This window comes from Neoarius graeffei, chromosome 6 (genome assembly GCF_027579695.1).
Source record: "Neoarius graeffei isolate fNeoGra1 chromosome 6, fNeoGra1.pri, whole genome shotgun sequence".
Taxonomy (NCBI): Eukaryota; Metazoa; Chordata; class Actinopteri; order Siluriformes; family Ariidae; genus Neoarius; species Neoarius graeffei.
In genome coordinates, this window is record NC_083574.1 from 30,254,993 (window position 1) to 30,399,171 (window position 144,179).

General features: G+C 42.3%; 2 protein-coding genes across 2 annotated transcripts; one reads left to right on the forward strand and one right to left on the reverse strand.

Annotated features, from left to right (window-relative positions):
- The first annotated feature begins 41,964 nt into the window (after positions 1-41,964).
- Positions 41,965-115,783, forward strand: pid1 (phosphotyrosine interaction domain containing 1). The gene is made up of 3 exons (XM_060923559.1): positions 41,965-42,195; positions 94,308-94,454; positions 111,331-115,783. The coding sequence occupies exons 1-3, from the start codon at positions 42,166-42,168 to the stop codon at positions 111,793-111,795; spliced, it is 642 nt and encodes a 213-aa protein (XP_060779542.1). The 5' UTR covers positions 41,965-42,165; the 3' UTR covers positions 111,796-115,783.
- A 20,818-nt stretch (positions 115,784-136,601) lies between these two features.
- LOC132888252 (E3 SUMO-protein ligase ZBED1-like) lies at positions 136,602-138,546 on the reverse strand. Its single transcript, XM_060924327.1, has 3 exons — positions 137,083-138,546; positions 136,744-136,927; positions 136,602-136,687 (listed from the first exon to the last, which is right to left on the reverse strand). The coding sequence occupies exons 1-3, from the start codon at positions 138,544-138,546 to the stop codon at positions 136,602-136,604; spliced, it is 1,734 nt and encodes a 577-aa protein (XP_060780310.1).
- Between the last annotated feature and the right edge of the window lie 5,633 nt (positions 138,547-144,179).

The following is a 144,179-nucleotide window of genomic DNA, read 5'->3' on the forward strand; positions in this document are numbered from 1 at the left end:
ATTTATCACCTCCCTCATCAACTCCTCCTTGTCCTCTGGATACTTTCTTTCCAGCTTCAAATGGGCCCACATCACCCCTCTGTTGAAAAAACCTACCTTAGACCCCTCTGTCATCCAGAATTACCACCCCATTTCCAGTGACGGGCCGTGCATTTCACATATGGGCCTTCAGTACTGCTCTGTCTGAATTAAATCCACCCCTCAATAATGCCTATAAAACTTCGACTGCAGCTACAGCTGTGACATTCATAAAAACATCAATAACAACCTCATATTGCAATGTTATTTCGCAAAATAGCAACATTTTATTTTATCGATGTGTTCGCAAAATAGCAACATTTTATTTTATCGATGTGTGTGTTTATGTGCCTTATGAGACCTTGTGTGCATGTATGCGAATGAGGTCAGTCAGTATAGGCGAAGTAGATGACATCACTCACCAATACGGAGATTATCTGAACTGAAAATCCATCCTCCTTTCTTTCCTCAAGAAAACGTCAATAACTCTGTTGTAGAAGTCGTTTGTTCTTTTCAGTCCCATCAAAAAGTCCTGTTCGATGGCCATCGAGGCCAATGCAGACAGTCGAGCCTGTCCTGTCATGTTTCTCGCATACGTTTTGATTCTCTTGAAGGCTGAAAATGTCCGTTCGACAGAAGCAGTGGATACGGGGATGGTCACAGCCAAACACACCAGTTTGTACAGCTGCCCCATGCTCTCACTCAGCTGTTTCTGCTGAAGAAAGTCAAGCAGATCAGTGGGGGGTTTTCCGGTGAAATCATCCATACCATACATGACGGTCAGTTCTGTTCTTAACCGAGAAAGGTCGAAAAGTGTTCCGTGACTCTGTGTCAAGCTGGAGAAGGCTGCATGTGGGAAATCCTTCTGGTAGTCTTTAAACTTCTGGGGGTCGAGGAGAGTGGCAAACAACAGTTTTTCGTGGTCTTGAAATCTGCTCTGTGTCTGGCAAATAATGTTATCCAGAATCCTGCCGTGGAGTTGGTGGTAGTGCGCGCGAGGATCTTGCACTGGGCCTCTTCGTGCGCTTGGAGCACCTGCGGTGTGTTCAGTGGCCTCGTAGATGTCATTGTATCGGCTCCTCTCTCGCTCAACGGTGGTACAGAACTCCTTCACCCTTGCCAGACAAAACTGTACATCCAGTTTTTTTGTCTTGCAGTATTAAAAAGAGCACGTCTGAATACTCGAAAATGCCATTAAAGGTGTGAAGCAAGAAACAAAACTCAAAATCATCCAGACGTGCTTTAAATCCATCAGCAGCTCGCACAGACTCCTCGTCAAACTCGTCATGATTATCCAGAATGTGATCAAACAGTTCCTTTAGAGCGTCTCTCTTTTCAAAGACTGTATTGACCACTCTGGATGTGTACTGCCAATGTGTTGGTGCCACCTGTGGGAGACGTCGCTGGCAGATTTTGTCCAGTAGTTGGGTGCGCCGAGGTGACCTCGAAAAAAATGCAGCAAGGCCATTGAGGTGGGCAAAAAAGATCTTGCATTCTTTAAGCTTTGATGCCCCTTGAGTCAGCACTAAATTGAGCTGATGTGCATAGCAGTGTATGAACAAAGCCAAAGGTGCGCTCTCCTTAACTTTAGCCTGCACTCCATTTAATCCAGAGGACATCACCGCTGCACCGTCAAAACACTATGCCACCACTTTATCCAAACATCCATTTTCCTCCAAAAATCGGATAAGGCATGCAATGTCATCGGCTCGCTTCCCACTGGTGACATCTTCAAATCGGACAAACCGCTCCTTGACACCTGCGCCCGTTACGTAACGCAGAACCAGTGCCAGCTGCACTGCATTACTGGCGTCTGGCGTCTCATCCACCATAACAGAGACAAACGGTGCTCCATTGATTTCCCTTCTGATCTCTTCCCCCATCACTTCAGCGATCGCTGAGATCAGGTCGTTCTGTATTTTACCAGAAGTCCCAGTAAAAACTTTGTTGGTGGACAGATGGTACTGCAAATCTGTGTTGCTCTCGGCAATGAGAGAAAGAAGCTCCACATAATTCCCTTTATTGTTTGACCCAGCGCTTTCGTTGTGTCCCCAAAATGAAAGTTCCTGCTTGCCCAAAAAAATTACACAGTCCACCAGTCTTTTTAAAATTTCCCTATTCTTCTTCACCTTTTCATCGTGGAGCTCCGTTTCTTTGCGTGCTTGCTTGCTCAGCTGAAAGATCCACTCTTTTTTCCCCAAAGGTTTTTGACAGCACCGTTGCTCGCAGGTGACCGGCAGTGCTTTGGTGTCTCGCTGCCCCCTTGGTTAGGCAAGCCAAATTAGCAAATCCACCATGGCTCCAGACACCATGGCGATCAGTAGCAAATAACAAACACTCCCAACAATACAGTTTGCAGTGTTCCTCGGAGCCTGTGAGCCAGGAGTACCGCTCGTAATTAGCGGGCTGAAAGTGGCGAACAAATCCTTTTCCAGGCTGTGTCAGGTTGGCTAGCTTTGGTGTTGACTGCCCTTTCTGAACGATGTCCAGCTTTTCTGGAAAAGTCCTCCGGGAAAATGGTTGTGACAATAAATTTGCCACCATATCAACTTCTCCCCCTCCTTTGGTCATTTTGGGTTGATAAAACAGATAGATATTTATATTATTTAACTATTAAAAATTGAAGCTCATTAATGCAGTTAAAAATTGCTAAGTTGACTAGCACTCAATGACTTTTTGTAGCATTCGTGTCATCGCAACTCCAGTGGAAATCTACCCAATCAAATGGTGAGAATACAATGAAGTTTCCTTATGCATGCTTTGAGCCAATCAGAGCATATACACCTGCAATGGGCTGTTGGGGCTCATCAGAGACGGCCTAATACGACTGGTTCTGGGCTCGCTAACTTGAATCTACAGTCTATGACACAGACAGGCCAGCAGAACTGATTGTACTGGCCTCCAGGCAGATTTATTTGCCTGGCAACAAATGATGGTTGAAATGTGATTGGTTAAATATGCTTCAACGTGAAAAATACACGTCTGGCAGCAGCGCAGCCACAGGAAAGGAAACGGCCAGACCATTTGGAATTATTTAATAGTTATGAAATGAAATAAAAATAATAAACAAAAAATTAACATCAATCAGTCTGTCTGTGATTTTTTTTTTAGATATTTTCAGGCCAGCAGAGAAGGCCTTGCAGGCCCTGACGGCCCACCACTGCCCATTTCTCTTCTCCCCTTCTTGTCAAAGATGCTCGAACATGCTGTTGCTAACCAGCTCTCCTCTTTTCTCTCACTGAACAACCTCCTGGATCCTCACCAATCTGGCTTTTGAGCCTGACACTCAACCGAGACTGTGCTTCTCTCTGCCAGTGAGCCACTTCATGCAGCACATGCTGCCTCCCTCTCCTTGATCCTGATTCTCCTTGATCTTTCTGCTGCATCTGACACTGTTGATCACTCCATCCTCCTGTTATCCTTATCAGCTCTAGGGATCTGCGGGACAGCCCTAGACTGGTTCAAGTCCTACCTCTCTGGTTGCTCCTTCCAGGTTACCTGGTTTTGGTACTGTATCAGCACCATGCCCACTTACCATCGGTGTCCCCCAAGGCTCAGTCCTTGGTCAGCTTCTCTTCTCCCTCTACACCTAGTCTCTTGGCCCAATTATCTCTGCCCATGGTCTATCCTACCACTGCTATGCTAATGACACCCAACTGTTTCTCTCTTTTCCACCTTCTGACACACAGATCTCTGCTTGCATCTCTGCTTGCCTGTGTGACATCCAGAGCTGGATGGACAGTTATCACCTGAAGCTCAACCCAGGCAAGACAGAGGTAATCTACATTCCTGCTCCATCCTTTCCACCCCTGGACATTGTCCTTTCCATAGGGGATATCTCTAGGTCTCCTTCACCCAGTGTGAAGAACCTAGGGGTCATGTTCGATAACAATCTCTCTTCCTCAGCGAACATCGCTGCAGTGACCCGGACATGTAGAGTCCTCCTCTACAACATCCAAAGAATCCGCCCTTTTCTTACCACCTACTCTACTCAGCTCCTGGTCCAAGCACTGATCCTCTCCCGCTTGGGCTACTGCAACTCTCTCCTTGCTGGCCTTGCAGCTTCTGCTAGCAGACCCCTGCACCTCATCCAGAATGCTGAAGCTTGCCTGGTCTACAACCTCCCTCATCCCTCCCATGTCACCCCTCTACTTGCTGACCTGCACTGGCTACCTATCACAACTCACATCAAATTTAAGACATTGGTGCTAGCTTACCAGGCTTTCAAGGGGTTAGGGCCAGCATACCTCCAGTATCTGTTCCACCCCTACACACCAGCCAGATCACTCTGCTCTGCTACTACTGGTCACCTGGCCCTCCTCCTCTCTGCTCCTGCCCAGCCCACTCAAGACTACTCTCTGTCCTGGTTCCCCATTGGTGAAATGACCTTCCCATTGAGGTCAGAACTGCCAACTCCCTGACCACATTTAAGTGCAGGCTGCACCTCTCCCCTTCTTCCCTGTCCACTGTGTAACTGCATTTCGGTCTAGACCAACCCAGGCTGTGTACAGTCTAGCCTGGGGTTAGCTGTTTTGAGTTCTCTTAGTTGTACTTTATATGGCTAGTTTGTTTCCTTGGCTGTTTGAGTATTGGTACTTCAACAGAATATGACACTAGTTATTGCTGTCACTTGTTCAGTTGGCACTAGAACTTTCTTGTCTTGAAGTTCAGCACTTCGTGTACCTGACTTTTGCACTCGTACATCACTCTGGATAAGAGTGTCTGCTAAATGCCATGTAATGTAAATACCCAGCAAATGAGTCATGTGACCACCAGGTGAATCCACTCATAGAAGCTCACCTAAAAAAGTGTTCCAGAAGAATGTCTCCACCTCGTGGTGACCACCAGGAACTGTGCAAAGTCTGACAAGGTGTGTAAAAACCACAAGAACTCTTTCTTTTGCTTATTTATGACATGTTCTCCACTGGGCCAGAGCTGGTTGGTTGCAGTTTTTAGTGATCTGTGGGTGGTAGAAACTTTTCTACCACCTACAGTTTACTATGACCTGGATGACTGAGAATCTTCACAGACAAGTTTTTAGTGATATTTAATAAAGGGAAGAGACTGTGTGTCTCTAAAGACTTCAGTCTTGAGCAAACTGCCCTGGATCTCACATCAACTGTCTTGTAGAAAGATTGGTGGTGAAATGAATTTCAGAAAGGTGAATTGTACAATTTATTCCATTATACATGTAAAGAATAAAACACAATGGGGTGTTCTATTATAGGGAAATAATTAATTACAGGATGATGTGTTGAAGCCTGACATGAAACTTTAACTATTTTACAATAACAGAATGTCCCGAAGTGTGTTAAAATTACATTTTAATATTAAAGGATGGCACATCATAGTTTTTATAGTTACCTTTAAAGAGGTACTGCACACTTAAATGTGTGTGGTTTTTTTAGCTGAACCTAAATGATATGACTGTACTGTGATGAAACACATCAGCGCAGGTGTTAATATTGACAAAATTACCATTTTTATAAAAATCAGCATTTTATGGGTTGAAAATGGCTAAAAACGCCACCTCCTGTTTCAAGTCATGCTGAACCTTGCAAGGCTGATGCTGAACTACAGTTGACCATTTGGTACTTCCCTACATCATGAAATTTACACACACACACACACACACACACACACACACACACACACACACACACAGAGTACTGTGTAAAAGTCTTAGGCACCCTATTTTTTTTTTAGTACAAACTTTATGGACTTTTTTTTTATGACTTCTACATTATGGAACTAGTACAAAAACAATTTAGATTTCCAAATTAGTTTTCCAGCACAAGATTAAATGTTACAGAAAAATGTTTGATGTCAGTAAGGAAAGCAGCATATTATATAACAGACCATTTTTCAGGCAAAAACATAATGAAGGGTACTGGATTTTGCTGAAAAAATAAGGAGTAACAGTCAAAGTCTCCCGAAGAACTGCAGCTGATTCTGTAAGACACTCAGTAAAACTTACAGCTCATTTCCTTATAAAACTGCACTAATTTTACCTGAGACTATTTTTTTTAAGCAAAGGGTCGTCACACCAAATATTGACTTTTTTCATGTATTACTGCTTACTGACATTTATGGTATGTTTTTAATGTACAAACATTTAATTTCATTATTTTTGAAGGCATCTTTGCTCTGTGTCACAGTGCAGGCACTTACGGATGTATGCGCAGAAGAGGAACGTAGAACAAACAGTGAACAAGCCTGAATGTGAGACGAGAATTAGAGTCATAGAACTAGCGAGGGTCGGGCGATTGGCAAACAGAGTAAATGGGAGAAGACAATAGAGTAAACGTGAAAGAGAGAAGCAAAAGGTCAGAAGAACGAGAGTCAGAAACAACAAGGCTTGTTATGAACTGGGGATAGCAAAATGATACTATGCAATGAAGTGGTGTGAGAACGGGGTTTAAATAGGCAGAGGGACTAATTGAAGTGATGAGTGACAGCTGCGGTTAATAGTCAGGAGACAGAGGGCGCTGTGAATTCTGGGAAGAGTAGTTCATAGTGTCCATGTTTGTAGTTTGGATGATTTCAGCAGGTTTACTGACAGAGCCCCCCTGAGGAGCTCCCACCAGGAGCTATAGACTTTCTAGGGCTCCCCCTACCTCTGGATGTGTGGCATGGAATTCTTGCTTGAGGAGTGGATCTAGGACGTCTTTGGCAGGAACCCAGCTCTGTTCTTTGGGTCCGTAACCCTCCCAATCTACCAGGTATTCGATCTGCCCTCTTCTTCGTCTAGAGTTGATGATCTTGTTTATCTGGTAGATGGGTTCACCTTCAAGGTCAAGAGCTGGGTGTTCCTGGCTTGGTGTGTTTTCAGTGAGGGGGTCCGGGATAGCAGGTTTCAGACAGGATACATGAAATGTGGGTGACAGTCTGCTGTGAGGAGGGAGCTCTAGCCGGTACAAAACTTCATTAACGCGGTCGATAACTTTAAAAGGCCTGAGGTATTGTGGTTGGAGCTTCCTGCAGGAGTTGGGTTCTCAGAGGTTTTTAGTGGCTATCCATACTCTGTCCCCTGGGTTGTATGTTGGTGTGTCCGCTCTGTGTTTATCTGCATACTTTTTGTACTTGGCATTGATTGTTTCAATACGTTGGTGTACCTCCTCCCAAACTGTCTGGCTGTGTGAGAACCACTCCTCTACGGCTTGAATTTGTTTGGGTGTGTCGTCCCAAGGGAACAGGGGCGGTTGGTCGCTGAGTATGCACTGAAATGGTGTTAGTTGGGTTGCAGAGTGCCTGAGGGGAATTTTGTGCATACTTGGCCCAAGGAAGGAAGCATGCCCAGTCCCCTGGTTGTGCATACAGAAGATTCTCAAGAAGCAGCCAATTTCTTGATTGGCTGTTTTGACTTGGCTGTTGGACTGAGGGTGGTATCCAGATGTGAGGCTCACTGAAACCCCTAATCTCTCCATGAAGTTCCTCCAGAAACGTGAAATGAACTGTGTGCCCCGGTCACTGACAATGTCCTCAGGGAGACCACCCACGTGCAATGAACCGGTGCTACAGGTGCTCTAGCCCCTGCCCCTTTTCTGTTTGCTGTCCAAAGTGCCCTTTTCATAGGGACTGTTTTTTTTTAAAATATTTGTAAAAGATAAGTTAGCTCCAACATCAATATTCTCTACAATTTGACAATAATATATGAAATTATAGATTTATAAAATAACGTTTTTCTATGTAAATGCGGGCATCAATCTGTGACGTCATGCATTCAGTGAACCTCCGTGCAGAAAGTGCATGCAGGCGGTTGACAGTGGGAGACAGTGTGAGGAACGGCATGGTAAGGTCACACTGAAAGTCTCCTTTCATTTCTTATCTGAACATGCAATATTGTGCAGCTTAGAACACAACAGTAAATGCGTAGGGTTGTTTATCATTTAATGAAGCCACCTAGGCTATATTTAAACCGTTTGCTCCATCCATTTCATTAACGTGGCAGATTCGGAAACTTTAGTTTGAACGACGGTGTTAATAACATATTCTAGCAGCTTCGAAAACGTAAGGCTGAATGACGACGTCCACAACATATTCTATCAAGACACACAGAATGTTCAGTTGCAATTGAAATTTAGTTTTGAATAAAGTTAACTTGTGTGAAAAAATTTGTTCCAAGTGCCCTTTTTTGAATGTTGAGCCCCTGCCCCTCCAAAGGTCTTTGCATGGCCCTGAGGGAGACCATAGTAACAGAATACCTGCTGGAATAACAGTTCTGCTGTTTGGGATGCTGTGGGGATGCCAGGTAACGGAATGAGTCTGAGGGCTTTGGAGAAGCGGTCAATAGTCACCATGATGGTGGTGTTGCCCTAGTTGGGGGGGGAGGTTGGTGATGAAACCGATAGCTATGTGGGACCAGGGTCTCTGAGGAACAGGAAGGGGACAAAGTTTGCTGGCGGGAGGTGTTCTGGGAACTTTGGCTTAGGTGCAGACAGAGCATGAGGTGAGGAACTGATTAATTTCTGTGAGCATGTTCTCCCACCAGTACTTGTTCCTGATCATCTGATGGGTGCGTTGGCTGCCAGGGTGTCCAGTAGTGGGCGATTCATGAGCCCATGTAATTAGTTTGCCTCTAAGATGCTTAGGCGCATATAGTAGACTGGAAAGGAGATTGTTGGGAAGCATTTGGGGTTGAGAGTCTCTGATTTCCTTATCTAGGTCCCAAGTAATGGATTGAAGAAAGCACTGAGAAGGAGTATGGGATGAATAATGGGATCTTGGTGAGTGGGGACAAAGATTCGTGATAGAGCATCGGCCCTGGTATTCTTGGAGCCAGGATGAAATGAGATAGTGAAATTAAATCTTGTAAAGAAGAGAGCCCACCTGGCCTGGCGAGGATTTAGCTGCTTGGCTTTCCTGAGATATTCAAGGTTCTTGGGGTCAGTGAGGATTACAAATGGGCGAGTAGCTCCCTCAAGCCAGTGTCGCCACTCTTCAAAGGCCAGTTTTATGGTGAGTAGTTCCCAGTTTCCTACATTGTAATTTCTTTCAGTGGAAGAGAGTTTCTTAGAAAAGAATGCTACTGGATGGAGTGTCTATTTCTCCCCAAAATGTTTTGATAGTACTGCCCCTACTCCCATGTCAGATGCATCAACCTCCAGATTGAAAGGTTTGGAAGGATCCGGATGCTGCAATATGGGAGCAGAGGTGAAGGCTTGCTTGAGATAACCAAACGCTTCTTCCACTGTGGGGTTCCATTGAAAGCGTTTAAGTCCCTTCTTGAGTAGTGCAGTCAGAGAGATGGCGATTGAGCTAGAACCCCAAATAAAATGGCGGCAGAAGTTTGCAAAACCTAGAAAACGTTGAAGTTCCTTAATGGACATGGGTATGGGCCAAGATGTGACCACAGACACCTTAGATGGATCCATACTGACTCCTTTGGAGCTGATGTATCCCAGGAAGGAGATACAATGCTGATGGAACTCGCATTTCTCTGCTTTGACGTAGAAGTGATCCTAGAGCAGGCATTTAAAGACCATCCTAATATGCTCTATGTGGCTTTCTTCATCAGGAGAGTATATTAAGATGTCATCGATATAGGTGATGGCATATCTGCCTAGCATATCTGCCTAGCATGTCCCGTAACATGTCGTTGATGAGATACTGGAACACGCTAGGCACCGAAGAAAGGCCATACAGCATTACTCGGTACTCAAAATGGCCGGTGGTGGTGCTGAATGCCGTTTTCCACTCATCACCCCTTTTGATCCGGATGAGATTGTACGTGCTGTGTAAGTCAAGCTTAGAAAAGATCTTGGCTGATCTGAGTTGTTCCAAGGCTGCTGGAACAAGAGGATGTGGATAAGAGTACTTGACTGACACTTGGTTCAATCCCCTGTAGTCAATACATGGGTGAAGACCACCACGTTTCTCCACAAAGAAGCAGCTCACTGAGGCTGGAGACTTTGAAGGACAAATGCAGCCCCATTTGAGGGCTTCCTGGATGTACTCCTCGATGGTAGCAACTTCTGAGAAAGAGGGTACAACCCCGATTCCAAAAAAGTTGGGACAAAGTACAAATTGTAAATAAAAACAGAATGCAATAATTTACAAATCTCAAAAACTGATATTGTATTCACAATAGAACATAGACAACATATCAAATGTTGAAAGTGAGACATTTTGAAATTTCATGCCAAATATTGGCTCATTTGAAATTTCATGACAGCAACACATCTCAAAAAAGTTGGGACAGGGGCAATAAGAGGCTGGAAAAGTTAAAGGTACAAAAAAGGACCAGCTGGAGGACCAAATTGCAACTCATTAGGTCAATTGGCAATAGGTCATTAACATGACTGGGTATAAAAGGAGCATCTTGGAGTGGCAGCGGCTCTCAGAAGTAAAAATGGGAAGAGGTTCGCCAATCCCCTTAATTCTGCACCAACAAATAGTGGAGCAATATCAGAAAGGAGTTTGACAGTGTAAAATTGCAAAGAGTTTGAACATATCATCATCTACAGTGCATAATATCATCAAAAGATTCAGAGAATCTGGAAGAATCTCTGTGCATAAGGGTCAAGGCCGGAAAACCATACTGGGTGCCCGTGATCTTCGGGCCCTTAGACGGCACTGCATCACATACAGGTATGCTTCTGTATTGGAAATCACAAAATGGGCTCAGGAATATTTCCAGAGAACATTATCTGTGAACACAATTCACTGTGCCATCCGCCACTGCCAGCTAAAACTCTATAGTTCAAAGAAGAAGCTGTATCTAAACATGATCCAGAAGTGCAGACATCTTCTCTGGGCCAAGGCTCATTTAAAATGAATTGTGGCAAAGTGGAAAACTGTTCTGTGGTCAGACGAATCAAAATTTGAAGTTCTTTATGGAAATCAGGGACGCCGTGTCATTCGGACTAAAGAGGAGAAGGACGATCCAAGTTGTTATCAGCGCTCAGTTCAGAAGCCTGCATCTCTGATGGTATGGGGTTGCATTAGTGCGTGTGGCATGGGCAGCTTACACATCTGGAAAGACACCATCAATGCTGAAAGGTATATCCAGGTTCTAGAGCAACATATGCTCCCATCCAGACGACGTCTCTTTCAGGGAAGACCTTGCATTTTCCAACATGACAATGCCAAACCACATACTACATCAATTACAGCATCATGGCTGCATAGAAGAAGGGTCCGGGTACTGAACTGGCCAGCCTGCAGTCCAGATCTTTCACCCATAGAAAACATTTGGCGCATCACAAAACGGAAGATATGACAAGAAAGACCTAAGACAGTTGAGCAACTAGAATCCTACATTAGACAAGAATGGGTTAACATTCCTATCCCTAAACTTGAGCAACTGTTGTAAAGAGAAAAGGGGATGTCTCATAGTGGTAAACATGGCCTTGTCCCAACTTTGAGATGTGTTGTTGTCATGAAATTTAAAATCACCTAATTTTTCTCTTTAAATGATACATTTTCTCAGTTTAAACATTTGATATGTCATCTATGCTTTATTCTGAATAAAATATGGAATTTTGAAACTTCCACATCATTGCATTCCGTTTTTATTTACAATTTATACTTTGTCCCAACTTTTTTGGAATCGGGGTTGTAGATGCGCCCTCTTGGTGGTGACGTGCCCGGCAGTAGGTCGATAGCACAGTTGTATGGCCTGTGAGGTGTCAACCCACATACCTTACCCTTACTAAAAACCTCCTTGAGGTCAAGATAACATTCGGGGACATTGTCCATGGAGTCGGGCTGAGGACTCTCCACAGAGGTGGAGGCGAGAGTGATTTTAGGATGAAAGATGCAGCCTTGAAAGCATGTGGGTGACCATTGTAGAATCTCCTTGCTCTGCCAAGAAGTCAAGGGATCATGGAGTTGGAGCCAAGGGTAGCCAAGAATGATGTCATGATGGACGGTGGTAGTGACAAAGTGAAATGAGCTCAGAATGGAGGGCACCCATCTGGATGCAAATGGGAGCAGTACGTAGGGTGACTAGACCGTCTCCTATGGGTCCTCCATCAATTGTGTGAATGCTGAGCACACTCTGAAGAGGGGTTGTTCGCAAGTTGAACTTCTGGGCGATGGTGCTGCTGACAAAGTTCCCCTCTGCTCCAAAGTCTATGAAAGCAGAGAGGATGTGGGTGGAAGAAGTCAACTTTAACAACACTGGGATCTTGAACAACTTGGAATTGAACCTGCGTGTGGGACTTACGTGGTGTGGAGGACACTTTGCAGAAGATGGACGAGGAGGACAAATGAGGCAGTGGTTGAGCTGATGTTCAGAGCTTCCACAGTAGAAGCAGAGCCCCTCCCTTCTCCTCCTAGCACATTTGGAGTGAGTTAACTGGGTGCATGAGACGTCCATGGTGGAACTGTCCTCCGGGATCAGAGCCAGTTTTACACTGTCCTGCAGGGAGGGTCGATGAGTCCGGAGATTGCCCAGATGATTCGTGAGGTCAATGAGAGAATCCAGTGTTAATTGTTCATCTTGGCAGGCGAGTTCACTCAGTCAGTATCTTATGGCGCAGCCCTTGGCGAAAGACAGCCTTCAGAGCAGGATCATTCTGTCCATTAGTGTTCTGAATTCCAGAGCATACTCTGCCATGCTTCTGGAATCCTGTGACATGGTGAGTAAGCTTTAACTTACTTCAATGCCGTCGGGTTCGTGGTCGAAAACCCTTTTGAATTGAGCGAGAAACTGCTCATAAGACTTAGTTGGTTTGCTGCCTTTGTTCCAAACGGCACTGGCCCATTGAATGGCTTCACCCGTGAGAAAGGAGAGGAATTTAGCGATCTTATGCTCATCAGACATGTTAGGTATGGCAGCAAAGTACATGGAGCATTGGAGAAGGAAACCTTTACAAGCGAGTGGGTTTTTGACAAATTTTTCCGGAGCAGGAAGTTGTAGCGCTGGGCTTGGAGATGGCTCGGAGCGCATTAGGAAGGCCTGCAACATCACAGTTGCTAGTTAAAACATCCTTGTGTTGAGGTCGGCTAGCATCTGCTGATGTTCTCCTAATAAGCGTCCTTGAGCGTTGAGAGCTGTCTGCTTCGCCTCTTCCGCTACATCCATGGTGGCGAAGTATCCTGTCACGGTGCAGACACTTACGGATGTATGCGCAGAAGAGGAACATAGAGCAAACAGTGAACAAGCCAAAACGTGAGACGAGAATCAGAGTCGTAGAACTAGTGAGGGTCGGGTGATCGGCAAACAGAGTAAAGGGAGAAGACAATAGAGCAAACATGAAAGAGAGAGGCAAAGGTCAGAAGAATGAGAGTCAGCCAGAAACAGAAAGACTTGCTATGAACTGGGGATAGCAAACTGTTACTTTGCAATGAAGTGGTGTGAGAGTGGGGTTTAAATAGGCAGAGGGACTAATTGGAGTGATGAGTGACAGCTGCAGTTAATAGTCAGGAGACAGAGGGCGCTGTGAATTCTGGGAAGAGTAGTTCATAGTGTCCATGTTTGTAGTTTGGATTTTAGCAGGTTTACTGACACTCTATAGCATTTTATTGCATGTGCCTAAGACTTCTGCACAGTAATATATAGTATATGTATGTGTGTGTGTGTCAGTGGTGGCTGGTAGTCTTTCAAACAGGGGAGGCTGGTCGGTTACGATATTTCCAGATTTTAAAAGAAAAAACATCAATTTTGCCCATACTCTTGCCTCTGATCTGGCTGATTGTTGGCAGGGTCACAAACTGTGAAATAAAAGGTTCTTTTGGCCCATTAGCCTACTGTCCAATATACATGATGGTGGTGTTGGGGGGGGGTGTGTGTATATTTTAACATTTTATATTTTAAAATTGTGGCATGTTGTTTAAAAATTGATCATTATTGAAAGCAGCTCTTTGTCAGGAACCTCAGCAGTAGAGCTGGGTGCCACACATTTCATTCAATGACACTTTCCCTGTATTTTACTTATTTTGACTGAGAAATGTTTTATTGACAATTTTGATAACCCTTCACTTTTAATCCAGGTCTGTAGTGTGAAATGTTCTCGGCTGTGTTTTTGTTTAAAAATGTTTTCCAAATTGTAGCTGTGTTTAATTAATATCCAGAAAAATATATATTCCAATATAATATACTCAGCATAAACATTTTAAATAGATTCTATATTTTTGGTCCATACATGACATATTACTAAAGTAGCCTATTTACTGTTGTTGATGTGGGTCACTTCTTGTTAGCCAATTCACTTTCTCGTACCAGGAGAGCTGAAAGGAACGAGTATTATTCCCTACCTTTTTCACCAAGTCAATTTGAGGCGTTGGTCTACCCTGCTCTTTAATTTTAATTTTTTCCTCGAAAGGAAGACTGGCAAATGGCTTTGCCAAAATTAAATCAGCAATGCTTGGCATCCGTGCACAGCTTTTTTGCTAGCTGACTAGCCCCCTCTAGTTCAAGTTCAGTCACTCAAATAAATGAAATTTCTGGAACTAAGATAGCAAACTTGACAACACTATATTTACACTTTATTTACAATGAAAATATATACAAACTAAAAAAGCTGGTAGAAACTGTATGTAATGAATGAAATCAAAATGTAAGCTGATCCCTTATAATACACCACAGCACTTGCGAATCCGCATGGGACTGAACTGAAATTCACCGCTGCCTGTCTATAGTTGAAACGAGCTGTCAATCAAAGAAAATATCCGGCCGCTTTCACCAATCACCAGTCTCCTCGCGGAAACTGCCATGTCCCTCCCATGTGAGGCTCGGAGTCCGTAGGAGGGCATTTTCGCAGTATTTTGTCCAATAACCGTCTTGCATTTTGAGATTGAAAAGCGCATAGCTCCCAAATGCCATTGAAGTCCACTGAGACTGGGAGTCCGTGAGACTCCGTGGGCGGGCGTTTTCGCAGTATTTGTCCAATAATTGTCTTGCATTTTGAGATTGAAAAGCGCAGAGCTCCCAAATGCCATTGAAGTGCACTGAGGCTGGGCTGCATTGCACTGTCGAGGGGGAAAAACTCACGCACACATTAAAGTTATAAGGGAATGATTTTGCACTGCAGTTGGGTTGAGCACATATATTTCTATGATTCTGGATCTGAAATAGCGATGTTATAAGGTCGGCTATAACATAAGCCTAGCGCAATTCATCCTACACGATGTTCGTCATTTTTAGAGGAGGCTGAGCCTCCCTCGTTGTCTTAGAGCAATCGCCCATGGTGTGTGTGTATGTTAATGCCCACTGATCAGAGGTGCGCGGCCCACCTCCCCAAGACCATGCCCTTGAGTTGGAGTCTGTGAAACTCCACAGACATATGCTGATTGAGACTCATCATTCACAGGAGTTTATGATGGTGCTGTGGTAAAGAATAAGCCACAATGGAGTGGTATGATGCATTACTAACAAAGTTGATTATTTTCCAATAACAACACACCATGCAATGTGTTATTGCTCTTATACCACAAAATTTGCCACTAAATACATTTGTTTATTAATTAGAGAACACCACATTATACAGTGGTGCCTGAAAGTTTGTGAACCCTTTAGAATTTTCTATATTTCTGCATAAATATGACCTAAAACATCATCAGATTTTCACAAAAGTCCTAAACGTAGATAAAGAGAACCCAGTTAAACAAATGAGACAAAAATATTATACTTGGTCATTTATTTATTGAGGAAAATGATCCAATATTACATATCATATATTACATATGAGTGGCAAAAGTATGTGAAACTCTAGGATTAGCAGTTAATTTGAAGGTGAAATTAGAATCAGGTGTTTTCAATCAATCGGCTGACAATCAGGTGTAAGTGGGCACCCTGTTTTATTTAAAGAACAGGGATCTATCAAAGTCTGATCTTCACAACACATGTTTGTGGAAGTGTATCATGGCACAAACAAAGGATATTGCAAAATAGCAATCTACAATTAATACAGTACAAGGTTCTTCACAGATTTCACTTCACTGCACAGAAACTATATAAAATGTGCTTTGACTCTGATTTGTGTTCTCACTGCATGCAAAATAACCCAGACACATACATTCATGCTGTCTGGCATTGCACTCCAATGGTTTTGGATAAGTGTCACAGAATCACTCTCTACCATTCTTGGCTGTCACATCCCAGCAACCCCTTCCCTATGTATACTTGGTGATACAACCGCAATCAATATAAGCACCTCATGCAATAAAATACTGCTAGTAGCGCTGACTATCGCCAAAAAAACAATCCTCATGAACTGGAAATCAAGGAATACTGTACACATCACTCATTGGAAAAATTTGTTATCGGACGGGGGCATCATAGCTCAGGTGGATAAGGCGCCACACCATAAATCCGGGGACCCGGGTTTGATTCCGACCCGAGGTCATTTCCCGATCCCTCCCCGTCTCTCTCCTGCTCGTTTCCTGTCTCTACACTGTCCTATCCAATAAAGGTGAAAAAAGCCCAAAAAACATCTTTAAAAAAAAATTATCGGATTATATATCATTGGACAATATATCCACTCCAAACTTAAACAACACTCAGGATACACCCTTCATCACCTTCTTACAGTTATGACCTGACCCTCTGCGCCTGAGATCCAACTCACAACTTTACATCCACATGTAAATAGCTATATAAAATAGGGCGGCGGATGGTAGCTGGAACAATTATTTTTACTATTATTTTATATATATCATCTCACTAGCCTATATAATCTCTCCCCCCTTATTTATTTTTTTCCTCTCTTTCCTCCTTTCTCTTTCTCTCTGCCTGTCTCTACTTCACTCATCCCTGTTCTGCCTGGGCCCCATGGGTGGCTCGGGCAGCCCAGTCCTGTCAGGTTGCCACGTGGGACCGGTGTTGGTCGATGCTGTGGGGTATTCGTGGGTTCTGGGCCCCCGCCGCGCACTCGCCCTTTGCGCACACACACATACCTCTTTCTGGCAATACGCAACACGCCTTATTCTCTTTTAAATGCACTACATATTAGTTTACATACATCATACATCTACCAATAACAAGAACAACAAATAGACTAGGGCAAGCGAGGCGTGCATGCAGATGCCTCTGCAGGTGTTTCACTGCACGCCTCGCTTCTTTTAATGCTTACACAATTTAGAGGAGGCATATATCCATGAGTACGCAGGGTTGTTGTGGTGTGCAGGGCGAAATCTGGGCAGAGACTCACCCTGAGCGCACACTTCTTTTAATGCAATACATTAGAGAAAGCCCACAATATAGCCATTTACATTCTTATATAGGACAAATACAGCATGTTGTGTGATGGTCTGGAGTTGAGGTGTGGTGGGTCATGGGGCGGAGGTGCTGGAGGCCCTGGGCCAAGGGCCGTGGGCTGGTTAGCACGCAGGGCCTTCCCTCTGCCATCTCATTGTGGTATATCTTGTGCGGGCGTGGGACAATATCGTGATCATACTTGGGTGCCCAGGCAATCCTTATAATCAGTCAGTTATTCAAATTTGTTCTTATTCTTATCCCTATTCTTCATCTCATCTCATTATCTCTAGCCGCTTTATCCTTCTACAGGGTCGCAGGCAAGCTGGAGCCTATCCCAGCTGACTACGGGCGAAAGGCGGGGTACACCCTGGACAAGTCGCCAGGTCATCACAGGGCTGACACATAGACACAGACAACCATTCACACTCACATTCACACCTACGGTCAATTTAGAGTCACCCGTTAACCTAACCTGCATATCTTTGGACTGTGGGGGAAACCGGAGCACCCGGAGGAAACCCATGCGGACACAGGGAGAACATGCAAACTTCGCACAGAAAGGCCCTCGCCGGCCACGGGGCTCGAACCCGGACCTTCTTGCTGTGAGGCGACAGCGCTAACCACTACACCACCGTGCCGCCCATCCCTATTCTTATTTCTCTTATTATTATCCTACATAAAGATAATATTACTCATTTCCTTTGTAACCCTCCTTCTCTGCGATCTAGCCTCCATCTCCCTGGTCCAACAGTAAGTCAGTACTACTCCTTATATACACTCTCTCTCTCTCACACACACACACACACACACACACATCTCCATATACACATTATTCCTCACTTTTAATTTTGGTTTTTCACTCAACTTTAAATTCAGTGTTGTGTTTGAATTCTGGTTTGTTGTGTAGTTGTATTGTCATTGTTTTGTATAATTGTATTGTATACAAATTAAAAACAAAACAAAGAACAGGGATCTATCAAAGTCTCATCTTCACAACACATGTTTGTGGAAGTGTATCATGGCACGAACAAAGGAGATTTCTGAGGACCTCAGTGTTACAGAATCCTAGAACCCAAGGTCAGAGAACCTATGTCCCAAATTCGACCTCCCCAAAATGGATCAAAGAGCCCAAACAAAAGCGGGTATTCTGTGATGTGAAACTGAAGAAAATAACCACACCATGCATACACCCACTATTCATATATTACATACATTTTCAATACACAGGAAATATTACCATAACATGACTCAACAGTTATACAAGAAATAGTCACAATTTTACACTGTGGAGCTCCAATATTCTTAGTCCAAAAAAAAAAGGGAGGGCCCTGAAAATCCAAACGAAAAGAAAAGAGCGCTCTTACTAAAGATCCAGACGTCTGTCCCAGATGAAATCCTGATGGTCTGCGAAGATGAGGATGATCCAAAGTGCACTCACGAGGTGACGCGTGTGATGTGTATGATCTGGGGGCGTGAGTAGATACAGTCCAACAACTCCCATCTATGTAGGCTGAGCCACAACAAAAATGGCGAAGGCAGGCACAAAGGCACAACTGCAGCTCAATATTCATAGGTTTGGCAGAGTTTCTCCAAGCACTGGGCATAAGTTGTAAGTTGCTCACTTCTCAGACTGCATAACTGAACATCAGCTTTCGAACCACAAACCAGCCTGGAAGACCTCTAGCAACACAGCAACTCCATTGCTTCCCAAAATGTGTCTGTTTCAAACTAAAAGTCCATCCCCTTTTGTACTCTGACTGCCACTAAGGCAGCCAATCAAGTTTTGATTGGCTTTTAAAGTTTAAAGCCACAGCACCCTCAAACTAAGGCTACATCCACACGACAACGGCAACGAGATTTTTTTTTTTAAATATCGCGTCCACATGGGCAACGGATCAGTAAAATTTCAGGTACATATGGCAACGCAACGCTTGCTGAAAACGATGCAATACACATGCCACACCACTACATGTGCTGTAAGACGGTCCCATCGGAGACACCAGAACAATAGAAGAAGTAGACGCATGCGCATAAACCCCTTCTTCTGTAGCATTAGCCACATAAAGTTTTGATTATTAATCAGTAGCGTAAAACGAAAGACACGGAAAGAGGAATGAATGGGGGTAGATGGAAGCCGGTACGCCAACATTCTGATATCCTCCAGAATTCTTTAATGGTCCGGAATAAATCGAATGCTACACGTTGATGGATTACTTTGTTCTTCTACACCCTTTTTGAGGAATGTATTGTCGGACTTAAACCAACATCTGAAGAGGTGAGATCGCTCCTTTTTTTTTTCCTATGTTTGCTGGCGGGATTGTTTTTGTTTTTGGAAAGTGCACGGGCGGTGCGCGGTTTGGTACTGCTTCCGCAGTGTTTGGACTAAAGACTCTGCCCTAAGGGCTATTCTCTCACTCTCTCTCTCTCACTTTGCACCATTACACAATAAATATTCACAGTGAAAATATTTTGTAAGCGCGTTTCATGAACCAAGTTATAGGATTTGTTGACAACTCGCATCGAGTTCATTACACTTCTACCCAGCGTGAAGCACTGACAGTCATGTGGTTGTGACATCATCGTAAACAAATCCGTTCTACTCATCCAGACAACTTCGCAATGGCGCCGTTGCCAGATTTTTTCACTCTGGAACCCGTTCTCAAAAGATTACGTTTTGGGGCACCCAAAAAGCCAGTGCCGTGTGGACGCCAGGCCAAAACGATAAACAATTTTATCAGATTCACCTGAATCCATTGCCGTGTGGACAGGGCCTAAAGGAACATCGGCAGTTAAGCAACTTAACACCCCTACACACTTGGACCATTCTGTCTCAGGCATATTCAAATAACAGGTCTTCTACCTGGGTCGTACCAACTCAGCAGTAACCCATCACTGAGGCAGGCAATTTAAACATAACTGCTGGTGCTTTAGGGAAGGACCGTTACATTGTAACATCAGAAAAAGTGTTGTTGAGGCTCATCAGGCTGGAAAAGGTTACAAAACCATCTCTAAAGAGTTTGGACTCCACCAATCCACAGTCAGACAGATTGTGTACAAATGGAGGAAATTCAAGACCATTGTTACTCTCCCCAGGAGTGGTCGACCAACAAAGATCACTCCACGAGCAAGGTGTGTAATAGTTGGTGTGGTCACAAAGGACCCCAGGGTAACTTCTAAGCAACTGAAGGCCTCGCTCACATTGGCTAATGTTAATGTTCATGAGTCCACCATCAGGAGAACACTGAACAACAATGGTGTGCATGGCAGGGTTGCAAGGAGAAAGCCACTGCTCTCCAAAAACAACACTGTTGTTTGTCTGCAGTTTGCTAAAGATCACGTGGACAAGCCAGAAGGCTACTGGAAAAATGTTTTGTGGAGGGATGAGACCAAAATAGAACTTTTTGGTTTAAATGAGAAGTGTTATGTTTGGAGAAAGGAAAACACTGCATTCCAGCATAAGAACCTTATCCCATCTGTGAAACATGGTGGTAGTATCATGGTTTGGGCCTGTTTTGATGCATCTGGGCCAGGACGGCTTGCCATCATTGATGGAACGATGAATTCTGAATTATACCAGTGAATTCTAAAGGAAAATGTCAGGACATCTGTCCATGAACTGAATCTCAAGAGAAGGTGGGCCATGCAGCAAGACAACGACCCTAAGCACACAAGTTGTTCTACCAAAGAATGGTTAAAGAAGAATAATGTTTTGGAGTGGCCAAGTCAAAGTCCTGACCTTAATCCACTTGAAATATTGTGGAAGGACCTGAAGCGAGCAGTTCATGTGAGGAAACCCACCGAAATCTCAGAGTTGAAGCTATTCTGTATGGAGGAATGGGCTAAAATTCCTCCAAGCCGGTGTGCAGGACTGATCAACAGTTACTGGAAATGTTTAGTTGCAGTTATTGCTGCACAACGGGGTCAGACCAGATACTGAAAGCAAAGGTTCACATACTTTTGCCATTCACAGATATGTAATATTGGATCATTTTCCTCAATAAATAAATGACCAAGTATAATATTTTTGTCTCATTTGTTTAACTAGGTTCTCTTTATCTACTTCTAGGACTTGTGTGAAAATCTGATGATGTTTTAGGTCATATTGATGCAGAAATATAGAAAATTCTAAAAGGTTCACAAACTTTCAAGCACCACTGTACATTTATTTTATAATTTGTAGAATGTTGTGGACTGTCCATGAAAAGTTATTGTTCACTTCTGTTATAAAGGCTACAAGCATTTTATAGACACTCCCAAAAACAAAACAATAAAGACACTCTTGATCATTCCCACAAAGCAGTATTAGCTGAATTTTTGTGTGTGCTTATATTGTTAGAATTTAGCTTTCAAGCAGCTGAATGGCCTCATGTGTGGCTAATAATGCTAACACTGGAGCATAAAGTCTCCTGAGAGTTCATTACAAAGAAAAAGAGGACAGTGAAGACACTTGACCATTCTCATAAATCAGTATGAAGCGAAGTTTGCTTGTTTAACATTCTATAACCCTGTATTTGTAATGTACTTGAAAGTGATGCCATGACAGTCCTTGTTAATGCTAACTTTAGTTAGCATGCTCACATACATGTCAAGTTATATGGTTTCCCCGTATTTTGTATGGGAAAATGCAATTTTTTGGCTAATACGGCATACACGGATTTTCATATGGGAAAATTACATTTTGTATCAGAGATTTTTTCTGTTAATCCGAGATAATTTTCTTAACATCCATCATTTATTTTTTCAAACACGTATGCCCAATGAAATGGAACTATTTTCGATTTATGTGGTTTTATAGTTGCATGTGGTTTTCTCAGTCATTTAAGTACATCGGCTCGGACTGCCCAGACTTCTGTGATGGCTGCAGAAGTTATGTTCTGCCAATTTCTCGTGGACTACAACATCCCCCCGACTGTGGCAGACCATTTTTCGCAGCTAGCGAAAAAAAAATGTTTCCCAATTCAAAGACCGCACAGGTAAGCATTTGTGGGGTTTTTTTTAATTAAAAAAAAAGTTTTTACTGTTTGCATGTAGGAAAACTTCCTCCATTATGATGATAATTTAGGGAGGTGATACTGGGAGTCGCCGTTTATACAATGGCAACTGTAGTTACCCCGTGATTTCTGGTATCGCTTCCCTAAACATTTTAATTGCTGATGGACATTATGGACCCTTTTCACGTGACATCACGACAAACGCAGCCGCCATTTTGGACATGTACTACCAGTAGTTTACCACAGCCAGCATTGAGGAACGGCAGCAAAGAAAGTGTTTAGTTTCAGCAAGACTTCCATCATGCCACTATATTGTTGTGCACCTGGATGTAGCAACCATCAACAAACAAGGCAAGGGTTATCATTTTATCGGATCCCGGTAGGTGCTGACCGACGGAGAAGATGGATAGCGGCATACCAACGCTTGTGCAGTGATCACTTTGTTGGAGGTAAGACAAATAAAATTAGCCAGAAAAGGCATTACATTGCTGTTAACATTCTGTGGCGGCGAGTGTGTAACCAAATAGGCTAAAATAACCCATTGTAACCTCTTTGTTCTTCTGTAGTAGCTATTAGCTAACAACATTAGCTAGCGTTGTGTTCCTTTGCTGTTGGTAGACTGTAGGACAGATCAGAGGCAGTGTCCTACAAACAGCGCTTAATTTGAGGGGGAGCAAGCCGGAGCGCGCTCCGGAACCTCGGGCGTTGGCTCCGGCAGCTATTTACACTGGATCCGGTGATCCGACACCTCTTTTGACTATGTAACCAAAAAAAAAAAAAACCCCAAATAATTAAATAAAAAAATGCAAGTTTATTTAGTGTTAATGTCTGATTTTGATATCTGTCTTGTTGGTGATTTCTCTCATGAAACGACATCCACAAAATATCTGCAGATGAACTTAATTTGCAGTGTTATTACAAAACATGCCCAGAAGCGCAGCGCAGCGCCGCCCCCCCCCCCCCCCCCTTTTTTTTCCGCACCGGAGCAGCTCATCATCTGCGCTCTGGGACCTCCCACTTTACAAATTAAGCACTGCCTGCAAATAAGTGTTCAAAGGAACATGTATTTGTCTCTTAAATCCAGGCCGTTCCCTGTAATCTGTAACAACAGTTGGAGAAAGTAATGGCAAATAGTGAGTGCACAAACCATAGAAGGTAAACTGTACACAGCGCCAGGGCAGTGTGATGGTATGTCTACTTTTAGATTGTGTTAGCTTATCAATGAACACACTCGTCACTCGACAAGTTTCACGTCTTTACGACGGATACTTAAATGTGTGTTAGGTATTATTGTTGCAGTCTAAGCAGTCATTGTAGCAGCTAGATGAGCGAGAACTGAAAGGGTCTGTGCCATAAACCATTATTTCTGTACGGCGTTGCTAATGTGTCGTTACTGTTGTTATTTCTCCCTCTGCTCGCCCTGTAAATGCCCTACGTCGCTGGATAGCGAAGGTGTTTTCTGCATCTCGCTCCTTTTTCTTGTATGTTCTCCGTTTGTCGCCTTCCTCGCATTCAAACCAATTCGAGCCGAAGTCCGCTACATGTCCAAAATGGTGGTCACGTTTACGAAGGTCACATGACTGAAAAGGGTCTATATGTAGACACAGATGACCAACACTCGTTACTACCATCAGTCGTCAGTAAACTGGAAAAGTATTGAATGAAGAGTAATGGTAACGACTGTTGGTAATCTGTCTCTAAAATGTGTAGTGGGGATGGAAGCAATTTAACACCATCTACATGTTTGCCGTGCTCTGATTTTCTTTTACTGACAAGGAAAATAATAGATGTATATTGGGGAAATGTCTTCAATGTAAAAACTGCTCTGGGTGTTGCCAGGTTTCCAATGCTGAAACAACTGTTTACTGCTTTGCTGTGCCTCCCACATAGCAATGCAGATAGTGAGAGGGTTTTTTCATTGGTTAGGAAAATTCATACTGAGTACAGAAAAAATATGGCTGCAGACACATTAACTGCATATCTGCAAATTAAAATGAACTGTGATGAGGAGTGCTACAACTGCTACCCAAGCAGTGATATTATACCTAGTGCCAACTCTGCAACATCTTTGTACAAGAAAGAACACTCCAAAAAGGAATAAGATTTAAATTCTTGTTATAAATTACTGAGAAAATTTTCAGTTTAACTTCATAATTTATTAATATTTTCACTTATCCTTGTTTACATAATATACTTGATGTGGTTCAGTCATCTTTAGTTGGATCTAACACTGCTTGTGGTGTCAACACTTTTTTCTCAAATGGAACTTTTACTAACCTTCATTTACTGTTTGACATGTTTATATATAATTTATTACATGTAACCTACTATTTTAATTAACATACCTACTTAGTACTGCTGTTATATTTCAAGTAATTTTCTTTGGTGGAATATAATATTGTAGGTGATGTCACCACTTGTCAAATAGAACTTTGTGTAATTTTTATGAACTATTTAATATTAATATATTTTATTTGCAAAATTTACATCAATAATTCTGGTATTACTGATACAATGTATATTAAATAATTAAGTTTATAGTTCAGTCATTCTCTTTAGTAGATAATTGTTTACTTGACTGTACATATAGTCCTTTATAATTCAGTTGTTTTCTCTGGGATCTAAAATTTATTTTTATTCAGTACATGCTTATTTGATCCCTTTAACTTAATGCAGTGTGATGAATATGCCTATTACAATAGGAGTGTATAATGTGGAATAAAACAATTGGTGCTTTGGATTATATATTGGAATTTTTTCTCATGTATATATGTAAGGGAAAAGTGCAGATTTTGTAAGGGCATGGGTAACTAAAGGTTGACATGTGTGTGCTCATTGTAGTTGAACTCAATGAGCCACCATTGGTTCTGGGGTGGAGCTTTGTGTATAAGGCTACATTTACATTAGACCGTATCTGTCTCGTTTTCTTCGCGGATGCACTGTCCGTTTACATTAAACTGCCTGGAAACGCCGGGAAACGGGAATCCGCCAGCATCCATGTATTCAATCCAGATCGTGTCAGCTCCGGTGCTGTGTAAACATTCAGAATACGCGGATACGCTGTGCTGAGCTCTAGCTGGCGTCTCATTGGACAACGTCACTGTGACATCCACCTTCCTGATTCGCTGGCGTTGATCATGTGACGCGACTGCTGAAAAACGGCGCGGACTTCTGCCTTGTATCACCTTTCATTAAAGAGTATAAAAGTATGAAAATATTGCAAATACTGATGCAAATACTGCCCATTGTGTAGTTATGATTGTCTTTAGGCTTGCCATCCTTCCACTTGCAAGTGGTAAGTGATATGCACTGGGATCACACACACAGCGGCTCAGTCCCGAATCACAGCTTGTTCACTTCACTCGCGTGCTCTGTGAGCTGCGCAAGGCCGGAGTGTGCACCCTCCAGAGGGCACTCGCTGTTCAGGGCGGAGTGATTTGGAGCGCAGGATGCCTGCGGAGCCGAGCGTATCCGTGTATTGGTATTGCTGTGTGCACGCAAATCGTGTATTGGTGTTGCTGTGCGCACACTAATCGTTTAAAAAACGTTAATCTGATGATCCGCTGATACGGTCTAATGTAAACATGGGCTAAGGGTGGCAATTCAGGGGACAGGCTCAAGGAGGAAAAAAAAGATCATTCAAATGTTCACCTTCAACTCCACCTACTTAATTGCAGCAGAACTAATTTTGACTAATTTTGCAGGATAGTGTACTCCAAGACCAACACTCTTCTAAGGCAGTGGTTTCTAAAGTGTGAGGTGGGGCCCTCTTGGGAGGTGCAGGAGTGCTGCAGCGGAGTTGCAGAGATATGGAATGAGAGCATACAGAGCATGAGAAATAAAGTGCACTGCAATGGGGAAAAGTTAGATCACAAATTGCTAAAAAAAAGACGGAACAAAATGTAGAGGGAGCAAAATGTAGAAATAATAGTTACACATGAGAGTTGTCAAAACCATTGTGACAATTGGTTTGTTACAATTTGGAAAAACCCCATGCTGGCGCTCTACACTGGAACATAATATTAGCTAGCTAGTAAGCTAGAAAGACAACACAAGAAAAAAATTATGTTTGTGACAGGTTTTAAAAGATCGGCTTCACTTTTTCAAAGCAAAGTCAGGGGGTCTAAAATGATTTTGATTGGCAAAAGGGGGCAAAAATAAGCCTACGAGGAATACTTTCATTTAACCAAACTGACATTACAAACACTAACCCAAACAACAAAATGAACGAATACACTTAAGCATACTGGCCAAAAGGAACTCTACAAGATTTCACTGACCATTAGGAACTCTACAAGACTTCACTGACCATGGCCTAATGGTTAGAGAAGCAGATTTGGAAACCAAAAGGTTATTGGCTTGATTCCCTGGACCAGCAGGGCTGGCTGAAGTGCCCTTGAGCAAGGCAAATAACCCCCACCTGCTCCACAGGGAGCTCTGGGTATGTTGTACGTCACCCTGGATAAGAGCATCTGCTAAATGCCTGTAATGTAACTAACAGGCTTGAGGCAACATTTAAATGCTGAAGTCATAACAATCCACGAGATTCTGAATTACTTCAAATATAAATAAGAAAAAGAATTCCAATTTTTAAATATATATATATATATGTGTGTGTGTTAGGGTTTTGCTGGGATTCGAACCTGGTTCGTTGGTGTGATAATCCAGCAAACCCCCACTAGGCCACCAGGGGGATGACTCAAATGCAGAGGCGTGAGGCGGAAGTAGAAAAAGAATCAAAAGGTTTATTTAAACTATATACACTATATACAGGGCAAAACAAAAGACAAAAAAAAACCAAAGAGTAAAATCCAAAAGAAAAGCAAAGTGCAAAAATACAAAAGCTAAGAAGATCAAAAAACACAGTACAAAGGAAACTGGAGATAAACATAACAGCACAAAGACTCCGTGACAAGAGGACTGAACTCAGGGGTATAAATAGACAAACTAATTAAGGACACAGGTGAAGATAATTAGGCAATTAACACAAACACAAAACACAGGAACAGTGGCGGCCTCTAGAGGCCAAAATAAACACGACATGAAAAGGAAATAACAGCGGCCTCTAGAGGCCAAAACAGTCCTAGTCCTAACAGGACCCCCCCCTCTAGGAGCGTCTCCTGACGTTCCCAGGGCGATCCGGATGGGCCGAATGGAAGTCCCGACATAGTTCTTTATCAAGGACATCCCGAGCAGGAACCCAGCAGCGCTCCTCAGGACCATAGCCCTCCCAGTCCACCAGATATTGCAACCCGCCGCGGACCCGGCGGGAGTCAAGCAGGCGATTCACAGTGAACACAGTCTGCCCCTGGAAGATGCGGGGGGGTGGGGGGTTCCTAGGGGCAGGGGCATACGTAGACGTCAGTACGGGCCGTAACAGGGAAACATGGAAAGTGGGGTTGATCCTCAGAGTCCGGGGCAACTGGAGCCGGTAGGAGACAGGGTTCACCCTGCGCACCACCTTGAAGGGGCCAATGTAGCGAGGAGCAAGCTTGCGGTTCTCCACCCGCAGTGGAAGGTCCTTAGTGGACAGCCAAACACGCTGCCCAGGGCGGAAAGCGTGTGCAGGTCTTCTATGGCGGTTGGCCTGAGTCTGGTTGGTTCTGGAGGTCTGTATGAGGGTCTTCCTGACCTTGCTCCAGGTCTTGCGACACCGTCTCACATATTGGTTGACCGAGGGCACCCCCGCGTCCTCCTCCTGGTCCGGGAACAGAGGTGGCTGGAACCCGAATTGGCACTGGAATGGCGACAGCTTGGTGGCCGATGACTGCAGGGTGTTGTGGGCGTACTCCGCCCATGGCAGCCAGGTGCTCCACGATGTCGGGTTATCCATAGCCAGGCCTCGCAGGGTGGTTTCCAGGTCCTGGTTGAGCCTCTCCGTCTGACCATTGGACTGTGGGTGAAACCCAGAGGAGAGGCTGGCAGTGGCTCCGATGACCTTGCAGAACCCGTGCCACACTCGGGAGGAGAACTGGGGCCCTCGGTCTGAGACGATGTCCTGTGGAAGACCAAAGACTCGGAAGACATGATTAAACAAAAGTTTCGCAGTTTCAAGAGCAGAGGGGAGTTTGCACAGTGGTATGAAGCGGCAGGCCTTGGAGAATCTGTCAACTAAGACCAAAATGACCGTGTTACCCTGTGACTCAGGGAGACCCGTGATAAAGTCGACTGCCACGTGGGACCAGGGACGCCGGGGAATGGTCAGAGGATGCAGGAGACCCTGGGGACGCTGTCGTGGGTTCTTGGTTCTGGTGCAAACCTCACAGGACAGGACAAATGACCTTACTTCCTTCTCCATGTTAGGCCACCAGAAGCGTCTTTTCAGGAAGTCCAGGGTCCTCCGAGCTCCCGGGTGGGCGGTGAGAGGGGAAGAGTGACCCCACTGGAGAACCTTGGCCCGGGCTTGATGTGGGACGTACAAGAGGCCTGGTGGCCCCGTCCCAGGACCGGGGTCCTGGCGTTGGGCTCGTCGGACAGCCTCCTCAATACCCCAGCGGACAGGGGCCACAATCCGGGACACAGGGATAATAGGCCCGACTTCATTCTCCCTGTTAGTGGCAGAGAACAGTCTGGACAGTGCGTCAGGTTTGGTGTTCTTGGAGCCGGGGCGGTATGAGAGGGTGAAGTCAAACCGACTGAAAAACAGGGCCCACCTAGCCTGTCGAGGGTTCAGTCTCTTGGCTTGCTGGAGGTACTCCAGGTTCTTGTGGTCAGTCCAAACCAGGAATGGATGTTGTGCTCCCTCCAGCCAGTGCCTCCACTCCTCAAGGGCCAGTTTGACCGCTAGCAGTTCTCGATCCCCCACATCGTACCGGGACTCAGCAGGACTCAGGCGGTGGGAGAAGTAAGCGCAGGGGTGCAGCTTTCCTTCCGAACGTTGAGAGAGCACCGCGCCGACACCACTGTCCGAGGCATCCACCTCCACGATGAATGGTTGGGAGGTGTCCGGGAGAACCAGAATGGGTGCCGTGCAGAAGCGGTCCTTGAGGTCTTTGAACGCCTTTTCTGCCTGAGGAGACCAGCCATAAGATCCACCTGTCCCTTTGGTGAGGTCTGACATGGGTGCTGCCACAGAACTGAAGTTCCTGATGAACTTGCGGTAGAAGTTAGCGAATCCTAAGAACCGCTGAACCTCCTTAACGGACTTGGGAGTAGGCCAATCCCGGACGGCCAGGGTCTTGGCAGGGTCCATTTGGAGTTGGCCTGTCCGTACAATAAATCCCAGAAAGGAGACCTCGGGAACATGAAATTCGCATTTCTGGGCCTTGGCGAACAGATTGTTCTGTAGCAGCCTCTGGAGAACCTGGCGGACATGGTGGCGGTGCTCCTGCACGGTCTTGGAAAAGATAAGGATGTCGTCGAGGTAGACAAAAACGTATAGGTTAATCATGTCCCTTAAGACGTCGTTGATTAGGGCCTGAAAAACAGCTGGTGCGTTGGTGAGTCCGAAGGGCATCACCTGGTATTCGTAGTGCCCAGACGGGGTGTTAAAGGCAGTCTTCCACTCGTCTCCCTGTCGGATACGGATGAGGTGGTATGCGTTCCGTAGGTCCAACTTGGTGAAGACGGTGGCGCCTTGGAGCAGGTCGAAAGCTGTGGACATCAGCGGAAGGGGATATCGGTTGCGCACAGTGATCTTATTCAGGCCCCTGTAATCAATACATGGTCGGAGCCCCCCATCCTTCTTACCGACAAAGAAGAAGCCGGCTCCAGCAGGTGAAGTGGAGGGTCGAATAAACCCAGAGACCAGGGCATCTTTGAGGTATTCCTCCATGGCCTTGCGTTCTGGCTGAGAGAGTGAAAACAGTCTGCCACGAGGAGGGGTAGTCCCAGGGAGCAAGTCGATGGCACAGTCGTAGGCCCGGTGCGGAGGAAGAACGGCGGCCCTGCTCTTGCTGAATACCTCCTTGAGATCCCAGTACTCTGTGGGAACTTGAGATAACTCGGTGAGATCAGGGGGCTCGGCAGGAGACACAGGAGAGCTAGAGAGCAGACAAGAGGCATGGCATGCAGGGCCCCATTCCACAACCTGGCTTGTTACCCAGTCTATGCGAGGGTTGTGGCGAGTAAGCCAAGGAAGGCCTAGAATAACTGGGAACTCAGGTGAAGGAATCAGGTGCAGGGATATTTCTTCCTTGTGACCTTGAGACTGGAGGAAAACTGGAGAAGTAACTTGAGTGACTCTTCCATCACCTAACGCTTGGCCATCGAGGGCAGACACAGACAGAGGGACTTCAAGAGGTGCAGTAGGTATATTGATGCTTTGGGCGAAGTGAATATCCATAAAGTTCCCAGCCGCCCCTGAGTCTATCAAAGCTTGACAAGAGTGGACAGACTCACCCCAGGAGATGGAGACCGGGATGTAGATTCCTTGGCCAGGGAGTCCGGGAGAGAGGGTAGGCCCCGTCACAACCCTCCCTCGGCTGGACGGGGCGGTCCTTTTCCCAAGAGTTCGGGACATGATGCTCGGAAGTGACCAGGCTTGCCACAGTAGATGCAGCACTTGTCCCTCCTTCTGCGCTCCCTCTCAGATGCGGAGAGGCGAGTACGACCCACTTGCATGGGTTCTGGACAGTCACTGAAGGAGGTAGATGGTCTCCAGGTAGAGGTAGGGAGGCTGGGGGGGCTCAAGGCTTGGTGGCGTTCTCTCATCCTGTTGTCCAGACGAATAGCATGTGAGATGAGGGTTTCGAGGTCACTTGGGCATCCAATAGAGGCCAGACCGTCCTTGATGGGGTCAGACAGACCATGGTGGAAGGCTGACACCAGGGCAGTCTCGTTCCATCCACTTACTGCTGCGAGTGTTCGGAACGAGATGGCGTAATCTGCGACGCTTCCTCCTTGCCGGATGGACATGAGCTTTCGGGCTGCGTCGGTACCGATGTCTGCCTGATCGAAGACCCGAAGCATCTCTTCAGAAAACAGCTGGAAATCAAAGCACTCAGGTCCCTGTCTTTGCCAGATAGCAGTAGCCCAGGCTCGCGCCTTACCAGCTAATAAGGTGATCACAAAGGCAATCTTGCGGCGATCCGTAGTGTAGGTGGTAGGCTGAAGCTCAAAGGTGAGTTGACACTGGGTAAGGAACTCTCGGCACTCACTGTGCTTGCCGTCATACCTCTGTGGTGCAGGAAGGCTGGGTTCGCGAGGTGAAGAAGGCAGCATTGCAGGAGGCACTGGAGCAGGAGTGGGAGCTGGATCAGGAGCAGGAACTGGCTCAGGAGCAGGAGATGCAGGCAGAGATGTCAGCTGTGCCAGGGTTTTCCCAATTTGCTGAAGCAGTTCCTCGTGGTGAGCGAGGGCCTCACGTTGGCTGGTGAGCGTACGTCCATGAGCGTCCATGGTCGCTCCGAAGCGTGTCAAAGCTGCCATAATTCCCTGAAGGTTGGCCGGGTAGACAGTTGAAGCAGCCTCTGCTGAGTCGGTCATGACGGAGTCTTTCTGTTAGGGTTTTGCTGGGATTCGAACCTGGTTCGTTGGTGTGATAATCCAGCAAACCCCCACTAGGCCACCAGGGGGATGACTCAAATGCAGAGGCGTGAGGCGGAAGTAGAAAAAGAATCAAAAGGTTTATTTAAACTATATACACTATATACAGGGCAAAACAAAAGACAAAAAAAAAACAAAGAGTAAAATCCAAAAGAAAAGCAAAGTGCAAAAATACAAAAGCTAAGAAGATCAAAAAACACAGTACAAAGGAAACTGGAGATAAACATAACAGCACAAAGACTCCGTGACAAGAGGACTGAACTCAGGGGTATAAATAGACAAACTAATTAAGGACACAGGTGAAGATAATTAGGCAATTAACACAAACACAAAACACAGGAACAGTGGCGGCCTCTAGAGGCCAAAATAAACACGACATGAAAAGGAAATAACAGCGGCCTCTAGAGGCCAAAACAGTCCTAGTCCTAACAATATATATATATGTTTATGAGACAATTAGCATTAACTTTCACAATTGAGTATCATACATAAGTCCAATTATTGAACACATAAACAAATGCTTAAAAACCAGTACTTATATCAATCCCAAAGGAGTCTGTTATGCCTTTATAAAATGTGGACCAGTATGTTGTAAATTTTGAGGAAGACTAGAACATCCATCACAGATGGGAGCTACAACCCCAAATCAGAAAAAGTTTGGATGGTATCAGGGGCGTAGCTGGGGGGGGGGTGTCCTGGGGTGCCTGTGACCCCCCCTTTGTCAGACCATACATTTTTTCAATAGCCGCGTAAGAATATTAGAAAAGCGCCCACTGTAATTTTTCTAACATTTTTTTAAAACTAGATTGTCACCTCAGCCTCATTAGGGTTTCTATAACCTTATATGGACTTCCTGTGGTTTGGGTGCGAAAACCCAGTTTGTCAGAGTGTGTGCGGGAGAGGCGGATGTACTGTAAGTGCAGATATGTCAAATAATACACAGTGCGATATGAGCATAAAGTGCGTGAAACGCACACAACAGGCAAACAGTCTGAAACAGCAGGCAAAGTCGTAATTGAGGAAACAGGCAGGAGGTCAATCGAGGTGCGGACAGAATATCAGAGGCAAAACTATACAAGATCAAGGGACAAGAAACAGGAGTCGAAAAACCAGGAGGTCGACAAGAACAGGGAGAGGAAAGAAGGCTCTGTAAGGCACACTAGATGTGGCGTAATACTTCGTATCGTCCTTGCATGGGCGCAGTCCTTATAATAGTCCAAATATAGTTCCTTGATTAAAGACAGGTGTTCTTTGTTAACGGTGCACGTGCCGGAGCTCATTAGGTGCCCTAGGCGTGCCTTCAGGTGCGCAAGCCAAGGCACGCAGAACTGACACAGTTCTGTGCAAGCGCAACACGATCGCACTAGAAAGCATGGTCAAACTGCCAGTGTAGCTGCAGTCTTTTTAGTTGCAAATTATTTCCTCTTGTGTCAATAATTTGTCATGTCAAAACAAGCAAAACTTTCCTCCTTCTTTCGACGTGAAGAGAGGTAAGCAATTTATTATATATTTTTTTCCATCAAAGTTGCATTTCGTGGCTTTGAAGCTAAGTTTTAGTGTGCCGTTTCTAGAACACAACATCAAGAAAACGTGGAAGAAACAGCAATAATGGAAGAGCCAGTTTCTAAGCTATCTAAAACTAGCAATGGTAATTATTTTTTTGTTATATAACAGGCCTAGAAATTCATATATTTTTTCACCAGCCAGCCGGACTAGTTACCTTCCAAAGTAACTAGCCAAACAGAAAATCAACTAGCCAAAATTTGTTCATGTATGAATTTTACTTCTGTAAAAAATAACGCAAAAGAGAGTAGTTACCATTGTTCATGACTAATGTGCATTTATTTCAAGACCCGAGTATTTTGATACTGTTGTTAAATGCATAAATGAGAACAACACAGAGCACCATAATATAATATCAACAAATAATAATATATTGGAAAACTTGGCAACTTGGTGTATGAGTATTGAAAACAAATATACTTACTACCATGACTATAGCACCCAAAATACACTACCTTTCAAAAGTTTGGGGTCACCCAGACAATTTTGTGTTTTCCATGAAAAATCACACTTTTATTTACCACCATAAGTTGTAAAATGAATCGAAAATATAGTCAAGACATTTTCCTGGCCATTTTGAGCATTTAATCGACCCCACAATGTGATGCTCCAGAAACTCAATCTGCTCAAAGGAAGGTCAGTTTTATAGCTTCTCTAAAGAGCTAAACTGTTTTCAGCTGTGCTAACATGATTGTACAAGGGTTTTCTAATCATCCATTAGCCTTCTGAGGCAATGAGCAAACACATTGTACCATTAGAACACTGGAGTGATAGTTGCTGGAAATGGGCCTCTATACACCTATGCAGATATTGCACCAAAAACCAGACATTTAGTAGAATTTAGCTAGAATAGTCATTTACCACATTAGCAATGTATAGAGTGTATTTCTGATTAGCTTAAAGTGATCTTCATTGAAAAGAACAGTGCTTTTCTTTCAAAAATAAGGAAATTTCAAAGTGACCCCAAACTTTTGAACGGTAGTGTATGTCCAACATGCTTTCTGTATTTAACCATTTATGAGAGAGAAAGCATTAGGAGCTTCATATTGACTAGGAATCAACTTGAAAAAATTTAATTATTCCATAAAAATCGTATCGCAGCCAAGGCCTACCCTGCTCCCATGTTTGCTTATAAGTCCTTTGTCATTTCTCCTTCTCGTACGCTTTATCGACGTCCTTTTTCTCCTCTTCAGACCGAGGTTGCTTTGTCCCTGTCTCTGGTGGTTTCTGTACACCTTTCAGAAAATTCCACATCGCAACGTAGCTTTGGCAGATGTAGACGTAAACAACAACAAAAACACGTGTTTAAATGGGTGATAATGTGGCCACATCTATTGAATTTGATAACGTGATGTGGCAGCGCAGGTGTGGCCAAGTGTCAGTCTGTGAATGGAGGGCGGAGTCAGGGAAGGTAAGTGGTGGAATCATTGCACCTGATGGGGATTAACCTATGTTTGTGTGTCTTCCCCAGTGACTGCGCCCTTTAAAAGGAGAGGAGAGCAGAGAAAAGGAGCGCTCTCTCCCCAGCCAGAACACGTGTGTGTGTGTGTGTGTGTGTGTGTGTGTGTGTGCACGCGTGGCTGGGAAGTGATAAAAGGCTGAAAAGCTAGCAATAAATAGTTCATTGAGAACTCAGTTCTGGCCTGCCGTGCTTCTGTGCTCCATCCACCTGGTCCAATACTACACGTGATTACTGCGATATTCAATGAGATGCGTCATATGCATGTGCAGTAGTGAAAAAAACGACAGCCTGACTCATACACGATATGATTCGGAATTCTTCGGTAGTTTCCGTCCTGTTGATAAACACATCGATTAACACAGACACGGCACACGCTTAATATGTGGCAGCTTTAGTTTACGGTGTGTCTGAATCTTCGCTTCATATATATATTTTTTATTTTCAACTAGCTAGCCGGGCTGGCTAGTGACAGGAATTACCCGCCAAATGACAAATTAAGTTGTCTCGGGCGACTGGACCACTGCGAATTTCGAGCCCTGTATAATGTACTCAGGCTGCCAGTCAATGTATGACCCCCCCCCGAAAAATCCTAGCTACGCCCCTGGGTATGGAAAACACACATACACACACAAAAAAAAATAAAAAGAAAAAAGAAAGCACCTATTTTAATGATGTATTTAAACTAGTCGTAATATTCCTTTGAAAATATTCAGATTGCTGAACTGAACACCTAAATATTTATTCACAGCTTTTGATTAATCTGGGAGCCCCATTTCACATGGGTTATACAGCCAGAATTTTCCGGGGCAGGTGACAGAGGAGGAGAGCAGGTTACATTTCAACCGTAATTTATACAGATACTGATGGGAACCTGTGCCACATAGTTGTCTGGTTTATAACCAGACAACTATGTGACACTATGGTCTATATCACCCTATAGAAGATCCGGTTGGCAAAAAAAAAAAGATCCGGTAGGTTTTGACAGTGACAGCTGTCACCAAAGAAGCCTCAGGTCACTCTGGTTGTCTTAGCAACATTGTCTCGCTTCAGCCAACCACATGTCGGCTTTGTGCACAGCTTAATTAATATTCATGACCTTACCCCGGATGTTTCTACGTTTAAAATTTCACATGGCGCCACCACTGAGCTCTACTAGTATATAAAATCTGGAGAGCTCACAGCCTATTCCCTGCTGTAGAAATGACTGAAGCCATCTGGCCACCATCTTACCACTCGCATCGCATGTAGATTAGATTAGATAGAACTTTATTGATCCCTTTGGGAGGGTTCCCTCAGGGAAATTAAAATTCCAGTAGCATCATTATAGGATGAATAGAATAGAAAAAAGAGAGAACTTCTAGATAAATTAAGTATGATATGAAAAAATATCCAGCAGGAGAGGTATTGCACATTTATATTGCACATTGTCCAGTATTGCTTTTTTGTCAGGCTAGGCTACTGCTCCTTCCTGTCCTCTGTCCTCCTGTTACCCCCCCCCCCCCCCCCCCCCCCAGAGAGGAGTTGTACAGTCTGATGGTGTGAGGGACAAAGGAGTTTTTAAGTCTGTTAGTCCTGCACTTGGGAAGGAGCATTCTGTCACTGAACAGGCTCCTCTGGTTGCTGATGACGGTGTGCAGAGGGTGACTGGCATCGTCCATGATGTTCAGTAGTTTGTCCATAGAAGAGGACTCTGCCACCGTCACCAGAGAGTCCAGCTTCATGCCGACCACAGAGCCAGCCCGCCTGATCAGTTTGTCCAGCCTGGACGTGTCTTTCTTGGATGTTCTGCCCCCCCAGCACACCACGGTGTAAAACAAGACACTGGTGACCATGGACTGATAGAACATCCACAGGAGTTTCCTGCAGATGTTAAAGGACCGCAGCCTACTCAGGAAGTATAGCCTGCTCTGTCCCTTCCTGTACAATTGGTTAGTGTTGCAAGTCCAGTCCAGCTTGCTGTCCAGCCACAGCCCGAGGTACTTGTAGGAATCCACAGCCTCCACCTTGACTCCCTCGGTCAGAACTGTTCATGACCTTGGTCTGGACCTCCCAAAGTCAATGACCAGCTACTTGGTCTTTGAGTTGTTGAGCTGCAGATGGTTCCTGTTGCACCAAATGGCAAAGTCCCTCACCAGGCTCCTATACTCCTCCTCTCTGTCTGTGTATTTGGCGTCTGTGTTAAATCATTGTATCTGATCAAATTTGCCCCAAGAAAAGTATTTCCTGACTGTTTCCCCCTTTCATTACCTCCTCTTATTTTCTCACCTTTACTCCCATTCCTTACATATCTTTATAGCGCTCCCCTTCACTGTTATTGTTTTCCCCCCTCTTTTCCAGCTCTTTTACTACTATAATTATTTCAACAGAGATTATTTCAGTTTTTCTCTTATACAGTGTATCTTTCTCTTTCATATATTTCATCTATCTATCTATCTATCTATCTATCTATCTATCTATCTATCTATCTATCTATCTATCTATCTATCTATCTATCTATCTATCTATCTATCTATCAACACAAAGGCTGTACAATACTTCCTTTTTATTTAGGACAGTTGTTGAAACAGGATTATTTTCTCATGCTATTTGCCATTTTCACTTCATTCTTACAGTCATGTCTTAACAGTATTTATTGGTCACATTGGTCGCAAGCTGCATGAATACTGTGACAGTGAATTATGTGACCAATAAATACTGTTAAGACATGACTGTGAGAATGAAATGAAAATGGCAAATAGCATGAGAAAATCATCCTGTTTCAACAACTGTCCAAAATAAAAAGGAAGTATTGTACAGCCTTTGTGTTGGTATCATAAATAAATAGAGAGAGAGAGAGAGAGAGAGAGAGAGAGAGAGAGTGGAAAGAAGAACTATACGAAAGAGAAAGATACACTGTATAAGAGAAAAACTGAAATAGTCTCCCTAAAAATAATTATAGTAGTAAAAGAGCTGTTTAAAAAAACGATCAGAGACTGGACTGGAAAAGGGAAAAAAACAATAATAGTGAAGGGGAGCGCTATAAAGATACCAGATACGATGGTTTAACACAAGCCAAATCCACGCGAAGCAAGTGGTAAGATGGCGGCCAGATGGCTTCACTCTGACGAGCCAATGAGCTCTCCAGATTTTATATGGGACATTCCACCGAATGGGTGCCATTTGCTTGTTGTACCACTCCCAAATTAAACTTAATTTGTTATATCTTTTCAACACTGATTATAATAACACACATATTTAACTATTCAAAATGTGTATTGGTCAACCTCAGGCTACGTTACAAGGTTTGGAAGTCAAAGATGGCTGCATTTTTTTCAGTCCTGTTACCAAAACTCTGAAAGTAACAGGAGTGAGTTTTTAGCCTAGGATTAGCTAATACATGGAATTAAGCCACATGGCGTCATCGCTAATAGCATGACCACACTTAGCACATTCTAGTGATTTACCAAAAATCTGTATTTTTAAAATAAACAAATATCTAAGAAATAATTTAAGTAACAGGACAGTATGTTGACATTGACCTTATCAGCAGTGGTCGAGTTGTGAAATCAAACCGGGGGGATTGTGAAATTTTTAGTCACGTGTCGACCCATCGGTCGGTCCGTCGGTGGGAAACTGGTTTGCTTTTAGGAGGGTTTGCACACAACGTAGGTCTGTGGACCTTGTTCATTTACCAGACATACAGTATTTTGTGCTGATAAAGTGTGTAGTACACACTGTGTACCCTTTTTATTGTTGTAAAAAACATAATACACTGGTATTTTACTGTAAAACATGCACAGTGTGGATGTCATGTGTCATATTTAGTCAGTCTCCTGGCTGACATATCTACCACATTCTCCATATTAGGGTGAAATGCAGATGACAAATTTGAAGTGCAACTTCATAGTCATGGTAGGCTCCTTTTAAATCGTTTGGTAAATAATTTATTAAAACCTCAGCAGGCAATGTAAATGAACAACTGAATCTTTTCATATCGTCAATAGAATTTTTATTCAAAGCTGAACATTGGGAACATTGAGTTAAATACAGAGGTAGGTAGGTAACCAATAAGCTAAAACAAGCAACAGTAAATTGTAAATCTTCAGCTCTTCAGCTGTTGGTTCTCCTGCTTGCTCCTGCTCCTGTATTGTCTCACACTCCGGGTCCCCTCCAGCTCCTGTCGCACTGTGTTGCAGTTGCTGCTGACTGTCATCTGGAATAAAGAGCAGTGGATAAGATAATTTAATTAAATATAATTATAATGTTATTTCTGATTTATTTATTATCTGAACGAGGATTTGAGCTTTGAAAAATGACCGGATTCTTTCTGTAACGTTGATTCCCGCTGTTATCTAGGTCACGTGACACCTTAACGTTGACGGTTACCAAGGAGCTGCCTTGGATACTTTGATACTTTGCTTCGATACATACCAGCACTTTGATACATACTGGATACAAGCTAGCAAAATGAGTTAAAAGCAGGCATCTTTGGAAAGTTTCTTTGGAAAGGGGAAAAGGCCCATTGAGGAGACAGAAGAAGAGCCTATGACGAAGAAAAAGAAAGCTGCATTTTAGCAGACACTTTGTCGAGTCCTACACCAATCCTGCTCTGCCTTACATGTTGTGACCGGCTTTCTAATGAGGCAATGAAGCCTTCAAAACTGCCTTCAAAACTGCTAGTGTCGTTTATTTTAGCCTTCCTGTCTTGAATAACACTTTTTGTTGCCTGAAGAATAACAAACAAACGTCCAGGCTGATTAAATTAATGGCCTTATACAAGAAATCAAAGCTAACATGAACCTGAGTAAGCTATCGATAGCTGGCTAGACTCCAAACTAACATTCATTATGATAGCTGTGTTGTTATCCGCCGCCCACAAATTAGGCTACATATCGGTAACTTTACAGCATGATAGTGGGCTCACAGAAAGTGTGACTGATATTCGTAACTCTTGACTTACCTCCTGAAATGTTTTTTCTTGCGATCTTAAATCCGAACTTGCTTAGGTCTTGCTGTCCACTCCGCTTGGCCATGATGCTGCAATCCGCTGTTGTCACTGATGCCAAATGAAATAAAAAATAACGGAACCCCAACTGAATGTCACCTCCTCCAACGCTTCGCTTGCGCGTGCCCTCTCTTGCGGTAGCTTATTGTATACTCAGTTTCAGCAAGGCTACGTGGAATTGCATTTCTAATTCCAATGTTAAATAGAAGTAATGTCCACATTTATTGATAAAATTGCTCAAGGGAAGGGAGGGGGGATGACCGTTTTAGAGGGGGGATGATTTTGACCATTTTTTATTCCAGGGGGGATCCCCCCCCATCCCCCCTCAACTCGAGTACAGCTTATCAGTCAAAGTTAAAAAAATCATCAAATATACAGAAAAGTAAATGAGAGAACTACCTTTTGGTCTTCCCATGGCCTTCAGGAGACACAACTGATATAACTTCCTGTTGAGCATGTGATTTATGGAATGTTCCAAATTTGTCAGATGGGGTAATATGTTTGGGTAACAGGACTGAGTGAAAACCCAGGGCCACAACTAAAAAACTAAAAGGTGTATTTTAACTAAGATATTGTGGATTTCTTATGAAATATATATATATATATATATATATATATATATATATATATATATATATATATATATATATATATATATATATATTTAAACCATGGATAGGAGTCACACAACAGTGCAAAAGAAATACTGTTTCTGAAGGATTTAAATCATAATATTTCATAGTTAAATATAAAGATAGAGTGTGGGGACAGGTAACACATGCTATTTTTCAGTGTTTTAGGTAGCTTTTATTAATCCTTACAATTATACACTACCGTTCAAAAGTTTGGGGTCACCCAGACAATTTTGTGTTTTCCATGAAAAGTCACATTTTTATTTACCACCATAAGTTGTAAAATGAATAGAAAATATAGTCAAGACATTTTTCTGGCCATTTTGAGCATTTAATCGACCCCACAAATGTGATGCTCCAGAAACTCAATCTGCTCAAAGGAAGGTCAGTTTTATAGCTTCTCTAAGGCCAAGTTTACATTAGACCGTATCTGTCTCGTTTTCTTCGCGGATGCACTGTCCGTTTACATTAAAACGCCTGGAAACGGGAATCCGCCAGGGTCCACGTATTCAATCCAGATCGTGTCTGGTCCGGTGCTGTGTAAACATTGAGAATACGCGGATACGCTGTGCTGAGCTCTAGCTGGCGTCGTCATTGGACAACGTCACTGTGACATCCACCTTCCTGATTCGCTGGCGTTGGTCATGTGACGCGACTGCTGAAAAACGGCGCGGACTTCCGCCTTGTATCACCTTTCATTAAAGAGTATAAAAGTATGAAAATACTGCAAATACTGATGCAAATACTGCCCATTGTGTAGTTATGATTGTCTTTAGGCTTGCCATCCTTCCACTTGCAAGTGGTAAGTGACTTGCGCACAGCGGCTCAGTCCCGAATCACTGCTCGTGCGCTTCACTCGCGCGCTCTGTGAGCTGCACAGGGCGGAGTGATTTGGAGCGCAGCCGCTGAGGAGGAAGCGATGAGCCGCACTGACACATTTCAACTTACGTGCCGAATTAGTCATGTGATTAGCGTATCCGTGTATTGGCGTTGCTGTGTGCACGCGAATCGTGTATTGGCGTTGCTGTGTGCATGCTAATCGTTTTTAAAAACGTTAATCTGATGATCCGCTGATACGGCCTAATGTAAACCCCACCTAAAGAGCTAAACTGTTTTCAGCTGTGCTAACATGATTGTACAAGGGTTTTCTAATCATCCATTAGTCTTCTGAGGCAATGAGCAAACACATTGTACCATTAGAACACTGGAGTGATAGTTACTGGAAATGGGCCTCTATACACCTATGTAGACATTGCACCAAAAACCAGACATTTGCAGCTAGAATAGTCATTTACCACATTAGCAATGTATAGAGTGTATTTCTGATTAGTTTAAAGTGATCTTCATTGAAAAGAACAGTGCTTTTCTTTCAAAAATAAGGACATTTCAAAGTGACCCCAAACTTTTGAACGGTAGTGTATATCTTAAATTTGAAATCAGATCAATGTGCAGGACATTCTGCGTAATAAGGAAATGTATTTTAAAGTACATTTTTATGTGTATTTATACATATAATTTTCTAGGGGACGGAAATGGCACCGATTCGGTGGAATGGCTCCCATAGAGCTCAGTGGGCGCCACTCGCCTTTTTAATCCAGAGTCCGTAAACAAAGCGCGCCCTCTGCTGGACACTGCGGGAGTACACATAAAAAACGCAAAAGGAGGAGGAGGAGGAGGGAGGAAGAGCCGTATGTTTTCGCAGGCGGAGCTTCTTCCTCCCGTACCGCTGGAATTCGCTGCGTGTGTTTTCTCGGCATATTTTGGAGGAATTAAAAAAAAGAAAAAGAAAAAAAAGGAGAAGCAGCACAGGAGAAGAGGGAAAGCAGAGCGCCTGAGCAGGCAGATGTGAACTGAAGGAACCCGGTCGGTGCCGTTGATCCGCTACGATGTGGCAGCCTGCGACTGAGAGACTGCAGGTAAGCGGATCCGCGTTTATTCTGTATCTATTTCGGCTCCTACACATTCTTCAGTCACTCACAGCTCCAGCTGTTCAACAGACTCTGGAGTAAGGCAGGAACATTTGTACGAGCTGTTCAAGTTACATCAGATCGGCTCCATTTTAGCCTTTAACTCAGCTGGTGATTTAGTCTCCCTGCGGAATAACACTGATTTTCTCTATTTGGGCTCCTCAGGAAGCAGAGCAGGGGGTCCTAAAAGCGACTCTCTCTCTCTCTCTCTCTCTCTCTCTCTCTCTCGGCATAATCAGACTATCCTGCATAGAAGAATGACAGAGTATGCACATTACATCCGTTTTTGACCAGGACAGTATGATATAGAGTAGAAATCGATTTTGTCACTTGTCACTGATGTATTTCGGCCTATTATTAACACCACCTGTTGCTTTTATTAGTATACTGTACAGCAATAAATGTTACCGTGCGAGCGAAATTTCGCTAACAAGAATTAAGTATGACTGAAGTGAACTACGAAAATTATAATTTATCGACTATAAGAAGCAGTACAGGCACATCACAATATTTTTATTTTAGGTCTCTGCACAAGAAGTGCCAGCAAAACAGTATTGCTGCATTTTACTAGATTTCAGTAACAATTTTGTGTAGAGCAGCAGCTACAATTATCGGCAGTCCATAATTATCGACACCTTTTCAGATTTACCAGTAAAAAACAATCTTACAAATGTGAATTTCAGTTACAACAGTTATTATTGGTTAATTAATCAACCAGAAGACCCCCACCCCCCCGCTCTTTGATCTTGTCGTCTGATGACGCAGCTCGTTACCTGAGATGGATTTTTTTTTAGCACGATCAGCAATTTGAGGAAAACCCGGACGTTTTCATCGCAGGTAAGCATGGTGGAAAGATCATGGACATGTTTTTACTGATCAAATTCACCGATATTTCATGATATCCTTGTCGAAACCTACTTTGTTTTTTACGCTTTCATTTGACAGTCGCCATTTTGTATCTAAACGCGCATTTGAGAAGTCTCGTGAGGTGTCGATAATAGTGATCACTTTCACCGGTGTCTACCATTATCGACACCCTGTGAAATTAAGTGACATTTACAACTGTTATGTATCGATCTTTGTGTAACATTGTTGAAGTAGATGAAGTACTTGAAAAAAATAAAAGTGCTGTGATTTATCATCATTTTTTTCTGATTCATAACAGAATGGAATGCTTATAGAGTATTTGGAATCCTGTTGCAATAAATAGAATTAGACCAGAATTAAATTCCTAGCATTTAAAAATTACATGCTTGAAATATTCAGATTTTTCTATTCCATTCAGAATTTTTATTTTTTATTTTTTGCAGTTTGTTGTCAATATCTACCACATATTACAATATAAGTAGACATTTTATATTTTTAGATGTAAAAATAGAAAGTTTTAGTTCAAGGAATGACATGAGACCCTTGACCTGGATTTTCATGTGGTTACAATGTCAATTGCCTGTTGACATTTATTGTTAAACTGCAAAACTAGAAATTAATATAAACAACAATGAATGATTAACAAAATGTGATCTACGAAAATACTCAGAAAGTGGGTAGAAAGTGAAACAAATGCCGCTTTTCCACTACAAACGCGGCTGAGTCGGGCTGAGCCGTGCCGTGCTGAGTCGGGCTGAGCGGGGCTGTTGGAGTTGCATTTCGACTACAACCGCGCTGAACCGTGCTGGCTGGAAGTGGGTGGACACATTGGGTGGAGTTAGCGAAAGTGGGTGGTCAGGTGATGTCGTTAAGCAGCGCAAACAGTGACATCAGTGATCTTTTAAGCGGTAGTCTCACGACCCGAATAGTAAACAATAAACATGGAGGACATGGAGTCGTTAGTGTTGCTGGTCTTGATGCTGTGGCTTGTTGTCACCGACAACGCGGACAAATACTGGCAAGAGCGTATAGATGAGGCGAGGCGCATAAGGCTTCAGAAATTCTCGTAATTCTTCTCCTTCCGGGTTTGCGGTGTTTACAGATCCCAGCGCGCTCGCGGGGCGTGTATGGGCATGTGAGGACACTCCTCCTCACCAATCAGTGCACAGGGGAGTGTCTGCTCACGCCCCCAGCCTCACTCGGCACGGTTTGGCTCGCTTCAGCCCCACTCCAAAACGGTGCGAGTTTTAGGGGCTAAGCAGGGCTGAAGCGAGCTGAGTCGTACTGGTTTTTGGTAGTCAAAACGCGAGCCGTGTCGGGCTGAAGTGAGCTGAAGCGAGCTGAAAAAGGGTAGTGGAAAAGGGCCATAAAAGATTTTCTGACACAGGTTAAACATTATCAGTTCATTTGTTTACAAACATTAGAATTCCTTCCTTATTTACGTAAGCACCTACATCGATATATTTATATAAAAGATATTTTGTATTAAAAATAAGTCTATGGAAAACAAATTTTAAATAAAAAATATGTTTGGTTAACTTAATGCCACATACCAATTATTATTATTATTTTTAATAAATAACCATCTGGGTGTCAATAATTGTGGAACGGTGTCATGTGATCTGATACGCTAAGTAATTGGGAATCAGCTCATTTTTTTTCCAGTGGAAGTTTGAGTAATTATTCATGCACAATTTACGTATTGAATGGCTTTTCTACTTTTGCAATGGCCAAAAGATCGTTAAGGTGTTGATAATTGTAGCTGCCACTCTATTATCTACAGAACGTAAACATCATCTTCTCTTGGTAAGCTATATGCTTTAACATTCAGTAAGTTACTTGTTACTATATTGATCTGTTATAAATATAGCAACAATGCTCAATATACCTCAAAATGTGTTTTGTGATGTATTTTGTCATAACATCAGTAGCATGGAAAGAATAAAACTCCTGGACAATAAAACCTGGTCAGTGATTAGGTTTGCAAGAACCTCATCAATGACAAGGTGAAGTTTTTTTTTTATTCCTCTTATACCACAGCAGTTTGCTTATGGTTACAATTATTTATTTATTCATGAATGACACAACAGTCTAATAACAGGTTTTAATATAAATATGGAGGTGATTATAGGAAATTGTGTGGTGCTTGGTCAAGAGATTCAGATCATTTCTCGATAATCACCTCTAGTTACTTGGCAAAATGGTGGCCAAGTGCTTCGTCACCGTAAGTGAGGAAGAATTAGAAATTATGAAAGAAAATGCTGTTCCTAAAAGCACTATAGATTCTATAAAGTTTGCTCTAAAACTATTCAAAGGTAAGGTGGAATTGTGACTCGGTGTAGATACGTGACACAGGTCTGCGCACATTACACTTGCATGCCACTTTTGAAGATTGAAATAAAGTATTATTTTTTAATCCTTTTTTTTTTTAATAAATCACCGGTGTATTTATCCTAAAACAATTATCCACCTCAGGCTCAGTGAATATAGGCAAATAATATCCTCAACTTCATCTCAGTTATTATTCACCAATATTCACCTCGCCTTTGGTGAATAATTGTTAAATAGTTAATGTTTTGGCAGCATTGTAGTGCAGTAATTAGTGCTGTCACCTCACAGCAAGAAAGTTCTGGGTTTGAACCTGCTGATCAACCGGGGACTTTTCTGTGACCCCTTTTCGACCAACAGGGAATGGGATCTGTTCTTGTTTATGCACCAAATTTTTAACCGTTCAGGGGTGGGTTTCCCAAAAGCATCGTAGCACAAAGATCATAGAGTTAGCATCACGATGAACACTCTCCCTCCTAGTTAAGATGCTCTTTGCATTAAAAGGCTTTTGGGAAACCCACCCCAGAGCATTTTAACCAAAAAGAAATTGGTTTGGAACCTGAAAAGTTGGTTCCTAGCTGGAACTGAAGTATAGCTGGTTTTCCCAGCACAAACTGTGACATCAGTGGGCATGCCATTAGTTTGGAGAGCAGGCAGAACACAGCAATGGAGAATGCAATGGAAAAGGGTACATTTTCAGAAAAAAATGGACCGAAAACAAATATCTGCAATAACAGAACAAAAGCTCGCAGGTAATCAGTGCATACTGCCATCTTGTTACTACCGTTTACTCCCCTTATGACTTGTGCAGCACCCTCTGTTCATGACGCATCCTTGATTACAACAGTTCTGCTCAAAACTGGTGAAAACATGGGCCGGTTCGCCAGCTGGCACCAAGGTTCAAAGATTCATGAACAGAACCAGTTCAAAACCCATGCCCTGTTGGTCAAAAAGGGGTATGTGTGAATCCTCCAGGTTCCTCTGACAGTAAAAAGATATGCAGATTGCCCATAGATGTGAGTGTGAGTGTGAATGGCAGTCTGTCTCTGTGTTAGCCCCATGTCAACTGGGATCGGCTTCCATTCCCTGTGATCCTCATTGGATAAGCAGTATAGATAATAGATGGAGTTAATGTTTTTGAATGTCCACATTAAAAAAAACAACAACACTTATTATTAAGCTTAGATTATGTGAAGAATCTGACATGCAAGTCCCTGTGAATGAAAGGTTACTATACAAATGTTAACATGTTGGAAGGAGCACATTAATATATGTGGTATAAATTGTCATCCAGTTCAAGTACAAATGCATAAATACCTTATTCCAAGCACTACTGCTAGCTACCTAATATAAGAATGTCGCACAGATTTGCTGTTTTCAGTAAAAGACTCATATTAGCACAAAATGTTGAATAACTGATGGCACAATTTGTTAAATAAATAAATAAATAGTGGTACAAAAGGTTTGAAACTCAGGACACATTTAATATGATACGGTCATAGTTTTAACACATTTCACTGTTCAACCAAATTAATAAGCGTTTCCTGTAAGCTTGTGTATCATTGACTATTAGGCTACTGTTTTCATAAATTGCTTTAAATAAGCTAGTTAACGCATTTTTGTGTGCTGTAGTGTTACAATTTCCCTTCACTGGAATGAAACATATTCCAGCGTGGCAATGCCCCTGTGCACAAAGTGAGGTCCATGAAGACATGGTTTGCCAAAGTTGGAGTGGAAGAACTTGACTGACTTGCACAAAGCCCTTACCTCAGCCCCACTGAACACCTTCAGGATGAATTGGAACACTGACTGTTCCCAGTGTCTCCTTGCTCGATATCAGTGCCTGACCTCACTAAAGCTCTTGTGGATGAATGGACAAATCCCCACAGCCATGCTCCTAAATCTAGTGGAAAGTCTTCCCAAAAGAGTGGAGGTTATTATAACAGCAAAGGGGGACTACATCTGGAATGGGATGTTCAGAAAGCACATATGGGTGTGATGGTCAGCTGATCACAAACTTTTTGCCATATAGTGTAGCAATAGACAGGCAACAGTCAGTAATGTTATTCCTAAAGTGACCCATATGCTAGGTGTACCTGATACCTAGTAATATGATACCTATGTACATTATAGATGTACATAGTTCCAAACCACAAGTTTTTTTTTAACATTTCTCAAAAAGAGTTCTAATAAATACTCTTTTATCAAACACCAATATTTGGGACACAGTACAGTTGTGCTCCACAGCAGACGTGGTTTATCTCTGTTCATTATGAGATTTGGTCTTAAATTATTTACCATTATTTTTATTAGTATTGGAGTATTATTGATTGTGCATTAGTCGTATTAGATCAGGAAGTTCTCCACATGGTGCTGAACATCAAGAGTTGGAATCTCCTGATCTACCGCACATCTGTTTACAGGCTGTGTGTGTGTGTGTGTGTGTGTGTGTGTGTGTGTGTGTGTGTGTGTGTGTTTCCGTTTTACACATTCCTCAGTGAGGCTTTTGCTAAATCTTTTATTTTTACATTGTGCATTTTCCCAATCTAACAGTAATTTTTCTTGCACAGAGAATCATAGCGGTCACCTAGGAATTCACTTTATTCTTAAAATCAATTGTAGTTGACTGATGAGACTGGTACGGTATGAGAATGACATGGAATTTGGAAAATTGTGATTAAAAAGTTTGGTGACTGTGGTCACATGTGAGATCTGTTTTGCCCTGAGAGAGAACGGGCTTTCGTGTTACTTTGTCCCTTTATGAGTAAAATGGTGGTGAATGAGTGGTATTTCCATGTGCTGCTCCTTTAATGCACTCCAGATGTTCAGAGTGTACTTACACAATCACCCCCCAACACACACACGCACGCAGCAAAGCCTCAACAGGACTGAATCACGTAGTAAGTGATCCGAGCGTTATCATTCTCAGTTGTGCAGCAAAAGAATGGTAGGATTAAATGGTTTACACACCATGACCATGTCATTAATTCATTTTACGGATGTGTGTGTGTGTGTGTGTGTGTGTGTGTGTGTGTGTGTGTGTGTGTGAGAGAGAGAGCACAAAGTTCTGTGGTATGTCAACCCAACATCATGTGCTATAATAATCATTGTTATTACATATTATGAGTTAATTTATCTTAGTGTGTAGACAAAACACATTTACATCTGTGTGTGCAGAATGAGAGGGCGAGAGAGAGAGAGAGAGAGAGAGAGAGAGAGAGATTTCTTTGGCCATGAGCTGAAACACATTTTACTGTTTTATGCTTGGTATGCAGAGGAATGTGTGTCCAGGCTGAGTGGTTTAAATTACCACTTGAATGTTAGTTAAAGTGTGAAACTTCTCATGTAAACAGGTGGTGTGTGTGTGTGTGTGTGTGTGTGTGTGTGTGTGTGTGTGTGTGTGTAAAATTAGATAACTACTGCTAATTCCACATACTGTACTGCTTATTACTTTTCCCTGATTCTGTGATGAGCCCAACTCAAAGTGCGTAACAAACTACAAACTCCCCCCCCTTCTAAAAATGTATATTATTTTTAAATATCAGAAGCTTCCTACTGAACCCCACAGCATGTTGATGAAATTTCAACTGATGGCTGACAGTCTCAGAACGGGTGTTACAACAATTGAGCAGTCAGCAGCTTGGCTTAGCACACACCCAATGGAACTACACACTATGGATTTACACACTTTTGAATTTGAAATGTAACCCACTTTTTGTAATCTGTAATTTGTCATCTGTCATTCATTTATTTTTTTCTTTACCTCCTTCCACAATTCACCCCTTCTCGACTTTTGAGAGTTTGTTCTTGTTGCTGTTGAAAATAACTACATCAGTACCAGAAAATAATAGACTGTTATTATGAGCCTTATTGTTTGAATTTTTTTTTCTTTTTTTTTTTAGTCATTGTGATACTTTGGGACAAAACACATCTGTCTAATTTGGCTTTTGTCCCTTCAGTCTGTCACTTTGAATCTACTATTACATTAAAAAACAACAAGAACATTTGTCTTTGTATGACCTGGCATTTCCTGTTTGCTCTCATTGAATAAAATAGTGTGCGTGTTTCGGTGAAATGAGCAGGGATTTTTGATTTACTGAGTGGGGAATTTTATTGGTCAGCTAATGTGTTTGTGTGTGTGTGCATGAGTGAGTGAGTGACAGAGAAAGAGATGCTTTTCTGTATGTGATGCTGACCCATATTATATTATTGACTATGCAACAGGATGAGTTAGAGCTGGGTGATATGGTCATATTATCATAGCATGCCATATTATGGGTGGCATTAAGGTATATGACAGAATCCTGCACTGTTATTTAAATGCATCACTGAAGGACAGCAGCCATTGAGTTTACCAAAGTTTCATTCATTCATTCATTCATTCATTATCTCTAGCCGCTTTATCCTTCTACAGGGTCGCAGGCAAGCTGGAGCCTATCCCAGCTGACTACGGGCGAAAGGCGGGGTACACCCTGGACAAGTCGCCAGGTCATCACAGGGCTGACACATAGACACAGACAACCATTCACACTCACATTCACACCTACGGTCAATTTAGAGTCACCAGTTAACCTAACCTGCATGTCTTTGGACTGTGGGGGAAACCGGAGCACCCGGAGGAAACCCACGCGGACACGGGGAGAACATGCAAACTCCGCACAGAAAGGCCCTTGCCGGCCCCGGGGCTCGAACCCAGGACCTTCTTGCTGTGAGGCGACAGCGCTAACCACTACACCACCGTGCCGCCTACCAAAGTTTGTTGAATAAAATCAAATTGAATATTGAGTAAAAGTACTAAATGAGAACATTTTGAAACAAGACACTACATACAGTCCTATATGGAGATTGGAGTGTAAAGTACATTTACTGTAAATAGGTGGGGATATTATAAGGAGATGCTATCAACTAGGACAGCAACTCTATCACTGGCAGGCACACACACACACACACACACACACACACAGATTTTTTTTTCTCATACACAATTTTTTTTTCTCTGCATGCACACTTGCTTTTTTGTCCTTTACAGGGTTACCTTGACAACCACTGCTGCCTTGCCACAGCCCGTTGCCATGGCAGTGATGAACAGCAGTGTTTTTCGGCAATGTTCACTCTTGTTCTGTGCACTCTCTTACAGTTGTATTATGAGTTGTCCATGATGATGTTGTATATTTTATCATGTCTCATTTATTCTTTGTAAATCTTCCTTCTATTACCACAATGACTCATTTATGATGTCGTTGCTACAGCAACCACTGGACTGAACTGTATGTATGTCTGTGCGCACGTGAGTGAGTTATGAGTCAGATGGGAAGGTTGGCAGCTTTTTTTATTTTTTTTTGCTGCTCCTGCATCACAGTTTCTGTGTATTTGCTGTCACACTATACAATATATGATACAGCAAAATATTTAACATGCCTAGGAGTAATATTGTGCACTTGCCACGGCTTTCCATCTAGAAGAACGTTGTGTAGGTGTGTGATATTTTTGGGCACCATTTTGATCCTGTAGACATTTTAGGCTGTAGCTCTTTAAGCATTCAGGACTGTAGGGTATCAGGGCTCTGGATTATAAGGCTTCAGCAACTTTACATTTTAAGGCTTTATGAATATTGGTCTGCAGTTCTCTGATGCTTTAGGGCTTTAATGTTTTAAGGTTTTAGGAGAGTAGTAGAGCTTTAATCTATGGCTTTAGGGCTATAGGCCTTTAGGACTGTTAACTTTCGGGCATCAGGGTCTTATGGCTGTATTGCTCTAGGGCTGTAGAATATTATCATTTAGAATATATGGCTTTAAGGACTTTTGACAATTAGACCTTTAGTACTGTACAGCTTGTGGGCTTTTAGGCTCTAGAGTTTTATGTATATAGTGCTATAGGGCTTTGAGGTCTGTTGACTATAACACACTCAGGCTTTATGATTTGTGCTTTATGGCTGTAGTGCCTGAAGGCTTAAAGGCCGCATAATTTAAAAGCTTTAAGTTTGTAGGAATGGAGAGCATGTAGTTTCTTAAGGTTTTAGATGCTTAAGGCTGTAGTACTTAAGCTTTAAAATTTTAAGGATTTAGAGTTTGAAGGCTTTAGTGCTTTGAGGATTTCGGGCTTTAAAATGCATATCCTGGACCAATTTCGTTTTTTTTTAATATGAAAGTATGTCCCTTTACACACTCATCCAGAAGGGTAATTTTGCACAAGGCCATCTGTCTACAGCAGAAAAAAAAATAAAATAACAAAAGACTCTGGAAAAATCCCAAGGGAGTCTGGAGCCAGATTTGTGACGTCACCTGCGGAACCGCCAGCAGGCTGCGAGAGCTTGCACGGTTTCAGTGCACAGCCTGTGTAAACCAAGTTTAGCAGCTAGTGATTTTGCATTGAAATATGGAATTGTCACCTGAGCGCAATGTTACTTCACCTTTGGATGAAGAATATAATGAGATGTCAGAATTATTTCTTACCCTGGCAACAGTCAACTTGTGAATTGCCTCTTTTCTTGGTCTTTTTCTCGGCTCTGCTTGGTCCTCGGCTTCAGATGTGGCACTTCGCCTTCTGTCAGGGGAGATGAACATGGCTGGCTCCTTTGGTGATGCTGACACAGATGGAGACGGTGTTGCTTTGGGCATTCTGACAGATGGAACTGTGTCTTTTTTCAGATCAAGTTGCCTCACGAAGCCCATTTCCCACTGCAAATAGTTCTCAAAGTCGTCGGGCCTTGTGAAGTGAGCACCGCAAATAATGCTGTAGCATGTAGCCAATTTTTCCGGGTGCCTCGCATGAAGCACTCCCATTTCTCTCTCATTGTCCGGTCTTTTGGAAAACAATGAGTATTAATCCCATCAAGATTGGTGGTGTTACACCCTCTTACGATACATCTGTTAACCATTTTAATAATTACGTGATAACGTTGAAGAAATTTGCAGAAAACCACCTGGTCGTTTTCTCATAAACAAACCAGTGATAACGTAGGATTCAGAAGGAGGCGAAAATCAATGTTTGCCAGGAAATCCAAATGGCAAGTTTTTTCAGAGGCGGACGAATTCGCCTCAAATGGCTTGATTTCAACTGAATTTTTCTGGTATTGCGCAAGGTAAAAAAAATTGCACAAAATGCAAAATGTGACAGATATTTGACCAAAGTTGAATATAAAATAGGAGACTTACATTGATCTTGCTCCTGAATTTACCCGATATGCACTTTAAGGCTTGAGAGCAGGATTCTCCAATAGACAAGCTATGCATGTACGTTAATGGTTACCTAAAACCCCACAAACAAACAAACAAAAAAAAAACCTGAACTGTAATAAATGTTTCATTTTATTAGACCACATCAATGCTCACCCAGATAGCAAAAGGGCGTTGATTCGACGGGGAATCATCGGCATGTTCTTCGACCATACGCCGTCAAATCATCGTGGATCACCGGCGTTGATTCAACACCGCTTTGCTCATACGAGTTTGCGTTGAAACGACGTTGAAAAGTGGATGGTGGCCGACAGAGAATAGACCCCCTTTCACCCTTTATTCAACTACGGATTTCGGTCGATTTATAGTTTAATTTTCGGCGATGATTCATCCAACTTTACTTCCTGTTTTATGTACAACAGGAAGGCTACAAATTAAGCAAAACAGGCTAAATTAAACTAGTTAACAATAAAGTATCGGGGCTCTTGCCTAGGATGAACACACACATGCATACTTTAACCATGAAAGTGAAACTTAATTTATATCAATGTGCGTAGGCTACGTCCTGTTTTATGTACAACAGGATATAAAAATGCATGCAACAATGCACCTCTCCTAATGTTTGTCAAGCTATCTAATGAGGCATAACTTTTAACATTTATAAGGAACAGAACACACTTGAACAAGTTCTTAGAAACATTTTATGATTTATTTATAATTTATAATTGTGGCCTATTCCTCCTGCGGCGCAGACACCTGTACATGGAAACAGAAAAACATAACCAAAATTAATTTGATGCAGCATTGATAAAGAAAGTCAGCAGTAGGCTATGGGTTGGTAGCGTTGGTAGCCTGGATAATCTTTAAAGTTCATGGCCGCGAGGCGCGACCCATGGCTACACAAAAGAACAGGTCAGCTCAAAACGACATGCGACCTAGGCCTACATGCTCGATTTAAACGCTAAGTTTTCACACCAACGCTAAGTTTTCACTCCAACAAGACAACTACTTTGACTCGTTTTTCGATTGAATAATGCATCTGCATTGTTGTTGTTTCAAATGGATACTAGTTGAGGGAAATTTCTCCAACGCGTGATATGACTGAAGTTCATCATAACTTCTTAAACTGCTTGAAATTGTATTCGAAATTCCCTTTATTAATAGTGACTGAATAATGGTACGTACCAGATGTCCAGGAATGAATAAAAATGTAGCGTGGTCCAGTGTTTTTCTCAATGTTGTTTCAATGGTCCAAGCGTAACAGCAGGCCGATCCACAAGAGAGTCGCGATCCAACCGAGTGGTGTGGGAGTTTCACGTGCACCCAGGTATATAACGGAAATGACGTCATCCAGTAAACAGCAGTGGTAATCGCACTGCATTATGGGACAGCGTGGGACATCCAATGACATATCACTACGTATACATACTGGCCCTTTTTTATATCATGCCTTGAAATGAAAGTCAATACAACAGAGATGAGAGACACCGGGTATGAAAGTAACACCAGGATAAGTTGTAACACCACCATTCCCACCAGTTAGGTATAAGATGCAGGTTTTGTAACACTTTCAATATTCTTAGAATTAATTTATTATCATCTTGGAAATGTTAAGTTATTTGCAAAAAAACTTTCAAAGATAGAAGGTCAAATCCATTGCTGAGTTAAGAAAGTAAACTGGTTTTTGTTCTTTTTTTTATCATTTACTTATCATTATCACTTATATCATTTACTCGTATCTATGTGTAAGCAGGATAAGACAAACAGTGGCAATTTATATTCTGAACAATTAGTTGCTCATCCTACCAATGTTGAAAACTGGCCGGCAAAAGTGACGATGGTTCAACATCGTATATTCGACCTTCTCTGATGGTCGGCAGATCAACCTTTACCCACAGTGATTCAACAGTGATAAATCGACCTTCTCCGACGGCGGAGAAATCGACGTTTCACGGCGCCGTTTCAGCGTTGATTTTCTGACTTACGACGGAAACCGACCATTCTGACCAAGAATCGGCGCCGTTTCAACGTCCCTCTGCTATCTGGGCAGCCAGTTTGTTTACTATGTTCTCAAACTAGTAAGTAGTTGTAGCTGCTTACAATCATTCTGTAACCATCATCCGTAAAATCTTGACAAGAAGTGTAATGGTAGCAGTTTTGCTTAGGTTCAGGGAACATTCATGGATGCTGCGTTGATAAAGTTGTGTGCAATTGATATGATGCAAGAAGGTTTAAGTCAAAGAAAAAAACAAAGAAAACTGTCATAATTTTCTCAAGGTAAATACCATTTCTAGACAATGCTGCAGTGAAAAGAGTAGAAGTTTTGATGGACTGCCCGTCTATTCTCTAACATAAGGAAAGTTAACTTTCAGCCTTTCAGTTCAGATATTCTTAGGCCCTGTCCACACGGCAATGGATTCAGGTGAATCTGATAAAATGGTTTATCGTTTCGGCCTGGCGTCCACATGGCACCAGCATTTTGGGTGCCCCAAAACGAAATCTTTTGAGAACGGGTTCCAGAGTGAAAAAATCTGGCAATGGAGCCGTTGCGAAGTTGTCTGGATGAGTAGAACAGATTTGTTTACGATGACGTCACAACCACATGTGCTTCACGCCGGGTAGAAGTGTAACGAACTCGATGCTAGTTGTCAACAAATCCTATAACTTGGTTCATGAAACGCGCTTACAAAATATTTTCACTGTGAATATTTATTGTGTAATGGTGCAAAGTGAGAGAGAGAGAGAGAGAGAGAGAGAGAGTGAGAGAATAGCCCTTAGGGCAGAGTCAATCCCGCCAGCAAAAATAGTGAAAAAAAGGAGCGATCTCACCTCTTCAGATGTTTATTCCGGACCATTAAAGAATTCTGGAGGATATCAGAATGTTGGCGTACCGGCTTCCATCTACCCCCGTTCATTCCTCTTTCTGCGTCTCCATTCAAAAAACGAGCACGTGATTTAAAGGGACTATATCCATAGGATAGGGAGTGAGAAAGTGTGTGCGTGTGACAGTGACAGGGATAGTCACTGTGCGCATGCGCAGTTATGCGCATGCGTCTACTTCTATTGTTCTGGTGTCTCCGATGGGACCGTCTTACAGCGCACGTAGTGGTGTGGCATGTGTATTGCATCGTTTTCAGCAAGCGTTGCGTTGCCATATGAACCTGATATTTTACTGATCTGTTGCCCATGTGGACGCGATATTAAAAAAAAAATCTCGTTGCCGTTGTCGTGTGGACGTAGCCTTAAACAAAATGGCATGGACATGGGTGAAATCCATGGCTGAACAACCCAAGGGTCTGTGTGGCGTGTACAAGGTGTGGGTGGAGCACAGAAGACGGCAGGACAGAGATCAGGATGACAACTGGGTTTTATTGCCAAACTTTTCAGTCTAACACACAGAATTCAGTCTAAGAGGCTGACGCGCACACACAGACTGTCGTCTCCTCTGGATCATCACTCCCCTCTGCTCTCACTTTCCCTCCTTAAATAGGGCGCGGTTTACTGGGGAGAACACACAAAACATAGGTTAATCACACTCAGGTGAAGCGATTCTGCCACTTACCTTCCCTGACTCCGCCCTCCTGTCACAGACCGGTGCTTGACCACGCCCCTGCTGCCACATACCCCCACCGCCCGACTCAGGCCGGGCGCCCGTCCGGCCCGCAGCCGACTCCCCCACCCCTTGACGGGAGAGGAAGTCCGCCACGACCATCTGCGCCCCCGGCCTGTGGACCACCTTGAAGTTGAAAGGTTGGAGCGCTAGATACCAACGGGTGATCCGCGCGTTGGCATCCTTCATGCGGTGGAGCCACTGGAGGGGCGCGTGGTCCGAACAGAGGGTGAAAGAGCGCCCCAGCAGGTAGTAACGGAGGGCGAGGACCGCCCACTTGATCGCCAGACACTCTTTCTCGATGGTGCTGTAGCGCCCCTCGCGCACCGACAGCTTTCGGCTGATGTATAGTACTGGGCGATCCTCTCCCCCCACCCGCTGGGACAAAACGGCCCCCAGCCCTCTGTCCGACGCATCCGTCTGTAACAAAAAAGGGAGAGAGAAGTCAGGGGAGTGCAAAAGTGGCCCCCCACACAGTGCAGCCTTTACCTCAGAGAAAGCCCGCTGGCACTGCTCCATCCACTGGACCAGATCTGGCGCCCCCTTTTTAGTGAGGTCAGTCAGCGGGCTGGTGACGTCCGAATAATTAGGTATAAACCTACGATAATAGCCAGCCAGCCCCAGGAACTGTCTCACCCCCTTTTTGGTCTTGGGCCTCGGGCAGGCCGCAATCGCTGCTGTCTTGTTAATTTGGGGACGCACCTGCCCGTTACCCAAGTGGAAGCCCAGATACCGTACTTCCACCCGCCCAATCGCACACTTCTTCGGGTTGGCAGTGAGCCCCGCCCGCCTCAGCGACCTAAGGACGGCCCTCAGGTGTTGCAGGTGCCGCTGCCAGTCATTACTATAAATGATGATATCATCCAAGTAAGCGGCCGCATAGGTGGCGTGGGGCCGGAGGACCCTGTCCATCAGCCGCTGAAACGTAGCGGGCGCCCCAGACAGCCCAAACGGAAGTGTGACGAACTGGTGTAATCCGAACGGTGTGGAAAAGGCCGTTTTTTCCCGGGATAATGGAGTCAAGGGGATCTGCCAATATCCCTTCGTCAAATCCAGTGTCGAGTAAAAGCGAGCCGTGCCTAGTCGATCGAGCAGCTCATCAATACGAGGCATTGGGTACGCGTCGAATTTAGACACCGCATTGACTTTTCTATAGTCCACACAGAACCGGACCGAGCCGTCGGCCTTGGGAACCAAGACCACCGGGCTGCTCCAGTCACTGTGGGACTCCTCGACGATGCCCATTTCGAGCATGGCCTGAAGTTCTTCCCGAACCACCTTTTTTTTGTGTTCGGGTAGTCTATAAGGACGGCTACGCACTACCACCCCCGGGGGCGTCTCTATGTGGTGTTCTATGAGGTTAGTGCGACCGGGCAGGGGCGAGAACACATCCGAAAACTCGGCCTGCAACTGGGCGACCTCCGTGAGTTGGGTCGGGGAGAGGTGGTCTCCACAGGGAACCGGAGAGGTGCGAGATGCCAATGACCCTTTTTGAACCTCCGGCCCCAGCTCCGCCTTCTCCGGAACTACCGACACCAACGCCACGGGGACCTCCTCGTTCCAGAGCTTCAGCAGATTGAGGTGGTAGATCTGTAGCGCCCCCTCCCTGTCCGTTCGCCTAACCTCATAGTCGACGTCCCCGACTCGCCGTGTGACCTCAAAGGGCCCTTGCCACTTGGCGATTAATTTGGAGCTCGACGTGGGCAACAGGACGAGTACCTTATCTCCCGGAGTGAACTCTCTAAGGCGCGTGCCCTTGTTGTACAGGCGGGTTTGGCGTTCCTGGGCCTGCCGCAAATTCTCCTGAGTTAAGTGGGTGAGTGTGTGGAGTTTTGCGCGCAGATCCATAACATATTGAATTTCATTTTTGCTTTGCAAAGGTCCCTCCTCCCAATTTTCCCACAGTACATCTAAGATGCCGCGCGGCTTACGCCCATACAATAATTCAAACGGGGAGAACCCCGTGGAGGCTTGGGGGACCTCTCGCACTGCAAACAACAAGGGTTCGAGCCACTTATCCCAGTTACGTGCGTCCTCACTTACGAATTTTTTGATAATATTCTTGAGGGTGCGGTTGAACCGTTCGACTAAACCGTCCGTCTGTGGGTGATACACGCTGGTGCGGATCGGCTTAATACCCAGTAGCCCATACAGTTCGGCCAGTGTTCGTGACATAAACGAGGTGCCTTGGTCCGTCAGAATCTCTTTCGGGATTCCGACCCGGGAGATGACGTGGAAGAGGGCCTCTGCAATACTACGTGCTGAGATATTGCGAAGAGGCACCGCTTCCGGGTATCGCGTTGCATAGTCCACCAGAACCAATATAAAGCGGTACCCTCGTGTCGACCGATCTAATGGCCCGACGAGATCCATCCCAATTCTTTCAAACGGGGTCTCGATTAATGGTAGGGGGCGCAAGGGCGCTTTTGGAATGGCCGCTGGATTTACTAACTGGCATTCGCGGCACGCCGCACACCACTTACGGACGTCACCGCGAATCCCCGGCCAATAGAATCGGGCCATTATCTGGGCGAGTGTTTTATCCTGCCCGAGGTGTCCTGCCATGGGATTAAAGTGGGCCGCCTGGAATACCAATTCCCGGCGGCTCTTTGGAATTAACAACTGGGTGACATGCTCCTTCGTCTGAGTGTCCTGCGTCACTCGGTATAACCTATCCTTTAAAATGGAAAAATAGGGGAAGGTCGGGGTGGCATTCGGCTGGAGCGTTTGACCATCGATTACTCTCACTTGGTCAAACGCGTGTCGCAGAGTTTCGTCTCTGGATTGTTCCAGTGGGAAATCCGCGAGGGATTCCCCAATAGAAAGAGGAGGGGCCGGGGGCTCCTCACTCTGTCACGGAGATGACGTAGACGGCTCTGCGACCGCAGCTCCAGCCAAAATGACACCGGGCCCCCCCCCCCGTTAACGGGCAGGACCCACTCTTTACTAGGTGTGCCATCAACCCCCGAAATCCCGGCCAATCAGTCCCCAAGATCAAAGAGTGGGTAAGGCGAGGATTAACCGCCGCCTTCACTATAGATTTTTCCCCTCTGAAATATATGTGGACCGACACCAATGGGTAGCAGTGAACATCCCCGTGCACACACAACACCTTCACCCCTTGTGCTCCCCCCAGTGCCTCGTCTTGCACCAGGCTTTGGCGGATCGAGGTCTGGTTGCACCCTGAATCCACCAACGCCTGATATGTCGCCCCTTGTACACTTACCGGTATGCGATACGCTCCGGCCTGATCGAGGGCAGCCTCTGGCGCGTCGGGGATCCGCACCACCGCCCCCACCTCCATCGCGGCACACTGTTGCTGCAGGTGGCCCGGTTCCCCGCAGCGCCAGCAAACTGGCCCGGGCCTCCCCTCTGCAGCTGTGGATTGAGGGTCACTCACCTGAGGGGGGGGAGAGACAGACGCAGAAGGGAGAAACGGGAGGGCACCACGGGTGCGGCGGGCCGGCTGGGGTGGAGCCGGCCCCCGCCTCCGAGGTGGGGGAATGGGGCGAGGACGGGACACAGGAGGAGGGGAGAGAGAGAGAGAAGAGGGAGAGAGAGAAGAGGAGAGAGAAGATGACGTCCTCCGTTGTCCTGCCGCCGGGACAGCCGCCAGATGATCCTCCGCCAGTCCTACGGCCTGATCCAGCGACGCTGGGCGGTGGCACTGGACCCACTCCGCGGTTCCGGCGGGTAGGCGGGCGATGAACTGTTCCAGCGCCACCTGGTCGATGATCCCCTCGGCGTCACGATCTTCGGCCCTCAGCCACCGCCAGCAGGCGTCCCGGAGCTGCTGGCCGAACGCGAACGGGCTGCCGACTTCCTCCATTCGTAGCGCGCGGAATCGCTGGCGCTGCTGCTCCGGCGTGCGCCCCACGCGCTGGAGGACAGCCCGGCGAAGGTCGGCGTAGGCCAGCCGGTGGTCGGCGGGGAGCTGTAGTGCGGCTAACTGCGCCTCTCCCGTCAGGAGGGGGAGGAGGCGCGCCGCGCGCTGCTCCATCGGCCACCCCGAGGCTTCGGCGACCTGTTCGAATAACGCGATGAACGCCTCGGGGTCGTCCTGCGGGCCCATCTTAGTCAAGGTGATGGGAGATGGGCCCGCGGCCGGGGCGCTGGTGGATCCCGCCGATGCAAGGAGGCGCCGGAACGCCTCTCGGTCTTCCTGTTGAGCCAGCACCAGGGCTTCGAAGCGGTGCTCCTGCTCCTTCCGGAGCGTGACGAGCGCCTGGTGCTGGCTCTGCTGAGCCGTGGCGAGGGCGTGGACCAAGTCCGCGAACGGGGAGGATTCCATGGGGCTGCAGGACAGGTGCTCCACCTTTCCCGGGTTTCAGCACCACTGTGGCGTGTACAAGGTGTGGGTGGAGCACAGAAGACGGCAGGACAGAGATCAGGATGACAACTGGGTTTTATTGCCAAACTTTTCAGTCTAACACACAGAATTCAGTCTAAGAGGCTGACGCGCACACACAGACTGTCGTCTCCTCTGGATCATCACTCCCCTCTGCTCTCACTTTCCCTCCTTAAATAGGGCGCGGTTTACTGGGGAGAACACACACAAAACATAGGTTAATCACACTCAGGTGAAGCGATTCTGCCACTTACCTTCCCTGACTCCGCCCTCCTGTCACAGACCGGCGCTTGACCACGCCCCCGCTGCCACAGTCTGATAAACAGGCTAAGTGTTCTTAACGAGGTGCTAACAACAATTCACTTCATCATTTACAAGTCATTGTTCCAGACTGTATAGGAAAATGAAGGACCCTCATGTATACAGTAATGAAACTTGTAATCTTCATTTGTGGGAGTTCCAGGTTGCAGCATTGCATCTTCAGAGCTCTGCTGAATAAAATGTCAGCAGAACATCACAACTCAATTCAATTCAAATTTTATTTTCTCTATTGAGCAAGGCAGACGCTAGAGGCAAGGAAAAACTGAGGTGATATGATGAAGAAACCCTGAGAGGAACAGGCTCAAACAGGAAAATCATTTTCATTTAGGTGGCATTGAATAGCGGGATTATAAATTATTGAGTACAACAGTACTAAGAGTGTTGAAAGGAGCATATTGTTACTAGTAGCCCTATGATGAGCATAGGACAGACTTTATGATTACAGCAGCAGTTCTTGGGTACAGGACTGCAGTGTTCAGGTGGGATTAGCCACTGAAACAAGGGGCTCTTTTGTTCCATAACAGTGTGCATATGTGCAATATTTATGTGACAACACACCTCATTGAAATCAGCTTAATTTGCAATTACAAGGCAGAACCATACTGTTGTAGATGAGGTACTTAAAGCTTTCCACTTAAAGTTGTCTTGTTTGAATGAGACTAAACTGCACTTTTCAAAGCTGTTCCAACAATGTGAGTAGAAGAAAATGCAAGATTCCACATGTGCATTCATGGAGGGGCTGATAGAGAATTTCAAGGAGCGAATTGAACACTTCATCCTTTTGTGATATCCTCTTATTTCTACAACAACCATTCTACATTTCTGCAGTTGGCCATTGGCTGAGGCCAAAAAGTTACTTCGAACTCTGCACCAGTCATCTCTTTACCTGGAGATCTCGGGAATATCAAAATCAGATTTGTGCAAAAAGCAACACGAAAAATGCGAGTGACTTGTACACCATGGGTCAGACATGCGAGAATGATCATAATACTGATTCTCACAATATTTCTCTTGACCTAGGTCTGAAACAGTTACCATTTTCAAGGTAAACCATGGTAAAATTCTTGAAGGTTAGTATTACCATTTCAAAATTTAATTATCATTAAAACCACGCTCTGAAAAGCTCATGTTAAATACTGTCCAGCATCAATCAAAGTTAGCAGCACTCTCCCAATATCACTACGCAAATGCTGCATGCAAGACGTCAGTCATTTTTGTACAACATTTTATTCGCCATTCTCTAAACTTGCACATGCATGTCATCTGCAAGCAGAAAAAACATCTTGGCACCTGTTATGTGTTCTTGACTCTGGTCATTGGTCAGCTCCAGTCAACACTACACTTTAAAAAAATCATGGTGCCTGGAGTCCGACTTAGGTGGTGTTTACATTAGACCGTATCAGCGGATCATCAGATTAACGTTTTTAAAACGATTCGCGTGCACACAGCAACGCCAATACACGATTCGCGTGCACACAGCAACGCCAATACACGGATACGCTAATCACATGACTAATTAGACGGCACGTCACATGATCCCAGTGCATATCGGGCATGCGCAAGTCACTCACCACTTGCAAGTGGAAGGATGGCAAGCAAACACCTTCTCCAGCAGATAAACACACCTGGCTGTGATGTTCATGTTCTCACTGAGTTTAAGCGCCTGAAGGAGGTAAATCAGTTGAAATGTGTAAATAAACCTCAGTGCGGCTCAACGCTTCCTCCTGCGCTCCAAATCACTCCACCCTGAACAGCGAGTGCCCTCTGGAGGGTGCGCACTCCGGCCCTGCGCAGCTCACAGAGCGCGCGAGTGAAGCGCACCAGCAGTGATTTGGGACTGAGCCGCTGTGTGTGTGATCCCAACGCCAGCGAATCAGGAAGGTGGATGTCACAGTGACGTTGTCCAATGATGACGTCAGCTAGAGCTCAGCACAGCGTTTCCTCGTTCCTCAATGTTTACACAGCACCGGATCAGATACGAACTGGGTTGAATACGTGGGCCCTGGCGGATTCAAGTTGTTCCGCCTGTGGAGTCGTTTCCCGGCGTTTTAATGTGCACGGACAGTGCATCCGTGACGAAAACGAGATGGATACGGTCTAATGTAAACACCACCTTAGTTGCGTAAGAGGTTCAGTGTGGAAGTTTCCAAAGACCCAAAGCTTTGAAAGTATGGGACTTCAAATTATAGCAGCACTAGCACCATGCACAAGCCCACTAGAAAATGCAAAACCACTTTAAGTGTTGTCTGTTCATGTTTTTTAAATTGCCATTCGTAGGGACAACTTTTTAATATATTTTGTCCTTGTAGCTGCTAAATACACTCATTATAAAGGCATACAGTCATTTGCCTGCTACCTTAGGATTTCCATTGAATAAGTCTTTGAGAAAATATTTATGCTAGAATCTGGGTTTATTCTACATTGGTTGATGGTGTCTGTGTGTGTTCATGCACTTTGGGCTTGTTGGGATTATTGTCTAATTATTATATTTCTGCCATTATTTTAAGCACATTTCTTTGTGTAGGGAATGCCATAAATACAACAGATAACATTTGAATCAGTATATTTAAAAGTTAACAGAACAAATGCGTTGTTCATTATTACATGTTAAATGATTATGATGTATTTGTTTTTCTCTTTATCTTTTGCTCTCAGTAAAAATAACATAAAATTAACTTAATGAAATGGTCAGTTTGATTTTTTGGAGGAAAAGTAATCATTTTACCTTTTTGAAGATTTTCAGCACATTTTAATAATACAGCAATATTACTGATAATCGTGATAATTTTGGTCACTATAATCGTGAAGTTAAATTTTCATACCATTTCATCTGTACCTTCACCTATAGCTATGAATCTCCATGCTCTTCAATGAATGTTATCGAAAGCCAAGTCAGGAAAAGACTGTCCAATGTGTACCCTTATCAGTGTCTTTAGATCACTACAACCCTTCTCTCACTTCTCTCATTGAATGGTGAGGAAAATAACTGCAGGTAGAAGTTAGGCCTGATTATTTACAGTAATAATAATAATAATAATAATAATAATAATAATGTCAATTTAATTTGGCCCATGAGGAAAAGTTACTGGGAACCCCTGCTTTAGAGCATTAATGCTATAACACTTTAACATAAACAGTTATTCTAGAGATTGAGCTGAGACATGCACATTCATTACATGCATTATATGCATGCTGTTATAATGCTACACTTTACAAAACCACATTCTTTTCCTTCACTCTTTCATTTCCCCTTTTTCTGTTTTTTTTTTTTTTTTTTTGGTCATGGTCAAGTTTATTCAGAGAAAAGCTGCCATATCTGCAGATTTCAGATTTCATAATGCTTATGATGAGATACAAGGGGAAGAAAGCCAGTATGCTTGTGCTTACAATGCCCCTGTGCACAAAGCGAAGTCCATAAAGACGTGGAAGAACTCAAGTGTCCTGCACAGAGCCCTGATTTGAACTCCATTGAACACCTTTGGAATGAACTGTAATGCTGCACGAACCCCAGATCTCCTCGACAAATCCCCCCGGCCACACTCCAAAATCTAATGGAAAGCCTTCCCAGAAGAATGGAGGTTATTATAACAACAAAAGGGGGACGACATCTGGAATTATACAGTGGGGCAAAAAAGTATTTAGTCAGTCACCAATTGTGCAAGTTCTCCCACTTAAAAAGATGAGAGAGGCCTGTAATTTTCATCATAGGTATACCTCAACTATGAGAGACAAAATGAGAAAAAAAACCCAGAAAATCACATTGATTTTTAAAGAATTTATTTGCAAATTATGGTGGAAAATAAGTATTTGGTCAATAACAAAAGTTCATCTCAGTACTTTGTTATATACCCTTTGTTGGCAATGACAGAGGTCAAACATTTTCTGTAAGCCTTCACAAAGTTTTCACACACTGTTGCTGGTATTTTGACCCATTCCTCCATGCAGATCTCCTCTAGAGCAGTGATGTTTTGGGGCTGTCGCTGGGCAACACGGACTTTCAACTCCCTCCAAAGATTTTCTATGGGGTTGAGCTCTGGAGACTGGCTAGGCTACTCCAGGACCTTGAAATGCTTCTTATGAAGCCACTCCTTCGTTGCCCGGGCAGTGTGTTTGGGATCATTGTCATGCTGAAAGACCCAGCCACATTTCATCTTCAGTGCCCTTGCTGATGGAAGGAGGTTTTCACTCAAAATCTCATGATACACGGCCCCATCCATTCTTTCCTTTACACGGATCGGTCGTCCTGGTCCCTTTGCAGAAAAACAGCCCCAAAGCATGATGTTTCCACCCCCATGCTTCACAGTAGGTATGGTGTTCTTTGGATGCAACTCAGCATTCTTTCTCCTCCAAACACGACAAGTTGAGTTTTTACCAAAAAGTTCTATTTTGGTTTCATCTGACCATATGACATTCTCCCAATCCTCTTCTGGAGCATCCAAATGCTCTCTAGCAAACTTCAGATGGGCCTGGACATGTACTGGCTTAAGCAGGGGGACACGTCTGGCACTGCAGGATTTGAGTCCCTGGCGGCGTAGTGTGTTACTGATGGTAGCCTTTGTTACTTTGGTCCCAGCTCTCTGCAGGTCATTCACTAGGTCCCCCCGTGTGGTTCTGGGATTTTTGCTCACCATTCTTGTGATCATTTTGACCCCACGGGGTGAGATCTTGCGTGGAGCCCCAGATCAGGGGAGATTATCAGTGGTCTTGTATGTCTTCCATTTTCTAATAATTGCTCCCACAGTTGATTTCTTCACACCAAGCTGCTTACCTATTGCAGATTCAGTCTTCCCAGCCTGGTGCAGGTCTACAATTTTGTTTCTGGTGTTCTTTGACAGCTCTTTGGTCTTGGCCATAGTGGAGTTTGGAGTGTGACTGTTTGAGGTTGTGGACAGGTGTCTTTTATACGGATAACGAGTTCAAACAGGTGCCATTAATACAGGTATGAGTGGAAGACAGAGGAACCTCTTAAAGAAGAAGTTACAGGTCTGTGAGAGCCAGAAATCTTGCTTGTTTGTAGGTGACCAAATACTTATTTTACCGAGGAATTTACCAATTAATTCATTAAAAATCCTACAATGTGATTTCCTGGATTCTTTCCCCCCATTCTGTCTCTCATAGTTGAAGTGTACCTATGATGAAAATTACAGGCCTCTCTCATCTTTTTAAGTGGGAGAACTTGCACAATTGGTGGCTGACTAAATACTTTTTTGCCCCACTGTATGTTCAACAAGCACATATGAGTGTGATGGTCAGGTATCCACAAACCTTTGGCAGTCTGATGTCTGAGAATATTGGAGATGGAGTTGTAGGGCATTCCTACTCCCTGACCCCTAAACCATCATTTATGTTTGTTATCACAGTTAGATTTCAGCACGGCTCTATCATGGACTATCAGGTGAAACAATTTAGATTTGTTTTGACCAAATCTAATTTAGATTCTACTTAACTGGTAAAATTCCACCCTATTTTTCTGTTCCTCTCATTTTCTCCCTTCACCATTTTGGTCTCTCTCTGTTTCTCTGTCTGTTTTTCTCTCTGGTATGTTTGGTGAGATTCACGTTTTCTCTTGGTGACCCGTTAAATCCATCACACACATACACACACACACGTGTGTGTGTGTGTGTGTGTGTGTGTGTGTGTGTGAAAACACGAGAGAGACTGCTTTCACTCTCACCTGGTGTTTTACTTAAAGGAGTTTTTTTTTAAATAATGTACTGTCCAAACTCCAGCTGGAGGTAAAACACACACACACACACACACACACACACACACACACACACACACACACACACACACACACACACACACCACACATTCTGGAATAAAAATGAAACTTAATCAAAATATTATGAATAGAATTCCACAGAACTGCTCTCCTACTGAGACAGACACACCACTGTGTAATTCTCACCACCTCTCTCTCTCTCTCTCTCTCTCTCTCTCTTTCTCTCTTAAATTGCTGATTTAGCTTGAACGTGTTTCCTGTTGTTTTCCCTCTCTCTGTTCTCCTTTCTTCTTTATGTTCTTCTTTTCTAGCATCCTCTTCTTCTGTTGCTCTGGATTAATATAACTTGAGTGCATTGTGTTCTGATTGGCTGACAACAGTAGGAATGATAATGCAGAACACACTGAGGTATCTACTGAATTAATCATTATTAGGTTACCATATAATGCAGGCTTTAGCAATGTGCATGTTAATTGCTTCTCCAGCAATGATGGTAGTGTCCCACTCTGTGTAGAGGAGAAGTATGTGTTAGCATGGTTCACTGTGAAGATGTACAGTTAGCAGATGTATAATGAATCCCTTATACCGTATGTCATCACATTGCATAGACCAGCAGAGCCGGTCGAGACATAAACGCTGAAAGGAATTGTTGTCACAACTTTTCCTTTTTCTTTTTTCTCCCCTGAGATGATTTATCTTGGTTTCAGTTTTTTTATAGTGGTGCTTGAAAGTTTGTGAAACCTTTAGAATTTTCTATATTTCTGCATAAATATGACCTAAAACTTCATCAGATTTTCACATAAGTCCTAAAAATAGATAAAGAGAACCCAGTTAAACAAATGAGACAAAAATATTATACTTGATCATTTATTTATTGAGGAAAATGATCCAATATTACATATCTGTGAGTGGCAAAAGTATGTGAACCTTTGCTTTCAGTATCTGGTGTGACCCCCTTGTGCAGCAATAACTGCAACTAAATGTTTCCGGTAACTGTTGATCAGTCCTGCACACCGGCTTGGAGGAATTTTAGCCCATTCCGCCATACAGAACAGCTTCAACTCTGGGATGTTGGTGGGTTTCCTCAAATGAACTGCTCGCTTCAGGTCCTTCCACAACATTTCAAGTGGATTAAGGTCAGGACTTTGACTTGGCCATTCCAAAACATTCACTTTATTCTTCTTTAACAATTCTTTGGTAGAACGACTTGTGTGCTTAGGGTCATTGTCTTGCTGCATGACCCACCTTCTCTTGAGATTCAGTTCATGGACAGATGTTCTTACAGTTCCCTTTAGAATTCGCTGGTATAATTCAGAATTCATTGTTCCATCAAGCCATCCTGGCCCAGATGCAGCAAAACAGGCCCAAACCATGATACTATCACCACCATGTTTCACAGATGGGATAAGGTTCTTATGCTGGAATGCAGTGTTTTCCTTTCTCCAAACATAACACTAATCATTTAAACCAAAAAGTTCTATTTTGGTCTCATCCATCCACAAAACATTTTTCCATTAGCCTTCTGGCTTGTCCACGTGATCTTTTGCAAACTGCACATGAGCAGCAATGTTCCTTTTGGAGAGCAGTGGCTTTCTCCTTGCAACCGTGCTATGCACACTATTGTTGTTCAGTGTTCTCCTGATGGTGGACTCATGAACATTAACATTAGCCAATGTGAGAGAGGCCTTCATTTGCTTAGAAGTTACCCTGGGGTCCTTTGTGACCTCGGCAACTATTACACGCCTTGCTCTTGGAGTGATCTTTGTTGGTTGACCACTCCTGAGGAGGGTAACAATGGTCTTGAATTTCCTCCATTTGTACACAATCTGTCTGACTGTGGATAGGTGGACTTCAAACTCGAGATGGTTTTGTAACCTTTTCCAGCCAGATGAGCATCATCTGAGGTCCTCAGAAATCTCCTTTATTCGTGCCATGAGACACTTCCACAAACATGTGTTGTGAAGATCAGACTTTGATAGATCCCTGTTCTTTAAATACAACCCCAATTCCAAAAAAGTTGGGACAAAGTACAAATTGTAAATAAAAATGGAATGCAATGATGTGGAAGTTTCAAAATTACATATTTTATTCAGAATAGAACATAGATGACATATCAAATGTTTAAACTGAGAAAATGTATCATTTAAAGAGAAAAATTAGGTGATTTTACAGTGGTGCTTGAAAGTTTGTGAACCCTATACAGTTTTCTATACTTCTGCATAAATATGACCTAAAACATCATCAGATTTTCACACAAGTCCTAAAAGTAGATAAAGAGAACCCAGTTAAACAAATGAGACAAAAATATTGTACTTAGTCATTTATTTATTGAGGAAAATGATCCAATATTACATATCTGTGAGTGGCAAAAGTATGTGAACATTTGCTTTCAGTATCTGGTGTGAGCCCCTTGTGCAGCAATAACTGCACCTAAACGTTTCCAGTAACTGTTGATCAGTCCTGCACACTGGCTTGGAGGAATTTTAGCCCATTCCTCCATACAGAACAGCTTCAGCTCTGGGATGTTGGTGGGTTTCCTCACATGAACTGCTCGCTTCAGGTCCTTCCACATTTTGATTGGATTAAGGTCAGGACTTTGACTTGGCCATTCCAAAACATTAACTTTATTCTTCTTTAACAATTCTTTGGTAGAATGACTTGTGTGCTTAGGGTCGTTGTCTTGCTGCATGGCCCACCTTCTCTTGAGATTCAGTTCGTGGACAGATGTCCTGACATTTTGCTTGAGAATTCGCTGGTAAAATTCAGAATTTATTGTTCCATCAATGATGGCAAGCCGTCCTGGCCCAGATGCAGCAAAACAGGCCCAAACCATGATACTACCACCACCATGTTTCGCAGATGGGATAAGGTTTTTATGCTGGAATGCAGTGTTTTCCTTTCTCCAAACATAACACTTCTCATTTAAACCAAAAAGTTCTATTTTGGTCTCATCCATCCACAAAACATTTTTCCATTAGCCTTCTGGCTTGTCCACGTGATCTTTTGCAAACTGCACATGAGCAGCAATGTTCCTTTTGGAGAGCAGTGGCTTTCTCCTTGCAACCCTGCCATGCACACCATTGTTGTTCAGTGTTCTCCTGATGGTGGACTCATGAACATTAACATTAGCCAATGTGAGAGAGGCCTTCATTTGCTTAGAAGTTACCCTGGGGTCCTTTGTGACCTCGGCAACTATTACACGCCTTGCTCTTGGAGTGATCTTTGTTGGTTGACCACTCCTGAGGAGGGTAACAATGGTCTTGAATTTCCTCCATTTGTACACAATCTGTCTGATTGTGGATTGGTGGAGTCCAAACACTTTAGAGATGGTTTTGTAACCTTTTCCAGCCTGATGAGCATCAACAATGCTTTTTCTGAGGTCCTCAGTTCATGTGAGGAAACCCACCAACATCTCAGAGTTGAAGCTGTTCTGTACAGAGGAATGGGCTAAAATTCCTCCAAGCCAGTGTGCAGGACTGATCAATAGTTACTGGAAATGTTTAGTTGCAGTTATTGCTGCACAAGGGGCTCACACCAGATACTGAAAGCAAAGGTTCACATACTTTTGCCACTCACAGATATGTAATATTGGATCATTTTCCTCAATAAATAAATGACCAAGTATAATATTTTTGTCTGAATTGTTTAACTGGGTTCTCTATATCTACTTTTAGGACTTGTGTGAAAATCTGATGATGTTTTAGGTCATATTTATGCAGAAATATAGAAAATTCTAAAGGTTTCACAAACTTTCAAGCACCACTGTAAATTTCATGACAACAACACATCTCAAAAAAGTTGGGACAAGGCCATGTTTACCACTGTGAGACATTCCCTTTTCTCTTTACAACAGTCTGTAAACGTCTGGGGACTGAGGAGACAAGTTGCTCAAGTTTAGGGATAGGAATGTTAACCGATTCTTGTCTAATGGAGGATTCTAGTTGCTCAACTGCCTTAGGTCTTTTTTGTCGTATCTTCCGTTTTATGATGCGCCAAATGTTTTCTATGGGTGAAAGATCTGGACTGCAGGCTGGCCAGTTCAATACCCGGACCCTTCTTCTACGCAGCCATGATGCTGTAACTGATGCAGTATGTGGTTTGGCATTGTCATGTTGGAAAATGCAAGGTCTTCCCTGAAAGAGACGTCATCTGGATGGGAGCATATGTTGCTCTAGAACCTGGATATACCTTTCAGCATTGATGGTGTCTTTCCAGATGTGTAAGCTGCCCATGCCACACGCACTAATGCAACCCCATACCATCAGAGATGCAGGCTTCTGAACTGAGCGCTGATAACAACTTGGGTTGTCCTTCTCCTCTTTAGTCCGAATGACACGGCGTCCCTGATTTCCATAAAGAACTTCAAATTTTGATTTGTCTGACCACAGAACAGTTTTCCACTTTGCCACAGTCCATTTTAAATGAGCCTTGGCCCAGAGAAGATGTCTGCACTTCTGGATCCTATTTAGATACGGCTTCTTCTTTGAACTATAGAGTTTTAGCTGGCAACGGCGGATGGCACGGTGAATTGTGTTCACAGATAATGTTCTCTGGAAATGTTCCTGAGCCCATTTTGTGATTTCCAATACAGAAGCATGCCTGTATGTGATGCAGTGCCATCTAAGGGCCCGAAGATCACGGGCACCCAGTATGGTTTTCCGGCCTTGACCCTTATGCACAGAGATTTTTCCAGATTCTCTGAATCTTTTGATGATATTATGCACTATAGATGATGATATGTTCAAACTCTGCAATTTTACACTGTCGAACTCCTTTCTGATATTGTTCCACTATTTGTTGGTGCAGAATTAGGGGGATTGGTGATCCTCTTCCCATCTTTACTTCTGAGAGCCGCTGCCACTCCAAGATGCTCTTTTTATACCCAGTCATGTTGATGACCTATTGCCAATTGACCTAATGAGTTGCAATTTGGTCCTCCAGCTGTTCCTTTTTTGTACCTTTAACTTTTCCAGCCTCTTATTGCCCCTGTCCCAACTTTTTTGAGATGTGTTGCTGTCATGAAATTTCAAATGAGCCAATATTTGGCATGAAATTTCAAAATGTCTCACTTTCGACATTTGGTATGTTGTCTATGTTCTATTGCGAATACAATATCAGTTTTTGAGATTTGTAAATTATTGCATTCCGTTTTTATTTACAATGTGTACTTTGTCCCAACCTTTTTGGAATCGGGGTTGTAAAACAGGGTGCCCACTCACACCTGATTGTCATCCCATTGATTGAAAACACCTGACTCTAATTTCACCTTCAAATTAACTTCTAATCTTCGATGTTCACATACTTTTGCCACTCACAGATATGTAATATTGGATCATTTTCCTCAATGAATAAATGACTAAGTATAATATTTTTGTCTCATTTGTTTAACTGGGTTCTCTTTATCTACTTTTAGGACTTGTGTGAAAATCTGATGATGTTTTAGGACATATTTATGCTGAAATATAGAAAATTCTGAAGGGTTCATAAACTTTCAAGCACCACTGTATATCATGAAAATCTGAACTTTTAATAAGTGTGTGTTGACTTGTTATATACACTGTAAGTGTGTGCACAGATTTAGTCCACCTTTATTTCTTTAATTTATTTTGCTTTAGTTGGGCATTTACCTTAGAATAAAGTATATTAAAAAATATTTTAACAGAAAAAAACATGGTTGTAGGGTTGGGTGATATCTACCAAATTGGCATATGGTGATGATGTCTACAGTGAAACGTCACTGTCGAATGTGCAAGTTCATGGGGGAATGAAGAGGTGGGAGGCAGGTGAATGAACTCAAAGGGCGGGGGGGATTTATTAGAGCACGTTCATTTTTCAGCATTTTTATTTCTCTGTGACACAAATAAAGATACACACACATGATTCTACAGCTTCCAGCTCTCTCGCTGTCTTTTGCAGCTCTCTGCTCTTTCCTCTTAATCCTTTCTCACCACTCACTGCAACATAGAACCCTTATTTGTAGTAATCCCTTACACGTTGTAGGTACAGTCGCCACCTACTGTCTAAGAACTATAACAGTCCGTCTAAGGACTACAACTCCCGTCAACAACTAACTTCCGCGGTGACCTACGTCACGTCTGGGCGGGATCACCTACGTCACTTCCTCCATGATTCCATAAGAAACTAAGGCACGCTACTCTCTTCCTCTTTTGGTGCTGTGAATCCCGTCGCAACCGGCGCGTTCTACAGAGATAAAGAGGCCGCTCACCAGAGCATCCAAGATACAGACATCTTTCTCCCGAGAAAACGATTCAGCGCGGTTTTTGTTTACCATTGGCCACGGTAGAACTATTTAAATCGTGCTATCTCTCTCTCGGTTGAGTTACAACCGGTTTTTGTTTGTCTATTGTCAGTAATGTTACAAGACTGCCGCCCAAGCAGTTTAATTAAAAGTTAGAAGCGACCGGATTCCTTCTAACTAAAAGCGCTGTGAACATTGTTTGATCAGAGACTTCTCCTCCATGAACTACGAAGCGTTCGGACCAAGAAATCCTCTGCCTTCCACGGAATTGACTCACATGCTCCTGTGGACTCCAAAAGTCTCGGAACATCTTCTCATAATCTTGCGTAGAGGCGAGATACTGAAGTAAGATTGGCATTTTTGGGCAAACTAGTCTTAGGAATTAGCTTTATTGAAGTAGTGTGAATTTAAACTCAGGAACTATTTAAGTGTGCACACTGATTTTATGTTCCATCATTGTTCTATGTTCTCTCAGTTGTTTGTTTAATAGATAGGTTTTGCATGCTCTCTTTTCCTTTCTAACACTTTAATTTCATTATTACACATATTTTTGACCTCATCAAGATTTCAGTGGATTTAGGAATGTTATAAGCTAGTGAATTAGCAAATCTGCGCTAATCCTTTGTTCTCAAACCCCACGTGGTGACACCCCCCCTTTGTTCTCCTCAAATCCCACGTGGTGACCCCCACACCTTAGCTAGCATTCCTTTGTCTTAGCTAGCAACCCAGAGCTAATTCTTTTGTTTAGGCCACAGGCCTCACAAACACACCTTAGCTAGCATTCCTTTGTCTTAGCTAGCAACCAAGGCTAATTCTTTTGCTTAGGCCATAAGGCCTCCACCACGTGGACACACACACACACACACACACACACACACAACAGACACACCTAGCTAGCATCCCAAGCTAGTCTTTTGTTTAGGCCACAAGGCCTCCTCCACACACACACACACACACACACACACACACACACACACACATGCTCCCATGTACACACATACCTCACTGTATATAATGTATTCAACTGCTATTATTCAATTTTTATCATTTTTATAATAAATTCAATTATTCTGTTAAACTGTGTCTGTTGTTGTACCGATAATTTTGAAGCCATCCAATCTCAAAGAATTCCAAGGTGCATATGAGTTATGTAATACAGTAAGTGATCATAATAATTTGGAATATACCATAATTTAGCTGTTTGATATTTTATTATTAAGCACCAAAATTAAAGGTATTATTTAATGAGACTGATTTAATGATGTAATGAGACTGATTTAATGAGATTGATCTAATGATTTAATGAGACTGATTTAATGAGATTGATCATTTAATTACAAATTGCACCTACAATGTGCAAGTCCTTACCATTCACCTCTCACAAACTGGCGTGTGACCACACCTCTGCTTCCACAATCGTGATGGATGAAGACATCCAGAGGGGATTTGGGGGTGGGGGGGTTGTCATCAATTATTAATAAATTATTTAAAGTCACTGACATCCAGCCAGGTAATTAGCCTAAACTAGACCCTCTTCAAATGCAGTGCAGAAAATTTGGATTTTCAAAGCCAGGATATGACAATAAATTAGCAAGTGTTTCCTCTAATTATTACAACATTAATAATTCATTGATTATATTTTTCTTAAACATGACATATCTTCAGTTAAATGTGCAGGGTGAGACATGGTGAAAAGGGTTAATAACAATAAAACAATTAGGAATCACAATCATATGAAAAAATAAGTACATCCCATGGAAATTGTAGACTTTTTTCCAACATATTTAAGCAAGCAAACATTTCACTCTCTTTGATACAATGCCTACAGATAAAGGTAATATACTCCAACAAACAACACATAAAATTGACATTTTATACACATTTTCATAATTTAAATAAAAAAAAATCAGTCAAAAAAGTAAGGACATCCTGGAAAAACTAAGTATACCCTTACATTTATCACACTTTCAAGTCCATAAAATCAGAATCAGGTGTTCCAGGTTAGGTGCTGTTGATTAGAACCTCCTGCAGATGGAGATGCAGGTGGAGCCTGTCTTATTTAAACCTGACATCTAGGGTCTGGTGATCTCTTTGCTGTTGAAGTGTGTGGTGTTATCATGCCAAAATCTAAAGAGCTCTCTAACGACCTCAGAAAAACGGTGGTGGATGTACATGAATCTGGCAGGGGATTTCAAAAGATCTTTAAATTATTAGAAATAAATCATTCCACTGTAAGGAAAATCATCTACAAATGGCTTAGATTTCAAACAACTGCCAATTTGTCCTGGACTGGCTGTTGCAACAAATTCAACCCAAGAGCGGACCATTTGATGCTAAAAGAAGCCTCCAAGAACCCACAAATTTCATCAGTGGATCTGCAGGCAACTCTTGCTACTGTTGGTGTGAAAGTGCATGCATTTACAATCATAAAGAGATCTGACAAATATGACTCGCGTGGGAGGTGTGCCAGGAAAAAGCCTTTGCTGTCCAAAAGGAACACGAATGGAAAACTACAGTTTGCCAATGAACATACAGGTAAAGACCAGGCCTTTTGGAATAATGTGCTCTGGACAGATGAATCAAAGGTAGAGTTGTTTGGCCACAGTAAAAGTAAATGTGTGGTGCAGACCAAAGATGCCTTTTCAGAGAAGAGCCTCATACCAACTGTGAAGCATGGTGGTGGAAATGTTATGGTTTGGGGTTGTTTCATTGACTCAGGGACTGGGAAGCTTGCATTCATTGATTCAACTATTAATTCTGAATCATATCAAAGAGTGCTTGAAGATAATCTGTTCAAAAGTTGAACTGGAGGTGGACTTTTCAACAAACTCATCATCCTAGGCACATGAGCAAATCCACCAAGGAATGGCTCAAAAAGAAGAAATGAAGGGTCATGGAATGGCCTAGTCAAAGCCCAGATTTGAACCCCATTTAAATGTTGCGGGGAGATTTGAAAAGGGCAGTACATGCAAGAAAACCCTCAAACAGCTTTCAACTGAAGTAATTTTGCATGTAAGAGTGGTCAAAAATTTCAGCAAGCTGATGTCAGTGACTGGTGGACTGTTATGCAAAACGCCTACAAGGAGTTATTTCTGTTAAAGGGGGCAATATTAGCTTCTGAAGCCAAGGTTTTTCTCATTTTCTCCACAGAAGAATATTACATACATTGATATTTTTGTTGAATAAATGATTGAAAGAGAGAATTTCCTTGTTGTTTTGTTCAAGTATGTTACCTTTATTTGTAGGCACTGTATTAAAAGGGTGAAATATTTGCTTGTTTAAATATGTTGAGAAAAGTCTACAATTTCCATGGGATGTACTTATTTTTTCACATGACCGTATTTATTTAAGACAGGTATAGCAGAGAATGCAAGAGTTTGCCATTTACTATTTAAATTTACTATTAAAACCAGTTGTTAAAACAAAGTGTGGTGAAGCAGCTTTTAGCTACTATGCAGTACAGCTATGGAACCAACTGCCAGAGGACATTAAAAATGCTCCTGCTGTTGGCAGCTTCAAATCTAGGTTAAAGACCAAGCTGTTTTCAGATGCTTTCTGTTAAATAATTAATATTTTTACATTTTTTATAATCTTTACTTTCTCTGCATGTTTTAAATTTACTTTAATTTTATTCTATTTTATTCCGCTGGTTTCTTTTTCTTTTTCTCCTTTTTTCTTTTTGGCATTTTATTATTTTATTTCTACTATTGTTTAATTCTTATTATTTTCTTTTAATTCTTTTAAATTGTTTTAGATTAAAAATAAAATTATTTTATGTAAATTTATTTCTCTATTGTTTACTGTTTTTGTTTTTGCTTCTGTAAAGCACATTGAACTGCCATTGTGTATGAAATGTGCTATATAAATAAACTTGCCTTGCCTTGCCATGTAGGTAACTTTTAATCCACAGTTTTATGATACAAATAAAGACCAATGAGGTCTTACTGAGGCAAGTGCAAACCAGGTAGATTCAAAAATTATTATTTTTTGGCTGGTGCAGTCTAGCAGCACTCGTGGTTTGGGCTAGTGGCACTAGCTAGTGGCACTAGTGGGGTGGTCTAGTGGCACAAGCAGCCAGGCTAGTGGCTGGGAAAGGAGAGATGTATACAGTGAAGTAATGATGTGGCTCTATGGTGGCTCTCTTGCCTGTGGAAAAGGTAAACTAGTCCATAGAAGGTTCACAGGTTGAACCAACTCTGAACCAGCACTAGCCCAGAACTAGCACCTGGTTCATGTTCTTTGTTTACACTGAAAAGCACTCTCTCTTTCCCTTGATTGGCTGCCAGTTCTTGTCTTTTGCCTTGTACTCTGACTTCTTTCATGCCTAAAAAATGTTAGGGCATTATAATGTTTGCTATGTCTGAGCTGGCATATGATGCATGTGTACAAAATATAAAAAGAGCTCCCAGAGAGGCTGAGTCTCTTAGAAGTAAAGATGGGGAGGGGTTCACCACTCTGTGAAAGACTGCATGAGCAAACGGTGCAATAATTTAAGAGTAACATTCCTCAGTGTAAAATTGCAAAGAATTTGGGGATCACATCATCTACTGTACATAATATCATTAAAAGATTCAGAGAATCCAGAGAAATCTTTGTACGTAAGGGACAAGGTCGAAAACCAACATTGGATGCCTGTGATCTTTGGGCCCTCAGGTGACAATGAATTATAAACAGAGATGATACTGTAGTGGAAATTGATGCATGGGCTCAGGAACACTTCCAAAACCTATCATGTGTGAACACAGTTTGTAGCTGCATGTACAAATACAAGTTATAAACAATAAGCAGAAATGCTGCCGCATTCTCTGGGCCCAAACTCATTTACAATGGACTGAGGTGAAGTGGAAAATTGTTCTGTGGGCTTATGAATTGAAATTTGAAATTCTTTTTGGAAATCGTGGACACTGTGTCCTCTGGGCTAAAGAGAAGAGGGACCATCTGGCTTACCCTAACCCTTTGTTAGACGACACACAATTCAAAAGCCAGCATCTGTGATGGCATGGTGGTGCATTAGTGCGCATGGCATGGGTGGCTTGCACATATGGGAAGGCACCATTAATGCTGATTGATATATCAAGGTTTTTGGAGCAACATGCTGCCATCTACATCGGGTTCTCAACCTTTTCTGCTTTGAAACCCACCTATTCATACTTGTAACGAGTCAAGGCCCATTTAAAAAGATCCCCAATTATATTGGCTCATCTATTGTATTAGAATCTAAATCTATTGTAAAGTGCATTAATGGAATACAACATCACTCCTTGATCCAGATGGGAGCCTAACAATTAAATAAATGCAATAAAAACAAACTGTTTTTAATTGTAGATATTGTATTTAAAACTGTATGGATGTAGAGTAGAGTAGAGTAACTTTATTGATCCCCAGAGGGAAATTAAAGTGTCAAGTAGCTTACACAAATGTACAAAAAACACATATTAAGATACAGAGAGGGAAGAAATTACACTAGATCAACATTACACTAAATTACACTAAATCAACACTAAATTACACTAATTCAACCAAGAGCAAAAACTTCTGGTATGGTGCAAAGAGAGAGATTAAAGTGAAACATTAAGTGAACAAATAACAAGTGAACAAATAGCAAGTGTCAGCCATGATAGAGGGGATGCTTCTCAATTGTCACAGTAAAAAGTCCAGTGAAGAAAGTATTGCACAGTCAAAAAACCCACCCACCCACACACACACACAGCGCACACACACACACACACTCACGCCCACATACATACACACCACACATGCACACACACACACATGCACACGCGCACACACACACACACACACACACACACACACACACACACACACACACAGGGATTACAGTGAACAAAAACAGACTTATCAATTTTCACAGTGAGAAATCCGGTGAAAAGTGTATTGCACAGTACACACACACACACACACACACACACACACACACCAGCCAGCTCAGGCACACACGTGCACACACACGCACACACAAGCAAAGAAGCCTCGAATAAATGGAGGACATGGGTGTTAGGCAGTCCAGTCCCCAATGATGATGTCCTTGTTGTCCTTCTGTATGCTATTGAACAGTTGAATGGCCCGTGGGACAAAGGACCTCCGTAGCCTGTCTGTCCTGCATGAGGGGGCACGGAATCTGTGGCTAAAGAGACTCATTTGGTTGGTGAAAATGGTGTGAAGGGCAGGCCCGGCACCATGGGGGGGCGAAAGGGGGCGTCGCCCCCTCGTGGCTACAGCCCCGCCCCCTCAACGGAGACTCAGATCACTTAATTGTTTTCTTATGAAAATATAATGTATTATAGACGTATTAATAATTTGCATTTTCAAATACGAAATATTAAGTGGTTGCGCATTGCACAAAAATACATTTCACATAAATCACTACTAAAACTGGCACGGTAGAACAAATCTGATTGGTTGTTATGATTCTTACGTTGCAATCGTAGAATTCAACTGTATTAAGGTAGGATTATTTCAAAAAGCCTGAATTTAATATTAACCCTGTTTAGACATATGTATCAATCCTAACTACTGGGGACTACTAGTTATTGTGGGTGTATGTGTGAAATGCTGACACAGCCGCGCACACACAGACCTGTGATAAGGACAAGGGGAGGGGTCGTGTTGGCGGGGGTTTTACATGTACACTTACAAGTGCACTGTCTCTGCAATATCCTGTAATATGCAGTCAGTTTACGGGAGTAGTCTTTCCCCCACCGAATTAAACGAATTCAATCACAATATTGTGAATCCATTTTCTTTCTTTGTAGGCTAAGTTTATCTCCGTTTATGTTGGTGTATGTGTTCATATATGGTCCGCTTTGTGCGCAAATAGCGTAAGAATATGTGTCGTTGACGTCACCCCCCATGCAGCGGGGGTGAAAATTCATCACTTCAGAGTGTTTAGTCCCCTACACGCCTAAACTGGGATCGCGGATTAAGTGGTTAGCGTTGACTCGGTGCGAGTCAGGAAGGCTATTACTGGTGCAGCCGCGGGGTCTGTTGATTTTTTAAAAATTATTATTTTGGCCGCCGAGCCAAGTACCTTAGACTTGCATTGACGTTTTGTTTTCATGCCGCGGAGCTATCTGTATGTATTTTAAATTTAAAGGACTTGCCTGTAGGTTTGTGTGTGTTGTTTTATGTTTGGCATTTCCGGTTGTAACGCGTGTCTGTGAGAAAATCGGAGGGGAGGGTTAACAGGTGGGCACGGGGGTTGATAAAGCGCAACTGCCCTGGTAATATATCACATGATTTTCCCGGACTAAAGCAACCTTCGGGGCCGTGGTTTTGTGGTTGGCGCAGTTAATTGTTTGAAACACATTGTCAGACCGCCATCACTACTACACACTATATGAAAAAATATTTGCCCCCTTGCGATTTCTAATTGCCCCCTTAGTAAACTGTTCCTGGCGCCGGGCCTGGTGAAGGGGGTGGTTTGGATTGTCCATTACAGAATCCAGTCTGTTCAGAGTTCTGTTCTCTGCTGTTGAGGTGAGGGTCTCTAGCTCCATGCCCACCACCGAACCTGCCTTCCTCACCAATCTGTCCAGGCGTCCAGCGTCCCTCCTCCTAATGCTACCACCCCAGCATGCCACAGCGTAGAAGAGCACGCTGGCCATGACAGACTGGTAAAACATCAGCAGAAGTCGGTTGCAGACATTGAAGGACCTCAGCCTCCTGAGGAAGTAGAGTCTGCTTTGGCCCTTCTTGTAGAGTGCCTCGGAGTTTGTAGACCAGTCCAGCTTATTGTCTAGGTACACCCCCAAGTACTTGTAAGTGGAGACAATCTCCACATTCTCTCCCTCAATAGAGACCGGCACCACAGGCGGGGTGGATCTCCTGAAATCCACCACCATTTCCTTGGTTTTGGTGGTGTTCAGGTGCAGCTGATTGGTCCGACACCATCCCACAAAGTCCTCCACCAGACCCCTATACTCCTCTTCCTGACCCTCCTTGATACAACCAACAATTGCAGTGTCGTCTGAAAACTTCTGCATGTGGCATATCGCAGAGTTGTAGCTGAAATCAGTTGTGTACAGAGTGAAGAGCACCGGGGAGAGCACCGTTCCTTGTGGCGCTCCTATGCTGCTGACCACCGTCTCAGATGTAAGGCCTCCCAGTCTAACAAACTGGGGCCGCTCAGTGAGGTAGTCTGTGATCCAGGTTACCAGGCCAGGCTCCACTCCCATCTGCACCAGTTTATCTCTCGGCAGCAGTGGTTGGATGGTGTTGAAAGCACTGGAGAAGTCAAAAAACATGATTCTCACAGCACATCCACCCTTGTCCAAGTGAGAGTGCACCCTGTGAAGAAGATACAGAATAGCATCCTCCACTCCTACGTTCTCTTGGTAGGCAAACTGCAGAGGATCCAGGATGTGCCAGAAGCCAACATAAAACCATGCATGCAGGGCATTATCAGACAAAAAAGGGTTAATGATCCAAAAGTGGAGTCTGGTCTATTAACACAAGAACTTATTGCCATGTTTTTGTACAGCAAACAAGCAAGTTATTAAAATCAAGAAGTACACTCAAAAGAAGTGGATATAGAAACCACTCAGTGGGATAGATCTGTACATGCTAGTAAAGAAGGATTTTTCCTATGAAAGAAAAATTTACTAGCTAAATTTTACATTAGGATGATAATAATAATAATAATAATAATAATAATTTCAATTTATATAGCGCCTTTCACAAACCCAAGGACGCTTTACAAAAGAATTATCACCAAAAAAAAAAAACTAGGAAGAATAGTGTGAGGTAAAGAGAAAAGTTTTCAAGCTGGCTTTGAAGGAAGAGAGAGTGGAACAGTCACGAAGTGATTGTGGTAACGAGTTCCAAAGTTTAGGAGCAGCAACACTAAATGATCTGCCACCCATAGATGTCAGTTTAAAACATGGAACAGTCAGAAGTCCACAGACAGAAGATCTGAGGGAGCGGGAGGGACAGTACAAATGAATTAGCTCACAGAGATAGGAAGGAGCAAAACCATGAAGAGCTGTATAGGTTAAAAGCAGGATTTTGTATTTGATCTGAGAGATAACTGGCAACCAGTGCAGTTGCTGTAAAACAGGAGTGATGTGAACAGTGCGCTTGGTGAGTGTGAGGACTCTTGCTGCTGGGTTTTGGATGTACTGCAGGCGATTGAGCAATGTGGCAGGGAGACCATAAAAGAGAGAATTGCAATAATCAAGACGAGAAAAAATAAATGCATTGACCAACATATTGGCATCAGTTTCCAAGAGAAAAGGGCGGAGATGTGCAATATTGCGGAGGTGAAAGAAAGCATTCTTAGTAATTAGTTTAAGATGGGGTTCAAACGTAAGGGTGGAGTCAAAGATAACTCCAAGGTTTTTTATAACTTGGGAAGGATGAATAGACACACCATCAACATCAATAGTAAAACTGGAGAAATTCTGAACCTGTCTTTTGGTACCTACTAATAGAACCTCCGTTTTGCCAGCATTAAGTTTAAAGAGATCAATTATTTGTATCGGTACATGCACGACCCCACCAGCTCTGCTGATCAACTTATCATGTTTAAATAAAGTCATTCATTCATTCATTCATTCATTCATTATGAGTTGGAAAATTATCCATCCACTGAGTTCGCAGACATATCAAACTACTGGTGCTGCAGACATTGTTCTACACAGACAAACCGATGAAAACCTGGGAGAGCATGGAGGCATATAATATTTTATATGTGGCTGTGTTCTTATGCAGCCATTGCTTAAGGTCAGTGATGCAAGTCCTTAGCAGCTGAACAGAGGCTATGGAAGGGGTGATAGTGATGTAGATTTGAATATCATCAGCATAACAATGAAAGTTAAGGCCATAGTTACAAATAATCTGGCCTATAGGAGAAACATATAAAAAGAAGGGGACCAAGGACAGAACCCTGAGGCACACCTTGAGCAACAGTAGCAGTGGATGATTTATGAACACCAATAGAAATAAACTGTTGCCTGTTTGCTAGATATGACTGAAACCAGGATAAAGCTAAGCCAGTAATACCAAAAGAAGATAGTCTGGAAATGAGTCTCTCATGATGTATGGTGTCAAAGGCAGCTGTGAGGTCCAAGAGAACAAGGACATTGAGATGACCAGCATCAGTTGAGAGCAGGAGGTCATTAACAACTCTTAAGAGAGCAGATTCAGTGCTATGCATATTGCGAAAGCCTGACTGAAAGGGTTCATAGAGATCATTATGAGCAAGGAAAGTATGAAGTTGAGAGGCTACAACTCTCTCCATTACTTTAGCTAAGAAAGGGAGATTTGAAATGGGTCTGTAATTGGACAGTGAAAGAGAATCTAGACCAGGTTTCTTTAGTATTGGTGTAACTGAAGCAATTTTGAGGGAGATGGGAACAGTGCCTAAAGCAAAACACTCTTTAATCAAATGAGCAATATAAGGGGAGATAGCAGATACACAAGAGTTAAGAAGTGTTGCCCAAATGAGGATGGGTTCCCTTTTGAGTCTGGTTCCTCTCGAGGTTTCTTCCTCATGTCGTCTGAGGGAGTTTTTCCTTGCCACTGTCGCCACAGGCTTGCTCATTGGGGATAGATTAGGGATAAAATTAGCTCATGTTTTAAGTCGTTCAAATTCTGTAAAGCTGCTTTGCGACATTGTTTATTGTTAAAAGCGCTATACAAATAAACTTGATTTGATTTGATTTGGTTTGAAGTGCAGTGGGTGCAGGGTCCGACAGACATGAGGAGGAGGAGGAGGACTTAGACATAATTTCTGATACTTTAGAAGAATCAACAGGAGAGAAAACAGAGAGACAGCAGTCAGCTTTATGAGAAAGAGCTACTAGCGGGACAGAAGAATGAATTTCAGAATGAAAGTGTTGGTAAATACTGACAATTTTATCCTTGGAAAAAAAAAAATCCAAAAAAGCCTGACACTGAGCAGGAGAACTAGGAATGGTTGAGGGAGGCTGAAGAAGTTTATTATCCTATTGTAGCCAAAACTAATTACAAAGACAATAGTTATGCATATTATTAATTAATTTAATGTGAAGATATTTAACAGATAATCAACAGATTTTAAGTTTTTTTTTAAGATTGTGTTTATTTTTAGTCTTTTGTATTTGTAATTATTTGTATCGGTACATGCACGACCCCACCAGCTCTGCTGATCAACTTATCATGTTTAAATAAATTCATTCATTCATTCATTATGAGTTGGAAAATTATCCATCCACTGAGTTCGCAGACATATCAAACTACTGGTGCTGCAGACATTGTTCTACACAGACAAACCGATGAAAACCTGGGAGAGCATGGAGGCGTACAATATTTTATATGTGGCTGTGTTAAAGATCTGGGTATCAAAACACTACAAAATAAATCCTATATCGTTTATGCCTGGGCAAGGAGGAATTTCTGGGCTTTGTACATGTCTTTGCGATGGTTGCTAGGACACTACAAGTTTTAGTATCGGGTGTAAACAAACCACAGCTGTTTGATTCTCAATCCTCTATGTTCTTCTCTTCCAGCAGTCATCACAGATCCATATAATTTACCCACAAACGTATTTATTTATTCTACCCACTGCGCGTGCACACTCTGTGTGTGTGTGCATGTGTGTGTGTGTGCGCGTGCGCGCAAGCACGGGCTAAATGCAAAGGAGGAATGTGACAAACATAAAGGCTTGTTCTTAATTTACCCACAAATGTATTTATTCCACTTGAAAGGTGTACGTCAAACCAGCTACCAGATTTGGGACACTATGACATCCTGAACTATTTAGTATTTTGCTTCAAACTTGAAAAAAATTTGTGGCCCACTAGATGGCGCTTCTGGTTGAGAAACACTCAGTGCGTTTACATGCACATAGAGAAAATCGAATTTCTGCCGTTGCTCGACTGAAATCGAAGTTCTAAATGCCATGGAAACACCTTAGCTAGGCTGAAATCGAACCGAACTTGATTTCTCGTAATCGAGCTACACGACCTAGATTATGCGATTTTAGCCGAGCTACTTAGTGCATGTATATCCTATCGAGCTACGTAGTCGAGCTACTTACTTCAGCACTGTCCCTTCCGGAAGTGACGAGTGACGAGACCACAAGCGGGAAACACAACAGCCTCGGTCGGCATGACAACGAATCATGACAACAGCATGAATCTTTTCTTTTTGTGGCATTGTTTGCACTGTTAAAATTTAGCTCACTTACTGTATCACCAAATACATCTGTACAGCTGTTGCATAGCTGTGAATTGTGTACATAAACAAGTCATTGTATTTGTGTGTATGTGTGTGTGTGTATATATATATATATATATATATATATATATATATATATATGTCCAACATCTGAAGAATGTCAATAAAAACAAAACAATTGAACTTTGTGTGTTTATTAAGACATAAGTTAAATTGTAAGCAAAAAAAAAAAGATTTTTTTGTAAGCAAAAAATGGACTTTAGAAAAATATACAATTGTGCAAAATAAGTTGTCTTACAAAACAGTGGTCTGCGCAGGACAGTTTGTAGCCATACAGTCTGTTAGAGCAAGCCTAACAGCTTGAGCATGGAACTTGTGAACACGGAACTGCCAGTGTTGCCAGATTGGGCAGTTTTAAGTGCATTTTGGCGGATTTGAACATGTTTTGGGCTGGAAAACGTCAGCAGTATCTGGCAACACTGCTGATAACTTTGTTTATACTCTTGAATAGCTCTTCTTCATGACGACAACCGGAAGTGTACCAACACGATGGGGCGTGTAGCGCCACCTCTGGCTCGGGTGCACAATGTACCTCACACAATAGCTCGATTTCCTTGTGTGCATGTAGGATTGGATTTCTCTGGCACCCCTGCTGGGACCCTTAGCTCGATTACCGACAGTAGCTCGATTTGGATGTGCATGTAAACGCACTGACTGATTTACATGACGTTTTTTTTTTCAGGGAAGGCCTTGCAAGAAAATGGGGAAACTGCTTTCTGCACATATTACAGCTTCATGGCGCCATGTTAAGAGTCCAGGTGCTAAACTGGCCTGCCTGCAGTCCAGACCTGTCTCCCATTGAAAGCATTTGGTGCATTATGAAGCGCAAAATATGACAAAGGAGACTATGACCTGTTGAGCAGCTGAAATCCTATATTGGGCAAGAATGGGACATTTCAATTTCAAAGCTATAGCAGTTGTTCTTCTCAGTTCCTAAACATTTACAGAGTGTTGGTAAAAGTATAGGTGGCAACACAGTAGCAAACATGCCCCTCTCCCACCTTTTTAAAATATATTGCTATCAAATTCAGCAAATATTTTTCTCAGTTTCAACATTTGATATTGTACTATTTTCAATGTGTGTGTGTGTGTATATATATATATATATATATATATTAGTGCTGTCAAGCGATTAAAATATTTAATCGCGATTAATGTCACGACTGTCATAGTTAACTCGCGATTAATCGCAATTTAATCGCACATTTTTGTCACATGAAAAACCATTGTAATTCTCTTATCAGCATAAAAAAGTGAATGGGCTTGCTCACCGTTCGAACTACGGGGGTACTCGGGGGATCCGAGATCCCCTGAAACAGACATGAGATCCCTTGAAAACATGATTTGGGAAATGTTGGGGGGTCTCTAAAATATTGGCAAAATGATGTTTATTGACATAGCAATCGTGTGTAACGGGAAGCATTTGCATATCCGGAGTGAGCGCACGATGGAAATCCGCGCTCTGAGACAAGCGCAAGCACCCCCCCCCCCCCAAGGGAAAAAAGGGACCCCCCGAAAATATCGGCATAGTTTGAACACTGGTTGTACCAATGTTTTTTTTTTTTTATTGCAGAGCATAACACGTCTTGTCACAGCCACTGCAAAGTAGGGCTGGAGCCGCTGATGGGAAAACGAAACCTAAGCCGAGCACCGTGGCTCTTCGGGGGAGGGCAGAGGACTCTGGCTGTGCGGGGCATGGCATCATGTCACAGAGCGTTAATCTCGCGATAAAAAAATTATCGCCGTTAAAATTGAGTCAAGTTAATGCGTTAATAACGCGACATTTTTGACAGCACTAATATATATATATATATATATATATATATATATATATATATATATAATAAATTTCATCTATTTGATTGAATATGCTGATACTTAGAACCACAGAGAGAAAGAGAGAGAGAGAGAGAGAGTGTATGTGTCTCTCTCTCTCTCTCTCTCTCACACACACACACACACACACACACACACAGAGTTCAAATCACAGCCTCACAGCCACTCACTTGCAAAACACCACTTTCACAATGTGGATCAGTGAATGTAGGTGCACATTCTGGGAATTTACTTTCCAGAAGGAAACTGTGAAACAAAACAATTTTTTTGCACTGACAATGTCTTTTTCTCTTCATATCTTTCTTTTGCTGTTTCTCTTTCTTATTTTCTGCTTTACTTGGATGGCTATTTTGTGTTTAATATTGCTGATCCAAGGAAACAATAAAAATAAACTATATAAACAAATTAACCCACATAGAATATAAAATGGCTAAATCAGTAAACATTGAATAACAGTAAATAATTAAACACTGTCATATTTGGGGAATGTGCAAATTTACAGATAAATTTGAAACACTTCCTGCTTGTTCTGGCTCCACCCGCTGACCATGCCTTCTAATTATAATTCCGGGGTAGTTTTATATTGTTGTGTTGTAGTCTCTCTCAGTGTGCTTATATTTCTGTTTTATTCTTCTTCTGCCTACTAGGGGTACACTAATATTACACTAATTACACTAAACTAGGGAAGTTTAGAGAAAACTACAAGTTTAGAGAAGACATACTACAGAAACCTTGAGTATCAGTTGACATTAAAAATCATCCAATATTTTTTCTTTTTTTAACTGAAAATACAAAAACATATACAGAGCTAGAAACATGATTTAAGCAAAACTGCATATTTATTTATTTATTTATTTATTTAAAGATGCTATATGTAAGAATTGGCCTGTTGAATTCATACTCCACACTCAGCACGGTTGGACTGCCTACAAATGAGGGGCAGTATATCACCAGAAAGTTGGGGTGTCCACCCCTATTGGAAGAAATTAGGAAATGCACTGTTCCTCCTCCCTTAGCTCCTTAGCTCAGTTTTTATCAAGACCATGGTAACATGAAAACAGCCACAGCAAGTTGTTCATCAGTTGTGCTCTAGGCTGCTACAGCTCATGACGCAGGTGATAAGCTTTTTTATAAATAATGCAACTAATCAAACTCACTGCTTATGACTCAGTAAAATAATCCCATAGCTGAATGTTTTTCAAAGTTTTGTATTTTGTTTGGTTTAAAAATTGGGCCAGAAAGAGGAGTGACACCTTTGTGAGTATGCACTCAGTCCAAAAACAAGATAGTTCACAATGTCCAGGTATGTGAATGTGCAGTCTGTAAACCAGTCTTTGGCTGTTTATTGTGCTTTGTTTGGCCAAATACTGTTGCTTGGCATTACAGTTCAGTTTCTCATGGTCAGGTCCTCTTTCTTTCTCTTTTCCCTTCTCCAAAAATACAACATACCCGACACAAAATGGCAATAACAAATCTACGTTTCAGTGTCTGGATTCCAGTCGTTTCTGTGAATTGCAGTGATTCATTTATTTCCCTTTTCTTTAGCTTTCAGCAGTCTGTAAAATATAACTCTCATTTCTTGTTGAATCTATATATACAGTCAGTCACACAGCAGTTCTTTCCCATTAGATGTTTTTTTTTGTGTGTATGTGCTTTCATGGGATTTGAGATGAACGCTAAGACTACCACTCAGAATGTTTCTGCCACTCAGTGGGTGTGACTGCAGTGACTTCTTTCTACAGTGATGTCACATGCATATCCTCTTCCTCATGCTTTCTTATTGAACTGAGGGCAGCTTGGATACTACAGTGACTCACTATAGCCTTCCATTCTTTCTTAGGGCTAGCTGAATAGCATGCTAACTTCAATGTAGATCTCTGAAACACAATACATAGATGTCTTTGACATAACATCAAAACTTATTTCTTCACATTCTGCTGATAATTTTTAATGTTTTAAACTAAAATTCTTACAAATTCTTACATATAGTGCTTTGAAACTCTTTCACACAAAACTCACTTACATGGAAAATTATATTTCTACAAGGGAAATATAATCAAGTATAAATTATAAAAATAGTAATATCAGTTCTAGCATTAACCCCCCCCCCCCCCCAATAATTTCTCTCTGTTTCCACTTCTAATAAACTTTCTCCAGAGTGGTAAAAAAAACAATTTGACCAGAATACCGGTGGGCAGTGACAAAAATATCACACTTGACAGTTTGATGATACAGGAAACATTACAGAATATGTATCACTAATTTAAAATTTAAAAATGATTTAAAATTAAAATAATATGTTTATATTTCACAGGAACACAGGAAATAAGGCTTGGTAATGTATACTGTTGTAGCGTAATACTTCACAATGAGCGTGCATCTAAACAGTCTTTATATAGGTGCACATATTGCTCCTTAATCATGTGCAGGTGTGCATCGTTAACAGCACGTTTGTGACTTAGACTCTTGGCTTGAGGGCGGCACGGTGGTGTAGTGGTTAGCGCTGTCGCCTCACAGCAAGAAGGTCCGGGTTCGAGCCCCGTGGCCGGCGAGGGCCTTTCTGTGCGGAGTTTGCATGTTCTCCCCGTGTCCGTGTGGGTTTCCTCCGGGTGCTCCGGTTTCCCCCACAGTCCAAAGACATGCAGGTTAGGTTACCTGGTGACTCTAAATTGACCGTAGGTGTGAATGTAAGTGTGAATGGTTGTCTGTGTCTGTGTCGGCCCTGTGATGACCTGGCGACTTGTCCAGGGTGTACCCCGCCTTTCGCCCATAGTCAGCTGGGATAGGCTCCAGCTTGCCTGCGACTGTAGAAGGATAAAAGTGGCTAGAGATGATGAGATGAGATGAGACTCTTGGCTTGAAATGGTCTCAGGCTCTGGAGATGACTTGGGCTTAGGACTGGACTCTGGCTCGAGTTCTGGAGATGACTCAAGCTCTGGAATGGGCTCGAGCTCTGGAGATGACTTGAGCTCTAGACTGGACTTGGACTCGAGCTCTGGAGATGACTCGAGCTCTGGACTGGACTCAGACTCAAACTCTGGACCTGATTTGGACTCTGGGCTGGAAGTATGCTCGAGCTTTGGACTTGACTTGGGCTCTGGACTGGACTTGGGCTCAAGCTCAGGAGATGACTCAGGCTCTGGGCTGGACTCAGGCTCTGTAAATGACTCAAGCTCTGGACTGGACTTGAGCTCTGGACTGGACTCAGACACTGGAGATGACTCAAGTTCTGGACTGGACTCAGATTCTGGACTGGACTCGGGCTTGAGCTCTGGACTCAAAATCTGGACTGAGCTCGAGTTCTGAACTGGACTTGGACTCTGGGCTGGAAGTGTGCTCGAGTTCTGGACTTGGCTTGGGCTCTGGACTGGACTCGAGCTCTGAGCAGGAAGTGAGCTTAGACTCTGGACTTGACTCAGACCCTGGACTTAACTCGGATTCAGGACTGGATGCTAGTTCAAACTTAGGACTTGACTTGGACTCTGGACTGGACTCTGGGTCGAACTCTGGACTTGACTTGGACTCTGAACTGGACTCAGGCATGGGTTCAAGCTCTGTCAGTACATTGCTTCGGTCCTGGTCAGGACTCGGCGCCAGGATGACAATGACGTCTTCATAGCCAGGTGGTGGTGGGATGACGATGATGTCTTCATAGCCAGGCAGTGGAAGGACAATGATGACATCTTCATAGCCAGCTGAGGCAGAGGTCACTTCGTCGTCCTCTGATACTGGTTCTGGAACAGGCTCAGGTTCAGGCATTGGCACTGGAGCTGACTCAGACTCTGGCGCTGGTACTGGTTCTGGAGTAGACACTGGCGCAGATTCTGATGCTGGCTCTGGCACTGGAGCTGACTCAGACTCTGGCACTGGTTCTGGAGTAGATGCTGGCACAGGCTCTGACACTGTCTCTGGCACTGGAGCTGACACTGGCACAGACGCTGGCACTAGCATTGACTCAGGCTTGGGTTTGGGCACTGGCTCTTGCTCTGGCTCTATTGTTGGCAGTGATTCTGGCTGGTGCTCTGGTTCAGATGCTGGCTCTGATGCAGGCTGAGGAACTGGTTCTGGTTCTGGCTCTGGTTCTAGCTCAGGTTCAGGTGCTGGCTCTGACTGTGGAACAAGCTGTGGGACTGGCTCTGGCACTACAGCCTCTAGGAGGGATTCTGGAACAGCAGCCTCCTCTACTGTTGCTGCAAAGGCCACTGGCGGGAGCTCTGGAGCAACAGCCTCTGCTGCTGCATCAGCCTCAGGCATGATAGCCCCATCCCAAAAAATTTCATGGGGGTCCTCTTCTTCTACTGATTCATAGATGAACGTAAGCATGTCTAGGAAAGTCTGTGAGTTCCGAAGGCACGGGTGCTCTACTCTGATGAGGTCAACGAGGTCATCCAGCTATCCAAGTGAGCATGAAGCTCACCCAGATTTATTCTGGTGGCTTGGGTTCTTCGAGGTCTGCATAGAACAGGTTACACTGCAGGTTGAATCCCCTGGGGTGATATATTCCATAATATGGTGTCGGGAGGTCCATTCCAACATGCTGCCGGAAATAAAAGGCTAGGGGTTGAGACAAGGGAACCCGGTAGACGCGTGGGATGGTGAACTGGATAACTTCCGCTACATCCATTGTGTTGGCAAAGTATTCTGTCAGGGATGAGGTAGGAGGCAGATGTAAGTGATGTTTATTGGCAATAGTGAAAACATACATGGGCAAACAGTCCAAATCGGCAGGCAAACTAATGAACTTGAAAACTAGCAAAAGGTTGGGCGAGGCACAAACAGGATATCATAGGTTGCGAGAAAACAGGAATGAGGAACAGGCACAGGAATCAGAAAACCAGGAAATCAGACACAGGAAATAAGGCTCGGTAATGCGTACTGTCGTAGCGTAATACGTTGCACTGAGCATGTGTCTAAACAGTCTTTATATCGGTGCACATATTGCTTCTTAATCATGTGCAGGTGTGCGTCATTAACAGCATGCGTGCGAGAGTCCACTCGACACGTGTGCAGCCCGGGGCACGCCTGAGAGTTTTTCAGGTGCATGCACCAAAGCGCACAGGACTGACAAAGATTATTAATGAAAACAACTGGATGCTTTGTTTTATAGTTTGTTTTTTCCAAATTTCTTTTTAAGCAGATGAAAAATATCGGCATATAGCCGGTAACAGTCAGTCTACAGTCCTATCTATCTATCTATCTATCTATCTATCTATCTATCTATCTATCTATCTATCTATCTATCTATCTATCTACAGTGGCATGCAAAAGTTTGGGCACCCTTACTGAAAATGTCTGTTACTGTGAATAGTTAAGTGAGCAGAAGATGAACTGATCACCAAAAGGCATAAAAGTAAAGATGACACATTTCTTTTCAGCATTTTCTGCAAGATTTGTGTATTATTTTTGTTTTGTACAATTGGAGAGTGAAAAAAGAAAAGGAACACCATGCAAAAGTTTGAGCACCCCAATACATTTGAGTTCTCAGGTAACTTTTACCAAGGTTCCAGACCTTAATTAGCTTATTGAGCTGTAGCTTGTTCAAATTCTTCATTAGGAAAGGCCAGATGATGCAGATTTCAAAGCTGTATAAATTTTCTGACTCCTCAAACTTGTCCCTAAAATCAACAGCCATGGGCTCCTCTAAGCCACTCCCTCACATTCTGAATAATAAAATAATTGATGCTCACTAAGCAGGAGAAGGCTACAAGAACGTAGCAAAGTGTTTTCAGGTAGCCGTTTCCTCAGATTGTAATGTTATTAAGAAATGGCAGTTAACAGAAACAGTGGAGATCAAGGTGAGGTCTGGAAGATGAAGAAAACTTTCTGAAAGAACTGCTTGTTGGATTGCTAGAAAGGCAAATAAAAACCCCTGCTTGACTGCAAAAGACCTTCAGAAAGATTTAGCAGACCCTGGAGTGGTGGTGCACTGTTCTACTATGCAGCGACACCTGAACAAATATGACCTTCATGGGAGAGTCATCAGAAGAAAACCTTTCCTACATCCTAGCCACAAAATTCAGTGTCTGAAGTTTGCAAATGAACATCTAAATAAGCCTGATGCATTTTGGAAACAAGTCCTGTGGACTGATGAAATCAAAATAGAACTTTTTGGCCACAATGTGCAAAGGTATGTTTGGAGAAAAAAGGGTGCCAAATTCCAGGAAAAGAACACCTCTCTAACTCTGAAGCATGGGTGTGGATCGATCATGCTTTGGGGTTGTGTTGCAGCTAGCGGCACAGGGCATATTTCATTGGTTGAGGGAAGCATGGATTCGAATAAATACCAGCAAATTCTGGAAGCAAACATCACAACATCTGTAAAAAAGTTGAAGTTAAAAAGAGGATGAGTCCTACAATAAGACAATGATCCAAAACACACCTCAAAATCTACAATGGAATACCTCAAGAGGCACAAGCTGAAGGTTTTGCCATGGCCCTCACAGTCCCCTGACCTAAACATCATTGAAAATCTGTGGATAGATCTCAAAAGAGCAGTGCATGCAAGACAGCCCAAGAAACATGTAGAACTGGAAGCCTTTTGCAAGGATGAATGCACGAAAATCCCCCAGGTAAGAACTGAAAGATTATTAGCTGGCTACAAAAAGTGTTTACAAGCTGTGATACTTGCCAAAGGGGGTGTTACTAGGTACTAACCATGCAGGGTGCCCAAACTTTTGCTTTGGGCCCTTTTCCTTTTTTGTCATTTAGTAAATGTAAAAGATAAAAATAAAAAGTTGTTTTTGCTTAAAATATTATGGGAATGAGTCATCTTTAACTTTATGCCTTTTGGAGATCATTTCATCTTCAACTTGCTTAACTGTTCACAGTAACAGCAATTTTGACCAGGGGTGCCCAAACTTTTGCATACCACTGTATCTATCTATCTGTCTGTCTGTCTGTCTGTCTGTCTGTCTGTCTATCTATCTATCTATCTATCTATCTATCTATCTATCTATCTATCTATCTATCTATCTATCTATCTATCTTTTTTTACCACAGTGGAAATCACAATCCACATTATCAGTGTTGTTATAGTGAGGGTTCCAAGCACCAAAGTCAACTCAGACCTGTCTATCAGTGGAAAAGTCAGGAATAGAAAACTCTATGACTCCAATATTATTTGAAGGCTCTACATAAAGAAAAAGTTTGAGAATCACTGCATTATACAAAGTTTCAGCTACAAGAAGCATTTATGACACAAATGAAAATGTTCTTGTAAACAGAGCTTTAGAAGCTCTGTGTCTCCTTTCTAAGCTATACATTTTAATCTAGTTAGCTATTGACAATTGCTGTTGATTAAAAAAAACAATGCTTTATTATGCTCTCTCTCTCTCTCTCTCTATTGTCTTTCTCAGCATTTCCAGAACATGTTGAAGTCAAAACTGAATGTTTTGACACTGCGTAAAGACTCATTACCGAGTGTCATCTTCCATGAACCAGAGGCCATCGAGCTCTGCTCTACAGCACACACCACTAAACCCCGCACACACACTGGCTATAAGGTATGACAGACACATACACACCACACAACATGTATAAGGTACAGAAACTAGTGAAATGACAAGTACTCGCTGGAATAGATTATTGTAATGTCTGGGATGATACTGTATATTGTTTTAGGGGTATGGCAATATAATGTGAAAGGAAACTCTAAAAATAATGATATATAATTACTATACCAGTATAAATCACAAAATGTTATTTCTACATACGTCTGTGGCTTCTAAGGCCCATGAACATCACCTCAGTGTGGATATTAGTTCTTATTTTTATCATAGGAGCCTAGCATTTAGCAGCATTAGCTAAAATAGCTCAAATATGTATGAATTAGTACTGATTCTGTAATCCAAAATCCTGAAACGGTTTCACTCTGTTATTTATGTACTTAATTCTGTAACTGCTTATTCTGGTCAGAATCCAGAACCTATCCTGGATCTTTAAAAATATTTTCTTTTAATCTCTATAGATTCTCCTAGATAGCAATGAAATCAGATGGAAGTAAAATTTGCTTGAGTCTTGTCTTTCAGATTTTTTTTCCCCCTGAGACAAAACCCCCGGTAATCCCTAGTAATCATATATTACCATATATGTAGAGAGATGTAGAGTTTACTTTTGATATACTGGTATGTCTTAGTGTATTTCAAGAGCCAGACACTAGTGCATAAGGTAGCTTTTATATGCTAGTAGGCGTACTTGAAGAGTTGTACGTAATGGGCTATTTATTCCATATGCTAAAGAACAACATGTTGAATTGTTTGTTTTTATGTGAGTTATATCTGAGTATACATGTTTTTATCTAAGTTTTAATTGTGTAATGTTATTTTGATATGTTAAGAATACATTTAATCAAACATTTAAAACTGGATTTGGAGATTTTAATTTAATTTTACTCAAATATCATTTGAACTTGGGGCAATTTCATTTTAGTCAGTCTACTGTAAAGAACTGCATCAAGTGAAAATATCTTGAATATATAGTATATATATTCAAATACTGTATATAGTCAAATTTATTACAGTAAACTAGATTACAATAAACCTAATATAAGATTATTAAACCTGGTTGTAGACATTTTATTCATTTCAAGCTTGTTTAACCAGCTTCACCAGCTATGCCCCACTGCTACAACCGTCAGAATGTGGAAATCTCAATTTATGGATTTTTAATGATTCAATTTTTATACACTTTATAATTTTATTCTTGTACTTCCTCTGTAAGACTTTTGTGTAATATTGCACTTGTCTTATATCCCACTGTACTGAATCCATACTGTATCCTAAAGGGCGTACACACAGAAAGTGATTTGTGGTGATGTGGTGACGAGCAACCAATGAAATTCGGCAATTTGTAGTGATGACAGGTGAAATAACCACTAGTGACATGAAGTGGGTGGGTAGCAAGTTAAAGTGCTTTCAACTTGAGGCAACTACCAATGGGAGTAAAAGGATATCACTGACTGACAGGTGACACCAACACTGAATTCCACAAAACTTTTACCGTGAAACTCATTGAAATATTTACAATGTCCACAACAGTCTCCCTGAATTTTAGAACTGCACTCATTAGTCGTATAAGGATAATTATGTACAACCCCAAATCAGAAAAAGGGCCAGTATTTTGAAATTGAAATTGAAACTGAAAACTATGATTTGTAAATAATCTTTGACTCAAAAAACTCAAAATTGCACTCAAAAAACATAACAGCACATTATTTGGTGCTTTACCTCATGAATTTTATTGATTTTTTTTTAAAAATAAATGCATTAAAAAAAAGTTAGGAAAGTAAAGCATTTAACTGCTTTATAATGTTGCCATTCCTTCTCACAACACTTAAAAGATGTTTAGGGACTGAAGACACCAAGTGAGGAAGTGTTTCGGGTGTTATTTTGTCCCATTCTTCCTGTAAACAGGTCTTAAGGTGTGCAACAGTACAGGGTCGTTGTTACGATATTTTTCGTTTTAAAATTTGCCGCACATTCTCTATTGGGACAGAGAGGACATACACCCTCTTCTTCTGCAGCCATGCCTTTTTAATATGTGTAGAATGTGGTTTTGCATTGACTTATTGAAATATCCTCAGAAAAGATGTCGCCTTGAAAATCTCAATGTACTTTTCTGAATTAATGCTACCATTACAGAAGTGTAAGTTACCTTTGCCAAGTTCACTGACAGAACCCCATACAATGACAGACCCTGGCTTTTGGACTTATTGCTGGTCACAGTCTGGATGGTCTTTTTCATCTTTGGCCTGGAGCATATGGTATCTGTTTTTTCCAAAAAAAAAAGACCCAGAATACTGATTTGTCTGACCACAGTACATGTTTCCACTGTGTGATGGTCCATCCCAGACACCTCAGAGCCCAGAGAAGTTGACAGCACTTCTGGACACAGTTAACATAAAGCTTCCTTTTTGCACAGTAAAGATTTAACTGACATTCGTGGATGTAACTCCATATTGTAATGCTTGACAAAGGTTTGCCAAAGTAATCCTGAGCCCATGTGGTTATATCAGCTATAGATGAATGACAGTTCTTCATGCAGTACCATCTGAGGGATCGGAGATCATGGGTGTTCAGCTTAGGCTTGCGCCCTTACCCTTTATGAACCGAAATTTCTCCAAATTTGCTGCACTGTAGAGGGTGAAATATCCAAATCCCTTCCTATCTTTCTTTGAGGAACTGTTGTTTTTAAACATTTCAATAATTTTCTCACACATTTTTTGACAAGCTGGAGATCCTTAGCCCATCTTTGCTCCTCAAAGGAGGATACGCCTTTCCTGGATACTGATTTTGTACCAAATCATGATTACAATGACCTGTTGACATCACCTGTTCCAAATCACATCATTATTTTATCATTTAATCTCATTACTAGCCCTAAATTGTCCTAATCCCCAGCTTTTTTGGAATGTGTTGCAGACCTGAAATGCAGTAATGGATGTATATTAAAAAATGATATGAAATTGACCAGACAAAGCATGAAATATCTTGGGTTTATACTGTCTGCAATGAAATACAAGTCAAAGTAAATTTAGAAATCACTGATTTTTTTAATTTGCATTTTTCATACTGTCCCAGCATTTTCTGATTTGTGTTGTAAAATGCAATTATTTATAGCGACAAGACTTCAGATTTGTTATTTTGGTGAAAGGTTTAGCCAATCATTTTTATTTATAAAGATTCATCTGATTTTTTGATAGGAAGAATCTTGCTACAAGGTAAGTGATATAGCTAGCCATTGCGCTCACAGTATACAGTATATTCATGAATATACGGTACATTCATGATAAAAAATTGCATTTATAAACACTTTTACATACCTCACACATTTCTCAGAATAAAACAAACTCTCTCACTCTCATCCCAACATTTATCTTAGGAGACAGACTAAAATCTGTCTTTACAAAGCATGACAGAAACCAGAAAAAGTTACAGCTTTGATCTATAAACTGTACCATCTATGAACTAAAAGAAATTAAGCATGGTTCTGTCCATATACATACACTAGAGACTTTTTTATGGTCTTGAAGCAAACTAGCTAGGTCCTGCTTATTTCACTCAGAAACAATTTGGGCTGGGAAATATACAAGAGGGTTACCTGGGCAAACAAAGCCTGGAATGTCCAGGCGATAAGTGAATCATTTTATATGTGGATGATGCTAATGACCAGCTTTCAGCGAGAAAGTGATGGGCGCTGAGTGAATCGCTTCCTTTGTGTACGCCACTTAACACGGCAATATGTTTGATAAGGTACTTAGAAATTTATGGAGACAGTCATGGATGTCTGACTGAGGTCGTTCCGTTAGGTAGGTAGGTATGCATGTTAGATAACCTGTGAAGTATACAACTATAATCTTGGTAGAATCTTCCATAGTTGCCCATGTTATGCAATTTATAAATGATCCCTTTCTTTTGCCATTATTATAAAAAGTACTGATGACCTGCATTTCTGAATGATTAGCTTCAGCAGGCTTTAATGGAAGAAAATGTAAAAATGTACTGTAAAAATATACAGTACATTCATGATAAAAAATTGCATTTATAAACACTTGTACATACCTCACAAATTTCTCAGAATAAAACAAACTCTCTCACTCCAGTTTGCAGCCTGCATGCTTAGACAGACACACACACACACACACACACACACACACACACACACACACACACACACACCTGGACCTTAACGCGCCTTCTTTTCTCCCCTCTGGACCATCAAAAGCGTATTAAAAATATACACATTTTACATAAACAGTCAGAATGTAACAATCTAATTTGATTCTGTATGTAAGTGCATTCTATCACGACTTACACCGACCAGCTACTCACTACATCGCTGGCTCACGCTATGTCATTTCCTGATTTCCTAAACTACAGGGGAGGGGGCACAGAATGTGCATGCGCTAATTGCGCATCAAAAAATTTAGTGGCGTTAAAAAGAATTTGCGTTAACGCATTATTATTACGTTAACTGTGACAGCCCTATTAAAAATATATTTAATTTTATTTGGCTTTCTGTCCATTCCAGAGGAAGAAAATACAGATTTTGCACTTTTTGTGTGTTTATTTCTTGAGAAGTAGAAGAGAGAATGTCGAATGTACAGTGAATGTCCAGTATCAAACCAAGTTTACTGCAGTGCATTTTAAGTGGTACCGAAATAAGGCACTGAAATCTGCATTGTGATTTGGTATGGTAGATACCAATCAAATAGAAACCAGTGGCACTGGGTTTCGGTACCCAAACCCATTCACCACATTTAGGACACCCGTGTCTTTTTTCCTGTCTAGCTCACACAAGGAAATCTGGAAAAGTGTGTTCGTTTGTCTCCTGTTGAGACCCTGTCCATGTCAACACTGCAGATCAGTCTGTCAGAATCTTACACACACACACACACACACACACACACACACACACACACACACGGAGATATGCTCAGGGGTGACTCAGGTACAGGCATGTGAGAAAATTAGGACACCCCATTAAATAATCAGCTTTTTATTTAGAAATGGTACACATACCAATATCCAGGCATGTTTTTATGTATTTTTCAAAAAGAAAGTGATTTGATTGCAATTTAACAACAAAAATGAACATTGTTTGACAAATCCAAAAAAAGAAAAAAAATAAAGTATGTATTTCAATGGAGGAAAAAGTTAGGACACCCTACCCCCTAGTAGCTAGTGTTGCCCCCTTTGGCTGATATAACTTCAACGAGACGCATTTTGTAGCCTTTTACCAGTCTCTGACATCGATCAGGAGAAAGTTTGGCCCACTCCTCAATGCAGAATTCTTTTAGCTGTGAGATGTTTGAGGGGTGTCTTGCATGTACAGCCCGTTTCAAGTCACCCCACAGCATTTCGATGGGATTAAGATCAGGGCTTTGACTTGGCCATTCCAGGACTCTCCACTTCTTCTTTTTTAGCCAGTCCTTGGTGGATTTGCTGGTATGCTTTGGGTCATTGTCTTGTTGCAGTATCCAGTTACGCTTCAGCTTTAATTTTTTGACAGATGGTTTCACATTTTCTTCAAGCACCCTCTGATACACAGTAGAATTCATGGTGGATTCTATGATGGTGAGTTGGCCAGGTCCTGCTGCAGCAAAGCATCCCCAAACCATGACACTGCCCCCTCCATGCTTTACAGTTGGTATGAGGTTCTTTTCTTGGAAGGCTGTATTTGGTTTACGCCAAACATGTCTTCTGTTCTGGTGTCCAAATAATTCAATTTTAGACTCATCTGTCCAAAGAACCTTATTCCAGAAGTCGTGGTCTTTGTCTATGTTCTCTCTGGCAAACTTCAGTCTGGCCTTGATGTTTTTTTTAGAGAGCAAAGGTTTCTTCCTTGCACACCTCCCATGCAAGTCACACTTGTGCAGTCTCTTTCTGATGGTAGAGTCGTGCACTTTCACATTGACAGTTGCCAGAACCTGCTGTAATTCCCTTGATGACACTTTAGGATTTTTCAGGACCTCTTTGACCATCTTGCGTTCTGCTCTTGGGGTAAACTTGCTCGGACGGCCAGATCTTGGCATGGTGGCAGTTGTTTTAAATGTCCTCCACTTGTAAATAATTTTGCGAATGGTGGAATGGCTAATGTTAAATGCTTTTGAAATCTTTTTGAATCCTTTACCAGAGTCGTAAGCGGCCACAATCTTCTTTCTGAGGGCATCAGGAAGCTCTTTAGACCTCACCATGGCGCTCACCTCAACATCCCAACTGTCAGGGCCACACCAAACTAAATTTGAGGTTTAAATAGGGCAAGGCTCCATTCAAATGCTGGGTAACGATGTACTAATCATGTGCACCTGACGTGATGCACCTGTTTGGGATTTTCAACATTTTAAGAGGGATAATATAGGGGGGTGTCCTAATTTATTCCTCACCAGAAATTGCATTATTTTTTAATTAAATTTTACAGAAAGTTTTAAAAAGGCTTTTCTTATTTTTTTATTGTTTAGTTATATTACTTGGATCCCTCATTTTAATTAAAATTTACATTAAATACCCATATGTCCAAATATATTTTAAAATACACAGGATTTCATGAGGTGTCCTAATTTTTTCACATGCCTGTATGCAATAATGGACTCAATAGTAGAGAGAGAGAGTGTGTGTGTGAGTGTGTGGTAGGATTGTTGTCTTGTATTCCAGCATTCCAGAAAGAGAAAACTCATCTGACTCTGTAGCAAATAATTTTCAGAGCGCACATATTACTGCTATTTCCTCTTGCAGCTCACAGCACGTCTACAGAAGGACAGAGAGAGAGAGAGAGAGAGAGAGAGAGAGACAGACAAACAGACTAACCCTACAATGGATCATATTTATATGAACCAAACATTAGGTCCATTTATCAATCTTTTAGTAAAGCTGTGTATAAATGCTTTCATAAGCTTTCATAAACTAAAAATTTCTGCTGGATTTAAAAAAAGTGTTGGAAAAAGTGATTTTTTTAAGTACTTGTGTGTGTGTGTGTCTCGATGAATACCATCACACCCATATATTACCTGGTCTGGACACGACTCAGCTGATTTGCATTGTGTGAAAAAAAATCAGTAAAAGGCAAACCTAACACAGCTGAAATGATGAGCAAAAGACAAAAACAGACTTTCTCAGAGCTACAAGTGAAAGTTATTTTCACTGAGATATTTTAGTACTGGCACAAAATATGGAAACACCAAAGAAAAGATCGATTTTGCATACTTAATCAGTGCAAGTGCAAATGACATCAGAATCTGCACTGAAGGCTACTGAAATACATTATGAACATACAGAGACACCGTTTTAACTACAATTTTACACTTTAACCATGAAAACACTATATTTAGCAATTTTGACCATCATTGTGTGATAAACATCATAAAAATATTGGAAATAGTATCTCTCTTTGTCTAGTTTAGCCCCAAAAACCTTCTTAATCACTCCTGGTTGGGCAATCCTACCATGATATGCTAATTAGCAGCACCGGAGCACCCCAGGGCATGGTGCTAGCCCCTCTTCTCTTCACCCTGTACACCGCGGACTTCTGCTACAACTCGGAGCTGTGTCACATTCAGAAGTTTGCAGATGACACAGCCATCGTTGGGTGTATCAGTGACGACAGAGAGGAGGAGTATAGGAGCCTGGTGAGGGACTTTGCTGTGTGGTGCAACAGGAACCATCTGCAGCTCAACACCTCGAAGACTAAAGAGCTGGTCATTGACTTTGGGAGGTCCAGGCCAAGGTCACGACCAGTTCTGATCGAGGGAGTCGAGGTGGAGGCTGTGGATTCCTACAAGTACCTTGGGCTGTGGCTGGACAGCAAGCTGGACTGGACTTGCAACACCAATCACTTATACAGGAAGGGACAGAGCAGGCTATACTTCCTTAGGAGGCTGCAGTCCTTTAACATCTGCAGGAAATTCCTGTGGATGTTCTATCAGTCTGTGCTCACCAGTGTCCTATTTTACACCGTGGTGTGCTGGGGGGGCAGCACATCCAAGAAGGACACATCCAGGCTGGACAAACTGATCAGGCGGGCCGGCTCTGTGGTCGGAATGAAGCTGGACTCTCTGGTGATGGTGGCAGAGAAGAGGTCTATGGACAAACTATTGAACATCATGGACGATGCCAGTCACCCTCTGCACACCGTCATCAGCAACCAGAGGAGCCTGTTCAGTGACAGAATGCTCCTTCCCAAGTGCAGGATGAACAGACTCAAAAACTCCTTTGTCCCTCATGCCATCAGACTGTACAGCTCCTCTTTGGGGGGGAGGAGGGGTAACAGGAGGACAGAGGACGGGAAGGAGCAGTAGCCTAGCCTAACCATAAGCAATACCGGACAATGTGCAATATAATGTGCAATATAAAGTGCAATATCTTTCCTGCTGCGCCCACCCTTTTTTTTCTTTTCCCCCTCTCTCTCCCCCTTCCTCTCTTCCCCATATCTTATTCTTTTATATTTGTATATGATAATACTTAATTTATTTTAATTTATCTAGAAGTTTTCTCTGTTTCTTTTCTCTGTTTATCTGTAATGATGCTGCTGGAATCTTAATTTCCCTGAGGGAACCCTCCCAAAGGGATCAATAAAGTTTTATCTAATCTAATCTAATCTAATCTAATCTAATCTAATCTAATCTAATCTAATCATTCCACAGGTGAAAGCCATTAACTAAATCATGTGGTCTCTACAGATAATTAATTAGGAAAAGTATTTATCCTCTGACCACAGCCAGGCAACAGGCAGAAATGGCACCAGAGAGAGAAACTACAGAAGAGCAGCGTATTAGGATGAAGGTGAGGGAGGAGGGCCGTTCATACCGAGCCACAGCAAAGAAACTGCATGTGACCCACAGTGCTGTCTGGAAATGCCTCCAGCGTCACCAGAAGACTGGGAACTTCAAGCACATATCAGGCAGAGGAAGGAAGAAAAAGTTGATGTCCAGTATCTCAAGACTACATCCCTACGAGAGAGGAAGAAATCCAGCAAGGAACTGGCACAGGACCTCCAAGATCCTACAGGCAAGGATGTCTCCCCACGACTGGTTAGGAAGATGCTGTCAGCAGAAGGCCTCAAAGGTCATGTGTCAGTGAGCAAACTTTTGTTGAGAGGTGGAAATAAGCAGAAGAGACTTAACTGGGCAAAAATTCACAGGAGTTGGACTTCTGAGCAGTGGAAAAGGGTCATGTTCTCAGATGAGAATAAATTTGAATTATTTGGCAACGCTATGCGACAGTATGTCAGGTGCAGAAAGGGAGAAAGATACAAGGCAAACTGTATTTCTCCCACAGTAAGACATGGCAGAGGGGCCCTGCAAGTATGGGAAACCATCACCTACAATGGAGTTGGTCATCTCTACAAAATAGATGAGACCCTCACTGCTGACAAGTACAGGCAAATCCTTATCCATCATGCTGTGCCTTCTGGAAGACCTCTCAGAGGCTGTCCACACGGCAACGGATTCAGGTGAATCTGATAAAATTGTTTATCGTTTCGGCCTGGCGTCCACACGGCACTGGCGTTTTGGGTGCCCCAAAACGATATTTTTTGAGAACGGGTTCCAGAGTGGAAAAATCTGGCAACGGCGCCGTTGCGAAGTCGTCTGGATGAGTAGAACGGATTTGTTTACGATGACGTCACAACCACATGACTAGAACAAGCAGCACTCTTGCTGTTTTGTATGAACCACTGCATTGCATTCACTTTTGTATACAGCTTTTCTTTTAAATAAACAAGTAACTGAACCATTTCTTGAATTTCTTTTTTTTATTGGATAAGACTGCTTTTCAAAATGTTCACACACAATATAAAAAGTTATATAAATTATATAAAAATGCTTTTCAAAATGTTCACACACAATAAGAAAATTAAGTTATATAAAACTATGCACACTAATAAAACTAATTTGTACACACAGAAGGCACGATTTCCTCGCGTAGTCGCAGCCATCTTCTTCTTGTTGTTGTGTGTTTGTTCCGTCTTACAGCGCACGTAGAGGTGTGGCATGTGTATTGCATTGTTTTCGGCAAGCGCTGCGTTGCCATATGCACCTGATATTTTACTGATCCGTTGCCCATGTGGACGCGATATTTTTTTAAATAAAATCTCATTGCCGTTGTCGTGTGGATGTAGCCTCATTGACAACAACTTTATCTTTCAGCAAGATAATGACCCAAAACATACAGCCAGGGTGGTTAAACAGTATTTACAAAACAAAGAACAAGATGGCAGCTTGACAGTTCTTGATTCGCCAGCCCAAAGTCCTGACATGAATATAATTGAGCAAGTCCGGATCTACAAAGAGCAAGAGAAGGTGAAAAGGGTTCCTTCAAACCTGCCACAGCTCTGGGAAGTGTTGCAAGACGTATGGAGATCAATTCCACTTGATTTTATTCATAAACTTTATGATAGCATGCCTGATCGTGTCAGTGCACTTCACAGAGTCAAGGGGTTCCATACCAAATATTGACAATATTTAATAATGATTTACTCTGGTTACTTGCAACATTTGTTTGTTATTATGAAAAAGTTTACTTTGTTAAGAGAACTTGTGAACAAAAGGTCAAATTTTGTGTTGTTTTATCATTTTGGTAGGTGTTTCCATATATATATATACATATATATATATATATGTGTATATATATATATATATATATATATATATATATATATATATATATATATATATATACAGTGGTGCTTGAAAGTTTGTGAACCCTTTAGAATTTTCTATATTTCTGCATGAATATGACCTAAAACATCATCAGATTTCCACACAAGTCCTAAAAGTAGATAAAGAGAACCCAGTTAAACAAATGAGACAAAAGTATGATACTTGGTCATTTATTTATTGAGGAAAATGATCCAATATTACATATCTGTGAGTGGTAAAAGTATGTGAACCTTTGCTTTCAGTATCTGGTGTGACCCCCTTGTGCAGCAATAACTGTAACTAAATGTTTCCGGTAACTGTTGATCAGTCCTGCACACCAGCTTGGAGGAATTTTAGCCCATTCCCCCATACAGAACAGCTTCAACTCTGGGAGGTTGGTGGGTTTCCTCACATGAACTGCTCGCTTCAGGTCCTTCCACAACATTTCGATTGGATTAAGGTCAGGACTTTGACTTGGCCATTCCAAAACATTAACTTTATTCTTCTTTCACCATTCTTTGGTAGAATGACTTGTGTGCTTAGGGTCGTTGTCTTGCTGCATGACCCACCTTCTCTTGAGATTCAGTTCATGGACAGATGTCCTGACATTTTCCTTTAGAATTCGCTGGTATAATTCAGAATTCATTGTTCCATCAATGATGGCAAGCTGTCCTGGCCCAGATGCAGCAAAACAGGCCTAAACCATGATACTACCACCAGCATGTTTCATAGATGGGATAAGGTTCTTATGCTGGAATGCAGTGTTTTCCTTTCTCCAAATATAACGCTTCTCATTTAAACCAAAAAGTTCTATTTTGGTCTCATCCATCCACAATACATTTTTCCAATAGCCTTCTGGCTTGTCCACATGATCTTTAGCAAACTGCAGACGAGCAGCAATGTTCTTTTTGGAGAGCAGTGGCTTTCTCCTTGCAACCCTGCCATGCACACCATTTGTTGTTCAGTGTTCTCCTGATGGTGGACTCATGAACATTAACATTAGCCAATGTGAGCGAGGCCTTCAGTTGCTTAGAATTTACCCTGGGGTCCTTTGTGACCTCACCAACTATTACACACCTTGCTCTTGGAGTGATCTTTGTTGGTCAACCACTCCTGGGGAGGGTAACAATGGTATTGAATTTCCTCCATTTGTACACAATCTGTCTGACTGTGGATTGATGGAGTCCAAACTCTTTAGAGATGGTTTTTAACCTTTTCCAGCCTGATGAGCATCAACAATGCTTTTTCTGAGGTCCTCAGAAATCTCCTTTGTTCGTGCCATGATACACTTCCACAAACATGTGTTCTGAAGATCAGACTTTGATAGATCCCTGTTCTTTAAATAAAACAGGGTGCCCACTCACACCTGATTGTCATCCCATTGATTGAAAACACCTGACTCTAATTTCACCTTCAAATTAACTGCTAATCTTAGAGGTTCACATACTTTTGCCACTCACAGATATGTAATATTGGATCATTTTCCTCAATAAATAAATGACCAAGTATAATATTTTTGTCTCATTTGTTTAATTGGGTTCTCTTTATCTACTTTTAGGACTTGTGTGAAAATCTGATCATGTTTTAGGTCATATTTATGCAGAAATATAGAAAATTCTAAAGGGTTCACAAACTTTCAAGCACCACTGTATATATATATATATATATATATATATATATATATATATATATATATAAGTGCTGTCAAAAACGTCGCGTTATTAACGCGTTAACTTGACTCAATTTTAATGCCGATAATTTTTTTATCACGAGATTAACGCTCTGTGATATGATGTAGGTTTTTCATAAGCTTTTGAAACTGCCAGGAACTTGGAACAGAGACTTTGCTTAGAAAAACGATAGCAGCTAGACTGTAATGCCACGCCCCACACAGCCAGAGTCCTCTGCCCTCCCCCCAAAGAACCAGCGCGGGCAGGGCGCGCTAGTAGAGATGGGATTTATGGCTCTTTGATGGGATCCGCATCTTTGTGATCCATTCTTTGAAAAGAGCCGTTCAAAAGACTGGCTCATTTGGCTCTTTTTAAATATTTATTCAGTTTTAAGAAGACAGCGTCTAAAGAAGCCAGATCCCTCTGAACTGTAAACTCAATGTTATACCAGAAATCCTTCCTGTAATATGCAAATTTGGCCGCCTCTGATTGGACAGCGCGATGCATCAACAGGCAGAAAGTGTAAAAGTACAAAATGTGTTAAGTGAGCTGAAACAGTAAAGATCAGATTCAATGCAATATTTATCAACGAACAACTTAAAGTTAATATAATAGTGTACTTTATATTATAATCAAGCATGTCAAGCCTACCGTCACTGTGTAACCTGTCTCTCTGATTAGAGTTGTAGACTAACTCAAGCAGTAGATCACTTCACTTATGGTTCTTTTGCTAGCCCCGGTGCTTGGCTTAGGTTTTACTTTGCAGTGGCTGTGTCAAGACGTGTTATGCTTTGCAATAAAAAAAACATTGGTACAAAGCAAGCCCATTCACATTTTTATGCTGATAAGAGAATTACAATGTTTTTTCATGTGACAAAAATGTGTGATTAAATGTGCGATTCATTGCGAGTTAACTATGACAATTGCGACATTAATCGCGATTAAATATTTTAATCGCTTGACAGCACTAATATATATATGGGGCGGCGTAGTGGTTAGTGCTGTCGTCTCACAGCAAGAAGGTCTGGGTTCGAGCCCCGTGGCCAGCGAGGGCCTTTCTGTGCGGAGTTTGCATGTTCTCCCTGTGTCTGCGTGGGTTTCCTCCGGGTGCTCCGGTTTCCCCCACAGTCCAAAGGCATGCAGGTTAGGTTAACTGGTGACCCTAAATTGACCAAAGGTGTGAGTTTGAATGGTTGTCTGTGTCTATGTGTCAGCCCTGTGATGACCTGGCGACTTGTCCAGGGTGTACCCCGCCTTTCTCCCATAGTCAGCTGGGATAGACTCCAGCTTGCCTGCGACCCTGTAAAACAGGATAAAGCGGCTGGAGATAATGACATGAGATGATATATATTATATACAGTACGAGGGTAAGTCAAAAAGTTCTAAGACAGACGGTATAATTTCTAAAGAAATTCAAAAGAATTCAGAAAAGGAATACAAGGAAGGAATTCTCCGATGGAAACATCGCTTGCAAAAGTGTTTAGACTTAAATGGAGGATATGTAGAGAAATAGCTTTGTTATTTTCATAAATAAAGATTTTTTTCATTTGTCTTAGAAATTTTTGACTTACCCTCATGTGTGTGTGTGTGTGTATACCTACCAAAAGTCGTCGACCTTGACTTCATCTTTGTTATTATTCACCAATATTCACTTCACCTTCTGCGAATAATTGTTTTTAGATAGATAGATAGATAGATAGATAGATAGATAGATAGATAGATAGACACACAGTATACATACAGTGTACAGTGGTGAATTTATATATATTACAGTATCAGTCAAAAGTTTGGACACACCTAATCTAATTCAATGGTTTTTCTTTATTTTTTCATTAAAAGACATTTCATATCTTACAGTAATGATGGACTATCGTTTCTCTTTGCTTACTTGAGAGGTTCTTGACATAATATGGATTTACAGTTCCTTTCCCATTAACATTGTCTTGTACTTCTACTGAAAGATAAAGAAGAAGAAGGATATGAGTCCAGTTGTATCTATACACTCTTTATTAATTTGTTAGAACTACATTTTGCAAACATTTTGGGTTAAGTTGAGAATTAAAGCTTCAGCATGCAGAGTTTTTTTTTTTTTTTTACAAAAAACATGATTATTGAATCAATGGGTTAAAAAACAAAACAACTCTATAGTATGAAGTTCCTGAGTTTCTGTGAGTAGTTCTGATGATGCTGTAGTAGTAATTCATAGTCAGAGTTTACTGTGTCATATTGAAATTAATGGGAAATTTGTATACATACATAACCAGTCAAAAGTTTGGTCATACCTTCTAATTCCATGTTTTTTCTTTATTTTCATTAATTAAAAAAGTCACTTCATGTCTTAAGGTAATGATGGATGTTGTTTCTCTTTACTTAGTTGAGCAGTTCTTGATATAATGGATTACCACATTTGTGGAATAGGGCTATTTACTGTATTTTTATGATTTACTATTCACTGTTTGAGCTCAAACGTATTAAGAAGGCAAGAAATTGCACTAATTACTTTTTGATGAGCCACACCTGTTAATTGAAAAGCATTCCAGGTGACTACCTCATGAAGCTCATTAAGTGTGCAAAGCATCATCAAGGTAAACGGTGGCTACTTTGAATCTAAAATAGGAAAAGTTTTTTTTAACACTTTTTTTTTGTTTACCACATAATTCCATAGGTGTTATTTCATAGACTTGATGCCTTTAATATTGTTATACAATGTATAAAATAGTCAAAATAAAGAAAAAAACCTATGAATAAATAGGGATGTCCAAACTTTTGACTGATACTGGATGTATATATACAGGGTGTTTCAAAAATTTGATGTCATTTCACAATCTAATAACTTTGCCAGTTCTCGTTCAACTGAGCTCAAATTTTAACAGCATGTGTGGAAACACGTCAAAATTTTATGTTTAATGTTTTTTGTTTTTATCTTTTTAGGTATAGACATGCCATTCACTGGAAAAGAAAAGGCGTTTTGTGTGTTAAAGTATGCTCAAACACAGTCGAACAAGACAGTGCAGCATGCATTTATGAGAGAATTCTCTAAAATTGCACCAACTGCAATGCAGATTTGGACATGGCACAAAAAGTTCAAAGAGGAAGGCTGTCTGTGTGTGTCTGTCTCAGGTGGCACGCATATTGAAAATTTGTGAAATCGTTCATGGAATCCACATACCTTTGAATTTCTCATTCAGATTTTGAGGAATAAATCTTATATTGCTCAACATTAAGCCTGTTCAGTTTCATTTGCCTAGAGTATGTAGTTTCTGGGATATTTATGTTTCAAATAATATAAAATTTTATGAAATACCCTGTACTTATACACCACTTGAGCCAGTTCTCTTTTCATACAGTGGCATTCTTAATTGGTCATATTTGTATTAATTAATGTATTTATGTTAGTTCGCTTTATTTATTTATTTATTTTTCTTTTTTTTATTCTTTATTAATATCATTAATATGAAATGACCAGATTTCACAAATGTTTCATTAAGTTTGTGTAACTGAAATATACAAACTATTTCAATTTGACAGTGTAATCTGCATCTAAAAGTTCAGTATCTCATAAAGATTTATATGAATTGAAGCCGATCAGTGGAGGGTGACATTAGTTAGTCTTCTTATGTATATATTTCCACACATGGAGGAGCATGAGTAGTATATGAATGTTTTTTTTTTCTTCTTCTGAAATGACAAGATTTTCAAGAATACCAAGTTTGTGGCATAAATGCTCCTGCAAACATTTTAGGAATGAATCAGTTCTGATCTGGATTGATAAATGAGGCCCATTGTCACAATCCACAATGTGTTCTATAAGTGCACTCATGATATGTAGTAGGTACAGATATTTGAAACCAACCGTGAGTTGGCCTAGTGGTTAGCGTGTCCACTTCTCGATCGGGAGCTCGCAAGTTCTACTCATGGTCGGGTCATACCAAAGACCATCATAAAAAAATGGTACCTACTGCCGTCTGGCAAGGCATGCTGCAATGCAGATGCGAGTGGGGAGTCAAACTCTCACGGTTACCAGAGGACTAGCCCCCCACTGTAACCCTAGCTATGTAATAGGCGAGAGGCCGAGGGCTACGGAAACGGAGATCAGTGCCACCCTATGCACCACATGGCGTGGGAAGGACTTTGACAGATATTTGAAAACTGTGTATAGCCTCTATATTGAACAGAGTGTGTAATTTAGAACACATCTACAGTTGATGGTGTTGTAATGATGCTAAGACATTTTGTTTTTTTGGTGTTTATGTAGCTCTGTTAGTAGTTAGAAATGTATCCACACTCACAAATACTATAATTGCAAGTGCAAGAAACCAAGAGAAACAGACAGATGGAAGAAGAGGAGGGAGACAGAGACAGTTCAGATTTAAGCCTTGTAATTGCAGACTAAACAAACTGTCTGAAAATGGTACACACACATTCACACATGCTACTGCAAATGACACCAACACCAGTTGCTCCACAATGTGTGTGTGTGTGTGTGTGTGTGTGTGTGTGTGTGTGTGTGTGTGTGTCAGAAACACATTTCTGTTTCTGTGAACTATACTTAGCTCTCAGTGTGTTTCTTTTTTTTAGGTGACCTATCTAGGGAAAGTGACAATCCCGGGCTCCAAGTTCCTCTCAGGCTGCACTGAGTCTGCCGTGGTGGCATTATGGGATACAAAGTGCTCGTCAATCGCCATGGATGCCTTGCTAGAAATCCGTCCCTTCCAGGTCCGTCTGCACCACTTGGGTGGGCGAAGTGAGGTGCCAGACTCAGTGGAGTCGTTCCAGGTGGCACGGATCGCATATTGCACAGCTGATCATGAGGTGAGCCCGAAGGTGTTCGCTTTCATTTACCGACAGATCAACGAGGACCTGACGTTCCAGATGGACTGCCACGCCGTGGAGTGTGAGAGCAAGCGTGCTGCCAAGATGCTGGCTCATGCCATGATGGATGCCTTCACCAAGACCTTCCACTCCATGCGGACCGACGGGCGCATTCACCAATCAGGATGCGAGATTCCTGAAGACTCAAATGCAAACCCTGATGATGGTTGAGGCTGAGGGCCAAGGGGGTGGGACCAATAGGGGGAATGTTGATCCCATCTGTTTCAGTCTTTGGTGGGATAATAAAAAAAAAAAAATCAAAATGTTCTCTTAGCTCATGGCTAATAAATAAATGCATCACTGCAGCCATATTGCTATCAAATCTTGTTATTGTTCTAGAATGTTGCAATGAAAAATTGTTCTAGAACATGTATTAGGACATCACAATGGATTGTTGTTCTCAACTGCTGCGATAGTATATTGTATCAGAATGTTGCCATTGTTGTTCTACAATATTGTGATCCAGGTGTGTTCTAGAATACTGTTATAGAATACGGCATTTAGAATATTGGCGAACATTTTGATAGAGGTTATGGAATATTGGATTAGGACATGATAGTTCGTTGCTCTCAAATTCCATCTCATGATGGAATGCGGTGTTAGATAAAATATTATTCTAAATTATTATCAGCCTTGCTCTAGAACATCACAATGAAAAAAAATTTCTAGAATATTGCAACCCTTGTTATAGAACACAAATCTAAATTATTTTTTAAAAACTCAGATTGTTTTACATTATTTTGAAAAATGTTTTTGAATGCCTTGATGTAATATTGCTCTAGAACATTGTACACATTGTTCTAGAATATTGTTTTAGAATAGCACAAGCTTTTTATGGAGCGTCAAATATTGGGAGCGTTGTTCTAGAACTTATGAAAGATTCTTCCCAAATATTGCATCATGATGCAACATTTGTTTTAGAATGTGATGGAATATTGTTCTAGAATGTTGCTAGCATGCTTCTGGTACACTGATGGAACTTTGTTCCAAGGAGATGGTAAAGAACATGTATTTTAGAGCATTAAGGAATATTGCAGGCATTTGTAATGGATCATCAAATATTGTGTCATTATTGTAAAGCATTGTTATGAAAATTGTCCAGAATATTACATCAGTACACAGCATTATTTTAGACTGTTATGATGGAATGTTGGATACACTGCCCTAGAACAAAGATGAAAAGTAGTCAAGAATGTCACATTTAGATTATTCTAGAATGTTGCTTCACCATTTGAAAGAAAAAAAAAATCTAGATTATTGTTTTAGAATGTTATGATTGATCAGAGATGCCAAATCACTATCCCAGGTGCCCAGCTACTTTTCTGTGCTTTTATTTTTCTGTATGTACGGTAGTTCCTTGGTGGTCAAGTAGATTCTAGAGGCAGTCCATCAACCGCAGAAAGGAAGTATGCCATATTGACAAGCTATTTTTTAATTTAAATTACATTTAAATCTAACACACAAGAATTGGTTAAAATATTTTATGTTGCAATGCAGTACCAGTTAGTTTTAGAATATTGCCTACAGCTAAACTACATACATGGACATCTGTCCTATTATGACATTACATTATTTAAAATATTAGCATAAAAGCATGTCAGTGATGAAATTTAAACACCTAATATAGAAATTAACTTTACTACTAGCCACAGTACAATGAAAAATACTTAGGAGACCAGATCTGAAAAGAAATTCACCTGTGATCGTGTGGACTCGGCCTATGGCTACAAAGAGTTGTCTTCAATCCTGGAAATTTGAGAACTCACTCATTTTCATGTCACTGCACTTAACTAGCTAAGTACCTTGTTATATTTCAGGCTAAATTTCATTAGCTCCACTTTTTAGCCTAGTTATTAGATTCCTAAACAACCAAAAAGATATATGACTGGGTTTATGATCTGGATTTATGATTTCTCTACCCTGTAGAGTATTCTGAATATTGTGAGAACTGTTCTAGTACATTGTGATGGAATGTGCTTCTGAAACATTGTGTACATCTTTTTAAAACGTGGTGATGAAAATGGTTATAGAATACTGTTTTAGAATATCTCAACAGACCTTTGTATATTGAGAAGATTTTGACTGAACGTTCTGGAACATTGTTTAATCACATCACAATGGAACATTGTCCTGAGATGCCGCAGTAGATGCGTTTTTAGATGTTGAAGCATTATTCTAGAACATCAATGGTGAAACAATTTTGTAGTGCATAGCATAGCTAGAACATTGTTGTAGGACTGTTCAAGGGTACCTTGATGAATGATCTGATGGAATGTTGGGTAATATTGTTAGCATTGTTATTGACCAGTAGAATTTTCAGAATGATCACAAACTTTATTCTGAAACATTGGTGAAAGTTTCTTTGAGAATGTAAGGTTGTTTTAAAATACAATTGTGCTGGAATGTTCTACAGCATTGTACAGTGTATTCTACAGCATCATGATAAAACATGATAAAATGCCAAGAGGAACGTTGTTTTATAACGTTGTGATGAAATCTATTTTTCTAGTACTGCGAACATTCTATACTGCAGACATTCTTCTAGAATGCTGTAAAAGAAAGTTGTTCTAGAATGACAATACATTCTTGAACATTGTGAACGAATATAGTTGAAGGAAAAAATAGCTCCCCATATACAGAAAGCTACAGTGTGTTGCAGTAACTATGAGTGGTGGGGCTTTCCTGTCTTGCATTCTGCTTAGCCAATAAGTATCTCTGGAATTTGTTCTCTCTTTCACACAGTGTTCTCTCAGTAGCCAAAGTTCTTACCCAATGTGTTTTTCAAAATTGTGTTTTTACCAGCCATATCCATATATATATATAGTGTGTGTATGAGAGAGAGAGAGCGAGAGAGAGATTGTGCTAAAGTACTAAAGACCATGGATAAACCGTGGATAAATTTTTACAGAACGGGTTTTTGAAAACAGTATTAGGTGATGCTTGGTGTTGTGCTGCGTGTGTGTGTGTGTGTGTGTGTGCACGGGTTTGTGGTTGGAAGTGTGTGACAGATTTGTTTTTCTCAGCCACATTAATCACTGTGCTGTGTTCAGTTGTAAAGTTTTTTTTGCTGTTTTATTCCCTCTGCTTTGACCTACCTGGCTGCATCCCAAACGCAAGTGTATGGTACACATGTCTTTGTTATGAATCATTCTCACAAGTGCTGGTGACTGAGAAGTTTTTTTGGGGATGAATTACACAAAGCCTGGTACTTAATGAACTAATTTGTGGTCTACTTTAATTAGCATGCAAGCTATATATGAGCTACTGCTCTACCTTTCAGATAAATTAGCTAAGCTTACGCACTGCATCCTGATCTGGCGACTTGTCCAGGGTGTACCCCGCTTCTCACCCATAGTCAGCTGGGATAGGCTCCAGCTTGCCCGTGACCCTGCACAGGATAAGCGGTTATAGATAATGGATGGATGGATGGATGCACTGCATCCACTGTGAGTCAGACTGTATGAACAACACAATGAACAAGTTTTATTCAACTGTATTTTTTGAGTTCCAGCCTTAAATTGGCTGATGCTCTTCTTAAGAATACTAGATATGAACTCTAGCATTTGGGATGAAGCATTAGCATGAGATGGGGTCCAGTTCCTGTCTCTTTTTGAGCAGTGGTGAATGACTTCATGCTGCACACTTTTATTTTTAAAGTACTTGTTGATTGGTTATCTTCACATGATTTGTGGATATATTCTTGTACAGTTGGCTGTGGATTATGTTCTCTCTCTCTCTCTCTCTCTCTCTCTCTCTCTCTCTCTCTCACACACACACACACACACACACACACACACACACACACACACACACACACAGAGAGAGAGAGAGCTCTAAATGAAAAATGGATCAGTAACTGGACTGAAAATTAGTGGAACAGAGATAAAAAGAAATCTCTATATAAATATGAATATAAATTTATCTATACAGTGTATTCATGAAGCCTTTGTTTATACAGATGTATCAGTTCTCTATTATTCCAGTCAAATGTTTATAGATATTTTTGTTTAATCACATGAATTCAGTATTGTGCAGAGGAAGAATGAGTGTACTGTTGTTTTCTGTGAATGTTTTCACTTCCTGCCATAGCAGCTTTAAATGTCTGGTGTGAATTTCTATCAAATAAAAGTCCTCACCTATAAACTCTTTACCAGCACAAGATTGTGTGTGTTATATTTCAGTAGGCTGTGTCAGTGTGTTTAAAAATGTGTTTGCAGGATGGAATTTTCATTCATTCATTCACTCATTCATCTTCAGTAACCATTTTATCCTAAGGGGATATGGGTAGGATGGTAATCCTCATAGGGCACCATGTACACACACATTCCTACACTCCTACATTCCTACATGCCTTTGTCCAACCCCTGCTTAAAAAGCATAACCTGGATGGTAAATGCTTGAGTAATTACCACCCTATCTCTAAGCTCCCTTTCATTTCCAAGGTGCTGGAGAAAGTCGTGCTGTCCCAGCTGCTTCCCTTCCTGTCTGAGCACAACATTTTAGAGCCGTTCCAGTCAGGTTTTAGAGCACTCCACAGTACTGAAACAGCTCTGCTTAAAGTGACTAACGATCTACTGCTCACTCTAGACTCAGGTGAGAATGCAGTCTTGGTCCTATTGGACCTTAGTGCAGCCTTTGATACTGTGGACCATGACATCCTCCTCTCTCGTCTTGAGGAGTGGGTAGGCATTAATGGGACAGCACTGCTTTGGTTCAGATCCTATCTAAAACACAGAACCTTTTCCGTATCGGTCATTTTTCCTCTTCCTCAGCCTCAGTCTCCTATGGGGTCCCGCAGGGCTCTATTTTGGGTCCAGTACTTTTCTGTTTGTATATGCTCCCCCAGGTAACATTATTAGAAATTATGATATCGCCTTTCACTTCTATGCAGATGATACACAACTGTACCTCCCCTTTAAATCTAGGGATTCCATACAGCCACTATTGGATTGTCTTGAGGACATTAAGTGCTGGATGACCAACAACTTCCTCCAGCTAAATAACGACAAAACTGAGGTTATCATTTTTGGTCCTCCCAAATCTAGATCCTCAGCGGCTAACAAGCTTGCTCATCTCTTTCCATACGTTAAGTCATATGCTAAAAACCTAGGTGTCACTCTTGATTCAGAACTCTGATTTAAAAAGCAGATTAGTACTGTTATTAAGAATAGCTTTTTCCAGCTGAGAATGATCTCCCGTCTCAAACTTTCTTTATCCTTTGAAGACCTAGAAAAAGTCATCCATGCCTTTATTACATCCCGGCTAGATTACTGCAATTCCCTCTATCTTGGTCTCCCCCAGTCTCAATTAATGCGTTTACAGTTGGTGCAAAATGCAGCTGCTAGACTGCTGACAGGTACCAAGAAGAGAGAGCACATTACCCCTGTCCTGGCTTCTTTACACTGGCTCCCCATTAGTTTTAGGATCCAATTTAAAGTCCTACTAATAGTCTATAAGGCCCTGCATGGTCAAGCCCCTATTTACATCTCAGATCTTCTGAAACCACCCCCTGCACCTAGGTCCCTCAGATCTGCTGATAAAGGTCTCCTCCATGTGCCCCGGACTCGCCTCAAACAAAAAGGTGATAGGGCATTTGCAGTAGCGGCTCCAAGTTTGTGGAACTGTTTGCCCCCAGACATTAGATTCGCCCCCTCTACGATCTCCTTTTTTAAATCCAGGCTCAAAACTCACCTCTACTCACTGGCTTTTGCATCCTCTTAGCTGCCCATTCCCTAGTTCTTTTTGTAGTGGGTGTTATTCAATGTTGTTGTTTATTTGTTGTTTGTGTAATTCTGGCCTCTTTGTCTGTCAGTCTCTGTGTTTGTAATGTGTATTTTTGTTGCAGCTATTAATGCAACTTTTCTTTTTGTGTTTGTTTGTCCATTTTACTTCTGATTTCTTAGCTACCCTATGTACAGCACTTTGGTCAGTGAAAACTATTTTAAATGTACTTTATAAATTAAATTTACTTACTTACTTACACTCAGTCACACCTAAGGGCACTTTAAAGTAGCAAATCCTGTAACAAGTATTAAAAATGACAAGTTAATTTATGATTGTTAGTTTGTCCATTTACTTTTGGTCCTTGAAATGGGTGGAAATCAAATATAAAACGTGTTATAATTCCTACACATTTCACCTGATTTGGACATAAATACCCTCAAGTTAAAGCTGATTATTCTCACAGATGGTGATGGTTGGAGATGGAGAAAGTACAGAGTATTTTATTTAAAATGAAATGCACATGAAGAAAGACTAGGATTATGTAACAAACACTAGCATGAACTAGACAAGTGTGAAATACACAAGCGCTTAGCATGGATACTACAACATACAGTATAATTATGCTATTTACAATAGACAAAGAGTGCTATACAATACATGACAAACACTAGTGCTCAATAAACTAAAATGTTAATCAGGTACAGTCATGTGATGTGAGTGTCCTGATCAGGTGGAGATGGGAATCAGAGTCCTGTGCCGTATTTGGTGCAACCATGAGGTCTGGTCTTATCAAAAATGGGAAGAAATTGAGAACCCAGAGGAAACTTATGTACACATGGGGAGCACGTGGAATTCTGCATAGCACAAATAGTAAACCAAACTCAGGCTCAAACTGAGGACCCTGGAACTGTGAAGTGGCAATGCTACCCCATGCACACGATGGAATATAGTTTATTGTTATTCCAGTTAATTCCAGTCCAGTAATTTGACTGGACAACCTACGTTCCAAGAGTACTAATATTTAGTGTAACTGCACTTGTAGGTTCCATCCACTCATCTGTGTTCACTACATACCTAGAAATCTTATTTCGATATAAACCATTGTCAGTCAATCTGTCATTGTCAGTCAATCTACTCATTACATGGCAACACACAATGCTTTATCCAGCTGTGGCTTCTTTGGGAACTATTTTTGTTGAGGGAGCAAAAATAAACAAAATATTTTCCCAAAATAGGCCTTGTTTATCAATCTTTTAGTGAAGTTGCATGTACAAATTTGTGTAAGCCAAACCCTACTAAAAATTTCCACCAGATTTACAAATGTTTTGGAAATGGTGTTTTTCTTAGTACTTGTGTATTTTGATGAATGTCAAATAACCCTTAAATTACCTGGCACATGCATGGCACAATCAATTTGCATTTGGTGACACCCACAAACATCCATAAACAGCAAAGCTTACACAGCTGAAATGATGAGTCAACAGCAAATAAAAGAGAGACTTTCTCAGAAAGTTAAAGTAATTTTGACTCATATCTACTGTATGTGAATAAAACAGTCTATATGTTTGAACAGCATACAAACCCCTTGAAAAAGCCAAAATCTGGAGCCAAAAATAGAAAAGGTGAATTAGATGTAAATTATGTGAAGTGAAAAGAAAATGGTTTGATGGGAAAATTGAGGGGGAAAAATTTATATACTGTACCCAGGTACCAATCATGCAGAGAAATTGCTGTTTTTTTAAGCCTTCCCCAGCACTGTTTTGGAAAAGCAGGAGGGTGTCATAGGCAGTCACACAGCCAATGTGTATCCCATGCGTCACAGGAAGCACAAGCCTTTATTTATCACACATACACTCAAGCACAGGCTTAACCACACAGTGAAATGCCTCCTCTGCATTTAACCCATCTGAAGCAGTGAACACACACATGCACACACAAGTGAGCAATGAGCACACACACATACCTAGAGCAGCACCCAGGAAGCAGTTTGGGGTTAGGTGCCTTGCTCAAGAGCACTTCAGCGCAGCCTTCAGGCCATGGCTGCCCCATGTTAACCTAACCACATGTCTTTGGATTGCAGGTGAAACCGGAGCACCTGGAGGAAACCCACACAGACACATGGAAAACATGCAAACTCCACAGAGAAAGGCTCCCGTCAGCCACTGGGCTCAAACCCAGAACCTTCTTGCTGTGAGGCAACAGTGCTAACCACTGCACCACCATGCTGCCCAAATACAGCACATTAGACATTGCAGCTTGAGACACTTAGTGCTGACTCTAATAAAGTGTTGCACAACATTAAAGAAAAATTATGTGGAAAACAGCACCAAGTTATATGCTGAGCCATTACAACAACATTCTTAATTGAATGACTGGTCTTATTTGGGTTAATATATGGATTTATGCTGGCTTGCTTTCTTTAATTTTTTTCATATTTAATATTTCTTTAGTTAATACCATTAAAAGGAAGCAACTGGGTTTCACAAAGGTTTCATTACATATGTTTAACTGAAATACACAAGCTGTTTAAACTTAACAAGGTATTATGTACACTGCCTGGCTAAAAAAAGTCACACACTAATATTTGATTGGACTGCTTTTAGCTTTGATTACAGCACACATTCACTGTGGCATTGTTTCAATAATCTTATGTAATATCACAACATTTATTTTCATCCAGAATTGCATGAATTTTTCACCAAGATCTTGTCTTGACAACTGGAGAGCTGGAAAACTTTGTAAAGTCTTCTCCAGCAAATCCCAAAGACTTTCAATGGGGTCTAAAGTCAGGACTCTGTTGTGGCCAATTCACGTGGGAAAATGATTCCTCATACTCTCTGAACCACTCTTTCACAGTTTGAGCCCTAAGTTTATGCCTGTGCACTCAGGGAAGAAAAAAGTCCTTTGATGGGATAACCTGGTCATTCAGTACATTCAGGTCTTTAGCTGACTTCATTTTATTGCCCCATAACTTTGCTGAACCTCAACCTGACCAACAGAAGCAGCCCCAGATCATAACACTGGCTCCAGAGGCTTGTACGGTGGCCACAATGCTTGATGGATACATCGTTTCATGTGCTTCCCTTCTTACCCTGACGTGCCCATCGCTCTGGAACGAGGTAAATCTGGACTTATCAAACCACATGATCTTTTTCCATTGCTACAGAGTCCAATCTTTATGTTCCTGAGCAAATTGAACCTTTTTTTTTTCACGATTAGCCTCACTACCAAGTAGTTGTCTTATGGCCACACAGCTTTTTAGTCCCAATCCTGTGAGTTCTTGTCACATTGTGCGCACAGAAATGATCTTAATTTCACTATTAAACACAGCTGTGAGTTCTATTGTAGATTTTTTATGATTCGACATGACCAAGTGTTTAAGTGATCTCCAATCATGGTCAGTCAAGATTTTTTTCTGACCACATTTCTTCTGCAAAGTTGACAGTTTACCACTGTCCTTCCAGGTTTTAATAATGTGGTAGTCAGTTATCAATCCAATTCCAGTATTTTCAGCAATCTCCTTTGCTGCTTTCTTTGCTTGATGCAGGCCAATAATTTGACCCTTCTGAAACACAGTAACATCTTTTCCATGACCATGGGATACATCTTCCAACATGGTTGTTTAGGAAATGAGAAGCTACTCACTGCATCAGTTTGGGTTAAAAGAATTGTTGCCAGCTGAAACATATTAATCACTGCAGTAATTATCCAGTCAAAGGCTCTTAAGCATATGCTTATTTAAATCCAAATGGTGACTTTTTTTTTTTTTTGGCCATGCATTGTATATAAAACAAAACGATTGGGCCTTATAAAGAAATTTACCCACAGTCAGGAGCTATTGTAGGATAGGAATGTTTTTCATGAATGATATTCAATATACTTGATTATGAATTTTCCTGTGTAAATGCTTGTGTGAATGATTTACAAATAAAAGAAAGTTAATAGTAATTTCTTGTTTATAGGATTGCTGTATGAAAGCAATATCACACTTGCAGTCATGCTCTTTTATTGAATGTCAGCATGGCTGTAATCCCCTGCAGCACTCTGCATGTGGCCATTCTGATATTCAGCACAAGAGCACATGGAATATTACTTAAATATTTTCTTCTGGCATATAACAATATAATTTTGTTTGAATATTGATGATGAAAGTCATAGGTTCAGGAATGTTGCAGTGGGATGCAGTATCTTAGAATATTGAGGTGCAATGGGTTCCCCCCCGGAACATTACAGTGATGTTATGTTTATTTTGGAACATAGACTAGAGATGGACTGTTCTGGTGAAGAATTGTGGTAATGAAAGGTTTGTTGTAAAACTCTGAGGTGATGGAATGTTTATTGTTTTAGGAAATGATCACTGTTTGTTTTGGAACATCACAGAAATGGACTGTTGGTTTTTTTTTTCTGGTGAAGAATGGTGGTGATGAAAGGTTTGTTTTAAAAACCCTGCAGTTATGGAATGTTTGTTTGGTACATTATGACAGTGTAATATTTCTTCTGCTGTAACATCATAATAGAATATTTTATAAAACATCATGCTGATATAATGTTATATGGTCTAGGTCTTAGAATGCTATGTAAATCTTACTGAATGTTGACTGAACATGATAAAAGTGATGTATAACATCTCTAAATAATTGCTATATCACATAATATTTCATTTTTGAAAGACTATGTCTAGAATTTGATCATAGTGTGGTATTGTACTGTTATCAAGATATCATACAGTAATATGCCACCTTAAAGTAAATGTGTGTTCCTGTCAGACAAGGTGCTTCATAAGCTGGTTCCATGAGAGTATGTTCATCAATACTCTGATTTGTGCTTTAAATGAGCATTGGAATAAAGTCCTCACATCATGCATTAGTGCCTGCAGCACATTAAAGCAGCCTTCTTGTTAGAATAAATACCACATGTGAACATGGATTTGACTGTGATCTGGTCTGGACTGATTGTTATTCAGAAACCATGTCTCATAATTAACCACAATTTTTATAATGACTGTCCGAGTACTTCACAAATTTTACATCAAATGACAAACTCTCAAAGTTGCCATTTGTCATAGCTTTGCCAACATTATACAGACCATCAGAAGGCATGCTTATACACTAACACAGTTCCCTCTGTGCTGTGTTTGTGTGTGAAAGTGTGTGTCGGCCATATTGTCTACAGATGCTGTGAAGGAATGTTGCTGATATTTGATGTCACTTCCTGTTGTGCAGACATAAGAATAGAAGCCATAATTCACTCACGCATGCGCGCACACACACACACACATACACACACACACACTGCATTTAACAGGCTATTTTAAAAAAAAATAATATAGGCCAATATTTTTTAGTTGAGCAATTTAAAATAATTCTATAATGATATAAAAATCAGTGTGTCTGAAATACACTGAATTATTTATATTTGGTCTATTATAATTTACCTGGCAACAAATAAAGGCTTTAAAAAACAACATGAAAAGTATAGCAACTTAGCAAACTAGATGCATCTAATTACTACAGTTAATACAACAACAGTCAATGATAGCTCAGAGTTTAAGGAATTGAGCTACTGATTGAAACTGGACTACTGGAATTGTAATTAGGCTACTGACACAGGCTGCTGCTGTTGGGCCTTTGAGCAACAGCTCAGTTGTATCTTGTATCAATTAGCAAATCTCATCTCATCTCATAATCTCTAGCCGCTTTATCCTGTTCTACAGGGTCGCAGGCAAGCTGGAGCCTATCCCAGCTGACTACGGGTGAAAGGCGGGGTTACACCCTGGACAAGTCGCCAGGTCATCACAGGGCTGGCACATAGACACAGACAACCATTCACACTCACATTCACACCTATGGTCAATTTAGAGTCACCAGTTAACCTAACCTGCATGTCTTTGGACTGTGGGGGAAACCGGAGCACCCGGAGGAAACCCACGCGGACATGGGGAGAACATGCAAACTCCTCACAGAAAGGCCCTTGCCGGCCACGGGGCTCGAACCCAGACCTTCTTGCTGTGAGGCGACAGCGCTAACCACTACACCACCATGCCGCCTGAACAGAGGATTGCTTTATAAAAATCAAATGCTGACTTCAGTTAGAAGTGAATGTAATTTCCCATTGCATTACATTTCACTTTCATTAGTACATTGCAGCAGTGCCACATTACAATCACTGTCCTGTTGTAGCTCTAAGACATACTTGGGGCATTGCTGTCATCGGAAAAGAGAAGAAGGAAAGCATCATTAAACACATTAAAAGAAATCACCTGCTGATTGTTTTTCACAAGAGATCAACTGACAAAAGATCAATGCAAAGAAAGTTTTTCTTTTCAGTGTGGCACACTATGCTAGTGTCAAAAATCACAAATGAAAAACACTACCATGTGTGTATTGCATTTCACATTTTACTCCCACTGTAACTGCTTCTCTATACATCATAGAATTGTCTCCACACAGTACTATCCCTACTATTTACCCTTCTATTGCATCATGCACTTGGGTCATTAATTTTTTTGGAAGTGCACAATCGATGCACCTAATGAACACATGATATGGTTGGCAATCATTTGCATATACATAGTTAAAAGTACTGTAAAGACTTTGAACAATATCCGGTCATTTAACATAAAAGTCTTTTAAAAAGTGAAAGGTGAAACCGACTTTTCAGAAAGGTGAACCAACTATCAGCAACAACTATCGAGGTATTTTGCTGCTGTCAGTAGCTGGGAAGAGCTTCACAAAACTCCTTCTGAACAGGCTGCAGGACCTGCTCAGGACCATCCTTCCTGAAAGCCAGTGTGGATTCCGCGCAGATCGCTCAGCAAACAACATGATATTCACATTGCGACAGCTGCAGGAAAAGTCAATCAAACAAAGAAAACTGCTTTATACAGTATTTATTGACTTCACGAAGGCCTTCAACACAGTCGACCGTGAGACACTATGGTGACTGTTACAGTACTATGGATGCCCAGACAAATTTGTTAAGATCATAAGGCAGGGCTGCCAACTTTTCGAAATTCCTTGGAGTGAGATTTTTTTTTGGGGGGGGTCGACGGCAAAATTTTTCCGCACACCATGCAGTAAGTGGGAATTTTGTATTCAGTTTGATATTCACTTGTCCCCCTGCATTCTGGTGTTTTGTTTGTGGGTCGTCCAGCTGGAGATGGACAATGGGGGGGGGGGTGGGGGTGGGGGGGGGGTGAGATTTTGGATTTAGTAGATGTTCCTGCATTCTGGTGGATTTTTGGAGTGGCCTGCTGTGCCATACCTACATTCTTACACACCCTGACTTGCCAGGCCTTCAGCTTGTGGCCAACAAAAGCACCAAGTTTTGGATTAAAAGCCCTCACACTAGAAAACTACAGATGACTGCCAATGTTCCTGTAGCCCTATAGACCTGTGTTTCAGATTTAAAGGCAAGTTCATGTTTGAATATATTTCATCAGCTAAGCCTAAACACCTTCTGAATTGAAACTAAATGTTAAGTTTTTAATAACTGTTGCAAAAAATAAGATTGTCCCTCGCTGACTATTCATTATGCATTTAAGGGCTTTCCCCACCACTGGGTTCAGCAAAAGACTGGCATGGGGAAAAATATCAACAGCAAAAGAACAAATAAAATGCTTAAACAGTAAGCAAAATGTGCATGTGCTACAAGAAACATTAAAATGATTAAGTTTGAACAGTATTGAAACACAAAAAACTGAACCTTGGCCATAGGTGGGAATGTGCACACAAAGTTGGGCTTAAAAATTTTGGTCATACTTAAATAAGCTATATTAATATATTTCTTATTATTTTATTTCTTATCTATGTTTCTTATTAGTAATAGAACATTCGTCAGGGCCTGTTATCTGACAAATATTCTCTACCTGTCTTGCCCTCTTTGAAACCCTGTTTCCTCAGTATATTGTTCTCTGTCTTTTTTTTTTAAATTATTCACAAGTTCAAGTTCTTTGATATTACAGGTGACCATGCTTTATTTACTTTAACTGAGCAATTACATACATCATAAATAATTAAAAATAAATATCCTGTAAATAAACAATAGGTATGGTGGCTAATGGCTGTTCTTGCATTTGTAATATTATCTCTTACTTGCTTTATTTTACATTTCCAGTATGGCTTCAAATAAAGTCATAAAGTATGATAACATACAGTAAACAAACTAAAAATGCGCCTTAATAACCGTGTGCTAAGGAGGTGCTTTCCCGTGCTGCTTGTTGGGGAAGATAGAGGCTGTGGCACGGCAGTAGGCCTATAATGATTTAGCATGCCTAGTACACAGCTCTCGATATGGCATTAAATATTCTCACAACACTTATAGGCTAAAATGATTAAGAAACTTTATATAAGTTCTTAATTACGCCAACGCCACACATAGGCGTGCATATGTACAAACCTGTCTGAGACACCCGTCTTCAACTCGGATACCTTCTTCTCTCTCCTCTTCCTCTAAATTGACGGTAGGCAATTATCCAACTTCCGATGAGTGCAGCATCATTAGATGCGCCACCTACCATAGGGGAGTGTGTACAGAAGGGAACACCTCTTTGCCTGTTTAGCCGTGCGTAAGGCGTAATTGATCAATCGCAAGTGGTTGGCGCGACGCAATGGGTAGCCTAGATTAGATAGATAAACTAGATTTTTTTCTAGCGTGAGAAATCAGAGGTATGGCATGTGAGCGTGTGAAGACAATCAAATGCGTGTGTCTCACGCTCATGGCGTGAGAGTTGGCAGCCCAGCAGAAGGCAATTCCATGACAAATCCGAAGCAACAGTATGACGAGCAGGAAGAACAAAAGGGAGCTTCCCGGTATATCACAGTGTGAGGCAAGGCTGTGTGCTAGTGCCAACGATCTTTACACTATACTTGGCAGCAGTACTGAAGGTCGAGTTTCCAGACAACTACAAGACCCCTCCTGATGTTTATCTCCAGACACATACAGATGGAAAGCTGTTCAACCTCTCTTGACTGCACGCAAAGAATAAATGCCACGAGCTAGTTATGTGTAATCTGCTATATGCTGATGACACTACTCTTGTGGCACAATCCTGTGAAGAGCTTCAGGCAATGCTGGATTGCTTTGCTATGGCATTGACAGCCTTCAGTCTAAATATCAATACTGGAAAGACAGAATTGCTGTACCAACCACCTCCTGGTGTTTCGCATGAACATCCTGAAGTGCATATAAATGGTGAGATCGTCAAATCGGTGAAAGAGTGTACATATCTTGGAAGCGTTATCTCTGCAGACAACTCAATTGACTGAGAGATCTTGTGGAGAATGCAAAGCACCAGTGCAGCATCCAGAGCCCTGCAGAAGTGGGTTTGGGCACAGAAAGGCATTAAATTGGAGATAAAGTGAAAAACTATATTGTGTCTTCATACTACCATGCCTCCTGCACTCAGTTGAACCGTGCACCTTATATCACCAGCATCTGAATAAACTCTCTACCGTGCAACTGTGACATCTCAGAAGAATCATGGGCATCAAATGGTGGCAGCGCATTCCTAACATGGAAGTGTTAAACTGTGCTGGCATAAGAAGTGCAGAAGCAATCCTTGCACAGTCACAACTATGCTGGGCCGGTCATATCTTCTGTGATATAAAGACATGCTGAAAGCAAACATCAAGCATACAGATGAGCAGTGAGCCATCAACTGGGAAGAGGCAGCAATGGACCGACGATGCATCATGAAATTTGATGTGGAAATGATTGACAAGAACCGGCAAGTGAAATATGAGCGACAAAGTGTAGCAAGACATGCCAAGTGGTCACTCCTCCAGTCATAGTTGGCAACGACTGATGGCCAGAGAGAGAGAGAGAGAGAGAGAGAGAGAGAGCTTTTAAAAAGTCTGCTAAAAGTCACAAGTCTTTTAGCACAAATCTAAAGTCCTTTTGCACAACTCTCATTCCAATGTAAAATGGTCACAATAATCAAACTAAAATACTCATTGATATAGCAAGGGGTTTGTTATGATTGTTTAGGGATGAGAAGCTGGAATTACCGTCAAATATTAAACTTTTGTTTTCTGCTGCTGTTCATGTTATGGCTCAGTTGTTGACAAGTTATTCCTGAAATGTGGACTGAAAATCTGATTCTTTGGTCTGTTTAGATATTTGTAGTTAAGTCATAAGAAACCTTGAATTGTGGGCACCTTCATACACCGATCAGCCATAAAATTAAAAACACTGACAAGTGAAATTAATTACATGGATTATGCTGTTACAATGGCACCTGTCAAGGGGTGGAATATATAAGGCAGCAAGATAACATCAGTTCTTGAAGTTGATATGTTGGAAGCAGGAAAAATGGCCAAGCGTAAGGATCGGAGCAACTTTGACAAGGGCCAAATTGTGATAGCTAGATGACTGGGTCTGAGCATCTCTAAAATGGCACATCTTGTGGGGTGTTCCCAGTATGCAGTGGTTAGTACCTACCAAAAGTGGTCCAAGGAAGGACAACTGGTGAACCAACGACAGGGTTCATGGGTGTCAAAGGCTCATTGATTCACATGGGGCAAGAAGGCTCGCCCATATGGCCCAATGTGGTCTAACTTTTAGGATTAGATTTTGCTCTTAGTCAGCAAAACACACATTGTCAAGCACTGAAGAGCTACTGTAGCACAAACTGCTGTAAAAGTTAATGCTGACACCTTTCTGTTTTAGCCAGCATGAACTGTTTTTCAGCAGTTTGTGCTACAGTTGCTCTTCAATGCTTGATGTGTGTTTTGCTGACTAAGCACGAAATCTAATCAAAAACATACTCAAAATTATTAAAAGTCCATTTGATATCACATATGACTGTTTTTGTATGAATTTGACTAATAAAGCCACAAAGTGAAGCTGTGCTGACGAGTCTTCAGGTTAGGCTTGGCAGTGAAAAGAAGCTTACAAAAATCTAAAATCCAACAAACATCTTTAAACATGATCAGTATGTATTTATAATAAAGATTAAATGTTCTTAGAACATGTGCAAAAGGACTTTAGAGTTGTGCTAAAAGACTTGTGCGATAAGACAAGTGACCATGCGAAAATGACCGTAAACCCTTTGGACTGGTGGAAAATTTAATTCATCTGAACTGAATAATATCCAAGAAACTGCATTCCAAGAATAGTGCCTCGAATCCTCATTCAGATATCTATACATTTTAAATTTAGTTGAAATACTAATAACCTCTTGTGAGTATTTCAATAAATGTTGCTATTTTGGCCAATATAAGCCAGTGTCCCTTTGCTTTGCTCACCTTTCTAGATTATGGGCCAGAGCAAATGCCCCATTTTGATTCCATCAAGTTATTATTGCACCTAGTAACCTAGTTAAATATGGGAATTAAAACAATCACGAATAGTCACACTGCCTCATGCTCAGGTAAGGAGTGGCAGACACAATGATTAAACAAGTTGCTAGACTGGGCTAGTTTAAAAATGATCTGTGATCACAGAGATCTTGTTTTTAGCAAATAATCAAAATTGAATCTAATAAATTTCCACAAAATACGGCAAAGTGGAAGTGTAGACGGTGTGTCTACAAAATCATTTCTATTGTGATATACAGTATATTGAATTAGTTTGGAGAAGAGGGAGGGGATTATAAATTTGAATAATTAAATATATTGCAAGCCCTGTGATGACCTGGCAACTTGTCCAGGGTGTACCCCGCCTTTTGCCCGTAGTCAGCTGGGATAGGCTCCAGCTTGCCTGCGACCCTGTAGAACAGGATAAAGCAGCTAGAGGTAATGAGATGAGAATGAGAAATATATCGCATATCAGAAATGTATATACGTGCAGCACAACAACCTTGTTTCCCATGTAAATGTGAAGACAAAGAAGAAAAATGTAGTTTCCTGTCACAGTCCGGTCCGGTCCATCCTTGCCTGAGTTTGTGGGACTCCCAGGCCGGCTCCAGGCTGGATCCTGGCCAAGAATTCATTCTTGCATTGCTGAAGGCCATTTTCCCTGAAGTGGCACTCCCACACCTGCTACCACTCCTCTCCCATCAGCCAGGGCGATTTTAAGAACTGTTTGGAGCCACACCAGTTGCTAGACTATCTCCTGTAGACTTTGCTTGCCTTGCTACAGCCTTTTGGTATTGTGTTCTCTTGATTCCCCCTGCCTTGTTCCTTGTTTTTTCTTGTCTAGTTTTCTGTCCAGTTTTTTGCCCCTGTTGTATGTGCCTGTTCTTTTGGATTGTGTTTCCACTTTCTCTGCCTGGATTTCTCTTGTCCGTGTTCTTCGTTTTTTTTTTTGTGAAGATTTTTCTGTCCTGTTTTTGTCCCTGACTGTGCCTGCCTGCTCCACTGTGAAATATTGCTAAGATAAGAAATTTAATGTCACTACATGATGCGGAAAAACTAGTTCATGCTTTCGTTACCTCCAGGTTGGATTATTGTAATGCCTTACTGTCTGGATGTTCCAATAAGTGCATAAATAAGCTCCAGTTAGTTCAAAATGCAGCAGCAAGAGTCCTTACTAGAACTAGAAAATATGACCACATCACCTCTGTCTTATCCACACTGCATTGGCTCCCAATCAAATTTTGTATTGATTATAAAATACTGCTATTGACCTTTTAAAGCACTGAATGGTCTCGTGCCACAGTACCTGAGTGAACTTCTGGTCCTCTATGACCCACCACGCCTACATAGATCAAAAGATGCAGGCTATCTGCTGGTACCTCGTATAGTGAAAGCTAAATCAGGGGGCAGAGCCTTTTCTTACAAAGCCCCACAGTTATGGAACAGCCTTCCAAGTAGTGTTTGGGAATCAGACGCAGTCTCAGTGTTTAAGTCTAGGCTGAAAACATATCTGTTTAGTAAAACCTTTTGTTAATGGTGTTTATGAGGTAAAGGTGTAGATCTGGAGGGTCCTCAGACATAGTGTTTTGGTAAACTGGGATGTATGGATGCTGTCACTCCCCACTCGCTTGCTCACTCAAGTTTGTTGATAGTGTAGTGGCTGGCTGCTTTATGTCCTGGGGCTCCCTCATGCCTGTGTTACCTTCTTGCTCTCCCCTTTTAGTTATGCTGTCATAGTTAGTTGCCAGAGTCCCTGCTTGTACTCAGTGCAATATGTATACTGTTCCTACTTATTCAGCTGACATTGGGCATACCCAGGGCTTAATTTGAGCTGGAACATGATGGAACAAGATCCGGAACCTCCGTCGCCGGATCCGGCAGCTATTTTCATTTCATTCGGTGTTCCGGGAGCTATTTAAATAGATCAGATCACCTCCGTGACCATCACAAAGGGAAAAAAAAAATCAAACAAATTAAATAAATAAGTAAATAATTTTAGTGTTCGGTTTTGATTTTGATATCTGTTGTTGATTTCTCTCCTATGACATCCACAAAATCTATGCGAGGGGTACATGGGGTGTATACTTCTGCTCAATAGAACACCGGGTTTTTTGTAGCCGTTAGCTTGTGCTGTGGAAAAAATGGCAAAAAAACAAGAAAGCTTACTAAAATTTTTCAAAGTCCCAGGACAGCCGGATCCCAAACGTTACCCTGCCCTCTACAGACATTTTACACAGGCAGCGCAGGATCCCACCTGTGATGGAGCAACCCGAGAGAGCTACAATGGGCTGGCAAAGCGCCGTTGCATCCTGAACCTGCCGACCACCTGCGAACAATCCTGGTTACATAACAAATCCTTGACTATGTCAAGGGTGTAGGCGGATCGCTGCCCTGAAAAAAAAAAAAGTTACATGTCAACTCGTTATTACTTAAGAAAAGAATTAACCGTGTTACTTGAAAAAGAAAAAATGGTTCACGTCACTTTTTAAAAACCCGTTATTACTTACCCATTACTTGAATCGATTGCACTTATGGCTGCTACTTGAATCCTTAAAATGAATTCTCCAACTTGTTTTGTAAACCCTTTATTTCTTAACTATTACTTGAATTGATTGCACTTATGTTTGCTGGGCACTGCTTTTAAACTTGAAATATGCTTGAAATCCTAGGCTATGCTTTTAAATACCCTACTTAAATCCTTAAAATGAGTCATTTAACTCATGTCTTGTGTGAGCTGATCTCCAATGGTGAAATAAACCGGTTGTGATATGAGTACAGTCTGTTATTTTAGAAGATAAATTTAATATATAGCCTAATTAAAAAATAGTTTATAACATATCACGACATATTACTGTCTGTAACTGTTCATCACTAAAGTGTTTTCTAAGATCATAATGTCTGATATTATTTTTTTTTGCCAAGTGGGGCCACTGCCGGGTCGGTCGACACGTAGTAGGTCTATTGTTCAAATGCGTTCTACGGTCTATGGGTCTGCGTTGTGGGTGCAAGTGCCAGGACCGTTTTATTTATTTACTTTCTTTATAATCTCAGTCAGATACACAAGCAAGATTAAGTCTTTACTCTGCTGTGTTTTATTATGGCCATCAATATATTGTAATCTGTGTTTGATTTGTTAATTGTTGATCCAGTTGTGGGCGGCACGGTGGTGTAGTGGTTAGCGCTGTCGCCTCACAGCAAGAAGGTCCGGGTTTGAGCCCCGTGGCCGGCGAGGGCCTTTCTGTGTGGAGTTTGCATGTTCTCCCCGTGTCCGCGTGGGTTTCCTCCGGGTGCTCCGGTTTCCCCCACAGTCCAAAGACATGCAGGTTAGGTTAACTAGTGACTCTAAATTGACCATAGGTGTGAATGTGAGTGTGAATAGGTGTCTGTGTCAGCCCTGTGATGACCTGGCGACTTGTCCAGGGTGTACCCTGCCTTTCGCCCGTAGTCAGCTGGGATAGGCTCCAGCTTGCCTGTGACCCTGTAGAAGGATAAAGTGGCTAGAGATAATGAGATGAGATGAGATGATCCAGTTGTTGCCTTAACGCAGGGGTCTGCAATGGCTCGGGAGCCAGATGTGGCTCTTTTGGTGACTGCATCTGGCTCGCAGATTAATCAGCTCACATTGAGATCAAGAAGTACACCTCCATTTAATGAAAAAGTCAGTTAGCTGTCTGCAAAGCAAAGCCTTTTGACAAAGAACATGGCGAAAAGGGAAAAAAGGTGACTGGTAGGCTACCGTACATTTCAACAGGAATGGACAGAGGAATTCGCCTTTGTGGGGTGAGAGGGTCCTGCTTTGTGTCCAATAGGCCTATACAATGACAAGATTGCATCGATGAAACAATGAAATAAAGCGGCACTTTGAAACATGCCAAGCTACGTTTGCGTCAAAATATTCAGCGGGGGACAGGAGGAAGACGGGAATGTCAAGAGCCTCTTCATTATGAAAAAGAATATATTACACTCAAATTGTTGGTCATACGTAAAAATGCATTTTAGTTGTATTCAGCATCACTTTTTATATATGGCTCTCATGAAAATGTATTTGAAAATATTTGGCATTCCGGGACCTCCTAACCTGGCACCGCCCATCCTAAGCGTGACGCAACACGAGGGCCTGTTGCGAGCTTAGTCTGGCCAGGCAAGCTATCTACAGCTCTTCCAAGCTCCCGAAAAATCGGGTGCCAATCAACTTTGAGCATCTCCAACGGCCCTGGGTAGAGGCGTGTTCAAGGCAGTGACGTAGTAGAACTGCGACCGGAAGCCATAGATTGTTTACAGAATCTATGCCGGAAGTGCTTCATTCACTAGAAACATTATGAACATGGAGCAAGTTCTCATTGAAAATGGAGCAAAGAGCAGCCCTGGAGGTATTTATTGAAAGGAAGGACGTTTTCGCCTTGCTCCCGACCGGCTTCGGTAAGAGTTTAATCTACCAGTTAGCCCCGTCGCGTCACATACGTCAGAGGAAAGAGTGATATGATTGGTTTAAGCTTCGTCACAGCCTTTTCTGGCTTCGACCAGTAGCAAACTGAGGCATTTCAGGGAGGCGGGTCAACCACGCACTTTGGGAAACAGTTGGGCTTAATATCTTTGCCAGACCAAATGCTTGCAGAGCTTTGAAGTCACGTTAGCCAGACTAGGGACCTCCCACTTCACAAATTAAGCACTGGGCATACCCAACAACCTGTGTTCTCCCCCCCCCCCAAATCTGTCCCTCTGAGTTACATGTCGGTCCTGGGATCGAGATGCTGGCCTTTTCTGCTCCTCTGACCTGCCTGGTCCATCCTGGTGCCCTGTGTCTGGTTGGAGTCTCATCACATCGCTCCTGTGGAGGGCAGCCCCATGTGGACAGTTGGGGATCGCGCCTGGAGGACGCTCTGGACTCTTGCAGTGGTGTTTTTGTGGCTGGGGACTGCAGTTGACTTGCTGACTTTGGGACTGCGGTTGTCGTGAACTGTTTTGCACTCGGGTTTCCGTTGGTGGGGGGTTTATAGCATCAACGAAGCTGACTTTGTTAGGACTGTTAATGTTATAGTCATGTTGTCTGTTGTTGCCCAGATGGGGATGTGTTCCCTTTTGAGTCTGGTTCCTCTCGAGGTTTCTTCCTCGTGTCATCTGAGGGAGTTTTTCCTTGCCACTGTCGCCACAGGCGTGCTCCTTGGGGATAGATTGGGGATACAATTAGCTCATATTTTAAGTCGTTCAAATTCTGTAAAGCTGCTTTGCGACAATGTTTATTGTTAAAAGCGCTATACAAATTGACTTGACTTGTTTTTGACCTCTTGGCCTGTTCTTTGACCACTGATTTTTGCCTGAGCCCTATTGTACCTCTGCCCTCTACTTCATTAAAGAAGTTATTCTCTGAACATTGCCTGTTTTGAGTCTGCTCTTGGGTCCTCACTTCACATCAGCTTGCCATTTCTGACAGCACAGTCTGGCCAAAATGGACCCAGCAGATTTCGCCCAGCTAAGAGCAGCAGTGCAAAAACAGGGAGCTCTCCTTGGGACCCACCAACAGGACATCCAACAGGTTAACCAAAACCTTGTCACCATCTCTAACACTCTCAATCTTCTTGCCACTCAGCTACAACAGCTTCAAGTAACATCTGCTCCTACACAACCCCTTCTACCTACCATTCCCCCAGCTCCTGCTCCAGCCCTCTTCAGAGAGCCAAGACTTCCCGCCCCACAGCCATACGACGGAGACCCAGGTACCTGCTGATCATTTTTATCTCAATGCTCACTAACCCTTGAGCTTCAACCACTGGCCTTCCCTACAGAGCATTCCCGAGTGGCCTACACCATCACTCTCCTCACTGGCAAAGCTAGGGAGTGGGGAACAGCTATGTGGGATGCCAATGCACCATGCTGTGCCAGCTTCAAGAATTTCACAGAGGAGATGAGGCGAACCATTGGTCGCTCTCTGTCTGGCAGAGAGGCAGCTAGAGAAATCATGGGGTTATGGCAGGGTGCCCGGTCCGCTTTTGACTATGCGATTGAGTTTCACACCTTGGTGGCATCTTGTGGCTGGAATGAGAGTGCCTTGTTTGAAGCATTTTTGAATGGGCTGTCAGACTCCATCAAGGATGAGCTGGTCTCACGAGAACTGCCACCTGATCTCCCCGGTCTCATGGACCTTGCCAGTTGTATTGACTCCCGGATCAGACAGTGGGTGAAAGAAAGAACTTGGACTAGCTTTGCTTCCCCTCAGCCTCCCATTCCTTCTGCTGAGCCAATGCAGGTAGACTGAGCCCGCATCTCACCTGAGGAATGACAGTGCCATCGGGTTATGAGGGCATGTTTTTAATGCGGACAGCTGGGGCACTTCTGCCAATCTTGCCCTCTAAAAGGAAGAGCCCACCAGTGAGTTTAGGGGCCCTGGTGGGCAATGTCCAGAATCAGCCCCCTACCGGTCGACTGCTACTCCCAGTGGTCATTATCCATGGCAATCAACCCCACGACCTCTAGGCATTCATTGATTGATTGATTCAGGGCCTGACAGAAACCTGATCTGCTCGACCACTGCCAAGCACCTGGGGATTCCACTACTGGCTCTGAACCCATCCCTCACTGTCCTGACCCTTAACGGTACTGGTCTGACCACTATCACCCATAAAACAGCCCCGGTCAACTTATGAATTTCTGGCAACCACTCTGAATCCATCCATTTTTTTGTCATGAGCAATCCCCATGTGCCCATAGTTATTGGTCTGCCCTGGCTAACTCTACATAACCCCCATGTCAACTGGACTAACAAGACCATTTTAGGATGGAGTCAACTCTGTTTGTCATGCCTGAGATCTGCCCTCCCTCATGCTGAGCTGCTCCAGCCCACCATTGGTGAATATCCTGACCTCTCTAATGTGCCTCCTGAGTATAATGACTTAAAACCTGTGTTCAGCAAGTCTCAAGCTGTTTCTCTTCCTCCCCATAGGCCCTATGACTGTGGAATTGACCTTCTCCCTGGGACTGCACCACCTAAGGGGTGACTTTACTCTCTCCTTCTGAAAGGCAAGCCATGCATAAATACTAGTGCTGTCAAGCGATTAAAATATTTAATCGCGATTAATGTCGCGACTGTCATAGTTAACTCGCGATTAATCGCAATTTAATCGCACATTTTTGTCACATGAAAAACCATTGTAATTCTCTTATCAGCATAAAAAAGTGAATGGGCTTGCTTTGTACCAATGTTTTTTTTTATTGCAGAGCATAACACGTCTTGTCACAGCCACTGACATCCATAACTTCCATATTACTGTAGATGAGAAAACCAGGGGATGAAAAATAAAGTGCATATCACTGTGAAAATAAAAAAATGTTTTATTTTACTCTTCATTAGTTTCTTTTGAAGAGAAGTATTTGCCATAAAAGAAGAAAAAAACAGATAACGAAAACAAAAATAAAAACATTCATCATACATTCAAAAACGTTCATCATAGTGTGGCACTGTATTATCTAATTCTCACTGCTTATAACTAGTGGTGCAACAGATCACAAAACTCACGGATCGGATTGTTCCTCGGATCAAGAGTCACGGATCGGATCATTTTTCGGATCGGCAAAAAGCAAAAAAAAAAAACCAAGACAAATAAACATACGTACTTACATTTTGTCTGTTTATAACACACTTAAATTATTAAAATTAAAATATATAAAAATAGTGCACAAGGCATAATTATTAATGAAAAACAACTTAAAGTGCAATATATTGGCATATCTCCTTCCTTTAAAATGTAACAATGAACCAAAAATCTACTTAAAGTGCAACAGCAACATAAAAAGGCATATCTTCTTTTAATATTGGTTCAAAAGGTCATTAGAACTCAAAGGTAAACATAAGAAGACATCTTCGTTGAAACAAGGACAGTGAAAGAACCTGAGTTTATAATTTCAGATTTTTTTTTCAAGAGGACAAGGATGTCAACATTGTCGGGAGAGAGTGTGGACCTCTTAGCTGTCACTATGTCCCCTGCAGTTGAGAACACTCTCTCTGATGGTACTGAAGATCCTGGCACAGCGAGGTAGCATCTTGCCATCTTTGCAAGACAAGGGTATTTGCATTCATTGGTTTTCCACCATGTCAGTGGATCACCATCCACTGACATGCCACCTGCTGCCTGGTAGGATGACACCTCCTCTTTGATGAGGTCAATGCCAGGAGCCTTGGTGTACATCTCTTTGCTGTCAAAGGTCTCTCCAAAGAGCTCGGCCATCGCTGATTTCTTTTGAGGAGGAGATGTGTCCAAGCCTCCTCCTGCTGCCTCTGCAGCTTGACCCTGCAGAAAAAAAAAATTAAACCTGTTATTTATTTTAATGTTTCATAGGCATGAAAAATGTGGCAATAACATTTAATAAAAGCCATTATTACTGGAAATAAAAAATGTGTGTAGATTTACATTTATAATTTTTAGATAATATTCTTTTTCTTTACCTCATCAAAGTCTTCAGTACCCAGATGGCTCACAATCTCAGTGGTGAGGTCATTGTATGTCTTCTGACGTAGGGCAGGGTCCAGGTGAGACAGGGACTTGAATCTGGGATCCAAGGCAGTAGCTTTGTGAAGGTAGTCCTGCAGAGTAGGGGATGAAGTGTATCTGGGCTTCAGGTCCTCTCTAATGGCAGCCTTGACATCTTGTGTGATGGTACTGTCTTCCACACTTGGAGCCATGGATTGTAGAATCCTTGTTTTCAGTGGCAGGATCATTGATACAGATGGTGAAGTTTCAGTGCTCAGCAGAGATGTGACAGTTTTGAGGGGTTTAAGTACCTGGAGGACCTCTTCTGCCACTCTCACATCATCATCAGACAGGGTGATGATGTTTTCTTTCCTCAGGGTTTTCTCAGTCAATGCAGAGTATATAGCTGCCTGCTGCTCCAGATAACGCTCCACCATATCATAAGTGGAGTTCCACCTTGTTGGTACATCATGTATGAGCTTATGATTGGGTAGCTGTAACATGTCTTGCTTTGTCTTGAGCACATGAGCAGCTGTTGTGCTTCGGTGGAAGTAGGAAACCACCTTCCTGATTCTCCCAAGGAGGCGTTCCATTTTATTGACTGAGATTCCGTTTTGTGATGCCAAATTCACTACATGTGCAAAGCACCCTATCTGTGGGCCAAGTCCTGCCATATTCACTGCATTTATTTGATTTTTTGCATTATCAGTTGTTACTGGAATATTAGTACTGGGCCTCCTTAACTTCCATTCTTCAACTGCTTGTGTCAGTACCTGCGCAAGATGAGTGCCTGTGTGACTCTCGTAGAGGGGGCGTGTCTGCAGCACTAGACTTCTCATCTCCCAGTCTTCGGTGATAAAGTGAGCCGTTATCGTCGCGTAGCTCTCCGTTCCCCTGGACGTCCACCCGTCTGTCGTGAGCGCAACAGCCGACGCTCGGGATAGTTCATCCACAACTTTCTTCTTCTCCCACTCATAGAGATCTGGCACTACCTTCTCACTGAAGTGTGTGCGCGATGGGATGTCGTAACGTGGCTCAAGCACTTTCAGCATGTTTTTAAAGCCCTCGTTTTGCACAACTGAATATGGCCTCATGTCTGTAGCTATAAACATGCCGATAGCGTTTGTGATAGCTTTAGCCTGGTCGGATTGCGCAGGGAGAGGCTGCTTAAATGCTGCGGTGATGAGCGGTTGTTGGCCAGCTTTCGTTTTTTCTCCGATCAGTGAAACACCCGGGTGATGTCGCTTCAAATGAGTGAACATGCTGGATGTGTTTCCACTGTCATATGGCTTTCTTGTGCCACAATGCCTACACACAGTCGCAGTTTTGTCCACTGACCTCTTTCCTTCATCATCATAGTTGACAGGGAAGCCAAAATGCTCCCATACAGGGGATTTAAGTGTCGTGGGGCGTTCAAGCTCCTCCTTTCCGCTCGCCATGTCTACACACCTCCTTTCTCCGCTCGCCGCAAGCTGTATGCGGATGGAGCACAACTTTTTGTTTTTTCCAGAAATCAATCCGCGGATCACGTGTGTCCCGAACTGATGACGTCGATCCGAACGGATCACGGATCAATGATGATCCGTTGCACCACTACTTATAACTATACACCTACCCGGTGGAGATGAGCTGGGAAACTGAAGACTGAAGGAACAGTATTGAAAAGTATTTTTCCAGTCTCACCTGTGAAAAGTAATCCCATGTGATCTCGTTTGGACAGTAAACCTGTTGGTACAGTTAAACGCAGCACATGAATGAGGCATCTTTATTCTTGGCTACTGTCTAGACGCTATACCAGAGACAGTTGAAGAATCTCCACTTTGCCCCATCCAATATAGCGGCGAGGATGTTTATATGTCTATGCCTTTCTCCATCACTCACATGGACTCTTATTGAAGCAGCGCACGACAAGCCTCAACAGGAACTACGGGTGACTCGCAGGGCCAAATTAGAATTTGCGTTAACGGCACTATTTTTTTAAAATCGCGTTAAATTGAGATCACGTTAACCCGTTATCGCGTTAACTTTGACAGCACTAATAAATACATCACCAAGAAGGACAAATCCTTGCACCCTTGCATTGATTACTGTGGGCTAAATGACATCACCATCAAGAACCGTTACCCCCTACCTCTCATGTCTACGGCGTTTGAGTTACTCCAGGGAGCCCAGATTTTCACCAAGCTAGACCTGCGTAATGCTTACCACCTTGTGAGGATCAGGGAAGGGGACGAATGGAAGATGGTGTTCAATACCCCCACGGGCCACTACGAATATCTTGTGGTTCTGTTTGGCCTGACTAACACTTCCACGGTTTTCCAGGCCCTCGTTAGTGATGTCCTGAGGGACTACCTTAACCTTTTTGTTTTTGTTTATCTGGACGATATATTGATTTTTTTTTTTCCCCGCTCCCTTGATGAGCACTGCATCCACGTCAGGCAGGTCCTTCAACAACTCCTGGAAAATAAACTCTTTGTTAAGCCTGAGAAATGTGAGTTCCATAGGAGTTCTGTCTCCTGTCTGGGTTTCATTATCTCCCCTGCACAGATTCAGATGGCCCCCCTGAAACTCAAGGCAGTTGCTGACTGGCCCACCCCGTCCTCTCAGCGAGAACTTCAGCAGTTTCTTGGGTTTGCGAATTTCTACAGGCGATTCATCAGGAACTTTAGTATGGTGGTTGGTCCCCTCACGGCTCTAAATTCCACCAAGGTCCCTTTCAGCTGGGGGGAAGGAGCCAAGAAGGCATTCTCCAATCTCAAACGAAGGTTCACATTAGCACCCATACTCACCATTCCAAACAACTCAGAGCACATGCCAACCTCCGAGGCATGAAGGGTTGAGCTAGTTATCGGTGCCGACAAGTGTGGCTGCCTTTCCCGAGCTCTGTCTGACTAGTTTTTTATCGCTTTTTTCGTCTAAAGTTTGTACTGTTGAATGTCAAACTTCTGTGGATATTTATTCTATCCTATGGATACCAGTCTTCACACAGCTCGTAAGGGCTGCAACAAACTTGTTTACACATGGGAGCAGCTGCTGGCACTACGATCAATTGGATGTAATGTTACAGATATCTACATCATACCCAGGGAGTTAAGGAAAACTTACCGCAGTTGCAGAGCAGGCAAGAAGCTGAAGGCCAGACGACTGGAGAAACGATGGTGGTATAAACCCTCTGTTCCTTCGGTTGTGATGGGGAATGTCAACTCGCTTGCCAGTAAGACTGATGAGCTGGCAGCTCTGGTGAGGAATGTCAAGCTATACTGGGAATGCAGCTTACTGTGCTTCACAGAGACATGGCTAAACAGCAACATCCCTGACGCTAACGTGGAGCTACCCGGCTTTTCCACAGTGAGATTGGATAGAAGTCCGGAGTTAAGCGGAAAACGTAAAGGTGGGGGGCTTGCACTTTTTATTGACATCAAGTGGTGTAATCCAGGACATGTCACTGTGAAAGAAACAGTCTGCTGTCCAGACATTGAGCTTTTAGCTGTCAGCCTCAGACCATATTACTTGCCTAGAGAGTTCAGCCATATGATCGCTGTCTGTGTATACATCTCGCCGCGTGCACTTCCAGATAAGGCATGCGACGTCATCCACTTCACTGTTGCTAAGCTCCAGACTCAACATCCTAATGCCTTCATTTTTATCTCTGGGGACTTTAATCATGTTACATTGGAGTCAACTCTGCCTGCATTCCATCAGTTTGTTAACTGCCCCACAAGGAAAAATCGTACAATTGACCTCATGTATGCCAATGTGAGGGAAGCTTACAAGGACATTCCACTGCCTCCGCTGGGTAAATCAGACTATAACTTGGTTTTTCTGCAGCCACAGTACATTCCATGTATGCGCAGACAGCCAATCACCACACGGTCATTCAGGGTATGGTCCCCCGAGGTAGAGGATGCTCTGAAGGACTGTTTTGAGTGCACTGACTGGAGGGTGCTGCAGGAATCACATGGGGAGGATATTGAGGGGGCTACTCACTGCATAACTGATTATCTGAACTTCTGTATGGACATTGTTGTTCCCATCAGAACTGTACGTTGCTTTCCCAACAATAAGCCTTGGACAACCAGTGACATCAAGGACCTCCTTAATAAGAAGAGGGCATTCAAGGATGGTGACCAGATAGAGCTAAGGCACTTACAAAGGGAGCTCAAGGTCAGGCTGAGGGAGGCAAAGGAGAAGTATAGCAGAAAGGTGGAGGAAAAGTTGCAGAATAACAGCATGAGGGAGGTTTGGAATGGGTTGAGAACCATCACCGGCTGCAAAAAGACCAGCAGTATAGTGGAGGGTAATGTGGAGAGAGCAAATCAGCTCAATCATTTTTATAATCGCTTTGATGCAGCTGTCTGCCCCAGCACCACCCCCCCAACCTCCTCCATCGGCTGGGGCTACCCGTACATCACCCCACACTCACCCGTCACTGCTTTCCTCTACCATTGATCCCCCCCCCCCGGCAGCTACCTCACTCAGTGTTCCATGCACACCAATCAACAACCTCCAGCCTGTCCACTGGAAGCTTCCTACCTCTGCTGTCTCCATAACATCAGAGATGGTGATGCGTGAGCTCAGGAGACTGCAGCCTAGGAAGGCTGCTGGACCAGACAGAGTGTGCCCCAGACTCCTGAAAGTATGTGCAGCTGAACTAGGTAAGCCTTTACAACATGTCTTCAACCTCAGCCTACATCTTGGGAGGGTGTCAACATTGTGGAAGACATCATGCCTCATCCCAGTTCCTAAGAAGCCACATCCCAGTGAACTGAATGATTTTAGGCCTGTTGCCTTAACCTCCCACCTAATGAAGACAATGGAGTGGCTACTACTGCACCTCCTCAGACCCCAAGTCAGTCATGCACTTGATCAGCTACAGTTCGCATACCAGGATAAAGTAGGAGTGAATGATGCCATCATCTACCTGCTGCACAGAGCTTACTCTCACCTAGACAGAGGAAATGGTGCTGTGAGAATCATGTTTTTTTTATTTCTCCAGTGCCTTTAACACCATTCAGCCCCCCCCCCCCCCCCCCCATTGAGAGATAAGCTACTGCAGATGAGGGGGGACCCACACCTAGTCTCCTGGATAATAGACTACCTTACCATGAGACCACAGTTTGTGAGGCTGAAGGACTGTGTCTCTGGGACTGTGATCAGTAGTGCGGGTGCCCCACAAGGAACTGTCCTTTCTCCTGTTTTGTTCACCCTCTACACGTCAGATTTTAGTTACAACTCTGAGCTATGCCATATGCAGAAGTTCTCTGATGACACAGCTATTGTGGCATGTATCAGGGATGGACAAGAAAGGGAGTACAGGAACCTGGTGAAGGACTTTGTGGGATGGTGCAGGGCAAACCATCTGATGCTGAATACCTCCAAGACCAAGGAGATGGTGGTGGATTATAGGAGGTCCAGCTCCCCTCCACTCCCACTCTCCATTGAGGGGGTCAATGTGGAAGTAGTTAAGTCCTACAAGTACCTGGGGCTGCACCTGGATAATAAACTGGACTGGACAGCTAACACAGATACACTTTACAAGAAGGGGCAGAGTTGACTCTATTTCCTGAGAAGGCTGGGGTCTTTTAACATCTGCAGTAAACTCCTGCTGATGTTTTACCAGTCTGTCATTGCCAGCATTCTCTTCTATGCTGTGGTATGCTGGGGCAGCAGTGCCAAGAGGAGGGACACTGGACGTATAGACAGACTGGTGAGAAAAGCTGGCTCTGTGGTTGGTGCTGAGCTAGAGCCCATAGCATCGATAGTTGAGAAAAGGACCCTCAGCAAACTTCTGCTAATTATGGACAATGAGCACTATCCCCTATACAGCACATTGAACAGGCAGAAAAGCATGTTCAGTGGCAGACTGCTCTCTCTGTCATGCTCAACAGACAAGCTGAGAAAATCTTTTGTTCCCCAGGCCATTCAACTTTTTAATTCTTCCCTGAAGGGGTAGTGAAAAATGGACTACTGGGTTTGAGTTCTGTTTTTTGGTAATTCACCTGTTTTTAAGCCTGAATTTAAGCAAATATTCTTTATGTCCAGCCAGTGCAGTAATCATTACTTTCCTGTTCTGACTGATTTTTTTTTTCACTATAAATACAGACTGATTTTTATGCCTCATCCCTATAGACTTATGGACACTTTGACCCACCTTTTTGCACTATCCCCCTACTGGTGCACTCATAGTGACTGAATGTGGAATATGCATTCACCATGAATGTCCATTCCATTGGTGTTGTGCTTTTTTTTTTTTGTCCTTGTGTGTTGAATGTACAGTATAAGTATGTGTCTTAAGAGCTACAGGATGTCTAAATTTCCTTTTGGATCATTAAAGTATCCGTCCGTCTGTCTGTCCGTCCATCCTGGCAGTTTCTGGTTGAGGTTGATGCTTCAGAGTCAGGGGTTGGGGCCATATTGTCCCAAAGATTGGCTAGTGACAACAAGCTTCATCCTTGCTCGCTCTTCTCTTGTCGGCTTTCCCCCTCTGAGAGAAACTACGATGTTAGCAATAGGGAACTGTTGGTCGTTAAACTGGCCTTGGAAGAATGGAGACATTGGTTGGAGGGGTCAGACCTTCCCTTCATCATATGGACAGATCACAATAACCTTGAATACCTCAGGATTGCCAAGCGCCTCAATTCTCATCAGGCCCAATGGTCTCCTTTTCATGCTTCAAGTTCACACTTTCCTTCTGCCCAGGCTCTAAGAATGGTAAGCCCGATGCCTTGTCCAAGATGTTTTCTCCCCTCCAGGAGGAATCGACCTCCCCTGAGACCATCCTTCATCCATGGTGCCTGGTGGGGGCCACTCTGTTAGAGATGGAAGCCATGGTCCAGAAGGCCCATGAGCAGGACCCAGGGCCCAGTAATGCACCTCCTCACCATCTTTTTGTTCCTGTTTCTGTGCGGGCACAGGTGTTGCAGTGGGGTCATGGTTCCAGAGTGGCATGCCACCCAGGAGCATCCCAGACTCTTGCACTCATCCGACAATGTTTTTGGTGGCCATCCATCAAGGAGGACGTCCAGAAGTTTGTGGCAGCTTGTGACATCTGCGCCAAGAACAAAACTGGCAA

Coding starts and splice junctions, on each gene's coding strand:
- LOC132888252 (XM_060924327.1), bottom strand. CDS start 138,546: ATGGCGAGCGGAAAGGAGGAGCTTGAACGCCCCACGACACTTAAATCC. Junction 136,928..137,082: donor GTACTGAAGACTTTGATGAG/GTAAAGAAAAAG, acceptor TTTTTTCTGCAG/GGTCAAGCTGCAGAGGCAGC. Junction 136,688..136,743: donor AGGTGGCATGTCAGTGGATG/GTGATCCACTGA, acceptor TGTCTTGCAAAG/ATGGCAAGATGCTACCTCGC.
- pid1 (XM_060923559.1), top strand. CDS start 42,166: ATGTGGCAGCCTGCGACTGAGAGACTGCAG. Junction 42,196..94,307: donor CTGCGACTGAGAGACTGCAG/GTAAGCGGATCC, acceptor TGTCTTTCTCAG/CATTTCCAGAACATGTTGAA. Junction 94,455..111,330: donor GCACACACACTGGCTATAAG/GTATGACAGACA, acceptor TCTTTTTTTTAG/GTGACCTATCTAGGGAAAGT.